At 41.2% G+C, this 144,179-nt stretch overlaps 1 protein-coding gene across 1 annotated transcript; it reads right to left on the bottom strand.

Annotated features, from left to right (window-relative positions):
- Positions 1-44,606: 44,606 nt before the first annotated feature.
- On the bottom strand, positions 44,607-132,586 carry sdc2 (syndecan 2). The gene is made up of 6 exons (XM_048530135.1): positions 132,457-132,586; positions 132,050-132,340; positions 59,950-60,088; positions 49,591-49,742; positions 47,126-47,270; positions 44,607-45,949 (listed from the first exon to the last, which is right to left on the bottom strand). Exons 2-6 carry the CDS (start codon positions 132,104-132,106, stop codon positions 45,786-45,788), a joined length of 657 nt encoding a protein of 218 aa, XP_048386092.1. The 5' UTR covers positions 132,107-132,340; positions 132,457-132,586; the 3' UTR covers positions 44,607-45,785.
- Positions 132,587-144,179: the final 11,593 nt, after the last annotated feature.

The following is a 144,179-nucleotide window of genomic DNA, read 5'->3' as shown; positions in this document are numbered from 1 at the left end:
TGAGTTTTTGCACCTCTTTACCTTGGTCCTTCAGTCTCTTGAGCTCTGTAGAATTGCAAGGTCAAAAACAATTCTCTATCTCCTGCACTGTTGTTTCCACAGAAGATGGATAAAATGATTTCCTAAAATTAGTTCATAATGCCTTCAGATGCAAATGTTCTTTCCATTCCTGATTTCTTTTATATTTCAAAAATATAATTCATTCATAAAAATATCTTAACATACACCCACAGCCACTGAAGCAGTTCAGTTCTGTGCAGTAACATGTGAAAAATAAAACAAACGTTGGAGTTTGACACTATCCAGCAAACAAACCAAAGTCATTTTTTGTTTGTACACAATTATATTTATGTACATTTGAGGCATCAGGAGGGTCCAGTAACTGAACAGACTCGCATTTTTTATTTGTACACAACTATATTTATGTACATTTGAGGCATCAGGAGGGTCTAGTAACTGAATAGACTCCTACCTAACTTTGGCAGAAAGAATTTAGATGGTGGTCTTTCCCCACTGGACTGATGATGGTGTATTATTGCAGTTAACTCATCAGGTTTGTAATCTTCTTCAAACTGCTCTTGGGCCAGGGATTCAATTCACTCATTCTTTCCGACATCAAGATTAATGTTTATGCCCTTCAAGTGGGGTGTTTGACCAGTGCCAGTCTGGCAGACCTGACAAGAGACTGGTTGTGGATGTCCAGATTCAGGAGGGCAGAGGTATGGCTAAATGCCAAGGGCTGATGATCAGTACTTCTGTGCCTGCAAGATGCCTGAGTAGAAGGGTAAATGTCTGAAAATATACAAAGACCACTGGGAGAAAAATCTCAGAGATGGCAGAGGTAGTCTATTGTCTAAATTAGGGCCTCAATCGTCAAGGAGCTAACCAACTGCTCTCCAATCTCTAGGAAAATCCCAATGGACACTGAGTAGCAATGGGCATAGTCTAATATCATCCAATAATGCACCTCCCCTGACCTCGCAGTTTGCTACTCGGAGAGTCAGGTAAGGTGAGGGGTGGACATAGGGGCAGCAGGGTGGAAAATTCCACTAAGTATCACTGACAACTAGTGGACTCCCAAAGGACATCAGAGGATTCTTTTTATTACAACAATCAGAACATGCGAGAGTGAAAAGTCTGAAAGTTCATCTGCAGACTCCAGTAGACAATCTGCCATCCACCCAAAACTTAATAAACATAACAAACAGCCAATGTAGAAAGAGAGAATCACACCATTCTACAATGCAGTACACACAGAAAATAAAACTTCCTCTCAATGTGTTGAATTGCTTCAAATACTTATTAATATCCTGCAGGATTATGGGTTCTCCCTATATCCTCTAACTTCACCTTTGAACATTCTTTCACATGCAGTTTGGCTTGTACATTGTCTAGTAAAAGATCACATGGTAGTTTTTGTTTTTATAATTATAATCCCCATTAATGTTTGTTCACAAGCATTTAAGTTTAAATTTATCTCTTAATAACCAGAGGGCAGTCACATTAAAAGATAAGACAGACTATAATATAACAGCGGACTAAGTAAGAAGCAGTGACGCAAATCCTAGGGTTGGGGGTAGAGTTCAGATTTGAGTTGGGATGTGCCTGAATCTAAATGGTAGTTAATGGAGAAATGTTATTGGACGAGTAATCTAGAGGCCCTTAAATCATAAAGGGGGACAATTAGAATTTGACCTATCCTTGGACGACACAATGGATGCTCCTAAAGGCATGAGAATTCAAAGTTTGCGAGATTAGAAGGATGCATCAGGGAATTCCAGCATAGTTCACTTCTTTGCCTGATTGGACAATAGCTCGCTTTAAATTGACATAGCAGCCATTTTTCTTTGGTTGTGATAGAATAGGCTGTGAGCCGCCATTGTTAGCAGAACTCCAAGATTAACTCTGAGAGACACCATCAATGAGGAAGGCGAAGCAAGGCAAACCAGTTGAAGGACTGTTTTACTCAACCAGACAAGCGTCGGCTTGTATCGTTGAAGCTTAATGAGGGAGCCTTCACTCCCTCTCAGAATCATGTGATAAACCTCCAACTATTCAACAATAGAAGCTTTCATAGCTACTTAATTCTGACTTCAATTCGTCAACTGCTTCAGCTTAGAAAGCGAAATTTTCTAAATATCTTTTTATAAATATCTTTTATCTGTACGTGCTCCTGATTTTTTAATCTAAGTTTTTAGCAAATAACTATATTACTTTTACTTGAAAAACTGACAGCAATGATCAAATCTTTAATTTGTTTATGAATGACGTTTTGCTGCTGGCTATTTTAAAATTTAAATGCATGAGAAAGCAAAGGTGATTAAATGACCTGTATAAATGTGCAGCTCACAGACTATTCTGTGGAAGTGCCTGGTATGGTGGTGATAGCCTTATTAACGGCCATTGCTTTTAAGCATGCACTACTGTTGACCAGAGATAATGGGAACTGCAGATGCTGGAGAATCCAAGATAATAAAGTGTGAAGCTGGATGAACACAGCAGGCCAAGCAGCATCTCAGGAGCACATTTAGTGCTTCAGATTGATGCTTTTATCAGTTTGGAAATTTTCACTGGGAAGTTGTGGTTGTCAAATTGTGATGGCATGGGGATGGACAGGGAAATTACTCTTTTATCAGTCCTCCATTGTGCCCTTGTTTTTAAAGGTGATTCTGTTGGAAAATCCTGCCAGTTAGAATAATTGAATGGTAGCAGCTCAGAAGGAGGCCATTCAGCAAATTCTGTACATGCTGGCTTTCTGAGTGAGCAACTCAATTAGTCCACTCCCAGAAACTTTGTCCACAGTCCAGCAAATGTTTAGATAATTATTGAATTCACTTATGAAGGCCATGAGTGAATTTGCTTCCTTTAGGCCCTGAGGAGTTGCTTTCCAAATGCAAAGCACTCGTTATGTAAGGAAAGATTGTCTACAAGTCATTTGTGGTTCTTTTTCCGCCAACATGAATTGGTGGCCTCTGGATCTCAATATCTGCCAGTGGGATAAGTTTCTCCCTGTCTATACTATAAGCAGTGCAGCCAGTCATATGGTCAACAGTAATAAAGTGTGAAGCTGGATGAACACAGCAGGCCAAGCAGCATCTCAGGAGCACAAAAGCTGACGTTTCGGGCCTAGACCCTTCATCAGACAGGGGGATGGGGAGAGGGAACTGGAATAAATAGGGAGAAAGGGGGAGGCGGACCGAAGATGGAGAGAAAACAAGATAGGTAGAGAGGAGAGTATAGGTGAGGAGATAGGGAGGGGATAGATCAGTCCTGGGAAGATGGACAGGTCAAGGAGGTGGGATGAAGTGGTAGTTAGGAAATGGAGGTGCGGCTTGAGGTGGGAAGAAGGAATGGGTGAGAGGAAGAACAGGTTAGGGAAGCAGAGACAGGCTGGGCTGGTTTTGGGATGCAGTGGGGGGAGGGGACAAGCTGGGCTAGTTTTGCGCTGCAGTGGAGGGAGGGGAAGAACTGGGCTGGTTTTGGGATGCAGTGGGGAAAGGGGAGATTTTGAAGCTTGTGAAGTCCACATTGATACCATTGGGCTGCAGTGTTCCCAAGCGGAATATGAGTTGCTGCTCTTGCAACCTTCGGGTGGCATCATTGTGGCACTGCAGGAGGCCCATGATGGACATGTCGTCTGAGGAATGGGAGGGGGAGTGGAAATGGTTTGCGACTGGGAGGTGCAGTTGTTTGTTGCAAACCAAGCGGAGGTGTTCTGCAAAGCAGTCCCCAAGCCTTCGCTTGGTTTCCCCAATGTAGAGGAAGCCACACTGGGTACAGTGGATGCAGTATACCACATTGGCAGATGTGCAGGTGAACATCTGCTTGATATGGAAGGTCATCTTAGGGCCTGGGATAGGGGTGAGGGAGGAGGTGTGGGGACAAGTGTAGCATTTCCTGCGGTTGCAGGGGAAGGTGCCGGGTGTGGTGGGGTTGGAGGGGAGTGTGGAGCGGACAAGGGAGTTGCGGAGAGAGTGGTCTCTGCAGAATCTAGCTTTCAAATGCCATGGATTTGTGGTGTACGTTGCCTGTTTTACTTTTAAATTTACAGTTGACTTTCCTTTATAGATTTTAAGAAAACTTGAAATATTCCCTTCAAGACATCTGCGTTCCATTAACTCTGATCTCCTGTGCACTTCTGATTATAATTGTTTTGTCATTAATAGCATGTCCTCAGTTGCTGAGACCTGAAACACTCCAATTCGCCCCCAACCTCTCCACCTTGCTTTCCTCCTTTATGACATTCCTTAAACCCTATCCCTGCATCCAAGCTTTTGATCATCTATTGTAACATCTTTTATATAGCATAGTGTGATACTTTATTCAAGAACACTCCTGTGGAGCACCCTGGGGCATCACAATGCATTAAAGGTGCTACATAGATATAAATAGTTGCTTTTGTCGAGATTTATGAAGTTGCTTGTGTGGAACATTATATCCAGAACCACAACTGATGTAAATAAGGTAGTGTCCCAGCAGCATAAAGGGATCCAATTGATATTTAGAAAAGAGCAGACTGAAGCCAATTTTACTGGCAGGAACTTTCATGGCTGCAATTGTTGGCCAGGAGAGGGTGAATTTTATTTTCTTATTTCAATTCTTTGAAGGCTGAGGGGGTCTGCCAACTCTGGAGTTACTTGATCCTAAGCTATTTCTCTGAGTGTTGAAACATCTGGACTGAAGTGGATAGAAAACAATTTATTTGAAGTCTTTTGAATCGGAATGTATTGATTCCAAAAGAGTACATTATTCAGTGAGCAAAAGTCCAATTGATTCAAGTGAATATGGATTTTTGCCAGAGGTAACAATTTCACAGTGAAACATTAAAGTTGTTAATCGGCACAGTGCCAGTGCTATTGTGGCTGCAGTCACTGAAACTGTGAATAATGTTGAAATAATCACAAGGACTTTGTAATAATATAACACAAGAAATCAGAGAACCTGCTATAATTGCATTGCAGTTTTACACAAACAATAAGTATAACTTTCCCCCTAAAGGATTGTGCTGATCCAGCTTGAAATATCTCCTGGAAGGAGATGTTAATTAGTTGCGCAGTAGTTCTGACAATGATCCAGGTTTGAACTTAGTATTTGGCAACCTTGGTATCAATGCTTCATTTCTTCTGAGCTTGAAGCTCCTAGAATGGAATTACAGAACGAAACGTTGTCTTTAGAAGTAAATGTGCTCTTCTCAGCCATGCTGGAATGCCAAATGCGCCTTGGAAATTCAGAAAGGAGAATTCATGCTTTGACCTCATACTGCAATGCCCTCCACCCAACCCCCTGGCAGGCAGTAAACACAGTTTGGGACTGTATCAAGATTCCAAACCAACCCTTGGGGTAATAATCATTCACTGGGATTGTCATGGGGAAGCATTTAATTGGCACAGAGAAGTTTGAGTACAGCAAAGGAGAAAACTAGATATTAATATAAAAACAAGCAGTAAAACTTTCCTAGATAATAAAATGTGAGGCTGGATGAACACAGCAGGCCCAGCAGCATCTCAGGAGCACAAAAGCTGACGTTTCGGGCTTATGAAGGGTCTAAGCCCGAAACGTCAGCTTTTGTGCTCCTGAGATGCTGCTGGGCCTGCTGCGTTCATCCAACCTCACATTTTATTATCTTGGATTCTCCAGCATCTGCAGTTCCCATTATCACCAGTAAAACTTTCCTTATGAATATAAAAAAGGAGAGAGCAGTTAAACTGAGCATTGGTCATTTTGACAGCAAGACTGGGATATTAATAATAAGAAACATGCAAGAATAGAGATCGGAGCAACTATTTTGTTAACAAAGTTGTGTTAAGAGCAACTTAATTGTTGAATTCATATTTTATATTTTCTGTGTTATGAGGGTAACACAGTTTAGCTTCATTTTAGATTTGTTCTGAATGGTGATCGGAAGTTTGAAAGTCTGCTTGATTTAAATGCATATTACTGAGTCTCCCGACATTTAGGAGCTGGAACTGACTAGTTCAAGGCATTATTCCAAAACTTATTTCCGAAACATCCCTTTTAAAATACTGCCTACAATTTTGGTCACGCTGTTAAAGGAAAGATGTTATTAAACTTGAGAGAGTGCAGAAAAGATTTACAAGGATGTTGCCGGGACTGAAGGGTTTAAGCTATAGGGAGCAGCTGAATAGGCTGATGCTTTTTTCCCCCCGGAGCACCAGATGCTGAGGAGTGACCTTATAGATGTTTGGAAAATCATGAAGGGCATGGATAGGTTGAATAGACAAGGTCCTTTTCTTAGGGCGGGTGAATACAAAACTAGAGGGCATAAGTTTACAGTAAGAGGCGAAAGATTTAAAAGGGACCAGAGTTGTAACTTTTTCACACAGAGAATGCTGTGTATGGACTGAACTGCTGGGGGAGGTGGTGGAGGCCGGTACAGTTACAACATTTAAAGGGGATCTGTATGGGTATCTGAATGGGTAGGGTTTAGAGGGATATGGGCCAAATGCTGGCAAGTCGAGCCAGATCAGCTTGGGATGTCCGGTCAGTGTGGACAAGTCGGACTGAAGGGTCTGTTTGCGTGTTGTACAACTCTACTACACTATGATTGAAAAGAAAATTGTGCTTTTGCCTCGTGTCAAGGAGCAAGGATGAGCCGAGTGTGGGACTCAGGAGCAGCACCTTGGAGACAAAGTGGGGAGCAAGCATGGAGCCTCTTCCAAAGGAGACTCTTGTGACTGGGTATCAATTTAACACCTGTAAGTACAGTTTCAAAATATCTCTTGTGGAAAAATTTGCAAAGAAAAACACCTTTGAACACAAGTCTATCAGGAAGTGGTCAGCACATGGCATCCTCGAGACCCTGAGGGAAAAGGAGAGGGTGGATCCTGTCATGTGACTCCCTGAGCAGACTGTCAAATTCATTTGGCAGAATTCTGCATCACCAGAACTTTCCAACAAGCACCAAGACTTTGCTTTGTTGGTGATGAGAAGGGCACTGCCTAGGAGATCCTTCTTGTACGCCCAGACTCTCTGTGCCACCACATTCTGTCCTCAATGCAGCTACGGGAGTGTGGGGGTTTAGATGCCATCACACATCTATTTCTGGACTGTGTCTTTGTAAAGGAAGTTTGGAGAAAGATGCAGTTGTTTTTGTTGAGGTTCATCCCGAGCAGCTCCATGATGTGGGACTTTGTGCTCTACGGTCTGTCCTGTTCCTCAGTACACACACCAAAACAAACATCAACTGTGCCTGGAGGACCATCAGCTCCATGAAGGACGCTCTTTTGGTCTACCCCAAACTTATTGGTTTTCCAGAGCAAGGAGTTGACCTCGACCGAGTGTTGCAGACTGGCACATTCCAAGGTCCAGGGCCACATGCTGAGGGACACACCAAAGCTTGTGCCTGCTGCTGCCAAGGTGCAGTGGGGGAAAAAACCACCCTCTAAGGTTTATTGGCAGAAGTACAATGGGGGTCCATTCAGTTATCAAGCTCTCTCTTTCCCTCAAAATGCAGGTAAGTAAAACCTAGCATGGCCCTAGAAAATGTCAACTGCAGGGAATATCAATTCCAACTTTGTCTTTTTTTATCTGCAAAGACTGTACAGAACTGTATTAGTACCTTGTGCATGTACATAAAGATAATTATTTACGGATAAAGTATATTTTTGCAATGAAAAGCTTTACACCTGTAGCTAATTTTCATACTTCCAAAACTACATGTTTTTGATTCATAGAGTTAAGGAGTTCTGGTCGTTTGTCTGACATAACTAAGAAAAGCTTTAGTAGTCTATACTTAAGTAGTGATAAAGATTAAGTAAAAGCAAGGGTCCATATTCTATTCAGGCCTGTGATACATACGTCCTACATTATGCGGGAATTCTTAGATGCTCCTGGTGCTCTTGATGACCATGTGCAGAAAGTGCCTCCAGCTTGAGCTCCAAGTTTTGGAGCTTGAATAGCAGCTAGGGGCGTTACAGTGTATTCATGAGGTTAAGGGGCTGGCGAATGCCACATTTCAGGAAATGGTGACACCACATGCTAAGGATTTGCAGGCAGGCAGGGACTGATGATCAACAGATGGAAGGGGACTAGGTTGGTAGTAAGGGAATCCCTTGAATGCATGTCATTACCAAATCATATTTTGACATTGGAAAATGGTAAATGGAGACCAGCCGGAGCCTTGTTTGAGGTGAGGATAAGTGTGAAAGGGCAATAGTGGCAGGGGATTCATTAATGAGAGGAGGAGACAGAAAATTCTTCAGTCTAGTGGTGACTCCAGGATGGAAATGGCCTCTTGAGTCAAGAATGTCATAGATTTACTGTGGGGCCTTCTGAAAAGGGGGTTAACAGCCAGAGGTCACGGTTCATGTCAAGTCTAATGACATACGAAGAAAGAGAAATGAGGTCCTGCAAGCAGAATTTAGGAAGTTAAGTGGGAAATTGAAGAATTTAGTAATCATCAGATTACTCTCAGAACTGTGCAGTTGTGAGTACAGGTTGAAGGATAAAACAGATGAAAGCATGGATGGAGGAATGGTGCAGGAATGAAGGCTTTAGATTACTGAGTTATTGGGACCATTTCTTGGGGAAAGGGAACATGGAATCAATCTCCTCATGCGGAGGCTTGATAATGTTATTGAACAGATTTAGACTAAACTGGAAGGATGTTAGGATCCTGACAAGTAGCTACAAATGTAAGAATGAGAAAAAGGAGTAGGCCATTCACCCCTTACAGCCTGCTGAACCATTCAAATAAGATCATGGCTCATCTGATTTTAACCTCAAATCCACATACCTACATATTACCGATGATCTTGGTAACCATAAGTCTTGCTTAGAATCAAGAATCATCTACCCTGCCTTAAAAATATTTTAAGATTCTGCGTTCACTGCCTTTTGAGGAATGGAATTTCAAAGACACTGTACTCTCTGAGGGAAAAAAAAATCATTTCTTCATTTCTGTTTTAAATGGACAACTTCTTATTTTTAAACTATGACCCATAGTTCTAGTTCTGTGTTCTCCCACAAGAGGAAACATTCATTCAACATCCACCCAGTCAAGTTGCCTCAGGACCTGTTATAGTTTAATTAAGTCTGCTCTGACTGTTCTAAACTCAGAGAGTGAAGGTCTCATCTGTCTAACATTTCCTCATAATGCAATCCACTCATTCCAGGAATTAGCTCAGAGGGGAGAGAATCTGAGATGGAATTAGAAGCTAAATTAAGGCTGGAAGGCAGACTAAACATTGTCTAGATAAGAAAAAACATGAACTTATCAGGACTAATTGGAATATATTTTAATGCAAGGAGCCCAAGACAGAAGAGGCAGGGGCACAGATAGACAGGTGTGAGTACTACTTCATAGCTATAACCCAAGACAGGCAGGTTTGGCAGCTCAACATTTCTAGCTGCAGGGCATTCAGACAAAGTAAACAGGGGCTAGAAGGTGGCGTGCGTCACAATATTTGCTAAGGAATTAATCATGGCATAGGGAATGATAACATCTTGGCAAGATCGTCAAAAGAGGCCAAATGGATAATAGTAAAGAACACAAAAAGAGGAAAAAGGCTGTTGATTGTTTTGGGGTCTATAGTAAACAATCAGGAAGACAATGGTAACAAAAGTGTGGAGCTGGATGAACACAGCAGGCCAAGCAGCATCTCAGGAGCACAAAAGCTGACGTTTTGGGCCTAGACCCTTCATCAGAGGGGAATAAATTTATCATGGAATTTTAGAGAAGTATAAGAATAATAAGGCAGCAATAATAGGGGATATTAACCACCCAAATTTTAACTGGGATAATATTTGTGCACAATGTAAGGAGAGAGCAAAATTTTTAAATTGCATCCAGAAGAAGCTTTTTTAGCCTAGCAAGGAAGGGGGCAGTTCTGGACCTAATATTTGGAAATAAACCTGCGCCGGTGGAAGGTGCGTGATAGAATCTTAGAATTCCTGCAGTGCGGGAGCAGACCATCCAAATCATTGGGTACACACCAACCCTTCAAGAAGGACCCATCCAGGCCCAGCAGCTTCTCCAACACCCCCCCCAACCCTATCCCTGTAATTCCCATGACTAATCCACCTAGCCTGCACATCCCTGGACACTGTGGGCAATTTAGTATGGCCAATCCACCTAAGTAGGAGAGCATTTTGGAGATAGCAACCATAACACAGTTTGACTTGGGACAGTTATGGAAAAGGATATGTTTTGTCCAGCAATAAAAGTTCTAAACCAGGAAAAAGCTAATTTTGTGAAGATATGATTGACTGAAATGGCCTGGAAGCAACAACTTCCGGATAATACTATGTCAGAGCAGTGGGAGACATTCAAGGAGGAAACAATGAGGGGGTACAGGGAAAAAATATTCCCATAAAGGCAAAGGGTGGTTCCAAGTTTGGAGAACCCTGGATGTCAAGGGGCACAAAAATTAGGGTTAAGACAATGAAAGCTCAATGGCAGAGTTCCTAGAAAAATATAAAAAAGTGCAAGGGAGCTTAAAAGGGAAATTAGTAAAACCAGGAGAGTTCATGAGAAAGTATTGGCAGGTATAATAGATAACAACCTAAAGGGTTTTATAAAAAATACATAAAGAGCAAGAGAATAACTAAAGAAAGAGTTAGAGTCATTGAAGACTATTGCGATAATCTGTGTGAGAACCGGGAAGATGTGCACATATTCTTCAATGAGTACTTTGTCTTTGCAATGGAAAGGATGATGCATAGACATCAGGGTGGAGGACTGTAAACTATTCAAAGAAATTAACACAGAGCGCAAGAAGTACTAATGGGTTTAGTTGCCTGAAAAATGGATATATCAGCAGACCCAGATGAGATGTGCTCAGGCTGTTAAGGGAGGCAAGGAAGGAAATATCAGGGACCTGAGCACCAAGTTTCAGAAGAACATAAGAAATTCAATAAGATCATGGTTGATCTGCCCCAGGCTTCAACTCCCCCTTCATGGTATTTCCTCATAGCCCTCAAATCCCCAACATTTAAAAAAATCTATTATCTCTTTCATTCAGTGATCAAGCTTCCACAATGCTCTGGGATAGGAAGAATTCCAAACATTCAATAATCTGAGAGAAGAAATTCCTTTGCATCATTTTGAATCATTGAATATTTCCTTATTCTAAACTATCCGCCAGTTCAAGATTCCCTCACTAGTGAAAATATCTTCTCATCAACTATCCTGTCAAGACCCCTCAAATCTTGTACATTTTAAAAAATCACCTGACATTCTTCTAAAGTCTTACGAATAGACGTTTAATCTGTTTAGGTGTTATGGATATGTCAACCCAGGAATCACCCTGGTGAATCACAGAATCCCTGCAGTGCAGAAGGAGGCCATTCAGCCCATCACATGTGCACTGACTCTGCAAAGAGATCCATCCTCCTACCCTATCCCCATATTTCCCATAACTCACCCAACTAGCCTGCACATCCTTATTCGCTATGAACAATTTAGCATGATCAATCCACCTAACCTGCACATCTTTGGAGCACCCAGAGAACACCGGGAGAACGTGCAAACTCCACACAGAAAGTCACCCAACACTGGCATTGAACCCACATCCATGGTGCTGTGAGGCAGAAGCATTAATGTCTCTTTTTAAAGGTCTCCAATGCCGAATACGTTCTTTTTTAAATATGGTGACCAAAACTGTGAATAGCATGCCAGGTGGAGGCTTACCAGCATCCTGTGCAGTTGTAGCAAGATTTCCCCAGCTTTAAACTCCAGCCCCCTAGAAATAAAGACAAAAACTCCATTTGCTGTCAAAATTTCTTGCTGTAGCTGTATGCTAATTTCTTGTGTATCATTCACTAGAAGATCCAGATCCTCATATGCTGAATTTTTTTGCATCATTCTCCATTTAAATAGTATTGCCTTTTGATTCTTCTGATCAACGTATACCTCGCAGTTCCCTACATTAAACTCTATGTGCCAGGTTTTTGCCCAATCACTGAATCTGTGTCCTCTTGCAGATTCCTTATGTCCTCATCACGATATACCCTCCCAACAAATTGTGTGGCATCGACAAATTTGGATATGTTATATTCTGAACCCTGCTCCAAGTAATTAATATAGCTGTTAAATTACTAAGGCCCAATTTTGTTGCACTCCACTATTCATATCTTTCCAATCTGAAAACAAATTATTTATCCTGACTCTTTGCTTGTTACGTGTTAAGAAATCCAATATAGCTGTCGCGTAGAACTCCTGAGCCAGAGCTCCTCTGCTCTGCTTGCTTTTCTTCTTTTACCCTCTTTTCATTTTTTATTCCTTTCTATTTACCTCTTGTCCTTGGATGGTATTGGTGGCAGTGAGTTGAGCCAGGGAGGACTCGAAGTGAAGCCCAGAATGGACTCAAGGGACTTATGGTCTCGGGGTAAAGCCCAGCGTGGACTGTTGGCTTCGGGGTAAAGCCCGGCGTGGAATGTTGGCCTCGGGGTAAAGCCCTGTGAAGACTCCCAACCTTGAGGTGAAGACCGGCTTATTTTTTTCTTTCTCTGCTTTAGAAGGGCTATGATGCTGAACTTCTAACTTTATTTTTTATTTTTCCAACTTATACCTAAGACTTTGTACCAGGGCTCCCTTGTACCTAAGATGACACCAGAAATGGTGACATCGTACTATTCTCACTGTACTCATGTATCCCTGCACTTGAGTGTATGTGGAAATAAAACCTAATTCTAATTTCAAGTCTGTGCTAATACATTACCCCCAATAATGTGGTCTCCAATCCTGCACAATAACATTTTAGATGGCATCCGATTGAACACCTTCTGGAAATCAAATACGCTGTATCTACCAGTACTCCTTTATCACCTCTACTTATTAAATACTCAAATAACTCTAGTAAATTTGTCAAGCAAGGTTTTGCAAAACCATGTTGACTGTTTGATTGCAATAAATTTTTCCAAATGTTCTCTTATTTCTTCCATAATAATGGACTCTGGTGTTTTCTAGTGACAGATGTTAGACTAACTGGCCTATAGTTTCTTGCTTTTGGCTCGCTCACGTCACAAAAAGAGGACCTACATTAGCAATTTTCCAATCAATTGGACCCTGCTGGAATCCAGTAAGTTCTGAAATATTTTGACCAATGCCTACATTATCATTACAGCAATCTCCTTTAAAATAATTGGACACAGGACTTCAGGTTCTGGCAACTTGTCCACATGTAGTCCCATTATTTTTAAAATGCTTTGTCCCTCATAGCTGTTACAATAATTTTCCTCTCATCAACATCTTGTTCATCTGATATTTTTGGGATGCTTATAGTGTCCCCCATCATAAAGACGAATGCAAAACGTTGATTTAAATTGTTTGCCATTTTCCACTTCTCTTCATCAATTCTCAAGTCACATGTTCTCCTTAGCTACTCTCTTCATTTACAAATCTGTAGAATCTTTTACTTGTTTGTTTTTGTATTTCTTGCCAACTTAATTTCACAAATCAATTTTCTTCCTCTTTATTAGCATTTTAAGTTAGCATTATTCAGCTTTTCTAATCCCTTCTGGCCACAGATGAGGTAGCCCAAGGTATAGAGAATGCTAGCATTTTCCATTATATAAAAGCGGGAAGAGAGACCCAAAAAATACAGGCTAGACTTAATAGTAAGGAAGTTATTAGAAAGAATTCTGAGAAACAAAAAACTTAACTGCATTTGGCAGATATGGTTTAATCAGAGATAATATGCATGGATTTGCTATAGTTTTTTGAGGAGATAACCAGGACTGTTGGTCAGGGTGTCTATGGAACTTAGCCAGGCTTTTAATAAGGCTCCTCATTGGAAACTTTTGAAGAAAGAGTGGTGGGCATGTGGAATGCTATGGCAGCTGTGATAGTGGAGCCAGATACTTTAGAGGTTTTAAGTGACTTTTGGATAGGCACATGGAGGATAGTAAAACGTAGGCTGTGCAGGGTAGTAGGATAATAGCCAGCACAACAGCGTGGGCCAGAGGGCCTGTACTGTGCTCTGTTTTATAAAGTAAAAGTTCATGGGATCCAAGGCAAAGTGGCACATTGGATCAAAATTGGCTGAGGCAGGAAGGAGACGTGATGATAGAGTGATGGCCAGGCAGGCAGAATAGTTGTGAATGGAACATATGATGTAATGCACTTGAGCAGCCTAACAAGGCAAGGGACCACACATTTGAATATTAGGATGCTGGAAAGTACTTGGAGTGCATACCTACAGATTTTCAAAGGTAGCAGGACAGGTAAATAAAGTGATCAAGGCAGCATTTGGGATACTTATTTCTATTAGTCAAAGCATAGAATATAAACAAAATCAGGGAGCAGATGTTAGAATTGTATAAAATGCTGCGTGGGACGCAACTGAAGTACTACCTGTCTGGATACCACATAACAAGAAAGATATGATGACACAAGGGAGGGTACAGAGGACAGTTACCAGGATGTCGCTTGGGCAGGAGGGTCAGAGCTATGAGAAAATAATCAATAAGTTGAAGTTGTTTTCCTTAGAGCTGCAAATGTTGAGAGGACACCTGATCGCAGTGGTTAAGATTGTGAGGAGCATAGATCGGGTATTTGAAGGTAGTCTTCCCATTATTAGAGGGCTCCATAACCAGGGACATTGTTCCGTAGTATGATGTAAAAGGCCAAGAGGAGAGTTTAGAAGAAATGTTTTCACCCAGCAGGTGAAGGGGCAATTGAGTCAGAAACACTCACTTGTATTCCTTCCAGGGCAGTTGTGTAAGAGTTGGAAGATGGGACTAGTGTGGGCAAATCTTAGTTGGCCAGTGTAGATCCAATGGGTCAAACAGCCTTCTTTTGTGCTGTAAACATCTATCAGTGTACAACCCAAAATGTCAGTCAGTTGGCAAAGTTGATGAGTTCAACACAGAGGAGGCAAGGTTGTTGTTCGCTAAGTTTAGGGAACTCCTGTATTTTCTTTGAAGTTAAAGTTGTACTGAGCTTAGTTTACAGTTTATTTTAGGTGTCTCGAGAGACGATATTGGCTGAATGAGAAACCATCTTTGACTGCAAATAAACTCACCAAATTAAACCAGCTGCAGTTGTTTCAGTCTGAATTTGAACAAGGGACTTTAATGTTAAAAAAATAGTGGCTCTTCAGTGAGGTTTGGCTGTTTTGAAGGATGTAGCAGCGGGAAAAAGAACAATGTGATTTTAATAATTTTCTGATGTCTGCAATAAAATGTTTCCAAACTATCATTGTGTCTAATGTAATATAGTTTATCATTCTTTAATTTAATAAACATTTCATTTTTTGAGATAAAAGCAAACTGACAGCCACTTGTGAATGTTTTTGCTAACTCGCCTTCATAATTACAGGCTTTGCCTCTCAGCATGGGTCAACCCACAATGATAAACATTTTCTTCTTGGTAACCCCTCACCCCCATCTCCCCAGCAAACCTATAGGCTTCATACCTCCCAGAAACCCGACTTAATCTATCCATGTGAGTCTGCATCTACCCACTTTCTCTCAAGCCCACGCCTAAGCATATCCAGCAAATATGTCATGTCCGGCATTGCATTGTACTGCCCTCTGTAGACAAGGGCTCTGCTCACCATCGCGAACCCTTACTCCCACATGGCCCCTTCCTCTCCTGTTCCCATATTTTACCATCACCCCACTCCTTATACATTGAATTGCACACCATCACCTGTGGGTCATTACCTCTGTATTTCAGCATTCTGCATGGTTAGGTTCCTCAGCATTCCTTCTGTAGCACTGGCTATTGTTAATACACCTTGACATTTGGTGAACAGATCTACTCCACACTGATTGTGGCTTACTCCTTACAACTAGCTAGTAAGACAGTCGAGAACAATGAGTAACTGGACCCCTGACTGATATCTCTACATTACCCAACTGTCCTCCCCTGGCTTGCCAAGCTGGCTGGCATTGGAGCCAAAAGGCTGGCCCGGTATGCAAAGGTATTGACTTCCTGACTATGACTGTTACGGCAGGACTCATGACCATCTCCAAACCTCTGGACTGATACCAGAGGCCACCCTTGGCAGATGGCTGCCTCTGTGTATTTCATTATGAACTATTCCTGTTAGAGTTTGAGATATGGTCATTTGCTTACAGCACATGCACTTAGTTTACTATGCACGTTACTGGCACATGGAGCACTTAAGAGATTGATGTAGTATGGTACGACTGAGGAGGATGTTCAACTTCTTTGATAAAAACAGAGAATGTTAGAGAAACTCAGCAGGTCTGGTGACATCTGTGGAGATGGAAACAGTTACTGTTTTGACTCTGATAGGGCTCTTCAGAACTGAGCTAACCAAAGCCCTGTCTGTCTGCTCAGGTGCATGCAAACAAAAAATACTTTAACATTAGATTAAAAACCTTGTCTTCCTAAATCAACATCACAATAAAGAGATTATCATATTGCTGTTTTCAGCGAGTTATAGTGTACGAATAGGCTTCCACATTTCTGAAACAACAGCAATGGCCAAACTTAAAAGTACTTCATTGGTGGTAAAAGAAAATACTGGGACATTCAAAGCTTTTGAAAGGTGATGTGTAAATGCTAGTCTCTTTTTTATACCATGGGATTAAAGGGTCCTTGGTTGTGTGGATCCAAAAGTTGATTAACTGACATCATCTCATCTCTGTTTTAAGAGATGTTTTCTCAGACTGGAGGGAAGTGGACAGTGGTAACCCCAAGGACTTCTGTTTGGGCTACTGTTCTTTTTGATAATATATTTACTGGATAGTTGAGCATATGCGTATAATTTCAAAATTTGCAGAAATATTGAAACGTAGTAAACTTGGAAACTGGAAATATTGGAAAGAAATGGGGTATTTTACCCAATCTGAACCTCCAGATGTAGCCTCAGTACAATGGCTCATCTGAAGTGTTGATATGGTAAAATTTAGCTAATATATTAAACCCAGCTTAGCAATCATTAAGCTACCTCTTCCAAAATCCCATTGATTTCTCCTGGTCTTATGGGCTTGACTACAACTAATGGTTAGCAGAATTCCAAAGGAAATGACGCAGCAGGTGTCATTTGACCTTATTTTTACAAAAACATTGACGTTCTTAAGGAACATCTACAATGTGCCATGTTTCATTTAGCCAAATGTCCATGAACAACATCCTGTGAAAGATGATTCTAAGTGATTACAAAAGCTTTTTGGGACAACTATACTTACAATACATAATGCAAATGATCCTTCAAATTCCAAAACTCAAAGATTAAAGTAGAATAGAGTTAATTTATGAAAAAATATGTGCAGCCTCAAACATAACACTTTGCTTCTTCTCCAAACTGCTTTTTCAAAGAAATGGATAAATCAAAGTAATTTAAATACTTCTGCGCTAAAACATAAAGTAACAGACCATTATACATATGAACAGTATTCTAATCCTCCAGATTAGACAAATGACTATTGCACTCTAGTCACTCATTACCCTACTTTTATTGGTAAGCATTGATCATATTAAGTTTCTTATCTAGGATCACAGTTGAATTGAGTATTAAAGGTCAATGATTTTTATGGAGCCTTGTGGTACAGTGGTAGTGTCCCTATTTCTGGGCCAAGAGACCTGGGTTCAAGTGCCAGAGATAATGGGAACTGCAGATGCTGGAGAATCCAAGACAATAAAGTGTGAAGCTGGATGAACACAGCAGGCCAAGCAGCATTTCAGGAGCACAAAAGCTGATGTTTTGGGCCTAGACCCTTCATCAGAGAGGGGGATGGGTAGAGGGTTCTGAAATAAATAGGGAGAGAGTGGGAGGCGGACCGAAGATGGAGAGTAAAGATGATAGGTGGACAGGAGAGTATAGGTGGGGAGATAGGGAGCGGATAGGTCAGTCCAGGGAAGGTGGACAGGTCAAGGAGGTGGGATGAGGCTAATAGGTAGGAAATGGAGGTGCGGTTTGAGGTGGGAGGAAGGGATGGGCGAGAGGAAGAACAGGTTAGGGAGGCAGAGACAGGGTGGGCTGGTTTTGGGATGCAGTGGGTGGAGGGGATGAGCTGGGCTGGTTGTGTGATGCAGTGGGGGAGGGGAAGAACTGGGCTGGTTTTGGGATGCAGTGGGGGGAGGGGACGAGCTGGGCTGGTTGTGTGATGCAGTGGGGGGAGGGGAGATTTTGAAGCTTGTGAAGTCCACATTGATACCATTGGGCTGCAGGGTTCCCAAGCGGAATATGAGTTGCTGTTCCTGCAACCTTCAAGTGGCATCATTGTGGCACTGCAGGAGGCCCATGATGGACATGTCATCTAAAGAATGGGAGGGGGAGTGGAAATGGTTCGCGACTGAGAGGTGCAGTTGTTTATTGCGAACTGAGTGGAGGTGTTCTGCAAAGCGGTCCCCAAGCCTCCGCTTGGTTTCCCCAATGTAGAGGTAGCCACACCGGGTACAATGGATACAGTATACCACATGTGCAGGTGAACCTCTGCTTAATATGTAAAGTCATCTTGGGGCCTGGGATAGGGGTGAAGGAGGTGGTGTGGGGGCAAGTGTAGCACTTCCTGTGGTTGCAGGGGACGGTGCCGGGTGTGGTGGGGTTGGAGGGCCGTGTGGAGCGAACAGGGGAGTCACGGAGAGAGTGGTCTCTCCAGAAAGCAGACAAGGGTGGGGATGGAAAAATAGCTTGGGTGGTGGGGTCGGATTATAGATGGCGGAAGTGTCGGAGGATGATGCATCGTATCCGGAGGTTGGTGGGGTGGTGTGCGAGAACGAGGGGGATCTTCTTTGGGCGGTAGTGGCGGGGCGGGGTGTGAGGGATGTGTGGGAAATACGGGAGACGCGGTCAAGGGCGTTTTCGACCACTGTGGGGGGAAAGTTGCGGTCCTTGAAGAACTTGGACATCTGGCATGTGCAGGAGTGGAATGCCTCATCCTGGGAGCAGATGCGACGGAGGCGGAGGAATTGGGAATAGGGGATGGAATTTGGGTTCAAGTGCCACCTGCTCCAGAGGAGCGTAATAACATGCCTGAACAGGTTGATTAGGGGAAAAAAAATAGATTGAAGAATTAGGTAGTTGGTATTCATTATGATTCTAACAGGATCTATTCTGCCAATTGTTGATGCATCTGGAGCAACAACATTAGCAAAGACTGATAGCAATGGAATACAAAATGAACTGGCTAAACAGGAATTATACTAAAGATAGAATGTAGTCTCGGCTGTACAGCAGAAAAAAAACTATGCAGTTTTATGTAGATGTGCTGAACTCTTTTCCAATATTAGCAGAACTGAATGACTGCATTTGCTTTCACATTAATATAAAGGAACCTCAATGCTATGTTAACCAGGGATCCATTTGGCGACAAGAACATTTCTTGCTTCACTCAGGACCATCATCTTCGCATCCATGTGAAATTAGCACTTCAAACAATTTAGCCTTGAAGTGTGCTTTGGAAGCAGATGAGAGCCTGATTTGTGCTCTACAACAACAGCCTTTACGAAAAATGTGCTCTTCGTGGTATTTCAGCCACTGCCAGTTTTACCTTTAAGCCAGAAGATTTCATTTAATGGAGTTTAATTATCACACCAGAGACCTGAACTTAAAATCTAGAATAACACTTCAGTGTGGTACAACAGGACTGCTGTATTTCTGGTGGTGCTGTTGGATAAGGCATTAAACTGACCCTGCGTCTGCCCTCTCAAAAAACACAGTAGGACAATTTGAAACAGCATCTTCCCTAATATTTATTCCTCAACCAATATCACTATAACAGATTACAAGGTGTGGAGCTGGATGAACACAGCAGGCCAGGCAGCCATCAAAGCATCAGGAAAGCTGACGTTTCAAGTCTGGACGCTTCTTCATAAAATGAAGAAGCGTCCAGACCTGAAATGTCAGCTTTCCTGCTCCTCTGATGCTACCTGGCCTGCCACGTTCATCCAGTTCTACACCTTGGTTATCTCAGATTCTCCAGCATCAGTAGTTCTTACTATCCTGGTCATTCAACACTGCTGTTTGGCACATTTTGCTGTGTGCAATTTGGTTGCTGTGTTTCGCAATCTATGGTTACTTTCAAAAATACTTCATTGGCTGTAAAGTGCTTCAGGAACATCCTGAAGTCATGAAAATTGTTACATAAAATGATGTTCTTTCTTTCCATAATGTGTACAGCTCTCATCCTCTGTAACCAACCAACTACTCACTACCTTCATATGTTACCAAGAGATTGACTGATCACTCCAAACAATACCAGTGATTTAACTACAGCAGATTTCTACCATTTCCAGGAAATGTCCTGTCTGGAAATTAATTTCCGTCACCATCACCAAAGCCAGGGATGAGGCAGTCCTGTGCTGAGAGTACCCACTCTTTTTTTAAGAATTCCTACAGTGCGGAAACAGGCCCTTTGGCACAACAAGTCCACACCGACCATTGGAGCATCCCAGCCAGACCCATCCCCCTACAGCCCACACAACCCTGAACACTGCGAGCAACACTTGACTGGCTCAGTTCAAGAATTCTTATGTAGCTGTATGAAGTCAGGGCAGTGAGAGCTCCCCATGTGAAAAAAAATTGCCCTTCAGCCATATGCAGTGTCATTGCTAGAAAGCACTGGTATACATACTGGTATAATGCCGAATAAAGTCAACTGAAAGTTTTTGGGTGCTGTTTAAGGCTTTCATTGCTCACATTCAAATTGCTAGTTCATTTCCCAACAATGGCTACTGCATTTGCTAAGCAACTAGTTAGATGTGAAGAGACTTGAAGTCTTGAAGATATGAAAGTTGCAATGCAGAACACCATCTTGTGTGTTAGGAAACTACACAAAGTAACAACATAATACAATAAGTCTACCCCAGAACAATAGTTTCTACAACAAAATCAACTTCTCAATACAGAATATCTTTTCTTTGTTAAAATTTAGCTATTACTTTTAATACACATTTAGTACTTGAAAGGGTTAACAGATCGTGAGATGAATTTTTTTCCCCTCAGGATGTAAAGGACTGTTCCTGGAAAGAGCTAATCAGTATCTGTAACCAGTTTGGTTCCAGTTGTTCCAGTGCTTAATGGCAACATTACGTTTCATTCCAGCCCGATGTCTCTCAACACGCTATGATGTAATTCAGATGTAATATAACTAGCTAAGAACTTTGTAATAAAATTAATCTGTTTATCAACTGCACCTCTCTAGTACCAATGAATTTGTGTGGGCATCCTTCTGCAACTCCAATTAGTAATTTAGACAACTGCTAATTGGTGACAGTGAATCTACCTAAAGCATTTCAGATAGTTTCAATGGACATGACTACATTTACCATGCTGTCAGCAGTGCAGATTGTGCTATATGCAATACTTACAAGGATAAACTGACTGTAAAGTAACATTTGCAGTGCAAATCACAACAATCGTGTGCTTGTCTGCAACAGCTATGATCCTAACTGCTGTAAATCAATATTTTCTCTCCACACAATAATTTTCTTTTTTTTTCCCCATTCCCCAGCAATGTGACCTGTACAGCCCAATTGTCAAAGTTGATAAGGGTAGATAATTGCAACAATTTCCTGAGTCAAAGTTATTATGCGATATTGCCTGGAGTCTTTCGCTAAAACATTAAGCCAATAATTAGAGCTCACTTAAAATTAGGCTTGCAAATAGGACGATAAACAAGCTCAGGAAATATTATTGATTTCTAATTAGGTAGGTAAGTACTACATTCAAGATGGAGAAAAATGTATTTATTACGGGTTGATGTCCCACCAGACCCCAGCCTCATCCCCAAAATACTTTACACATTTAAACATCTTGACAGTATCCATAGGCTGAGTGAGGTCTCCCTAAGAAGAAAGAGCCCTTTCTTACTCATGTTTTGAGTTAACATTACCTATGGCAAATAATTAAAAGGACACTGATAACATGTAGGATACCCACTACAGCAGGATTCACAAAAATGGTAGTGTCTTGGTTAGTTCATTTCCACACTAGTGACGAACACATGATTTGAAACAACTATGACTTAGAACACATGGGGGAGGATTTTTTGCTGGCCTGGGTTTTCCCTGCCACCTTCGTACACCCATCCTGTTTAAGCACTTGGCAGGAACAGTCTATTCCTACTGACGAGTGTATCTTGTGCCAGGCAGGCCTGCTGCTACATGGGGATTACAACATGCTGATTGTTTATGTTTTACTAATTGGTCTTGTATACCTTAAAATGGAACTCTTGTTCAGACCAGTGTCAGATATTTCTACATTTTTACTGGATTTAACTTCTGGGGGGCACTCAGTGCCTAGAGTAGGGAGATATAAGAGCCATCCCCTGCATATGCAGCGGACATGCCACTGCCACACCTACTTTCAAACATGACCCTCACTCCAACTAACCCCTGCCACCATCACACAGGCATACCAGGCCACATCCACCATTCTGTGATGCTGGACCTCTGGTGGGCATCATTCTGACAACAGTCACCACCTCCCCAATGGCACTGCTTTTTAATAGGCCAACTATTCACCGATTGGTATTCGAAGGCAGAACCTCCCCCCTCAGTGTCCTGATCCTATGGAAAATATGTTGGTGACCTGTCGACAGGCTGGTTAGTACAATGCAACAGGGTTTCTCACCAACAATCTAGCCAGAGGTCAAGTTGCCTTTTACCTTCATGAAAGTGTCCTCATAATCTAGATTGACACTTCAGCCACAGTACTGAGCGAGCCCTATTGTAGTCACAGACACCAGCGTTTCAATAAGAAAACTGAGGTGAAACCTTGTCCGTTTTCCTCTCTCCAGATACTGTCAAATCAGCTGGATATTTTCAGCATTTTCTGTATCATGCCAGTTGTAGGGTTTATTTTGAAGATGTAGGGACAGGGCATTTCCAGAATTTAGATCCTAAACAGCTTAAAAACTGTCAAAACCCATCAACTATACTTTCTTTCTTCTGCTTAGTTTTAAATTTCTTGCCAGATCTAAAGACTGGTATCCAAAATCTAACATTATTTCCAGACACTCTAAGGTAATACAGAATCTTTGAAGTGGGCTCAACAGTCCTCAGAACTTCATAATGGTGTAGCTGCCTATTATTGTGACAATGGTATTATCAGGTGACCATGTTTATAAATTGCACAGTTATATCAAAAACCTAATGGGCTCCTTATGAAAATAATTTACTGTTCCCTCAGTCCAGTTCTTTGATCTGCCATTTTATATAGCAAAGAGAACAGCCTTCCTTCATGTCATCTAAGGTCAGGTATAATTGATAAGTACAAACTCAGTTTCCACTTGTATACTAATCACAGCCAGGTCTACTTTATTTCCATGAGCACACCAACATTGTATCTGAACCAAGAGACTGCTGGTGCACCATTCAGTGCTAAATGAACAGAACAATGTTGTTCTGAGAACTACCAGAAGACTAAAGTCATTGTCCTTGTCTCCACTGCAGACCCTGTTCCCCCAATCACTGACTTCACCCATCTTGTTAACAACTGAGGCTGAAACGACAAATCACAAACTTAATGTCATATTTAGTCCTGATATGATCTTCCACCTACATCACTAATCACTTTTATTTCCACTTACATAACTAATCACCAAACTCTGCCCTTGTTCATCTGCTGCTGAGACCCTCAATCATGTCCTAACTGTTCCAATGACCTCAGGTGTCTTGTGTCTGTCCATAAACCCCAGACACAAAACTCAGCTGTCCATGTCTCTAACGCACCAAGACTCATTAGTCAAAATGCTAATTCTGTTTTTCTTCCTCAGGTGCTGCCAGACCTGCTGAGTTTCTCCAGCAATTCCTGTTTTTGTCTCAGATTACCAGCATCACAGTTCTTTGTTTAATTCTACCCATACACCCATCATTGTTGCCCTTGGAAATTTACTTTGAGACGTTTCTTTAACAGAAACCAATGTTAACATCAACCTCTTCTTTCAAATCCCCTCATGGACACCCTCACTCCTCCGCCTTTCTGATGTCTTCTTCAGCCCTACCCCTCTCTGAGGCTCTTGGCTTTTCTCAAATTTTGGCTTCTTGAGCATTTCCGATTTTAGTCCCACCACTACTTGAAGATATATTATCAGCTGACAAAACACTAATCTCTAGAATTTCCTTCCGCACATCTACTTCTCTTACATCCTTTAAAATATATCTTAAAAACTACACTTTTGATGAATCCTGTGGTTATCTGCTCTCATAGCTCCTTATCTCAGAGACAAATCTTGTTTGCTAATGTTCCTGTGCGGTACCTTGGGATGTTTAACTATCTTAAAGGCACTATATAAATACAAGTTAACCTTGCTTACGCTGCCATTGTAACATGCCAGCTGCAACCTTAGATACACACATTCAAAGGCCTATCTGAATATGGTTATCAATTTTATGCAGAGCTTGAAAAAGCTCTGTGTTACAAACTAATAACAACCAGAGACTGGATTAAAAGTTAAAGTTGCTCGTTATATATTGGATTCAGTCAGATGATAGTGACTTTTATCTGAACAGTATGGATTCAATCCTGATTCCCAGAGTTGAAACGATTGCACCAAATTTATTGTATCACAGCTCTTTTATTCATTCAGAGAGCATACATTGGATTTCCAGTTTCTAGCTGAACACCCAGATATACTGATAGAAAAAGTACATCAGCTAAACAAAGTAATATTATTGCAACAAGAATCAATAGATATTTAATCTACACGCAAATATGCCAAACCTGACCTGAGACTGGAAAATGTTCTGCTATTCAGTGCTAAACTTGATGAGCATGAATGTCACTAAAGTTACTTTCACAAAGGCATCAATTACAATGGGTAAATTTAACTCTATCACAGAGCGGAAACATGCCACGAGAAATAATCATCCATTTCGGATGCAACACAACTCTCGATATAATCTACTCTGTTGTCATTTGAAAGTCTCTCCAATCATCGAGGTTTTGTAATTTGGTGTTTTGAAGTCAATAACTAGTTCATCTCCGATAGGCTGTAATTATGACAATAAGAGTTTATTCCTGAGGCATCCACGTGATGTGACAGATATTCTGTGATGTAAACTGTTAAGATTGCCAACAAATTCACTGGATTAAAAAAAATAAATTCTGAAGTTGCAATAATGTCACTACTGGGAAAAACATAGCTTTAATTTATATTTTGCATTTTCGAGGATAACATGTTTACAGTTTTTTTAAGGAGTTGTTTTTATGGATTTGGTGAGGTGCTTCTGTTTGATAACATGTATTTATAATATTGTTATACAAACTTTGTATTGAAGAAGTGGGAGTTAGTAGTTCAGTCTTTCAAAAACAAGGTAGAGCACTAGAACTACTGTTGCTAAGTGACAAGATCCAGGAATACACAGACAGAAAATCTAGAAGTTAGTTAGTTGATCAGACTGTGTGCTTGTGCCAGAGAAAGATTGCTGAAAACTGAGCTTAGGGAGCTTGCATTTGCTCTAACGTTAGGGCAATTGAATTGTGCCCTCCTATTCATCAGTGAGACCAAGCATAGGCTTGGAGACCATTTCATAGAGCAACTGCAGTCTGCATGCAACAGACGACAACACGTTCCGTTCGCCAGCCATTTAAACTCCCTCTCCCACTCCCTGGGAGAGATGTCCATCCTGGGCCTCCTCCAGTATCACAATGACACCACCTGCAAACTGGAGAAGCGACACCTCATCTTCCACCTCAGCAGCCCAATGCCCATTCGCCTAAAGTCACCAAATTTAAAATCTCCCCAAACCTCCCTCCCCGCCCATCCAATGTCAAACCTCCTGCTTGTCCTGTGTTGAACCCTCCTTCTCATCCCCACCTCCTTGATTTCACACAACCTGTCCATCTTCTCTCCCACATATCTGCCTCACTTATGCCACAGACCAATCCCCATCACTCCCAACCTGCACTCACCTATCACCATCCCACCTACCTTTCCCAGTCCCAACCCTCTTCTCTGTTCCTTTCCCAGCTTCATTCCCCCTCTCCCATTTCTGAAGGCGGCTGCCAACCCAAAACATCAATTTTCCTGCTCCTCTGATGCTGCCTGGCCTACTGTGTTCTTCTAGCTCTACACAACATTGTCTGAGAGTTTAGTTCAGGTTATTTTAGGTACGTCAGGGACAGATGCCAGTGGAAGGAAAATGCATGTAGTGAATTTTCAGAAATTCACAGCAAGGAATCTGAGTGTAACGGTGTCAGCCTGAGCAAGAAATTGTTCTGGAGGCAGTAATAACTCTTCACTGGAATTTTTTTTTGTGTTTTTAAGGATATTGCTGGGATAAAAGGAACAGTGTGAATTTCATTCTTTTTTGTGTTTTAATGAAAACATTCCTACCATTTTGTTTAGTGTAATACAGTTTACGGTTCTCGGTTAATTTTTTTTGTTAAAGGTACATTGAGTCTGCCAACGTTCAGGAGCTGACTACAACATTTTTGACAAAAAAAGTTAGGGTCTATTAAGCCTGGTTTGATTGAGGTCTGATGCTACATCATCTGCTAGAAGCAGCTACGGTAAATATATTTTGCCTGTCATTTTATCAGAACGTTTGAGTAGAGTTTTCTTAGTCTCAATGCTATTGCTTTTTTCATACATTTTCAGGTCTCTACCTATTTAAATAAAAAATGCTCAGTTTTCTCTCTTGCTTCTCTTGGTTTGACTACAATATGTCCCACTCCTGTGAAGTCAGCTTTACGTAGGGTAAGACTATAGTGATGCTCTACTGTGGTAGCTCAAAGTCTCCCTCTTGGGCATTTTGATAAAAGTTTTTAAGATCCTGCCTCACTAAGGGAACAAACACTTTTATAACAATAAATCTCCTCTTATTAGGATAGCTTTCTAAGTATAAAATGAAACCAATGTAAACAACTATGATTATATTTTAAAATGCAAATGTTAAAACTCATTTCCTCAATCCACCTCTTCAAATTTACATTTCATGGTGTAATTTAGTATTTTACTCAAGTAACTTAGTAAGGGAGAATAAACTTAAGTCACATTTCAAGGACACATTTTTAAAATATCAAAAATTGATTAAGACATGACAAATATAGATGTTACTCACATTATATAAAGCAAGAGAAAATAATCAGTGTTAATATATTATGTCCTCACGTACAGCAATTATGGCGTCACTTTGCATTGTAAGTACAGAGACATTTCACTTGCCCTCCTACACTGGAGCACATCATTTTGGCATTTGAAATATAGATTACTTTCAGTTAATTTTATATAACCTCTAATAATTTGGCCTGAGTTTATTGGCCGGTTAAGGTATTAACATTTATCATGTTAATATTACATCAAATTTTGTACATTGACTAATAGCCTCGTGAACTTCATACCTGGGCTTCCACAATTTGCATCACAAGTATAAAAATTGCAAGGGTGAACATCAACTCTTATGTATTTAATGCCAAATTTCTTAAATTCCTTGAAAGAAAGCAAAAACTTACTTCTCACAATAAAACAATATCCTAGAGATGTTTAGGAGCAATAAATTAATTTTGAAGTGGAGTGCATGTTGTAATGTAGAGAAATACTCCGTGAAATCCAACTAACGTTGGATTATTTGATTTACGAATGGTGGCTGAGAGATAAACGTTGATCAGGACATCAGAGAGATTAACCTTGTTTTACAAATGGTTCAATGAGATCATTTACATCCACCTGAGCTTTGATGGGGACTCCGATCAAGAAACCACCTGACAAAGCAGCACTCCTTCAGCACTGCACTCGAGTCTCAGCCTGGATTTTATGCTCAAGTTTCAAGTGAAAGTGAAATGTCAACCTTCCGATGCAGAAGCAGTGGTGTTGCATATTGAGTCACAGCTGACAGCAGTCATCAGCAATTGTCTGATTCTGTATTTACAGAATTCAAAAGTGAAAACCTTTTGGAGCTCTAATTTTATATGGAATACAATACACTGGCAATAAAAAATAAAAGAGAATTGTCTACTTGGCCTTTTCCAGTCGCAACAAACAACACAGAATTTTAAAGAGTTCTTAAACCTCTTCACTAATTTGGAATGATCCAAAATTGCATTTTGTTATCGAGTTTGATGATCACAGGATCTAACAGGTGCCATTTCACCTATTACCTGACATATTTTAATGATCTGGATTTTGGTGTGCAGGGGAGAATTTTACAATTTGTGGATGACTGGAAACTTGGTAAAATTGCAAACTGAGGAGGACGACATTGCAGAATTCCAAAAGGACATTGACAACTTGTCAGAGGGAAGTGAACTTCAACGTGCAGCAAGGAAGTGAAGTCCAATGTGAAGATGTGAGATGATGTATTTTGGTAGCAAACATATGAACAGACAATATAAAGGGCACAGGGAGTTGCGTGTACACATTCAGATTATTGATGATGATGGCAGGACAGGTGGAGAAAGCAGTTTGTAGAGCATGTAGGCTTTGCTAATGGGGCATAGAGTACAACTGCAAGGAAGTCATCCTGACCTTGTACAAGAGATTTGTTAGATCTCAGTTGGAGTATTGTGTATTGCTCTAGGTGCCACACTATAGGAGAAATGAAAACACAGTAGAGAGTGCAGATTTACAAAAAGAAAATGGTTCCAGGCATGAAAAAAAACCTGTTATGAGAATATATTACAGGGGTTGAGACTGTTCTGTTTGAAGAGAAAGATCAGAGGAGATCTGATAGAGGATTTCAAAATCATGAGGTCTGGATAGAGTGGGGAGAAACTGTTCGTGCTTGTAGAAAGATCAAGAACAAAAGCACACAGATTTAACATGGTTTGCATAAGTGGTAAATGTGAGGGGTGGGGGGGGGGGGGTGGTGAAAGCAGATTTTCCACAAAGTTGGTTTGGGTCCAGAGTGCACTGCCTGCGAGCATTATGGAGGTAGGTTCAGCAGAGGCATTCAGAAGGGCATTATATGATTACCCAAATAGAAACAGTGTGCACGGGTATGGGGAAGACAGAGTTTTGGACCCGAGTTTGCTTGCTGAACTGGAAGGTTCATTTTCAGACGCTTCGTCACCATTCTAGGTAACATCATCAGTGAGCCTCTGGTGAAGCGCTGGTGTTATGTCCCACTTTCTATTTGTGTTTAGGTTTCCTTGGGTTGGTGATGCCACTTCCTGTTCTCAAAACTCACTAGAGGGAGAGTAATGGCATACAGTTTTAGTGCTCGTTTGGAGAGCTGATACAAACAACAATGGATCGAATGGAGTCATTCAGCACCACAGCACATCTGTTATTGAGGTGGTGGGCTCAAGGCCAAAATGAGCCAAAAGACAGGGCATAAAGGGAGGTAAGAACTAGCGAAGCTTTGGAGAAAGATGGTCTGGTGGAAGGAAGAGGTGTGATAAGAAACAGCTAATCAGACTGTCTCAACCTTAGTGTCAAAAGAAATCCATGAGCTCTTTCCAATTGTTGTTGGAGGTACAGTTTTGGGGGAAGATGGAGAGGTTGAAGCAAAGAAGCCAGGGGTTATGTTTGCATTCGTGGAGGATCTTTAAGTAGTCAGCAGTTTTAGCAAATGAGAGCAGGACTTATTCAAAGATTTATGATTTATATGATTTGGGTAGAATATTTATGATTTGGAGGCAAGAAGTTAGCATTTGGTGTTTGTAAAAGCAATGGGGAAAGCAGTGTGTGGTCCCTTTAAAAACAGCAGCTTGTGTAGTTTGCAAGTACACAGAGCACCTGACCTGAAACATTTGTATCAAAAGGCCAAGGAGCAGCTTTTCTTAAAAAAAAGCGAAACAACAAGGCTTTGAATCTAGCCAATCAATTTGAACCATGCACTTCAATACCAAAGAAAAATAAACTTAAATATGAGACAAGTAGGAACTGCAGATGCTGGAGAATCTGAGATAACAAGGTGTAGAGCTGTATGAACACAGCAGGCCAAGCAGCAGAGGAGCAGGAAAGCTGATGTTTTGGGCCTAGACCCTTCTTCAGAAATGAGGGAGGGGAAGGGGTTCTGAAATAAATAGGGAGAAAGGGGGAGGCGGATCAAAGATGGATAGAGGAGAAGATAGGTGGAGGGGAGACAGACAGGTCAAAGAGGCAGGGATGGGGCTAGCAAAGGTGAGCGTAGGTGGGGAGGTAGGAAGGTGACAGGTCAAGAGGGCAGGATGAGGCCAGCTGGTAGGACCTGGATGGGGGGGCTTGAAGTAGGAGGAAGGGAGAGTGGGAAGGACAGGTGAGGGAGGCGGGGACAAGTTGGGCTGGTTTTGGGATGCAGTGGGGAAAGGGGAGATTTTGAAGCTTGTGAAATCCACATTGGTACCACGGGGCTGCAGGGTTCCCAAGCAGAATATGAGATGCTGTTCCTGCAACCTTCGGGTGGCGTCGTTGTGGCACTGCTCCCAAGTCCAGGATGGACATGTCGTCTGAGGAATGGGAGGGGGAGCTGAAATGGTTTGCAGCTGAGAGGTGCAGTTGTTTAGTGTGAACCAAGCGTAGGTGTTCTGCAAAGCAGTCCCCAAGCCTCCGCTTGGTTTCCCCAATGTAGAGGAGGCCATAATGGGAACAATGGATGCGGTATACCACATTGGCAGATGTGCAGGTGAACATCTGCTTGATGTGGGAAGACTTCTTGGGGCCTGGGATGGGGGTGAGGGAAGTGGTGAGGGGCAGGTGTAGTACTTCCTGCAATTGTAGGGAAAAGTGCTGGGTGTGGTGGGGCTAGAGGGATGTGTGGAGCAGACAAGGGCGTTCCAGAGAGAGTGGTCCCTTTGGAAAGCAGCCAAGGGTGGGGAGGGGAAAGGTCTTTGGTGGTGGGGTCGGATTGCAGATGGTGGAAGCATCCGAGGATAATGTGTTGGATCAGGAGATTGGTGGGGTGCTACATGAGGAAGCGGGGAATTCTGTTTTGGTTATTATTGTGGGGAGGGGGTGTGAGGGATGAGTTGCAGGAAATGCGGGAGACGCATTTCAACCACTGAGGTGGGGTGGGGTGGGGGAGAAGATGCAGTCCTTGAAAAACATGTTCGGGAGTGGAATGCCTCATGCTGGGAGCAGATGCGGCGGAGGCGAAGGAATTGGGAATAGGGATGGCATTCTTGCAAGAAGGTGGGTGGGAAGAGGTGTATTCTGGGTAGCTGTGGGAGTCAGTGGGATTGAAATGGATATCGGTTTCCAGGCGGTTACCAGAGATGGAAACAGTGGGTTCCAGGTAAGAGAGAGGTATCAGAGATGGTTCAGATGAACTTAAGGTTGGGGTGGAAGGTATTGGTGAATTGTATGAACTGTTTGAGCTCTGAACTGTATGAACTGTTTGAGCTCCTACTGGGAGCATGAAGCAGCACCTATACACTCAATGTAACGGAGGAAGAGGTGGGGTTTGGGGCCACTGTAGGTACGGAAGAGGGACTGTTCCACGTAACCTACAAAAACGCAGGCATAGCTTGGGCCTACGCAGGTACCCATGCACCCTTTGTCTGCAGGAAGTGGGAGGAATTGAAAGAGAAAAGTTGTTGAGGGTGAGGACAAGTTTGGCTAAGTGAATGAGGGTGTCAGTGGAGGGGGACCAGTCTGACCTGTGTGACAGAAAGAAGCTGAAGGCCTTTCGGCCATCTGCATGGGGAATGCAGGTGTATAGGGTCTGGACATCCATGGTAAAGATTAGGTGTAGGGGACCAGGGAATTGGAAGTTTTGGAGGAAGTAGCGGGCGTAGGTGGTGTCACGGACATAGGCAGGGAGTTCCTGGACCAAGGGAGAGAAAAATGGAGTTGAGATAACAAGGTATGGAACTGAATGAACACAGCAGGCCATGCAGCATCTTAGGAGCAGGAAAGCTGACATTTCGGGCCTAGATCCTCCACCTTGTCATCTCAGGTTCTCCAGCATCTGCAGTTCCTATCATCTTTGAGATAGGTAGAGATAAGTTTGGTGGGGCAGGAGCAGGGGGAGACAATGGGTCAAGCAGTGCAGTCAGGTTTGTGGATTTTGGTGAGGTGATAGAAGTGGGCGGTGCAGGGTTGGGGGAACAAAAAGGTTGTGGATGGTTTGGGAGATGGTGGTTTGGTGGTTGTGGGTAGGGTCATGATCAAGGGGGCGGTAGGAGGTGGTGTCGGAGGGTTGGTGTCTGGCCTTCGTGCTGTAGAGGTCGGTGTGCAATACTTCATGTGCACCTCCCTGGTCTGTTGGTTTTAAGGTGAGGTTGGGATTGGAGCGGAGGGCTGCATGTTCTGTTGGGGGGGTGGGGGGAGAGAAAGAGGTGAGCATAACCCTCCCCTTAAAGGCCCCTTCTCCTGCCTCCAACACACTCCTCCTCCTGGACTCCACCCCAAGGCCTCCTACCCTCCTTCAACCTCTTCATCGCCAACTGCCGTTGAGACATCAAACACCTCAACCTCTCCCCATAGAATGTGCAGCCCTCTGCTCCAATCCCAGCCTCCTCTACAATCGGGGAAACCGAGTGGAGGCTTGGGGACCACTTTACCACTTTGCGGAACACCTACGCTTGGTTCCCACTAAACAACTGCACCTCCCAGTTGTGAACCATTTCAACTCTTCGCCCCCCCCCCCCCCCCACTCCACCCCACATCCATCCTGGACCTCCGCAGTGCCACAACAATGCCACCTGAAGGTTGCAGGAACAGCATCTCATATTCCGCTTAGGAACCCTGCAGCCCAATGGTATCAAATGTGGATTTCACAAGCTTCCAAATCTCCCCTCCCCCTACCGCATCACAAAACCAGCCCAGCTTGTCCCCATCTCCCTAACCTGTCCTTCCTCCCACCTACCCACTCCTCCCACCTCAAGCCCCACCCCCATCTCCTACCCTCGAGCCTCATCCCGCCCCCTTGACCTGTCAGTGCTCCCTGGACTGACCTATCCCCCCCACAAACTCCCCACCTACACTCACCTTTACTGGCTCCATTCCTGCCTCTTTGACCTCTGTCTCCTCTCCACCTACCTTCTCTGTCCATCTTCTATCCACCTCCCCCTCTCCCCTATTTCAGAACCTCCTTTCCCTCCTCCATTTCTGGAGAAGTGTCTAGGCCTGAAACGTCAGCTTTCCTGCTCCTCTGATGCTGCTTGGCCTGCTGTGTTCATCCAGGTCTACACCTTGTTATCTCAAATTTAAATGTAATATAGTTTTGATAACATAGGACCAATCCTATTGGGAAGAAATACTGATATGTCATAAATGGTATAAAAAGGAGACAGTTGGGCATACCCCAGATTTAGATGCTATCTGCCAAAGCTAACAGACTCAGCACTCAAGGGAGAATTGCTAGGTCTCTCAACCTCCTCTGTGTCATACAGAGAGCACCATATAAATATCAACAGTACCAGCAGCATAACTAGTTAACATTCCTGTCAAAAGAATCAGCAGAGAAGGCACAGAACAATCCTCAAGCAACACAAGAAGGCTGTAATTTTGAGACACTAATTTTTAATAAAATGAAGTGGGATCTGTATTTATTGGAATAGCATACCATTAGAATCATGCTTTATTCAGGATTGGTTAATAGTTTGAAGAGATTTATTCACCTTGCTAATAATTTAGTTAATTTGTTCACTGTTAAGGAGATTATATAAATAAATTGTTACTTCTTGATTTTAAACTGACTGCCAGGGATTTATTTCATTTAACTAGAAGCAGTTGGGTGTTGCGGTTTTAATTCTCAGCGGAGTCAACCTCCACTTTATAGCAGATTGGGGGTTCGTCATCCACGTCAGATGTGAATGAATTTGAACAGATTTAGGGTACAAAAGGTCCCAGCAGATTTAAACAGATCTTTAAATAAAATTTAAGTGAGAAGTGAAAAATCTGTTTAATTTCATTTGTTTGCTGTTGGTTGAATAAAAAAAAGTCTCTTGGCTCTTAACATTGCTAAAGGAGGTTCTTAATATGCTTCCCAAATTTCCCAAGAAAGTTTAGGCAGAAGAAAAAAGGTGACACTTTTAGAATCAGCAGATAGGCTCAAATTGGTTTTAATTAGGAATAATAAGAAAGCTGAAATTGCAATGGAACTAGTCAAGCAGTTAAATATATCAGCAAAATAATCGGGTGCAATGGAGTTAGAGGACCAAGAAAGGGAAAGAAGGTTCCTAACGGAACAAAAGATGACGAAAGGATGAAGGAGAGTCAACTTAAAGGATGCAATGCAGGTCAAAAACTTATTGAAGAGGATAGTAACAATGAGCAAACCCTTATATACACACACACACACAAATGTCTAAACATTACCAGAATTTGATGAAAAAGATGTAGAAACCTTTTTCATTTCCTTTGTGAAGTTGGCTAAATAGATTAACTAGCGAAAAATTGTGTGGGTAATATTAACTCAGACCAAGTTGGTAGGCAGGGCTATTGAGGCGTTTGCAGTTGTGTCAGAGATGGTGTCAGGAGATTATGAAGATGTTAAACAGGTTATTTTGAGCACCTTCAAATTGGTACCAGAGGCATATAGACAATGGTTCAGAAAGGAAGTAGGTCAGATTTAAGAGTGTTTGAAAGAGTTAAATCGAGCAACTTCGATAGATGGATGAAAGCATTAAAGATAGAAAAGACAGATGAGGCTCAGGGAGATTATTCTGCTGGAGCAGTTTAAAGAATCATTTGCAGTATTGATAAGAGCTCACGTTGAATAACAAAGTCAAAACAGCGACAAGAGCTGCAGAGATGGTGGATGAACACACATTAGTGCATAAATCAAAATCTAGATTCTGACAGCAATTTCATTCCATGTGGGATTCGGAAGGAGGGAGATCATTCAATGAAAAACAAAGTAGATCACACTGGGAGCAGTTTATCATGTGGAAAAAAAAAGAAACCCAAGAGGGTGGAAAAAAGGTGAAAGACCTCAGGTGTTCTCGTTGCAATAAACGTGGGACAAACAATTCATAGTGCTGGTGATTTAAAAAAGGCACTGGGAGAAAGGATGTGGTAAGAGTCTAAACCAGTGGGATTAGTTGTGTAGTGAAGAAAATCCTAAGAGAATTCAAGTTACTGCAGGAGAGTGAGCAGCCTAGTCCTGGGCTGAATAGTAAGATAGCGCCCAATCACTTCAAAGATGTGGATAAGGTTTACTCAGGTAGAAAGGTGGTGTAGATAAAGAAATTAAAATATTGACAGATACGGGAGCCAGCCTGGCTCCAATAGTAAGAGAGCCATTGCACTCCTTCTGAAATATTGCCCAAGAGAGGGGTAATCTGTGGAATAAATGGAGAGAGGAATAACTTTCTCCTGCGTAAGATGAGGCTAAAAAGTTCAATCAAGACTGTGGACGAGATAGTGGGAGTGATGGAAAAATAGACTTTCAGGAATACAGTTTTCTCTTGGAAATGATATAGCTGGATTACAGGTGGGAGTGAATACTATTGTAGTGAAAAAGCCAAAAGAAAGCCAGAGAACTGAGGAGTTAAAAGAAAAATACCCTGGAGTCTTCCGCCCGCCCGCCCGCTGCCCTCCCCGCCCCCCTAGAAACAGAAGGGGGAGGACTAATGCCATAGTACGAGGTTGATGTAGAGAATGCTGTTCCAATAAAATAACTATAAGCTTAATCATCCCAAAACAGCCCCGGTTCAGAAGCAAGTGGAAGCAATGCTCCAAGATAATATCATGCAGACGAGTCAGAATGAAGTTCGCTGATCATGTTAGTTCCCAAATCTGATGCTGCTCAACGATTCCACATAGATTATTGGAAGGTCAACACATGATCGAATCTAACATGTACTCAATTCCAAGGCTGGAGGGCTGAGGAAAAAAGTTGGACAAACCACTAACATCAAAGTTGGACTTACTTCGTGGTTCCTGGAAAGTACTTTTGTCGGAGAGTGCAAAACAAGTTTGTTTCTGTAACCCTAAATGGGCTATGTCAATTCAAAGTAATGGCCTTTGGAATGATAACACACTAGCCACTTTTCAAAGACTTAAGAACAGTTACTGCAGGGCTGACAAACTGTGCTACCTATACAGATGACTTAGTGATCTTTGGCCATTTGTGGAAAGATCATATGGAGCATTTGGCGAAGCTCTTTGACAGGCTACGGAAGGCAAAGCTGGTCACAGATTTGGCAAAAAAAACAGAACTTGAAAGGCAGAAGTGACATTCTTACAGCACAACATCAGATACAGATGGAAGACATGAGGAACATGAAGACAAAGGCCATCGATAAATTTCCACAACCATCCTCGAAGAAGGAAGTGCTACAATTTTTTGGATTGAGTTGATTCTACAGGAAATTTGTACCAAGCCTAGTGGCACCATTGAGGGATTTGCTTTAAAAAAAACAATTTTGGTAGACAGAACAATGCCGGGAGGTATTTGAGAATTTAAAAGCAACGTATGTCATCCAGTGTTAGCCTTGCCAAATGTTTCGAAACCTATCAAAAGTCACAAATGTGATGTAGGTGATGGGGCTGTGTTGTTACAAGGATGAAGATTGTAGAATTGAAAGACCAGTCGGGTATTTTTCAAACAAACTCAATATCCACCAGAAAAAAATATTCAACCACTGGAAAAGTGTTATTGAGTTTGGTAATGGCCTTACAACTTTTTAATGTTTATGTTTCAAACAATGCATCAGAGACAATTGTGACTACCAATCCCAATCCTTTGGCATTTCTGTAAAGATTTAAAGGACAAGAACATCTGAGTTTCTAGGCATTTCGTGTTACAAACATTTAATTTACTGATTATACATGTTGTGGGCTGTGAAAATATTATTGTGGATTCTTTATCCTGAGTTTAAAAGAAAAATGTTTACATAAAAGATAGAAATAATAGTGTTCAATGTAGTGTACACGTAGAATTTGTATAAAATGTGTAACTCTAGATTAATGTGCTATGGATCGAGTAGTGTACTAGCGTTAAGGTTTCAGAAAACAATGAAGCCATCTTTTCATAATGATGGTTTTTTTTCCCCTTAAGGGGGAGGTGCTGAGAAGTTGGGTAGAGTACTTATGGATTGGGAGGCAGCAAGTTAGAATTTAGCATTTGTAAAACGTTAAGGGGGAAAACATTGTGTGGTCCCTTTAAAAGATCATGTGCATTTTCTGTGCTTAAAGATTAAAAATGGATGTCTGTGAGCAGCAGCTTGAAATTTACAAGTACACAGACAGCATCTGAATTGAAACATTTGCATTGAAAAGTCATACAGTTAGCAGGCCAAGCAGATCTTTTAAATCAGGACGATAAGCTTTTGAATTTAGCCAAATCAATTTGAACCAGGCACTTAAGATACCAAAAATGAATTAAACTTAAGTCTGTTACAGAGATAGCAAGAACTGCCGATGCTAGAGAATCTTCATTTTCTGAAGAAGGGTCTTGACACAAAATGTCAACTTTCCTGCCCCTCTGATGCTGCTTGGCCTGCTGTGTTCATCCAGCTTCATACCGTGTTATCTTAAACTTAAGTCTGATGGCATTGACAACATAGGACTAATCCTATTGTAAGGAATATTGAGGTGTCATCAAGGGTATAAAAAGGCAGTTGGACAAAGCTCCAGAGGTAGCTGCTATCCTTCAAAACTAACAGACTCCTCTCTCTGGGAGGGGGAGGGGGAGGGAGGGAGGAGAGAGAGTCACTGGTTCTCAGCCTCTTCTATTTCATACAGAAAGCACCATCTAAATACCAACAGTACCACTGGCGTAACTCGTTCACATTCCTGATGGAAGAATCGATGGGGATGGTATTCCTGGCAGAAGAATCAGCAGAGAAAGCCACAGAACACTTCGGAAGACACGTAACCTGGCTGTAATATCAAGAGACTAAATTCTGTTTTATTTTATTAGAGAGACCTGTATTTATTGGAAATAACATACCATTAAAATCTTACTGTATTCAGGAATAGTTAGTAGTTTGAAGGGACTTATTTAATTTCTTAACAGATTAATGTATTCACTGTTGGAGTTATATAAATAAATTGCTACTTGTTGATTTTAGAGTGGGAGTGTCAGGGATTTATTTTACTTAACTACTAGAAGTTGCTGAAAGGCAGGTTTTCACACACTGGTCACACTTCTTTTGTAGACAATAGGGAAAAGTGATCTTCTTTGGGTGTTTTGGTTTTCATTCTCGGACACTTCATCTTGGTCTTTCCCAAACTCTTACAATGACAGTACTGGATGGCATGACTACTGCACAGTTGTAGTGGAGAAGTTGTCCCATCTTCACACAGAGGAGAACCTCCATTGTGTTCCATGGCATTACCACTGTGCTAAATGGGATAGGTTTTTGCACAAACCTAGCAACTCGAAGATAAGTATTCACGAGGTGCTATGGGTTGTTAACAACAGTGCAATTTTATCCAACCACATAAGTGAACATATCCTCCATTCTTCTAAATACCATCAAGCCAGATTAACCCTGGTTCAGCGAAGAATGCAGCACAGCATGCCAGGACGCAACATCTAGGATGATCCATCAACCCAGTTAAGATTTTCTTAAAAATGGACAACTGTGTACCAATCATCAGAATGAGCATAACTACAGCAATGTGATCCCACAACCAATGCATTAGGTATAAGCTCTGCAGTCCTAAATCAGTTGTGGACAGTGATGGGCAATTAAACTAATCATCAGAAGAGGAAGCTCCAGAAATACTCCAGTGTTAATGACGGTGAAGACTTGCATATTATTGGAAAAGACAAGACTGAAGCATTCACAAATACGCTCAGTTAGAGGTGCTGAGTGAATGACCTCATCACCTCAGGTGACCTCCCACCCACAGCCTCCAAACGTATTGTTCCCCAACCCCGCACGGCCCACTTCTCCCTCCTTCCCAAAATCCCCAAACCTGCCTGCCCTGGTCAACCCATTGTCTCCACCTGCTCCTGCCCCACTGAACTCATCTCCACCTATCTTGACTCCAGTATCTCCCCCTTGGTCCAGGAACTCCCCACCTACGTCCGTGACACCATCCACGCCCTCCACCTCCTCCAGAACTTCTAATTCCCTGGTCCCCAACACCTCATTTTTCACCATGGACATCCAGTCCCTATAGACCTGCATCCCTCATGCAGATGGCCTCAAAGCCCTCTGCTTCTTCCTGTCCCGCAGGCCCGACCAGTCCCCTCCACCGACACCCTCATCCGCCTCGCCGAACTAGTCCTCACCCTCAACAACTTCTCTTTCGATTCCTCCCACTGCCTACAGACAAAAGGGATGGCCATGGGTACCCGCATGGGCCCAAGCTATGCCTGCCTCTTTGTATGTTACGTGGAACAGTCCCTCTTCCACACCTACACTGGCCCCAAAGCCCACCTCTTCCTCCGTTACGTTGTTAACTGTATCGGCACCGCCTCTTGCTCCCAAGAGGAGCTCGAACAGTTCATCCACTTCAACACCTTCCACCCCAACCTCAAGTTCACCTGGGCCATCTCCAACACATCCCTCACCTGCCTGGACCTCTGTCTCCATCTCAGGTAACCAGCTAGAAACTGATGTCCATTTCAAGCCCGACTCCCACAGCTACCTAGAATACACCTCCTCCCACCCACCCTCCTGCAAAAATTCATCCCCTATTCCCAATTCCTTCGCCACCGCCACATCTGCTCCCAGGATGAGGCATTCCACTCCCGCACATCCCAGATGTCCGTGTTCAAGAACCGCAACTTCTCCCGTGCAGTGGTCGAGAACGCCCTTGACCGTGTCTCCGCATTTCCCACAACACATCTCACACTCCGCCCCCGCAATAATCGACCTAAGAGAATCCCCAAGTCCTCACATACCACCACACCAACCTCTGGATACAACGCATCATCCTCTGACACTTCCGCCATCTACAATCCGACCCCACTACCCAAGAAGTTTTTCCATCCCCACCCTTGTCTGCCTTCCGGCGAGACCACCCTCTCCAGGACTTCCTTGTCCACTCCACACTGCCCTCCAACCCCACCACACTGGGCACCTTCCCCTGCAACTGCAGGAAGTGCTACACTTGCCCCCACACCTCCTCCCTCACCCTTATACCAGGCCCCAAGATCCATATCAAGCAGATGTTCACTTGCACATCTGCCAAAAGTGGTATACTGTATCCACTGTGCCTGTTGTGGCTTCCTCTACATTGGGAAAACCAAGCAGAGGCTTGGGGACGACTTTGCAGAACACCTCCGCTCGGTTTGCAACAAACAACTGCACCTCCCAGTTGCGAACCATTTTAACTCCCCCTCCGATTCCTTAGACGACACGTCCATCCTGGGCCTCCTGCAGTGCCACAATGATGCCACCCGAAGGATGCAGGAACAGCAACTCATATTCTGCTTGGGAACGCTGCAGCCCAATGAGGTTTCAATGTGGACTTCGCAAGCTTCAAAATCTCCCCTTCCCCTACTGCATCCCAAAACCAGCCCAACTCGTTCCTGCCTCCCTAACCTGATCTTCCTCTCGCCTATCCCCTCGTGCCACCTCAAGCTGCACCTCCACTTCCCACCTACTAACCTCATCCCACCTCCTTGACCTGTACTACCCCCTCCCCACCTACACTCTCCTCTCCACCTATCTTTTCCTCTATCCATCTTTGGTCCGTCTCCCCTTCTCTCCCTATTTATTTCAGAACCCTCACCCCATCCCCCTCTCTGAAGAAGGGTCTCGGCCCGAAACGTCAGCTTTTGTGCTCCTGAGATGCTGCTGGGCCTGATGTGTTCATCCAGCCTCACATTTTGTTATTTTGGGATTCTCCAGCATCTGCAGTTCCCATTATCTGAGTGAATGATCCACCTTTACCTCCTTCAGCCACCATGGTTCATGTCACGTTATCGAGGAATGCCCAAAGGCATATTGCAAAAGCAATGGGTCCTGGCAACATTTTGGCAATAGTACTGAAGATTTTTCCGGAGCGAGCCATGCCCCCAGCCAAGCTATTCTAGCACAAATCTAGTGCTGGATTCTACCAAATAATGTGGAAAATTGGCCAAGTGTGCCCTGTTCACAAAAAATCAGGACAAATGCAACTTGGTCAACTACTTCTCGATCATTCTAATCATCAGTAAAATGGACAGTTATTGACATTGCTATATAGTGGACCATACTCAGCAAATCAAAAACTGCTTGCTAATATTAAGTTTGGGTTCTACCAGTCACACTTAGCACTGACATCATTTCAGCTTTGTCTAAGCATCGACAAGAGAGCGAGGAATTCCAGAGGTGAGGCAAGAGTGACTATCCTTGACATCAAGGCACTATTTGACCAAGTGTGGCATCAAGGAGCCCAAGGAAAACTAGGTCAGCTCCAACGAAGATGGATCTAAACTTCTCAGTTAAAAGCAAAAACAGTACAGATGCTGGAATTCTGAAACAAAAACCAAGTGCCAGAAAAATTCAGCAAGCCTGGCAGCTTCTGGAGTTGTATTGGACTCAAAACATTAGGTCAGTTTCTATCTCCACAGATGCTGCCAGACTTAGTTTCTTCAGCATTTTTTGATTTTATTTCATTTACCCTTTAACATATCACTAAATACTCCATCAATACCTTGAGACTGCCGTACGTTTTGCATTCAGCAAGATATTTCAAGTTTATTACATCAGTTTGCCCTGTTATAAATGTTGAACAAAGATTCATAACAATATCCCCCTTCAGTAAGTGGTAGTTGAAAAATGGGTATGAAGTTGTGTGTTACTGGACATGTTTACTACTGATTGCCTGGAATTTAAAAAAAACACTTGAAAAAATAGCTCTTTCAATATTTGCCTAATCTTGCATTATAACCAAACAGTGTTGAAATCCTGCAAAATACTTCAGATCCCAGAGGTACACTGGAGGACAATCTGATTGAGTACAATTGTTTACATTGAGAAACAATCTGGAGTACTGACTGGAAAACGTGCACTATAGAGTAACATCAAATGTCTACACACACTTGTCTATTAGCCAATATTTCATTGATGTTGGAATATCAAAACAGAATACATTGTGAAAACTCTTGCACCTTGGTCCCTCAGGGCATCAGTTCAGGATTTTAGGCAGTTTTCTCTATCAACAACTTACTTACAAAATACTATTGACATAATAATGTCTTGGTGTTCACAGGAGTGCAACAAAATAACATTTTACTGAGCCATATAAAGCTGTGTTAGACAAGATAGCTACAAGTTTGACCAAAGAGGAATGTTTTAAGGAATGTCTTTAAAAGAAAAGGTGGATAAGTTTAGGGAGGCAATTCTACTGATTAGATCGTGGCAGCTGACGGCTTCATCAATGTTAGGGCAGATAAAATTTAGGATGCTCAAGAAGTGACAATTAGCTGGGTGTCTCACAGGGCTGGAAGGCTGGTGCAGATTACAGATGAGCAGCAAGGTCATTTGAAAAGATCTGAAAACAAATTAGGCATCGGGCTGGTAAGTGAACAGGATTTGATACAAGAATACTCATGATTCCAGAGCACAGTATGTAGGAGACCTGATAGAAGTGCACTAGAACAGACAAGGCTAGAGATTCGAATGTCAGAGGAGATTGGTAACGGATAAGCAGAGAGAAGACAAAATTGGGTAATGCTATGGGACTGAAAATAGGCAATCTTAATGACTACAATTGTGGTTGGAAGCTCATCTCATAATCAGGTATGATGCTGGAGTGACAAACAATCCGTTCCAACACAGACAATTGCAAGGGAGATGTGAGAGATTGATAGCTGGGTAACAGTTTTTAAACAGTTACTAAAAACAAGGTCTTCACTCCACCCAGTGTTTAGTTGGATAAACTTTCTACCAGTCCAGTACTGGATACCAAGCAATCTGATAAAGTCAAAGAGTTAGATATGTACTTCAAAGATTGGTGTGGATAGAATGGATTTCATTTCATGGGGCACTGGCACTAGTGCTGGGGTAGAAAGCAGCTGTTCTGGTGGACAGGCTTGATGCGAACAAGTATCCTGACAAATCAAAGGGCTAGGGTTATACAGAGGGCTTTAAGCTGATTAGAGATGGAGAGAATCTGGGAGAGGGCAAACATAGACTTATGAACCAAGACAATACTGCAGCATTACATGGCAGCTCTTCGGATAACACCCAGAGTTCAACAGGAAGGTACAGAGTATACAAACAGAAAAACAAACATTTAAAATCTAGTCAAAAGGAGGAAAAATACCAACCTGCCAAACTTTATGTTTTTTCTCCTCAAAGATTTTCTGTAAATTGAAGCATTTCATGGATTTGGAAGCACAGGCATGAGATTACTACTACAAGGGAAGAAGTTTGCTTAAAAAGTTAAAGTTTAGGTAAAAATGAAAGCACAGGCAACAATTAAAACCATCTTAGAGTCATAGTCATACAGCTTGGAAGAGACCCTTGGGTCCAATTAGTCCATACTGACCATGTTCCCAAATCAAAGTAGTCCCACTTGCCTGCATTTCACCTATATCCCTCCAAATCTTTCCTATTCATGTACTTAACCAAGTCTTTTAAACATTGAAACTGTACGTGCATCTATCACTTCCTCTGGCAGTTCATTCTACATATGAATAACTGTTAAAAGTTACCTCATGTCCTTTTTACATCATCCTCCTTCACATTTAAAAATATACCACCTAGTTTTGAACTCCCCCACCCCAGGGAAAAGATCCTTGTTCAGCACCTTATCTATGACCCTCATGAATTTACAAATCTCTAAAGATCACCCCTCAACCTCCTACACTCCAGTGAAAAAAAGAAGTCCCAGCCTACCTGTATAACTCAAACCTTCTGTTCCCGGCAACATCCTGGAATTTTCTTTTCTGAACCCTCTACAATGTAATAATATCCTTCCTATAGCAGGGTGACCAGGCTGCACACAGGACTCCAAAAAGAGGCTTCACCAACATCCTGTACAAACTCAACATAACATCCCAATTCTTTAAAAAGGCCTCAGCAATGAAGGGAACTGTGTTAAATGACTTCTTAACCACACTGTCCACTTGTGACTCAAATTTCAAATAATTATGTTGGTGTCCACACTATGCTTCTCCATCAGTTTCATTTATTGCCTTTTCATCCATGCACAATTTTTCTTTTAGAAATAGCTTCTCACAAGATATCCAGTTAAATATTATGAACTCAACTTCTACTATTCCAGTTGCCTCCATATATCATGATATATGAAAGCTCAAGTCAAGACTGAAATGTTTTAAAAATAGCTTTCTAGTGCTGTCCTTTTCCTTTATAAGCTATTAGCTACACATTCTATGGTGATAGATTTTTAGTTACAAATGATATCAAGGGATATGGTTAGCACAGGATAAGATATTGAGGTATACTCCTGTTCTTGCGTACCTACACTTCAAAACCCACACCCCACCAGATTGGGCAAACCCTCCCAATATCCTCCGACCTGACTCAATTCACTGAAATCCACTGTTCACCTTTGTGAGCCCGCCTATCGTCTCAGCAACACCAACTAATTAGCTACCAGCCAATCAGACTGGCCAGCAGATTGATCCTCTGGAGCTGTCAATCTTCTCCCCCACAACGATAGGCAGAAGTCCCACTTTCAATCTGTGATGACAACTGCAGCACATCATTGCTACTGGGCAGACTTGGCCATTTTTATCTACAGGAGGGTGCCCTCAGTTTTCTTCATCTTCTCCAACAGACCATAATTTTCAGGCCAAGATCTTACTTGCTACAATTAAAATAGTTACAAGTGAAAAGGGTATACTCTGGAACTCCAACTCTGTGGTCTTTGTTAGCCACATACTATATACTTAGATTTATGGAGAATGAAGGGAGCTGGAGCTGTCCTAAAAAAAGGTTAAAAATATCAGCTACCATGCAAATTACAATTTCTCCCTTTGATTAAAGGTAAGAATGCCATTAAATATCTCATCAATAACTTTATTTGGTCCCTGACAAGACTGAATGAGTACCTGGAAGGTTATAAATTTTACATTCATATCAATAGGTTTGTTAACAGAATTTCCTACAAGACACATGAATGAAGGCAATGGTAATTCATTAGTGGGCCACATAATTTATTCAGTAGTTTATGTTCCCCATCTTCCAAATTAAAACGTGTCTGTTAAACTGTAAAAACCGCAGCACTTAAATTAACTGAGCTTACAAAATACCATACATTTGTTGATATCAACCTCAAAAAATCTGCAAGCAGTAAAGGAACTAGGGAATTGTAGGCACTTCATAGGCTTATGAAAAACCTGTACCTGTTGATTTTAAGAGGTCTGGTCCAAATCTTCATTTCCTACCCAATTAAAAAAGAAATTAATACAAAAAAGATAAAATTAACATACATCTGTGGCTGTATAAATCTACTTAAGTCACTAGTCTTTGGGTCTGCTCTGGATTATCATTATTTTATATCAGATCTTATATACAGGAGATCTGTGAATACATATGGGCACAACTTTACAGAATGTAGCCAAAAATAAACTTTGTCCTCCGTTTTCAGGTTTTCAATTGTTCAAGATGCTTAAAGAAATCAAGCACAGTGTAAAATAAACATTGTGACACTACCATTCTATACAAAGTACAGATCATGTTTACATAGCTCCCAAAGCTGAAATTACATTTACACGTATTATCTGAATTATCTGAAGACAAATTGCACCATGAAAACTATAGAAAGGCATTTTAACATATCTGAAAGATAAATTAATGAACAATTTACTTGCAAGATCAAATTTATATGCATTATGACTAAATTATAGAACTCTGATAGAAAATTTAAAGAAAACAGAACAAGTATGTCTCATACTTTAATTCTGTCTCTAGCTGTAGTTAATATGTTTTCCTTCCTCAAATTCGGTAAACAGTGGAAAGTAAGCCATGTTCACTGACACAATCTTAAGCATTAAGACTAGATCAAATGGCATGTTTGAGTTTTTAAAAAAACAGGAAAATGTTTTAAATATAATAGGGTTTGTTATGAGAGAGCCTGGATGTTTTTTTCCATTAAGAAAGGTCTTCATTATCTCTATGCAAAAAGCTTTAATTAATATAGTTCAGTGATCTCAGAAATAGAGATACTTTGAAGGTTTATGCATAAAACTCCTTGGTTGGTGCCTTTTGATAGGCTGCAGTGGATGGTTTTCGTTCACCAAGGTCATAGCTGCCTTCATCCTTCTTCCTCATGCGGTACACCAACAATAAGATAAGGAAAATGGCAAACAAAAAGCCAATGACTCCTCCAGCAATAACAGCTGCAAGACAGATATTGAATAGCAAGATAAACATCTGCAGAAATATTAAAACATAATTACATTATAACTGATGTATTGAAATATAATTAGACATTTAAAAAATCTGCTGTGGAGAACATACAATTGGAAGTAGCCTTTTGTAAATTACTTCATGGGATGTGGGTTTCACTGGCTGAACCGGCAATTTTGTCCATTCCTCATTGGAGGAGATGGTGGTGCGCTGACATTTCTTTGGCAGGGTTTCAATATTTGGTTTGTAAGTATAATCAAAGGTACATGCAAACCTCTTCAAAATTTTGCACAAGGCTTCCTGCTACGAGTTACCTCCAGATGAATTCTTGGAGTTCTACTCCTTTGGGCCATGAACATCACAAGTGCCATAATACCATAATATATCATTACTGTCATTTGTATCCTATCAGCCCGAGGAATGCTAGGGTGCCCTGGGCTGTTACAGTATGATCTAGGAAATTGCAACAGGTGCCCGAATACTCGACTACCAACCCAAGCTGTGCAAAATATCTTTATCTCAGACAGAATGGAGTGAATTCGAAGCAGGCAGACATCCTGGTGGTCAGACTAACAGTATTAATCCAAAAAAGGGCTAAAGACACAGTCCATTTTCAATCAAAATCCTGACTATTGACAAATGTTTTAATGAGCGGAGATATGAATGAAGAAATGGAGTCGTGAATCTACTTTGAAACTCAGAATAGAAAAGGCAACTGATAGCTTTTTGCTCCCAGAATGCCAAAGGAAGATAGCAGAGGCTACTTTTGGATTATAAAATCTGGAACATAGGATGAGTAAGTACCCCATGGAACATTTCCGTTCTAAGACAGAAAGGGATAAGCTAGTTTAACTATAGACCAAAAGGTTTAATATTGATTACAGGCAAGCTTCTACATTCTTTAGTGCAATTTTTTTAATAGCTCAGATGAAAATTCACAAACTATAAAATGCATAGAATAAGTACACATTACTACTGTCAAGCTGATTATTTTACAGACTATTTTATGGATGCAAGCCAATGATGTTTCTTAAAGCCAAATTTATTAGTCACAGATATCCGTTAACACTATTCGATATGTTTATGGTGTTTTATTTATTAGTTATGGAAGGTTAAATACACAATTTAGTTAGGGAAGCTTGCATAACGCACAAATTGCCATTTACCTGCAAGCACTTCTGTTCTCTGGAAAAGGCTTTCCGAGTGTTTTTCTGCAGACACGTCATTATCATCAGTATTGATTGTTGGCTTTTCAATAACAAAGTCATCTATTACCTTTGGCTCCTCTTTAACTGGGGTTTCAACAGTTGTCTGAACAAGAAAAAAAAAGCAATGAACCTAAGTTCAAGAACAGCAGTAAAAGATGCCTATACTTCTGGATGGACTACAAAATACACATGCTAAAGTTTTTTTTGCCTCGTATAATCCAGTATGGTGTACTGTGGAGTGCAGTAATTTGGGAAGGAAAAGGAGTGGGAAAGTAAGAAACTAAAGGGGCTCAAAACTTGTTGTGAACAGATTATACTACAGTACATAACTGCAGAGTAACAAAGGACAATTAAATGTTCTCACAAAACGTTTACTGTAAGCTACACTATATATCTGAAAGCATTCCTTTGAAAATAACTATTTACTTGAGGAAACAACAGGAACTACCAATGCTGGAGAATCTGAGATAACAAGGTGTAGATAATAAAGTGTGAAGCTGGATGAACACAGCAGGCCAAGCAGCATCTCAGGAGCACAAAAGCTGACGTTTCGGGCCTAGACCCTTCATCAGAGAGGGGGATGGGGAGAGGGAACTGGAATAAATAGAGCGGGGAGGCCGACTGAAGATGGAGAGAAAAGAAGATAGGTGGGAGAGTATAGGTGGGGAGGTAGGGAGGGGATAGGTCAGTCCAGGGAAGACGGACAGGTCAAGGGAGGTGGGATGAGGTTAGTAGGTAGGAAATGGAGGTGTGGCTTGAGGTGGGAGGAAGGGATGGGTGAGAGGAAGAACTGGTTAGGGAGGCGGAGACAGGCTGGGCTGGTTTTGGGATACAATGGGGGCAGAAGAAGAGCTGGGCTGGTTGTGTGGTGCAGTGGAGGGAGGGGACGAACTGAGCTGGTTTTGAGATGCGGTGGGGGAAGGGGAGATTTTGAAGCTGGTGAAGTCCACATTGATTCCATGGGGCTGCAGGGTTCCCAAGCGGAATATGAGTTGCTGTTCCTGCAACCTTCGGGTGGCATCATTATGGCACTGCAGGAGGCCCATGATGGACATGTCATCTAAAGAATGGGAGGGAGAGTTGAAATGGTTCGCGACTGGGACGTGCAGTTGTTTATTGCGAACCGAGCGGAGTTGTTCTGCAAAGCGGTCCCCAAGCCTCTGCTTGGTTTCCCCAATGTAGAGGAAGCCACACCGGGTACAATGGATACAGTATACCACATTGGCAGATGTGCAGGTGAACCGCTGCTTAATATGGAAGTCATCTTGGGGCCTGGTATAGGGGTGAGGGAGGTGGTGTGGGGGCAAGTGTAGCAGCTGGATGAACACAGCAGGCCAAGCAGCAGAGGAGCAGGAAAGCTGATGTTTTGGGTCGAGACCCTGCTTCAGAAATGGGGGAGGGGAAGGGGATTCTGAAACGAATAGGGAGAGTGGGGGGGGGGGGGGGGGGCAGATAGAAGATGGATAAAAGGAGAAGATATGTGGAGAGGGGACACAGAGCTCAAAAGAGGTGGGGTTGGAGCCAGTAAAAGGTGAGTGTAGGTGGGGAGTCAGGGAGGACAGACATGTCAAGGAGGTGGTCAGTGTTTAGTGGGTAGGAGATGGGGGTGGGGCTTGAGGTGGGAGGAATGGTTAGGGAGACAAGGACGAGCTGGGCTGGTTTTGGGATGCAGTCCAGGGAGGGGAGATTTTGAAGCTTGTGAAGGCCACGTTGATACAATGGGCTGCAAGGTTCCCAAGTGAAATATGAGATGCTCTTCCTGCAGCTTTCGGGTGGCATCATTGTGGCAATGCAGGAGTCCCAGGATGGACATGTCACCTAAGGAGTGGGAGAGGGAGTAGAAATGGTTCGTGACTGGGAGGTGTAGCTGTTTGTTGCGAACCGAGCATAGGTGTTCCACAAAGCGGTCCCCAAGCCTCTACATTGGGGAAACCAAGCGGAGGAGGCCACAACGGGAACCGCGGATACAGTATACCATATTAGCAGATGTGAAGGTGAACATCTGTTGGTTGTGGAAGGTCTTCTTAGGGCCTGGGGTGAGGTGTGAGGGCAGGTGTAGCATTTCCTGCTGTTGCAGGGAAAAGTGCCGGGTGAGGTGGGGCTGGTGGAGAGTGTGGAGTGGACAAGGGAGTCATGGAGAGTGTTGTCCCTCCGGAAAGCAGATAAGGGTGGAGAGGGAGAAATGTCTTTGGAAGTGGGGTCAGATTGCAGATGGTGGAAGTGTCAGAGGATGATACGTAGGATCCGGAGGTTGGAGGGGTGGTACGCGAGGACGAGGGAGATTCTGTTTTAGTTGTTATTGCAGGAAGGGGATGTGAGGAATGAGTTGCAGGAAATGCAAAAGACACAGTCAAGGGCATTTTCGAACACTGTGGAGGGGAAGTTGCAGTCCTTGAAAAACAAGGACATCTGTATTTACTTGCCTCTGTTTGGACAGGGTTCTTGCCTAATTTCTCCTGTGTAGTTGGGTCTACTCCCACAGTTGCTGATCTTGGTGTACCACCAGTTGGTTTGATGTCTGGGTTCATACGTGCACGATTATAGGTGACCAGTTGTACTTCAGTTTCAAAATGCCCTGTGTAAGGGAAAAACTGTATCAACACATGTTCAAAAAATGGCTCATTGTGTTTTATCACAACTTAAGAACCTAACAAACTGGAGCATGCTATTAGCCCCCCTAGCCTGCTCTGCCATTCGAGATCACGATTGAAGTTCTACTTCAAAACTATTCCTGTATCCCTTTAAGTTTCTAAATATGTAAAAGCCAACTAATCTCAGTCTGTGAATAAAATCAACAACAGAACTTTTACAGCCAGCTTTGTCAGAGAATTCCAATGATTCACCAGTTTAGTGAAGAAACAGGTGTCATGTGTATTTACTTCTTACACCAGTATGAAACTTGTTTTTTTAAGAAACTAAATTGACTTATGACAAATTCCTAAATGTTCCTAATTTTTGATTCCTAAAGGAATGATGGCTATATCTGAACACAGCTGGTGTTTACAGTGGCAAAAGGAATTAGGAGCCATTAAAGTGGCATGAAAACAGACAAGGAACAATTTTTGGAACAGTGAGAGGCTGAAGTAAATATATAAAGCACCAAGGCGAACGCAGATAACCAGCTTCCTGATGTGAAAGTGAGCTACAAGCGGAGACTATTGTTTTCACGTACCTAGGTTTAAGTGGAATAGTTGCTTTCCAAAGAATTGTATCATTTCATGATTTGTATTATGATTAAATATTTTTGTTTAAATAATTAAGATATTTTTAAAATTACTTTTTACCTACTCAACTATGTTGTTTTCTTTGTTTAGGTGCATATAAGTAAACTTACAAATTAAATTGTAGGGATTTTTAATATATAACTACAAAATATAGTGTTCCTGTTCTGATATGAATGATAAATGTAGCAGATTCATCAGCAAGAATCATAAATGGCTGATCATCTGAATATCTAATTTAGACAGAATCAGGACAAGTTCATTCCCTTCAGTTATCCATTGCTTTAACAACTGTTGGTTCATATATGCTACACCGAATGATACAACTAATTCCACACTGTTATTTCACCCCGGCCAATAAAGCCAGTGTAAAAGACAACTACATTTATCTGATGTTTTGGAACATCAAGCTCTGGATTTATGAGCAGGATATTAAGATCAGACCTCCAAAACATTTCAGTTAGCCTTTTGGACACAGTTTGAGGCACGTTTGTGTCTATCTCTGTCGGGGTGTGTGCCTGTGGTTGAAGATAAAAGCCGCACACGCGTCATTAAGGACAGCTAGCAGGGGGAAAATGTCATATGGACAACAGACATCAATTAAAATAAAAGAGAACCAAATAACTGCGGATGCTGGAAATCTGAAACAAAAACAGAATTTTGTGCTGGAAAACCCCAGCAGGTCTGGCAGCATCTGTGGAGAGAAACTTAACATTTCGGGTCTAGAGACCCTTCTTCACAACATATACAATAATTAACTTCCTAATATTCGGCAATAGCACATGAAATGCTCAGATCAAATCAACTTGTGCTGTTAGTCTTTGCATGTCATCTCAAAGCATACATTAATTGGGAACATTTAGCATACAGTGTACAATTAGGTGATTGTACACTTGAAGTGATTCATTTTGGAAGGACAAATTTGAATGCAGAACACAGGGTTAATGGCAGGATTCTTGGCTGTGTAGAGGAACAGAGGGATCATGGGTCCACATCCATAGATCCCTCAAAGTTGCCAGGGTTGTAAAGAAGGCATATGGTGTCGTGGCTTTCACTGGCAGGGGAACTGAATTTAAGAGCCATGAGGTTATGCTGCAGCTCTATAAAACTCTGGTTAGACCACACTTGGAATATTGTGTTCAGTTCTGGTCACCTCATTATAGGAAAGATGTGGAAGCTTCAGAGAGGGTGCAGAGGAGATTTACCAGGATGCTGCCCAGAAAGGCTGAGGGAACCAGGGCTTTTCTCATTGGAGTGAAGGAGGATGAGAGATGACTTGGAGGTGTACAAGATGATGAGGGGCTCTTTCCCACGGTAGAAATGACTATTGTGAGGGGGCATGATTTTAAGCTGACTGGAGGGAGGAAGGTCTGGGGAGATGTCAGAGGTGGTGTCTTGACAGAAAGAGTGGTAGGCATATGGAATGCACTGCTGGCAGTGCTGGTGGAGTCAGATACTTTAGAGACTTTTAAGCGACTCTTGGATAGGCACATGCAGGATAGTAAGATGTAAGGTATGCAGGGTAGATTGAGCTTACTAAGATAATAGGTCGGTACAACATCATGAGCCAAGGGTCTGTACTGTGCTGTAGTGTTATACGTTCATTTATGTTCTAATTAAAGGTCAGTATTTAACTATCTTCAATGTAAGCATCTTACTCATTTCTATAATTAACATTATTTAATGAATAAAACCTGTTCATTCAAGAAAGATTTTCATTTAGAAATCAGAATTTGTCATATTTACATACAGCATTGGGGATCATTTGACTCATTGCATTCACTCTGACCCGAACACACTCGCTCTCCCACTCCTACCTCTCAGCCTTGCAGATTTATCTAAAGTTAATGCGAGACCTTTTTTCCCTCCCCACCACCTTTATTCATTCATGGGATGAATCTGTCGCTGGCGAAGCAGCATTTATCGATGGCAAGGTAAGGAAGGCAGTCTCCTTTCCTAACGGACATTAGTAAACCATATGGGTTTTTCCAACAATCGACAATGGATTCATGGTCATTATCAGACACTTTGTTCGAGATATTTATTGGACTCAAATTCTACCATCTGCCATGGCGGGATTCAAACCTGGGTCTCTAGAACATTATCTGAAGATCTGGATTAACAGCCCAGCGATGATACCACTAGGCCACTGCCTCACCCATTTCTGCTACCTTTTCAGCAAGCCCACTTCAGATCTTTAGATACAAAAAATTTCCTTACTTCCCTTTGATTGATCCCTGAATTATTTTAAATCTGTAATAAAAACAGCAAGTCTTCTTTGGCTGAAAGCTGGAAAATGGTGGTTTCTACACCATTGACAGTGTGGAACAAGTGGTGGGGCAGCCCAGAACAAATGACAAAGGCAGTGCATACGTCATTGTGCTGTAAAATGGATGAAAATGAAGATGAGAGAAAGGAGAAAATGGGTCCACCCTCCAACAAGCAAGATATTGCTAGATGAGTAATGTAGAGAAAATAGATGACAAAAATTGTGCTTCAAAGTTGCAGAGCCTAAATATCGACTCCTAAATTCTGTGTTGCCTAAGCAGTGTTGTTACTTCAACTGGTGTTGAGCTTATGTTAGATAACAAGGTATAGAGCTGGATGAACACAGCAGGCCAAGCAGCATCATAGCAGCAGGAAAGTTGACGTTTCAGGCCTAGACCCCCCTTCAGAAATGGGGGAGGGGGAGGGGAAGGGGGTTTTTTCCAGTTACTTGTCTGCTAACAGAAGTAGTTCTTCCCACATACTCTTAAAACTATTCACATCTGAACATCTTTACGAAATCTCCCCCAACTTTATCACAAAGTATTCTATAAACTGAAATTAGCAAAGGGTTTGGAAATCCAAACCAGTATAAACCTCAAGCTTCGGAGCAGACCCATGAGCTCTAAACCAAAATTGAATTAATATGCCCAGTCACTTTGTTGTACATTCTGCCCACTTCTGGAATCCAGCCTTTGTGAGATAAAAAGGCTATTAATTCACTGTGCAAAGTCGGTAAAAACGGATGAAATTGGAGTTAATGGGAAGAAACAACAATTGTTCTCAGGAAAACAGATTGTAGAACCGTTAAAAAAAATTGGCTTTTTAAGTGCGCACTAGAAAAGTTGATGAGGGTCGAGCTGTGGACTTCAGTAAGGCATTTGATAAGGTTCCCCATGCTAGGCTCATTCAGAAGGTCAGGAGGAATGGGATACAGGGGAACTTAGCTGTCTGGATACAGAATTGGCTGGCCAACAGAAGGCAGTGAGTGGTAGTAGAAGGAAAAATATTCTGCCTGGAAGTCAGTGGTGAGTGGTGTTCCACAGGGCTCTGTCCTTGGGCCTCTACTGTTTGTAATTTTTATTAATGACTTGGATGAGGGGATTGAAGGATGGGTCAGCAAGTTCGCAGATGACACAAAGGTGGGAGGTGTCGTTGACAGTATAGAGGGCTGTTGTAGGCTGCAGCGGGACATTGACAGGATGCAGAGATGGGCTGAGAGGTGGCAGATGGAGTTCAACCTGGATAAATGCGAGGTGATGCATTTTGGAAGGTCGAATTTGAAAGCTGAGTACAGGATTAAGGATAGGATTCTTGGCAGTGTGGAGGAACAGAGGGATCTTGGTGTGCAGATACATAGATCCCTTAAAATGGCCACCCAAGTGGGCAGGGTTGTTAAGAAAGCATATGGTGTTTTGGCTTTCATGAACAGGGGGATTGAGTTTAAGAGTCGTGAGATCTTGTTGCAGCTCTATAAAACTTTGGTTAGACCGCACTTGGAATACTGTGTCCAGTTCTGGTCGCCCTATTAGAGCAAAGATGTGGATGCTTTGGAGGGGGTTCAGAGGAGATTTACCAGGATGCTGCCTGGACTGGAGGGCTTATCTTATGAAGAGAGGTTGACTGAGCTCGGACTTTTTTCATTGGAGAAAAGGAGGAGGAGAGGGGACCTAACTGAGGTATACAAGATAATGAGAGGCATAGATAGAGTTGATAGCCAGAGACTATTTCCCAGGGCAGAAATGGCTAACACGAGGGGTCATAGTTTTAAGCTGGTTGGAGGAAAGTATAGAGGGGATGTCAGAGGTGGGTTCTTTACACAGAGTTGTGAGCGCATGGAATGTGTTGCCAGCAGCAGTTGTGGAAGCAAGGTCATTGGGGTCATTTGAGAGACTGCTGGACATGCATATGGTCACAGAAATTTGAGGGTGCATACATGAGGATCAATGGTCGGCACAACGTCGTGGGCTGAAGGGCCTGTTCTGTGCTGTACTGTTCTAGGTTCTACGTTCTATGTACAAGAAGAAGCGAGAGACATGGAACAAGCTGTTTTTTTGATAATCTTAAATAAATAAACTGAGGTGATGAATTCAAGTACAGTAGTCAAACCTACTTCAGCCGGTGGCCCAGGGATAGTAGGAACTGCCGGTGCTGGAGAATTTGAGATTACAAGGTATAGAGCTGGATGAACACAGGAGCAGGAAAGCTGGAGTTTCAGGTCTGGACCCTTCAGAAAAAGTTTTCCCGCCCCTCTGATGCTGCTTGGCCTGCTGTGTTCATCCAGCTCTACACCTTGTTATCTCAGCAGGTGGTCAGTGCAGAGAAGAAGGGCATCAATTCTACTGCACTTTGAAATTTCAAAGTGAAGTTTACAGTTAGAAATTTTCCTTACTATAAGAATAATCAACCACCAATATATTACATGCTCATCTTCAAAATATTCAGTGTGACATTATAACGTAGTCATTAGTTTACAGGATTTAATAAACTTATAACCTACTCTTATTTTCAGAGATAAGAGCTTTAGAGGGGAGGCGATGGCTGAGTGGTATTATTGTTGGACTGTTAATTCAGAGACCAAGGTAATCGTCTGGGGACCAGTGTTCAAATCCCACCATGGCACATGGTGGAATCTGAATTCAATAAAAATCTGGAATTAAACATCTGTTCATGATTGCTGATTGTCAGGAAAACCCCATCTGGTTCACTAATGTCCTTCAGAGAAGGAAACTGCCATCCTTACCTGGTCTGGCCTACATGGGACTCCGGATCACAGCATGAGGTTGACTCTTAACTGCGCTCCGGGGTGGGTAATAAATGCTGACCCAGCCAGCAACACACTCATCCCGTGAATGAACAAAAAAAGTTGCACAATAAACCGAAAACAGTCGGAAAACACTAAGACTTAATGGAGAACAAAACATAAATCAGCATAGTTGCAACGATTCAAAAGAAAAGATGGTCCTTGTCATTTCTTGGTTTGAAAGCATTAACTTTGGCAAGTCAAACATTCCCAAAATCAGACCATCTCCATTATCAGAGATAATGGGAACTGTAGATGCTGGAGAATTCCAAGATAATAAAATGTGAGGCTGGATGAACACAGCCAATGTGGTATACTGCAGCCACTGTACCCGGTGTGGCTTCCTCTACATTGGGGAAACCAAGCGGAGGCTTGGAGACCGCTTTGCGGAACACCTCCGCTCAGTTCGCAACAAACAACTGCACCTCCCAGTCGCAAACCATTTCCATTTCCACTCCCCCTCCCATTCTTTTAGATGACATGTCCATCATGGGCCTCCTGCAGTGCCACAATGATGCCACCCAAAGGTTGCAGGAACAGCAACTCATTCCGCCTGGGAACCCTGCAGCCTAATGGTATCAATGTGGACTTCACCAGTTTCAAGATCTCCCCTTCCCCAACTGCATCCCTAAACCAGACCAGTTCGTCCTCTCCCCCCACTGCACCACACAACCAGCCCAGCTCTTCCCCCCCACCCACTGCATCCCAAAACCAGTCCAACCTGTCTCTGCCTCCCTAACCGGTTCTTCCTCTCACCTACCCCTTCCTCCCACCCCAAGCCGCACCCCCATCCACCTACTAACCTCATCCCACCTCCTTGACCTGTCCGTCTTCCCTGGACTGACCCATCCCCTCCCTACCTCCCCACCTATACTCTCTCCACCTTCGGTCTGCCTCCCCCTCTCTCCCTATTTATTCCAGTTCCCTCTCCCCATCCCCCTCTCTGATGAAGGGTCTAGGCCCGAAACGTCAGCTTTTGAGCTCCTGAGATGCTGCTTGGCCTGCTGTGTTCATCCAGCCTCACATTTTATCATCTCCATTATCATATGAATTCAGAAAGTCAAAACATCTGGTTCAACTCAAAACCAATAGTTTCAGCACTGTCAAACTCCACCTCTGTCACAATTGCGCTGAAGAGGTCAAGGTTACCCAAAAATTGTTTGCTGGCATCTCATTAACTTATCTAAATTAGTGAAGTTGGCATCCTGGTTCAAATTTAATTCGTAGTTGGCTGAGTTTCACCAGGTCCTTCAAACAGATCATCTTTCACCCCACCACTGATTGTGACCTTTGCCATAACCAACATCGCCCGGTTAACATACCACCCTAATATGCAGTCACTGTGATCACAGCCAACAATTCCCTGGTTTGTAACTAGATCTCTTCAGATTGAGATGGGCGAGATTGTAGCCTTCTACCTGACCTGGCTTTCCCACCTGATAGCTGGCTGCTACCAGGAAACAGAAATAGAAGATACCTTGACAAGCAGTTGTTTATGAGCAATATAATTTAATGTTTGCATTCAGAAACCACACAGACAAATTCTGCTGTAGTTTATGGATTATTTCCCACTGAAGCCTTTCTACAAACTAACATTTCTTCACAGAAAACAAAAACCCTGCAAAATTGATGAAATCAGAACATTGAAAACAGATTTTAGATTTTGCAGTGACTTGCTGAAACTGAAAATAGTTATAAAAATCAGAAGCTAAAATTGCAAATCACAAAAGTCAATTTCCATCATATATAAAATTTACTGGAAGTTGGATTTCAACATCAGAAAGAGAGAGTTTTCTGACTAACAGTTTTCTTGAATTGCCTCTGGACTTAAGAACACAGTAAAAACAAGCAGGAGCTGGCCACTTGACTCCTTAAGTTTGGTCGGCCATCTGAGCATGTCCCTTAAATCCATTTTCAACCTACCTTCCAATAACATTAGACTCCCTTTTCAGGTCAAAAATCTGTACAACCTGGCCTTTAACATATCAAATGACCTAGCCTCCACAGTTCTCAGAGGTAGAGAATATCCTACTATCCACGCCTCTCATAAACTTATATCAAGTTGCCCCTCACCCTCCAATACTCAAGTGAAAACCACCTAAGTTTGTCCAATCTCTCCTCATAGCTCATGCCCTTCAAACAGATAACATACTGATAAACAGTTTCTGTAGCCTCTCCAATGCCTCCAAATTCTTCTGGTAGTATGATGAGCAGAACAGTCCAAATGTGATCTGACTAAAGTTCTTTCCAACGAAAAAGTGATTTGCTGATTTTTATACTCATGCCCTGACCGATGAAGACAAGTATGCCACATGCCTTCTTGACCACCTTATCCAATTGCGTTGCCCATTTCGGACAGCTATGGATCTGTACACTAGTGCTTTTAAGAGTCTGCCATTTATTGTATATTTCTATCCTGCAATTCGGTGTTCCAAGACACATCACCTAGCATTTGTCCAGATTAAACGCCCTCTGCCATTTCTCTGCTCAAGTCTCCAGCCAATTTACATCTATAAACTCAGGCAATCCTTCTTACTATTCTCAGCACCTTCAATGTTGTGTCATCTGCAAACTTAATTAGGCCACCTATATTCACCTCCAAATCATTTATAAGTATTACAAATAACAGGGGTCTCAAAACTGATCCCAACAGAATACCACTGGTCATAGATGTCCAGGCAGAGTAACAGCCTTCTATCACAATTCTCCAATACATTGATGATATCATCAGTGCTGCTTCCCTTTCTTGTCTGGAGTTCGAAAACATCCATCAATTTCGCCTCTAATTTCCACCCGGCCCTCACTTTCACCTGATCTCTCTCGGACTCCTCCGTTCCCTTCCTTGACATTTCTGTTTCCATTTCTGCGGATAGACTGGCCACTAATATCCATTACAAACCCACTGACTTCCACAGCACTCCCAGTATACATCCTCACACCCCACTTCCTGCAAAGACTCCATCCCATTCTCTCAGTTCCTCAGTCTCTGTTGCATATGTTCAGATGAGGCCAACTTTGACAAAGGTGCCTCCGAAATGTCCACCTTCTTCCTCAACTAAGAATTCCCCAACTCCATTGTTGACAGGGCCCGCAACCAGATCCAACCCATCTCCCACAGTTCCGCCCTCACCCCTTCTCTTCCCTCCCACAACAGTGACGGGGTTCCCCTCATCCTCACCTACCATCCCACCAGCATCCACATCCAGAAGATCATCAGATGTCGTTTCCACCACCTCCAGCAAGATGCCACCACCAGACACATATTCCCCTCCCCTCCGTTATCCACCTTCCGTAGGGACTGTTCCCTCCAGGACACCTTGGTCCACACTTCCTTCACCCCCAATACTGCCCCACAGTCCTACGACACCTTCCCCTGTAACCGGCAAAGGTGTAATACCTGCCCGTTTAACTCCTCCACCCCCCAGTATCCAAGGGCCCAAACATATCTTTCAGGTGAAGCAACACTTGACATGCACTTCTTAGAAGCTAGTCTAGTGCACTTGCTGCTCACAATGTGGTCTCCTCTACAGTGGGGAAACAAAGCGTGGACTTAAATGTTCTGCGAAGCAGTTGCCATGTTCTGCAAGGAAAAAAAGATCCTGAACTACTTGTTGCTCACCACTTTAACACACCACCCTGTTCCTTGGCCAACATCGGTCTCTGGCTTGCTGCATTGTTCCAGTGAAGCTCAACGTAAACTGGAGGAACACCTCATTTTGTGCTTGGGAACCCTACAGCCCTCCGGATTCAATAGTGAGTTCAATAATTTTAAGAGCTTAAACTCTCCCATGTCCCAGCCTCCACCCCACACACCAGGCCTTGTTACCATTTAGCCTGCCATTACACACCCCGCAGTTGTTAGTCACGAACAGTCCCCATTAACAACTATTCACCCTCCCAGCCTGATCGTTAGAAACTCCTTTGTCTGTCCAACTGTCTCTCTCTCTTTGGGCTCTATCCTATCGTTTACTCCCTGCCCCACCCAGCTCCCTATTTTCTGCATGTAAACTGATGTTTTCCCAGCCACCAGCAGTTCTGAGGAAGGGTCACCGGAACCGAAACATTAACTGTTTTCTCCTTCACAAATACTGCCAGACCTGCTGAGCTTTTCCAACAACTGTTTTTGTTCTTGTATCACTATTATCCAACTTCTATGACGAAGCCAGTTCAATCTTATCAACTCACCACGGATCCCTGGCCTGTGTGACCTTCCACACCCACAGCAATGTTGCAGACCCACTGGGAAATTAATGCTGGCCGAGCCAGCGGCACCCATATGCCACCGTTAATTTTTTTTAAAAATCCCCATTCGTCTTCACAGTGATTCTTCTAAATTCACCTCTCTTTTAGCACATAATTTTCAACCTATTATTGAGATTCCTCTGTTGTCGTTTTACTGTGATGCCTACTGATACAAAAAATAAACTTGCTTAAAAGCTTGGCCATTTTTGCTAAGGGAGAAAACACAATGCAAAGTGCTACAAACAGCTTACCAGAGCCAGATCCAGAATTATCATAATCATCATCATCAACTGGCCAATTTCCAGATTCAACAGGCTCATTACCATCAAAAGACTGCTCGAGATAGATTTCCTCAGGCCATGGCATTTTTGTCGCTGAGATGGACTGCCTCTGCAAAATAAAAAAATGGATTTTTAAAAATGGAACCCTTTCAAAAATAAATATTGTTTGCACAAAGTTTCTATTGTCACGCATCAAGAAGCTTGCCACCTATTATGACAGGTGTAATAGTGAATGAATCACACTCAGTGCGTATTTACTACATTCGTACAGAATGTTAGTTAAGCAAACTTCGGATTTTCTCTCGATGCAGAAATTGTGAGCATTTTATGCAGTCTTTATAAAAAGAAATTTCAAAACTATAATAATTGCATTAAACAAAGCTTTTATGTGAGATGAAAAGAATTTACAGGATAGAAACTTGTTTATCCATGTTTCAGTCTTAAGATTGTTTTACAATCTCCTTGTATCCAGTCCCATTGGTATAGGCAGCATAGAAACTTTGTCCCAATTACTCATTTGCACAATTTTAAACGTGCAGCTGAAGGTAGCCCTTTGCCAATGGATGGCCGAATGCACAACAGCAGCACTAGCAAATGTACCATCTAACCTGCACTGCTAACAAGAAAGTCTGAGCCTTCTCCATGGAAACCTGTATCAGAGATAATGGGAACTGCAGATGCTGGAGAATCCAACGTAATAAAGTGTGAAGCTGGATGAACACCAAGATGGACATGTCATCTAGAGAATGGGTAGGGGAATTGAAATGGCTCGCGACTGGGAGGTGCAGTTGTTTATTGCGAACCGAACGGAGGTGTTCTGCAAAGCGGTCCCCAAGCCTTCGCTTGGTTTCCCCAGTGTAGAGGAAGCCACACCGGGTACAATCGATACAGTATACCACATTGGCAGATGTGCAGGTGAACCTCTGCTTAATATGGAAAGTCATCTTGGGGCCTGGGATAGGGGTGAGGGAGGTGGTGTGGGGGCAAGTGTAGCACTTCCTGCAGTTGCAGGGGAAGGTGCCGGGTGTGGCAGGCCAAGCAACATCTCAGGAGCACAAAAGCTGACGTTTCGGGCCTAGATCCTTCATCAGAGATGGGGATGGGGTGAGGGTTCTGGAATAAAATAGGGAGAGAGGGGGAGGTGGACCAAAGATGGAGAGAAAAGAAAATAGGTAGGGAGGGGATAGGTCAGTCCAGGGTAGATGGACAGGTCAAGGAGGTGGGATGAGGTTAGTAGGTAGGAAATAGAGGTGCGGCTTGGGGTGGGAGGAAGGGATGGGTGAGAGGAAGAACAGGTTAGGGAGGCAGAGACAGGCTGGGCTGGTTTTGGGATGCAGTGGGGGGAGGGGACGAACTGGGCTGGTTTTGGGATGGGGTGGGGGAAGGGGAGATTTTTGAACCTGGTGAAGTCCACATTGATACCATTAGGCTGCAGGGTTCCCAAGTGGAATATGAGTTGCTGTTCCTGCAACCTTCGGGTGGCATCATTGTGGCACTGCGGAGGCCCATGATGGACATGTCACCTAAAGAATGGGAGGGGGAGTTGAAACAGTGGTCGAGAACGCCCTTGACCACGTCTGCCTCAATTCCCGCAACACATCCCTCTCACCCCACCCCTGCCACAACCGCCCAAAGAGGATCCCCCTCGTTCTCACACACCACCCCATCAACCTTCGGATACAACGCATCATCCTCCGACACTTCCACCATCTACAATCCGACCCCATCACCCAAGTCATTTTTCCATCCCCACCCTTGTCTGCTTTCCAGAGAGACCACTCTCTCCGTGACTCCCTTGTTCGCTCCACACTGCCCTCCAACCCCACCACACCCGGCACCTTCCCCTGCAACTGCAGGAAGTGCTACACTTGCCCCCACACCACCTCCCTCACCCCTATCCCAGGCCCCAAGATGACTTTCCATATTAAGCAGAGGTTCACCTGCACATCTGCCAATGTGGTATACTGTATCCATTGTACCCGGTGTGGCTTCCTCTACACTGGGGAAACCAAGCGGAGGCTTGGGGACCACTTTGCAGAACACCTCCGTTCGGTTCGCAATAAACAACTGCACCTCCCAGTCGCGAGCCATTTCAATTCCCCTACCCATTCTCTAGATGACATGTCCATCTTGGGCCTCCTGCAGTGCCACAATGATGCCACCCGAAGGTTGCAGGAACAGCAACTCATATTCCGCTTGGGAACCCTGCAGCCCAATGGTATCAATGTGGACTTCACCAGCTTCAAGATCTCCCCTTCCCCCACCGCATCCCAAAACCAGCCCAGTTCGTCCCCTCCCCCCACTGCACCACACAACCAGCCCAGCCTGTCTCTGCCTCCCTAACTTGTTCTTCCTCTCACCCATCCCTTCCTCCCACCCCAAGCCGCACCTCCATTTCCTACCTACTAACCTCATCCCGCCTCCTTGACCTGTCCGTCTACCCTGGACTGACCTATCCCCTCCCTACCTCCCCACCTATCTTCTTTTCTCTCCATCTTTGGGAATGAGTGGGGAAAAGACAGAAAGAGGGGGAGGGAAGACAGACTGGGAGGCACACAGACCTATCTTACCTTGCACATTTTTTGGGAGGTCTGAATGCAGCCACTTCTCTCGGTTCTGCGATACAATATAATATAACCACTTGAAATCTACTGATGGGCAGTTCAGCTTGTGTACAGTGAAAAAACCAGTACTTCTCAACACTTTTGCTTCTCCTGCTTAGATTACCAAATTAAATATATGCAGTCCCTCTACTCTTAGATATGACAAAACATCATATGGGAAACCACATTTTTAAAATGCTAACCAACTTGTCAAGGTTAGTGAAAGCAGAGTTGATAGAGTGGAACTAACAGATATTGTACATTTGGATTTCCCAATGGCATTCAATAAGATGCCAAATAAAAGGTTACTGCACTAAATAGAAACTCTTGGTATCAAGGGTAATATATCAGCATGGGTTAAGCTTCATTATCACACAGAAGAGCAAGTCATCAGGACTAATCAGTATTATTCAGGTTGGAAAAAGACAAATTGGAAAGGTTCCAAGGTTTTGGGGAGGGCACACATGGAATGCCGTGTACAGCCAAAGTGCCTGTATTTAGTAATTGATGTAACGGTATTGGAGGCAGTTCAGAAAGATCCACTTGGCTGATTACTGCAATGACGGAGTTGACTTACCAAGAACGGCTAAACAGGTGGGACTTTATTCATTAGAATTCATACACTATTGGATGATTTTCCTGAAACAAGGCTTGACAGGGCAGACGTTGAGATAATGCTTCCATTAATGGAGTAGTCTCAAAGGAACTTTTTCACCCCAGATGCTAGGGAAAGTGTAGCAAACATTATGAGCATCCTTTCTGAAGGCTTTAATACCTGTCTAATATGAGATGCCCAGAACTGGACACATTTGCCGTGTTAGGCACTGGCCAATGTTTTGTGTTTAGTACAGCTTCCTTGGTGGAATTTCTTCTTATAGGACAGTTAACCTTTAGAATTATCAATACGTAAAGCATTGGAGACTCGGTTGTTGTAGTTCAGAAGGTTCACTATGATGATCCTCAATATATGTGGGATTGTCTTATGAGCAAAAGGATGAACAGGTTGAGATTCTAGTCATAGGAATCTAGAAGAATGAGATGTGATATCACTGGAACATACTGGATTCTTAAAGTGGTAAATATTGAGGGAATGTTACCCTGTGTGGGAAAATCTAGGATCAGGTCTAACAGTCTTACAATAAACTGAACTGCCTCCAATGAAATAATATATTTTCTTGAATAAGTGATCAAAATTGCTCACAGTACTCCACATGTAGTTTCATAGGCATATTGTAAAGTTGCAGTAAAAAACTTCCCTACATTTATACTTCAACCCTCTTGAAATAAGGGCCAGCATTCCAACAGTCTTGCTGATTACCTGCTGTACCTGTTTGGTAGCTTTGTGTTTCATGCACATGCCGCTTTCTGGAGTTTTTCTCCATTCGTCCTCCCTTCCAAAATGAACAACTTCACATTTTCCCACAGTCTACTTCATTTGCCAACTTTTTGCCCACTTATTTAAATTATCAATATCTTGATAAACAGTTTGCACCCCTCTGGCAAACTGTATTTCCACATATTTTTGTGCTGTCTGCAAATTTAGTTGCAGTACATTCACTTCCTTCCTCCAAGTCATTAACGTACACTTCAAAAAGAGTAATGATCCTAGCAGTGATTCCTGGTCACTAACCTAAAAAAATTCTAACCACCACTCACTATTCCTTGTCAATTATCAATTCTCCTTCCATGCCAATATACTGCTTCCAACATTATCGGCTCTTATCCTATGACAACCTTTTGTGTGGTACCTTATCGAACACTTTCTAGAAGTCAAAAATGCAACATATCCACGCTATCAATTCTGCACATTTCTGCTCCATTTCTCACTTTTTCCCTTTTTTGTTCTATGCTTCTACTTTAAAAGGAAGTGGAATTCGGCTTTCTAAAACATTCTCAATGGGTTCTGCTGCTAAAAGATTGGGTCCACAAAACAAAAAAAAAAGCACATTAAAAAAAACTTTTACATACATTTTACAGGGAGGTGGAAACAGCAATAATTCCAGGCCAAACAGAACAGGTGCCTGCATTAATTGACTCAAGGTCCCTCAAGGTTACCGATTACTGAATGATCGATGAAACTGTAAACATGGTGAGCATATGACAGTTTTTCTAAAATCAGAAGTTTTACTCAAAATATACAAGTATGTTGTCAAGCTGCTGTGACAAAGTTGCATAATAAATTGCCATTTAGGAAACTAGTTTGGACAGTGAAGAAATGACGTGTAGCTTTAATTTTGATTTGCATTCTGTAAGGTGTGTTAAGCTGAGAAACTTACAGATTCAGTTCTATTTTGAGTTATGCAAGTTGTATTGCATTGACTTGAGATTTGGTTGTATGTAGTGAAAACAGGTATTTAAACCTTTGAGGAGAACAGCTCAGTGCATTCGAAACACAAAGCAACAATGTTGCCTAACAACAAGGTGTCCGGTGATACAGGAGACAAACAAGTTCATCTCGAAAAGCAGCATGCAGATTTCTTTCAGAAAAAACGTCATTTGAGAAGATAAAGCCTGTAACAGCTGCAGTCTAGATTAACAGTCTCCAAAGCAATTAGGATAAAGGAAATATCATCCTGACTGACTCAGAATAGCAGTGTACTGTACGTACAGCAAACGGTCTGCAGTGGTTCATGGCATCAGCTCAGCACCTTCAACACACCAATTAGGGGTGGGCAGTAAATACCGGTCCAGCCAGAAATGCTCACATCTCAAGAGTGAGCAACAAAAAAAAAAATCTGTGAGGCTGTTTTTGAGGGTTAGGTCTTTGTTTTTCAATAAGACCATTTCAAACAGTTCTTGTAAAGCATAGAACACACAAGTTAATTTTGTTTACACTTAAAACTTTTTTTGTTAAATGTACGTTGGCAGCCTCTTATGAATTGATTAAGTGGCCAGCCACTATGGATAACAAGTTACAAAAATAAACCTGCCTATCAGCCAAATCTCATTCTGGGGTAATTTGGTCCCAGTATTACAGTCAGCTGAAATCATAACACTAAATATTGAACAAAAACAAATTTACTGCAGAATTATAGCTCTATCAACTTTTCTGTCAAGTAGCTGGGAGGTGATCCCATCCATCAATGACACTTTTCTGCAATTGTTCCGCCGTAAATACTAGAGATTGACATCTGTCCCTGGACAATGTCCAAAAAACAAACAAGACAACTCAAGCTAAGCAGTGGTCCAGTAAAGGTAGTAAACCGGAATTCCATAAAATGCATGTGATCAGAATGAAATATTTTCCGTTTGCAGCAGTTACCAAGGAAACCTGTGATTTGGAACAGCAATTTTGTTTTCTTGCCCCAATAGATTTTAAAGGAGCTACTTAAAAACAACCATCTATCCTGTTTTGATGAATTTGGATGAATGGTTAAAGCTGCCTGGACTACCCACTTTGGAATTCAAATCAATAACTCAGCAGCTAATAGGACTTTCACTGCCTCAATACCCCTCTCTTCTGGCATTTATTGCTGCCGCACTACATGGTCACATTTCATGACGAAATCCCTGGAAACCTATTTAGAACTGCTGAAGCTTGCCCCATAGATGTTTTAAAACACCAATTGTGTTCCTTCAGCTTCATCAAAAACTGTTACAGCCAATCACCCAGGGTTATATAAGTGCTGCCACATTCAGTGGTCTAGTTCTAGATTCTAAATTATTCTCCCAAATAACGCTCATTGATGAAAACAATTCGAACTCCGTTCTTTACTGGCATCTTTCAAATCTCATGTTCAAAAAATAGCCCCATAAATTACTGCAATCCAACAAAAGTACAGCATGTCTTGTCCATTATAAGTACAATATTTTAAAAAGAGAAATGTTTTGACCTAAACTATACCAGACCATTTTCATCCAAATTTGAATGCCGCTGAGAATAGAAGATCTAACTGGGCTTACACACATGATTCTGCCCCCATCTCCAGATAACATTCGAGCACAAGTCTGGCCTTCTAAGTCCACACACACACACACACACACACACACACACACACACACACAGACACAGACACACACACCAAAAATCAGGAATTTCTGGTTAACCCTTTCAAAGCATCCTGGGATCTTTTACTATGTTAACAGTTAACAAAAGAAAAGAAAAGCAGTGAAGGGCCCAAGTAGTCTTCAGGTAGCTGATTCGGCGATGCTAAGTAATGAATTCTGGCAGGGGTACAACACAGCTGCTTCTGAACTCCAAGGCAAAAGACAATCCACTTCTTTCAGTAAATACCTGTTTTATAAAGGTACTGATTCAGAAAGAGTTAACACTGGAGATTCCAATGGTTCCACCCAATCTGTTGACATCAAAGTGTTTTTTGGAGAAAAAGTCGTCTAGCTCAAGGTCCCGATCCGGAGTCAGATGCATCATTCTTAACTGGCTAGTTAAAGATGATACTGCAATTTGTATTTATTACTACGTCATGAACTATATCTTATTCTGAGTGTCTGTTCTTACTAAAACTCATGAGTGATTCATCCTCTACAACTATTAAGCAATTAGGCCCAAAGTTCCAATATAGGAAGGAAAACATGTCAAAAATCTCTAAGATTGAGGGGAGTATCATGAAATCTCTATTCCCAATTAATACAAAATGGCCAAATCACACTGCATCAGGCATAAAATACTGCAAAGATGCACTTCATAACTTTGATAACATTTTAAAACTCTTTCAGCACAAAGTAAAACATTCCTCAAAAATGAAACAAAGAACTGCATATGGTGGAGATCTGAAACAAACAAAAAAAAAGGAACCGAAAACAGAGCTAACAATTCAAATCAAATGACCTTTCCTCAGAACAGAAAATGGTAGACTAGGCTCGAAACAGTACTTGTTTTTTTTCTCCACAGATGCTCCCAGACATGCCAAGTTTCTCCCATTATTTCTGTTCCTGTTTGTTTAAAATATTCCTCAATGCTCAGCTAAAACATGTCAGCAAGGAAGCCTGATAAATTCATTTAGGGCCAAATCCTAAGCAACGCATTGCAATGGCAATGTAATTAGACTCCACTCAACAGAGAATTCATCACGGAAATTTCAACAGGTTCACTCTTATCCACTGATAACCAGAAAATGCAGGAGCTTAGAGGAGATCATTTTAATCCTTGAGACATTTGTTCTATTCATGTCAACAGGAAGAAACAGGATGAGCAGGGTAAGAAAAAAAAAGTCCCTGATGTTCTGGAAATCTTCCTATGATCTTGTTCGTTCAAGTTTGCTGTTTTTATCTTTTGAGAGTCAATCAGGTAATTACTTTTAGGTGACTGGGAAGGCATTCCTAAGTTTACAGTAACATTGAATTAAGATACGATGTTAGCTAAAGGCTCAGTGCATGGATTAAAATAATTGCGACTGAAGCACTACTCAAGAATTAGGAGATGTCACTTTTTTTGGTGAAAGTGAAATGATTAGCACAAGATTAAGACATAATACTGAAGTGATGACATTCAAAAAACTAATTCAGTCAGTTTTCAGGCTATGACACATCTTAAAATAAAATGGGCAGAAGGATGATGCTAGCAACAGCCAAACAGGAAGCATTTCAAACCTAGACCTACAGAGAGACAAGGCTTCAGTATATTGCTGACTTGCACAGCTCATCTGTTCCCTTGTACACTTTATGAAGGACCCAAATAAATGGTTGTACTCACTTTTAGTACAGTAAGCAAACAAAACATGTACACAAATAAATTTTTTTTTATAATAGTAATAGTAATCTAAACATCACCTTCAATTTTTAGAATTTTACTACTAGCACGATCATAGCTAGCCATATACTATAAAGGCTCAGAGAAGAAATCTGCTCATCATTAATAGCAGTGCCTCATCATTGCTTTAAAGGAAGGGTTTTCTTTCTCTATCAGAAAAGATTGCGAGTCACAAGAGAAAAGATAGTAGGGGGAGGATGAAGATAAAAATGTAAACAGGTAGGTAAGAGAAGTATCTTATCTCAGCTGCATTATGGGCAGGAGGTCCACAAGTGTACATATAATACACACATACATACCTACATGACCAACACTATACTTACAGAATCTCACAATCATATGGACTTCTGCAGCTCACAAACATCTTCTTGAGGGCAATTAGGCAGGTAACAAATGCTTACGATACTTATAACTTAGGGTAAAAAGGGGTGTGCAGCACGGAAACAGGCCCTTCAGTCCAACGTGTCCATGCCGGCCATATAGTCAAAATTAATCTAGTCCCATTTGCCAGCATTGGTCAACTTCCCTCTAAACACTTCTGATTAATACACTTTTCATGAAAAAAAAATAAAATATCAGAAGTCGAGTCATTGTGCAACTCTTTGTAAGGAAGGGAGGCAGAACATTCAATTTGTACAAAATTCTTCGTTGCTAATATTTAAAAGGTTGAGGTATAGGGCTAACCTGGTTGTGTACTTTATAAATATTTAAAGCATTTACTTTAATAGTAAATATTTGCTACACAAATTTTACCTTGGTGACACGACAGACTCAAGAAATTCTATCAAGCAACCACTGAGCTCACAGATTTAACATTGTTTAATGCATGCTCCAGCAAATCTAATTCAAATCACCATTTACTGAATTAAAAAATGTACAAAGGATTAAGAGGTCAGATTCAAATGACATTTCATAAGAGAATCTCGGAAGGGATTAAACAACATTTAACAGCTTTGTATTTGTATTCAGTATTAAAGATATGTGAATCAGTTTATGGGCAAGTTTACAGAGGATACACAGTAGAATGAGAGAAGAATATTTCTGCACACTTCCAAAAGGTATTACGTCTAGCTAGACTCCACTTTCTATGAAGAAAGAAAACATTGTATGTTAAGCAGTTCTAATTTTTGAAACCTCAAATGCAGTTTTTCTTTGCGTAGAGTGTGAACTTTTCAACAAATTGTCACAAATATTATTAAACCAAGCATAAATCAAACTGGATACTGGAAAACAATCAGCAAACAAATGCTGCACCGAGTTTAGTTGCAAACAGCCATTAAGGAATATCATTTTTTGGAAGTGGCAAAAAAAAAGGAATTGAGCTTTATAAAAGAAACCTAAGTTCATCACAAAGGCTTATCAAACTTGTTGGCACATTAGATCTCCCTTGCAACACTGCTACTATAAAATGGAGCAGGTAAGCAAACCACATCTGAATAGAATATGACCAAGATACTTTAATAAAAACTCCCAAGTTTGCATCTGGACCAGAGATGCTACAGAACTACAGCTACAAAACTCACCAGTTGAAGGGTTATAGGAAGGGAGTAGATTGGCAAAGGAGGGGTACTCAGGGTGCAGGGGAGGTGAGGGAGAGAAGGCTGAGCACTACAGGGCTGGTTTGTCGTGTTTTATTATTCCTGTTACTAACCACAAATCCCAATACCCACCAAGGAAGCTCTCACACTCTCTCACACCAAGTGTACGCGCACGTATGAGAGAGCGTATAGTGTGGTGGGGTCATGCATAGTGCGACGTGAACCCAAGGTCCTGGTTGAAGCCATCGTTCGCATCAGTCCTAATGACCCTTGATCTTCTGCATACAAATTCTGTGTCTGATGCCACCTGTCCTACTGACACCTGAAAAAACAAACGGTGAGCCTCTGAAAGCTTGGGTCTTCAAATGAACGTGTTGGACTATAACCTGGTATCGTGAGATTTTTGACTTTATCCACATCTAGGTTACTGAGGTTTGATGGACACAGTGGTCCATATTTGGGGTTCAGTGGCTAATTAAGTAGGTGGGTAGCAGGCCTCAAAGCTGTTAGTAGGTATGATGCAATCAGCTAAGACTTACTGGCTTGTTCGAAATGCTACTAGGCCCAAGAGGGTCAGCATAAGGCTAGAGAATCCAGCATTGGAGGCAGTTACTACGTGAAACATTTACCTATATTTCTAATTGTGTGGTGTTTAATAGGTTGTATGCCCCTTAAAGCCAACAGTGCTGACTTTCCTCATGGTCTTTAAGCACAACCTGGAAGCAGGTAGGCTACTTACTTAGTTTTCATGCCTGCCTCAGAAAGGTCTTTGCCTGCTTGACCTTTGCCAAACTTCCTGACTGAAAAAGAGTAAACATCTGACACTGTTTTTGATCCTTATGGTACCTAGAGAAATAAACACTACAAGATCCATTATTTGCCATCACACTTGTTTATCTTTGTCATGAGCTCCTTATCAAACATTTTGTGAAAGACTACAGAAACCACCTGCACTGATTTGCCTTTGTGCACTCTTACTGCTATTTTGTCTAATAATAATAATAATAATTCAATCAATCAGTCTCGTTAAACGTGGTCTCTTTTGGAAGTCAGAGGTGACATTTTAAAAATATTCTCTATATACAGATGCCCTATCTTTTGGCAAAGATTGCGCCATCTTTTAATATTCAAGATAACTAGCACAATTCCCCGGATTGAAAGCAGAAATTGTGGAAAACCTCTACATGTCTGGAAGTATCTGTGGACACAAAGCAGAGTTTGATTCAGTGACTTTTCTTCAAAGCTGCTGGCAACTAGGAAATCTGGTTTTATGCTGAAGCCAATGATGGGGTGGAAGCGGAGGGGGTTTAGGAAGGGGTGAGTGCATAGGTGTAGATGGTACCCATTGGGGAGGGAGGGTTGGAGAGGAAAGAGGGGCCAAGAGGATGTAAGTGAGATATGATAGGGATAAGTAAACAAAGAGATTATGGATAGCAGGTCTGGACAGACGATATGCTGAGTTCGTCTCAGTAACAGCTAAGAGCAGGAGAAAATGGGTGAGCTGTACTGAATGCAATCCACATATTGGTGAGAACACGGCAGGCCAGACAGCAGAGGAGCAGGGAAGTTGACATTTCCAGTTGGGACCCTTCTTCAGAAATCATGTTGTTATCTCTGACTCCAGCATCTGCAGTTGTTATTATCTCCATATATAGTGATGATGGGCCCAGCAGTACAGGAGGACAGGTGATTGTACTAAAGGCCAACAGAGGCTTGCGAGGGCACTACAACAGGCCGGTGACAGAAATGTTGGCCAGGGAACATGGTGGTGTGCTGATAATGGTAGGTAACTGGAACTGGAGTCATTTTTGCAGACCCAAATGCAGGTGTTCTGCAAATCAGTCACTCCGTCTGCATTTTATCACCCCAACGTAGAGGCCACTTTGAGGACGATCCCAAAGCATCCAAAAGGGGCTCAAACACCCCACCAGCTCATGGGACTCCCCAGCTTGCGAGTGACCATAATGGAGCTGGTTTGTTTGGGAAGGCACAGAACACATCAGAAAAATTTGTTTCAACTTTACCACTTTGCGATGACAACAATGAAAGAGCACATAAACCTCTAAACACCTTATCCAACATTATAGAATCCCTAGTGTGGAAACAGGCCATTCAGCCCAACAAGTCCACACCTACTCTCCAAAGAGCATCCCACCCAGAGCCCCCATCCCCTCCCACCCCCAATCCCTGCATTTTCCATAGCTAATTCACCTAACCTGAATCTACCCAATGCTTCAAGCATTATCTGTCCTGCACGAGCCAGTCTGCAAATTGCACGTGGGATTTATCAGCAGGCTCCGATCCCACTGAACTGAAGTGAAAATAACTGCTGATTCTTAATCCGGAGGGGCCACCTAAGAATTATCTAAATCTCTCAACTATTTTAAATTATGATCACTGCCCCCTAAACATTTGCCAGGTCTTGTTCTTCATTTCCTACAATTTATTTCCAAAAACTAAATTTCTCAGTGATTTTACTCTTAATGGGTGCCTTACAGAGACAAATCTTCATCCAAGATTTCAATTTGGTAGTTTGTAAACCTACAGATAACTAGAAGATTTGCCTTGATTTAGAAAACAGGTTAAATATTGAGCACAAGGAAGGAGATATAAAACTGCTTACTTTGAGCTACTGCCGAAAGACTAACCATGACAGAGGTAACACTTGCTACTGAATCCTGTGTGTTATGAAAGATCACTCCCAAAAATAAGTATTATCCCTCAGCCTTGCAAGTCTCCAGGATACAAACAGCAGCAACAGAAATCACCATTAATTTTCCATTCATAGGGCTGTAAGCATTATTTGTTTATCAGAAACCCACATACAAAATTGAAAATGGTGCATGAAAATCTGGAACTCCCAATGCACAAGACTATTTCACGTACAACACAGCGTTGACAATGCAATGATGCAAGTCAACTGTGAAGCTAAACTCAAAATCTAATGACAATGCACCTCATATTTCAGTTGCTCCTTTGCAGAAAATAGGACAATCCAGTTTGAACTGAAGTGCAGTAATTTACTACTGGAGTCTTTACTGCCAAATAAAGTAAATGATGTTGAATTATGTGGAATAGACTAGGAAACTCAGAAGTTGAAAATTAGCTTGCAACAACATAATTTTGAAGAACCTTCAGTTACTATGGTATCTGGTAACACAAATACCCAAATCACTTGTTCTAAGTAATGCCCAGGCCTTCAAAACTTGTCCTATTGCTAAATCAGTGTCCATTCATCACATGCAATATCACTGTAGAGCAGCAAATGTATGAATAACTTTATTCAAAATGACATTCTGGCTTAATTCATTAACTTACATTCTACATTATTCTCGATTAAAGCAAATTAGCAAATATTGAAGAGAATAATTCATTACATTTGAGGCCACACATCAGTAAACCACTGCAGTAATTTGCTGGTAATTAACCGCATACATCTACCAAAATAAAGAGCACTAATAACAAATAACTACGGCAGCACTATTAAACGTCACGAATACACAAGTCTGTTCAAACTATACTTGCAACTAACACAAGCTTGGTACAGTATATTCGAAGCACTGTATTCCATAGCACGTGCATTACTAGTATTAGAGTGCTGTTTGCAGACTTACCTAGAACTTGCATTCCAGACCTCAAATGAAGGATGTTAGAGCATTTGCTGAAGTAAATTGCATTGCCAGAACCAGTGGAACTCAAAACTGAACCACAAGCAATCATGCTAGTAGCATTTACAGCTCAAACTGCTGGGCAGCTGAACCATATAGCGCTGGTGCTGAGTCAGATTTTCATGACAATATGAAAGCAAGTGTAAAGACGTGAAATTCATCCAAACGGAATTGGAGTAGACCAGCAAAGCAGTTTTACTTCAATTGTATTATGCCTTGTCAAGATCACATTCAGAGTATTGCTTACACTTTTATCTTCCTCCTTAATCAAGAAAATAAGTCCCTCTCTCAGAGAGAATGCAACAAAAAGGTATATTAAACTACTTCAAAAGGATGAAAGAATATGGAATGGATGAATGCCAGACACATTAAAATTTGAAAAGACTGAGGTCTCACAGAAACAAAAATCATAAGCATTTTGACAGGGGAGATGGTTCTACTGGTTGGGAAAACCTAGAACAACAGCTCAGTCTCAGAATTAAAAGTCTGACCAATCATGACAGAGACAGGAAGAAATTCTTCAGAAGAGAACTGTGGATAGTCAGTCAATGCAACAATGTCAGGTTCAACAGTCGAAGGCCATTTAGGGCTGAGATGAGGAAAGATTTCTTCACCCAGACAGTGGAGGGCTTGAGGAATTCTCTGCCACAGAAAGCAGTTAACGGCAAAACAGTGAATGTTTTCAAGGAGTCAGACGTAGTTCTTAGAGCTAAAAAGTGATCAAAAGGTATTGGGAGGGTGTTGGGGGGGGAGGGTGCGGGAGCAGGGTAACAAGTTAGATGATCAGCCATGATGATATTTTAACAGAAGACTTGAAGTGTCAAATGGTCTACTCCTGGTCTTGTCCTTTAACTGGCAGGAGTTTGCAAGATTGGAAAGCACTGTTGAAGGAGATCTGACGAGATTCTGCAACGCATCTTGTAAATGCCACCTCTGCCATGTTGTTGATTGAGAAAGTCGACATTTAAAGTTGGGTGCATTGACAGTCAATCAAACTCCAGACCCACAGGTAATCAAGTTCAGTCTGGTCAACAGTAAACACCAGGATGTTGACAGTGGGGGAATTCAGCAAAAGCAATACCAAATGTCTAAAAGGTACAATGATAGTACTTACAGGGTAGTACCATTACTTGCTATGTCAACAAAAACCAAACTGCTGTCCATGCATACAGTCAGACTTCTTCTGTACAAGTTACCGCTAATGGTGCTGGACGTTGTGCAATCAAAGGATGTGAGGACAGTGCAGGAAACCATTTAGGATAGAAGCTCTGCCCCTGTGATCTTATTGAATGGCACAGCAGGATCAAGGGACAAGATAGCCTGCTTTTGTCCTGATCTTGTCCTGATCTGATGTCTCCTGCTCAAGTCTTGGTTGAAGTCCCCAGCTGCAGACTGGAGCAAGAATTCTGCAGCAACTTCACCAACTGAGTGGAGGACACAAACAAAATTCATGCTCAAGCACTTTAGTCTCCATGTCCCCTGGGAAATAGGAACAGAAAAGGATGGATGTCCAGTTACTCCTATTGAACGGGTCAGAGTTCAACAGTGTAGCTTCTCCTCTTCACATGCTTAAATCCTGGAAATGCTCATGGGTTAGGTACATAAAATAAGGCCTTGACATATATGGTGGAATGTAACCAGCAAATCCACAAAACAAAGAAACTCAAGACATATCCGCATGAGGCACAAAATATAACTTGTATATGAATTATCAACTCTGCTCAAAATTAAACAATTCAGTGGGTCAACACCATTTAGACTTAGCCTGCGCATCGCAAAAGGGACAGGCAACGTGGTTGCAGCTAGCATTGAGAATCTTGGCTGCATTCTCTTCAGCCACGAAAGAGAGTAAGGAATGGCACAGAGGTAAAAGCAAGCTCCGAGGTTTTTGGATGCTGTGCTACGGATCTTGCAGGAAAGGCTGGGAGGGAGGAAAGATTCTGTGTATCGTCAATAGGGAGGAGGCTCACGAGGCAGAGTCAAAAATGACACTGGATTGAGCACGTACAAAGGTCAATGCTGGGGTCAAGCCCAGAGGTCCTGGGTCTGATTGAAGTTATTCAACTAGCTCATAAGTGGTCAGGGTCAATAAATGCATCTTCAAACACCAAATCCTACCAACCCCATGACTAACCTCAAACACAGGTTAAGAAGAATCACCAAATCCCCAACACTCACCCACAAACAGTTCAAATCCAACTTTCTTGAACTTCACCTTCCCCTCACTCACTTAGCACTGACGTAGACTTTGCATCAACATGACATAGGTTTGCGCTGAATATCAAGTGTAATAGAAAGAACAAAGTATGCTTGTTGCCAAGTGCTGGGAATTGACCTGTTTCCAGCTAGATGTTGATAAAACAGATTTCTTTTCAGTTGCAGCTTAGGTCAAAGAGTTGACATACATATTCACAAGTGATGTGTGTGTAGTAAATGGAGCTCTGGGCTTTAGGGAAGCTTGCAATCCTGATGAAGCTTTGAGCTTGATTCACTTGTTTGCTTAAGAATAAGATATAAGAAAATTCCTTTGAATATTGAAGTTCAGTTACTTTCCTTTCCAACCGTGCACAGAAAACCGAGCAATGTTCCATACATCACCAGCACTAACCTGGAAGGAACCAAACAAATAAAAATTAAAGTTAATTTTCACAGAAACTGGCAATACAGGCCTTATTCTACTGAGGTTGTAGGTATAGTTGCAGAGGTGGCAGATTACAATGAGGACATTCATACTGAAACACCAATATCTCACATTACTCCTTGCTGATGACGTAGAAGAACTAATCCTTAACCAGCCTAGATGAATTGGTTCTCCAACTGGAATCCTTTTGCACTTTGTTTATATACTTGCTCAATGCGTCCTAATCCCAAAAAAGGTGACAATGACATCTGTCTATCTAATGACACTTGAATTTTAGTACAATTCCAGTGTGTTAAAAAAAATTGTTGCAGCTGTCCAAGAGAGGTTGAAAGATTTAGAAGCAAGACAACCATAGGCCCCTCACTTGGGCATACCAAAACAAAGAACTGAACAGTTGTAGTGCTATAACAGGGAAAAAAAAAATCAACCTAACGGGTTAACTAACCTATAGTAACTGACAATCCCTTTAAATAGCACAAAATGCATGTACACCTGTCAGAAGGCTACAGTCTTAGGCACCAAAATGGCACCACTTCTATCAAACTGGTATTGTATGCTGACTGACACCATGATTTGCTTGCTGTTCATTCTTTTAGTAGCTTTCATTCTGAACACAAGCTGACATCTGCAACAGCATTGCCCAGTGCTGACCTGATGCTATTTTAAGAGGCTGAAGGACACACCTTAAAAGGAAGGCAATCAAACCTAGTTTCTTACCCTGGACTATTGGGCACTCTGATGTAAATGGCCATAGACATTACTCTCTGTTCAAGACAGCCAGTTGGTTACATATAGCTCGAAGAGGAATACTCCATGAGTGTAAAATAAGCAGATCTCCCTCCATGAACTAGCACAGCTGGTACGGTGATTGAACCGATGGTGCTGGTTTTATTCTAGTCATCTAGCCAACTGAGCGAACTGCAGCAATACAACTTAGACGGAAGTATTTGTTACATGGATTTTCACTTCATTAAATTTCAACTAGCTTTGAAAGTGTCTGAAAAAACATCTGATATCCCCAGTGGATAAATAAATGCAGTAGTAAGCACTGAGCTACAGGGACAAAGAAAGCCCAGTGCTGAGTTAGCAGATTCCTGCTTTGCCAACGGCAGTTAAAGCAATTTAAATGCGTTATCAAACTGATAATGCAATTGCATTATACATTATACTACACCACAAAATGTAATCCTAAGTAAATAATAAAGCAAACTTACAATTTGTGACTATAACTGTAAAATTTTCTCTGCTAAAATAGGTTTGAGGCAAAACATACTTTCAATAACCCATTAGCAAGGGAATCATGAGCCACAGAATAAAAGGACAAGCATAGAGGCATATAAATGCTATTTTAAAGTAATGCATTATTAAACTTCAATTTTTGATCGAAAATTTTAACTTTGAAACTTTTTTTGTTCCAGTGTGCCTGTATGATATTAGCAGGTATGCTAATACAGGATGTGGAAAATGGAGAGAAAAGAAACCTCAACTGGTTTCAAAACAAACTGTACTGACTAACATTTTCTAGGCAGGCGCCACATTCCATGCCCTGCAGCTTCACAACAGATCACTTGTACTCATGTTTCACGTGGTCTATTCAGGAGAGGACAGATTAATCTGGACAGGAAATGTCTGCTCTGTTTCTTCCCATTTCAGATCCCAAACATTAAAATAAAGCAGGTCTCAAGATCCTTCGACAATGCATTAATTAAACCAAAATATATAAGTGCAAGCTAGTATTTAACGATTCAGAGAGCTTGAGACATGAAAATGATCCGACACAGGGGCACTATATGTAGAATTTTCCCTCATCCCCCACCTGATACATTACGGTCCTCTAGTCTCCTTGCGCCACATGGTCTTTACACATTGTGATAAATTCTGAGGACTTGCGGGAATTGAGTAGACATGGTTTGCAGAAGTTGCAACTTGCACAACCTTGAATATTTTTAAATCGCTTCAACCAAATGGCACTAATAAAAAGGCAAAATAATTTCTCAAGTTTAAACATTTCGACTGTCTAATCAACCAGTTTGTTCTACAGCTACCTTACTGCTACTGGTAATACGCTTCATCTGTAACATTTGCCAAATGAACAACTGATCCTCCGATTCAATAACCACATCCTACGCACTCCAAATTCATATAGTGCAATATAAATTCAGTTTTTCGGTTCTGAAGAAGAGTCACTGAATTCAAATCGTTAACGCTTTTCTCTTCAGTTGCTGCCAGACCTGCTCAACTTCTCCAGCAATCTGTTTTGATCTCACTTTGTCACAAGTCCCGTTCTAGAACAAAATCGTATTCTGTACTGGACAGACAATATGCAAATTTGCAAAAGAAAAAAAGTGATTGTTTTCATATAGTACCTGAAAAGGACGTGAAAGGCACTATATCACAAGAGTAACAAGAAGGATTTTGGAGATCTACCTTTTCTTGGGTTGTTTCCTGGAGTGCGGCCACAAGGATGATCCAAAATCATTTCCAAGGTACTTAGTCTTCATCCCACACTATCCCCTTCCCCCCCAAAAAACTCCACAGAACCCATCTCCTTACTCCCCTTCAGAGATAATGGGAACTGCGGATGTTGGAAAATCGGAGATAACAAATTGTGAAGCTGGATGAACACAGCAGGCCAAGTAGCATCTTCTTAGGAGCACAAAAGCTGACATTTCGGGCCTAGACCATTCATCAGAGAGGGGCTCTCTGATGAAGGGTCTAGGCCCGAAAGGTCAGCTTTTGTGCTCCTAAGATGCTGCTTGGCCTGCTGTGTTCATCCTCCTTACTTCCCTTATTCCCTCTCGTTCCCCAGAGTCCTCTTCACAGAACCTCTCTCACCACCATGACCCCTACTCCTAAACCCGACCCATTTTCTTGACGGCCCTTTCATCATCCTACCCCACCGAACTCCTCCCCCTCTCCACACCACCCCCCCCAGTTACGATGACTCCAGCGGAGGGTATTGTTGGATTAGTCAGATCACAGAATGAAACTGGGCTTGACAGACCATATCCATTTTAAACTTTAATTAATGTGCTGGTCAGAGACAGAAATAGTCACACAAAGCTGGACAGTTTGTTTTACAAGAACAGATAAAAAATAAGAAATATAGACCACTGTTAGAAAGCTATTATAACAAACAGCAAAAATACATTTCAACTGGCTTCCCAACACTATTAATTGCAGAGACTCAAACACAGACCTCCAACTCTCAAAGCGAGGGTTCTTACTGATTTCGGTCAGTTTCTTTGCCATTGTGAAACATTTGTTGAATCTCTTCCAAGTCTGTCAAAATGAATTATTCCACACTTCTGCGAGCCTATGCTTTCTCAGTTGTAACAACGTTAGATTTCTAATCAACTCCCTTGATTTGTTACTTTCACAAACTTGTCTTTTGTACTGGGTAACTATGCTTTCTCTGAACTCTGTCTGATAATCCTCTAGGGAGTGAAAATTAAACTTGCTTCTGACCAAAAATCAGATTCCCTTTCAATTGCACTGAAATATTTCTGTGGTTCTTAAATTAAAAATCAATCTTTGATTAACTTGATTTCAGTTCAGGATCATCACCCCCTCTTCCCCCAATGTTTACCCTACCTGTCACAAACACCAATGTATAAATATTTTATTTCATCAACATTTGGGGGATCTGCAGTTACATGCTGACACATATGGGACTCTGTCACAGTCTAGGCAGGACTCTGACATTTGTTTCCTTTTTTAAAAATCTCTTCACAAAAAAAGTAACCAACACTCATTGGCAACTACTTTGAAGTCCTAGCTCTAAAAGATTATATTTCTACACACCTTTCATCAAACTCGCCAACAAACCCTCCATTCCCCTTTGTTCCCTATTCACTTTAATGAACCCCTTTCCCACTTCCCCGAAGCCCTTCCTTCAACCACTGTGGACTAGATTAAACAAAACAAGTAGCCATCCCTCCTTTGATCCAGTTCAGAGAAGTTTGGCCTAGCACTTCATAGTACAAACTGGTTTTGAAATGTAATATCCTTCTGTGACCAAAACAAAAGCCTGTGAACACCAATGCCCCACAAACAACGAGGGTTAAGGGATCTGATGATATGATGATGCCGAAATCAATGCTAGCCAGAATGCCATAAGAACATGCCCTGGTCTTTTATGCTACTAGATGATCACTAATTCAAACAAACAATTCATGCTCTCATTTTTTTTTTTAAAAAGCCCCTTTAATAATGCAGTAGTCCTGCACTAAAATACTAGCCTAGATCCTGTGTTTATGTTAACAATCTAACTCCAAGGCAACAGAGGACTAACTGAAACAAACATCCAAAATTTCCTACTATGCATTTTACGAGAGAAACACAGAGGCAAATGGATACAACTTCTCAAATGTTAGCTGTGAGCATGGGAATGGAGTTCCAAGCAGTCAAAAGGTGGTGGTGTTGGGGAGGGGGAAGGTGCATAGAGGAGAGTGAGAGGTATCAGCTTCAGGGCAGCATTCATGCAAGGCTTGGATCAATTGAGTAAAGAAAAGGATGGGGGTATTTTTCTCAAAAAAAATTGGGCTGTTCCCATGTCTTCACACTTGCAAAGCACAAGTCATTTTTATTCAATCCCATTGCTCCAAGGCTCTTCAAATATGATATAATTCAAGCTCACAGCTGTATGCATTCCTTAGACAGTACATCATCCTTTTCCATCCTTCATGCAGACATACAAGCTTATACAAGAACTATTCCAGACAATTTATAAACTCAGAAAATGAACTGCTTGGCTTATCTCAAGACAATTTTGCTGTTATTTAGCAATTGCAAAACACAAGAGAGTTTTACATTCGGAAATTGCTACTAATTCACTGTCAATTCTGCATGGCTCATTAAGTATCACAGGGGAATAGTCAGTGATTTCGCACAGTATTCCCTCAAAGAGGAAGTTCCAGGAAGTAAGTAAAAAAGATATGAGAACTCCAAAAATCACAACTGAGGAAGAAATCAGCACAAGTATTAAAACCAAGTGTTCAAGGGGGGCTCCCCGGTGACTGGTTTCCGAAAAAAGAAAATGTTTTCACTATTCAGTTTGAGAGACACCAGGAGAAGGTTTGACAGTATCGTGTTGTTTTTAACAATCAAATGTTGCTTTTCACACCTCTCTCCTGACTGCCCACCTTCCCCTATTCTGAAACATAGCATCCAGAAGTCATCCAAAAACGTCACCACTCAAATACAGCTTTACCAACAGATGCTGGGTCTGACGTAGTGAAATGCAGATCAAACTGTTAGACATTTCATAGCTTCACATCACTCTCATTAGTTGATTGCTGCTGCAGTGGTGGCACCAGAGGAATGCCCTTCCTCCATTCAATTACATATTGCAAAGGAGAAAGAGATGTGGAGGTCGGAAAGGGAGTGAACGCACTGCAGATTAAGTGTAGGCTATTCAACCAGAAAACAGTTGAAATATTGAGAATTGATATGCCAGGAAGTTTAACTAGTAAAGCTTTCATTTGTAATAAGATCAATATGCTCATATTCAGCACAGAATTTAAGATTTCGCTTGGGAAAAATTAATTCTAGTATAAATTAATTGCTGGATTACTTCCATTGAAAGAGGTGTTCCAGATGCATTCTTGTAATGAACAAGCCAAAATAACTTTCAGTCAAAGACCAGAGTCAAAAATAAAAACTCTTGATATTGTCAGGGCTGTCATTTTTCAGTTGCCTATGAAAAAGATATAGTCAGCACAGCGATCTTGTCCTGAAAAGTAAACAGAATGGCAGAAAGCCTCTCAAAACTTCACTGTTCATCTGGGATACTACACACATTTCAGGTAACTGCAGGATTTCATTGAAGCCAAATCAAGTCACAATAATGGAGGTGCAACTGAATTCAGCTCACATTATTCAATTGCTTCAGTTTCATTACAATTCAAGAGAAGTCACTGAACGGTAATTGCTCCATTCAGACAGAATTAAACTAAGTTTTTCCCTGCTGATTCAGGTCTATCAAGTTGACTTTCAATGCACTTATATGTTATAATCTACTAGGGTTTAATAATCTAAGAACAAATAACTGTTTCAGATTTCCAGCATCTGCAAAGTGCTGGAGAACTCAAGTTTGGCAGCATTGAGGCAGAGGCACATATTAGGGTGACCAATGTCACTTCCACAGTCCTCTATGAACATTCTCAATCTCTACTTCCCTCCAAATGTACTGCTGCTCACCTCCAACCCTCTCCTCCACCTGGACCCCTCCCTCTGGTCTCTTACCTGCACTCAACCTGATCACTAAGAACTGTCGATGTGACATCTGTCACCTTAATTTCTCCCATTTTGACACATGCTACCTTACCTGCCGAGTTTGTTTCACATTTCCTGTTTTGTGCTAGGGTTTAATAATGCCAGCTTTTGTTCTGGTTACTTTTCAGTTTAATTTAATTGCATTCTATTTAACTATTATTCATTTTGGACTGGGGATTTTTATTTTATGTTCAGAAGAGTGGCAGCATTTTAAAATGTTTGCTGCAATAAGCAAAGCTACATATTTTTGATGGCTAGATTTTTTTAAAAAATCCATTGTTGTTCCACACGTCAAGATAACAGTAAAACAGTATTTCCATTTAAAAATATATTGTACAGCAAGTAAAATGTTCACTTTGTCCCAAATTGACCATTTACAGCATTTGATCGACTGCAACCTCTCTACCAGCCAAAAGGATAATCAGATGTTTGAAATTTTTTTTTCATGGGATGTGGGTGTTCATGGCTAGGCCAACATTTATTGACCTTCTCTAATTAACATTGAGGTGGTGGTGGCTAGTTGTCGTCTTGAACCTCTGCAGTCCACACGGCGTACAGATTTATGAACAAGTTCTACGATTTTGACCCAGTGACTATGAAGGAACAACAGCAGGTATACGGGAACACCACGACTTTCAAGCTCCCCTCCAAATACGTTTCATCTTCGTTTTGCTGTTTCTTCGGTGGACTGCAGTGGTGCAAGAGGATAGCCAGCCACAATCTTCCCAAAAGACTTTGGAAAGGATTACTGGGCATATTGAATGGTCTCAGCAATGCTGCTGTTGACAATTTGTGCACTAATTGAAACATTTATGCACAAGTGGACTGATTTCAGTTTCAAAATTTACAATTTTATAGCTCTTCAGGACAAGAGCCACTGTTTGCATCCAAGTTTGTACTTGGAAGAAATAACATACTGTGATTATTCGTCCAAATTTTTAAGGCTGTAGCATCAAAAGCTATGGTGAGTACCACACAAAAAATTATTGAATTCAACAGATCAATTCCTTAAAAATGAAACAAAATTTGAATCAATGATTGGTTAGCAGAAGGTAAGGGATTATGTCTAGAAGACTGCAAATGATCTCATTCCAAAAAGATCTTCAGGAATGATGTGCTAATTTCCTTTAATGATGTCATGAGTCACCAGGGTAATGTACTGGAAATCAAGCCCCACTGTTCCCGGAGTTGTCACAAATGTGAGAATCCAACGGAACAATTAAACTGCCCAACTTTAGCTAACAATTTAGATTATGCACACAGGGCTTTATCATCAACATGAAAATATCTACTTATCTTAAGCAAACTCTTTTTAACCAACGGCAAAAGAAAAATTAAAATTACTAACATGCTTCCATAGCATTTTTTAAAATTCCCATACATACACTAACAGACACACAAAGGGTCAAGGACATTAATAATAAAACGGGAAAAAATAAAACCAGAGAAAAGCAGATAATAGCGCCCATCCAAACTACAGGAGTAGAAATCAGAATAGAATACTTAATGTGAAAGCAGATCATTCGGCCAAAGGAGTCCACAATGATTCAGTACAAAAATATGGAATTTTTTTTAAAAAGTTGTCTTTAAATGAGCTATATATACACAAATTTCACAATGCTAAAGCAGTCATACATGAAAATAATGTCCTTTGTGCACCAATTTGCTGTTTTGCATTTGTTGCATTTAGTTGGAGCCATGACACTTTTTCATCATAGAATCCCAAGAGTATGGAAACTGGCCCTTCAGCCTGACAAATCCACACCGAACCAGAGCATCCCATCCAGACCCACACCTCTATAGCCCACCAAATCTACGCATCCCTGAGCACTACAGGCAATTTAGCATGGACAATCCACCTAACCTGCATATTTTTGGACTCCTGCTACTCAAAGTCAGGTAGATATGTCTGAATCAAGATGGCAGCAAGGCTGAATGGAAGACTGTAACAGCAGCAGTGCGTATGATGAGTTGCAACCTAAAGTTTATATTCGTGCTTTGAACTTGAGGGATGAGCACCTATGCAATCATACCAACCTATGATATTGGACTTCTCCCCTTGCAAATCTATCTAAATTTGCAATACTCTTGAGGGCAGCACATCAGAAATCACTGCAGCCCGTCAAATTAACCAAACAGGTATTTATAGTTTATATGGGATAAAGGCACCACCTTCTTATTGCAGAATCTATCTTTGGTGTGTTGTCTAACAATGGCTCTTGTAAATCAGTGACTTCCACTTCATTCATAACACTCTCTACTGACCGGTCTCTCAATATGGCAAAATAAGACAGCATCATCATTTTCTTACAATAATTAATTACAGTTCGATGCATTGCTGCTCTGCTATTCAATATAAATCACAGCTGTTCCCAACTTCTCCCCATACCCTTAGCCCTAAGAGCTCGCTCTAACTCCTCTTTGAATATTTTCGATGATATGGCGTCAAACCACATTCTGTAGCAGAATATTCCACAGGTTCACTACCCTCTGGGTGAAGACATTTCTCATTTAAGTTCAAAATAGTGTATGCTGTACCCTTAGACTGGTGCCCCCTAGCTCTGGACTCTCCAGTCATCAGGAACACCCTTCTTGCATTTTGCCAGTCTACTCCAAAACCAGATATAATACTCCAAGTTAAAGGGCGTGGTTGCAAATGAAAAGTGCAGCAAGACATCCCTGCTTTTGTACTCAAATCGTCATGCTATGAAGGCCAACACACCACTTGCCTTCTTCACCAGCTGATGCACTTGCATGTTTACTTTCAGTGACTGGTGCACAAAGACACCCAAATCCCGTTACACCTTGCAATCTATCACCATTGAGATCTTTATATGCCTTCCTGTTTTTGCTACCAAAGTGAATAATGTCAAATTTATCCATATTGTAGTTCATCTACCATACACTTTCCCACTAACTCAACCTATCCAAAATTACACATTCTTGCATCCTCTTTACAGTTCACCGTCTCACCCAGCTTTGCCTCACCTACAAACTTGGGAGATATCACATTTAGTTTCTTTATCTAAATGCTCAGTCCTAATCACTGATCCCTTTTGTTCCATACCAGTTGAGTGCCTTGCCACTCAAAGGCCAATTTATCTTTAACTCTTTCTTTGCAGTCTGCCAACCAGTTCCCTATCCAGGTCAGTACACTTGTCCCAATCCCATATGCTTTATTTTTGCAGACCAGTTTTAATGAATCTTAGGAACCAATGAGTTAAAGACCAATTAACTTGGCATCAGTACCAGGGAAAATGCTACAGTCCACTACAAAAGATTTATTAGCAAAGTATTTGGAAAACATTGACAGGATTATGGATTTACACTAGGGAAATCATTTTGACAAACTGACTGGAATTTTCAAAGGATGTAACTAATAGAGTTGATAAGATTCAGCAAGTAAGTGTGGTTTACTTGGACTTTCAGAAAACTCCAAGTCCTACAGAAGAGATTACCATGCACTTTCCAACTGACTCGGCCTCCAAATTATACTGAAGCACCCTGCTTTGTTCCTGCTTTCTATCAATCTAGCATTAAAAAAAAGTCGGGTTACATTAGCAAGCCATCATCCCACGGGAGCTGTTCTAGAGACTATAGGATTTGAAAAATGAGAGAAAGATGTTTGGAGAAAGAGAAATAACACCTATACATACCCTGTTAAAGACATGAGTTTAAGGACTAAATGACGTTCTTCGTGCATTAGTAACTAAAACTAATTGTAAAAATATTCCTTGAACAATCTAATGAAAATTATTCATTGTGTACCATTATTCCAATTTGTTTTTGGGGTGGAGGAGTGTGGTGGGCGCTGACTCGCGAATGTAAACTAAGTTAGTTAGAACACCTTTCTTTTTAATTGCTTTTCTCATATTTGAATAGCCTAACACAATAAGCATTTGCCTTTCGGAGATCAAGACGGGAAATTAAACAACTTCCATCTACTGCCTTACCTTTAAGGACTGTTGGTTTGGCTCAGCCTCATCAACCCCACACTAGCATGAGTACACAAACTAGGCTGCAATGAATAATCAGACCCCTCAAGGAATTCTTTCAGTACCCTAGCCAACATATGGCCTCAAACAACATCACTAAAACCAGAATAATTAACTGCAGATTTTATATATTGGATGCAAGACACATTGTGTGGGGCATGGTACCACTCCTGCTTCAAGACATGTGACTGTATTGCAATACGTTCCGATGTTCCAACAGTGGGAAATACACAACACAAAAGTGCAGTGAGTTCTTGCTGTTTGGACATCTCAATGTGCTCTCTGATTAATCATTTTGACATGCAGTTTCTGTTGTCAGTCAGAAGAGTAGCCATTTGAAACACAATGAAGTCTCAAATGAGCATTGTATTAACAGCTAGAAAAATCTTGTGTTTTTCTGGTGATCTTGGTTGAAAGAGGTATGGTGGCCATAACACTTGGACAACTTCCTTCTCTTTTCCAGGTAGGTTCAGGGGATTTGAAATGTTCACAACGCACTGGTGAGTCACCACATCAACCCAAAGGTTAATACCTTTGACACTGCAATACTTTCTGCTACAACCAGTCCTACAGTTAAGACTAAGTCCTATGCTCTTGTGACTCTATTGCAAGATCAGATTTGTTTGTGCAGAAAGCATGAAAATTAAGTGAAATACGGTACAGGCATTTAAACATCTAATGTTTAGCACAGCTTATACTAATCAGCCATGACATCTTTTATTTTGATATTTACAGACTAATTGTGGAAAGTATTTCTAACATTACACTGTATGAAACAACCCATGTGTCTGGGATTTAGCTTGTAAATTTCCTCCTCCGGGCTTTGTACCATACAATCTTCCAGTTGGCAGTGAGATGGTTTAGACTGTGCATTCAACAACTCCAAACACGTGTTGCTGAAACAATAATTTTCGCCAAGCCAGGCATTAGCGTGGTAGATTACAAAGCCGTAATATTAAATTTTCTGGACAACAGCCATGACTTTAATCGGCAATGTGAGCCTACCTGAATGTCTTGAATAAAAAAAAATCAAAGTTATTGATGACATTCTAGCATAGTAAAAACAACTTTACTAGGAAGAAGTATCAAGTTACGACCACTTGAGCATTATTTCATTTGATTTACAAAGAAAGAGAGGGGAGTGTTAAGAAACACAAACAGAAATGTTAACTCTACTTCTCTCTCACAGATGCTGCCAATCTGCAGAGTTTCTCTGGCACTTTCTACTCATTTTTCCATATTTCCACAATCCACAGGTTTTTTTTTAAGGTTGGTGGGGGGTAGACTAATCAAAAATGGCACACTGGAACTTCACAGCTCCTACAATTCTGTTCACCTGATAGCCCACTACACGCATAGCACAGAAATCAAACCCTTTGGTCCAACTCATTCGCACTCAGCCAGACATCCCAATCTGACTTAGCCCTTTTTGCCAGCATTTGGCCCATATCCCTCTACACCCTTCGTACTGATGTACCCATCCAGATGCCTTTTACATGTTGTATCCACCTCCACCACTTCCTCTGGCTAGTCATTTCATACACACACTACCCTCTGACAAGTTACCCCTCAGGACATTAAAATCTTTTCACCTTAAAACTATGTCCTCTAGTTTTGGGTTTTCCCCTTCCCTAGGGAACAGACCTTCACTATTCACCATGTTCATGCCCCTCATGATTTCATAAACCTCTATAAAGGTCACTCCTCAGCCTCTGACATTCCAAAGAGAAAAGCCCCAGCCTATTTGCCTCTCCCTAGAACTTAAACCCACCAGTATCAGGTAAGTTCACTTTTGAAGATTACTATAAATTCAGTTCATACAGATTTACTTTTTACCTCAAAATAAGATTATCAACTTTTTAAGATTGTACGTTTAACATATTGAGATGCACTTCTTATTTGGTGTGCTCTCTGCATATTCATTTTGTAAAAAACAGGTTTATTTTCTCTTAGAAAGGAAAAGCTCAGTTGATAACCACTCAACAAAAGCCTACCAGAATTCCAAAGTTGTCGGGTTAACATCTTTTTTGCACATTTCTTTAAACATTGACACAAAAATGAACCCAGAAGAAAACAGAATTACTTAAATTACAACAACTTTTGACATCACTCCTGCACCAAAACACTACAACGTTGACTGTCTCATAGCAACAGCTGTCCGGCTCCCTCGTTGAAGGAAAAGTGATAGACATGAAATCAGCAGTTTCAACAGTGTAGCAGTCTGATCAAAGAATGCACAGTATAGACTGTTCAGCAGGTACCTGTTAGCTCATTCCAAGCAAACTGCCTAGCTTAATCACTCATCTGTTTTTCAGCAGAAGGTGCTGCATGAAGAGGCTGTAGGCAGGAAAAACAACAATCCCACACGAATATGCAACTGAGTGAAATGGATGAAAATCAGCACATTTACTTAAGAAATAAAATCGGTTTGAAGATCATAGCATAATAGGTTTTATTTTTGCTATTAAGGGACAAAATGAATTGTCTAATAATTAGTTTCAAGACAGAGCAACTGTCGAACATAAATAGTAGCCTCTGGATAGTGATCCGATTGAGCATAGTGACCAGGAATTTGCAAAAGTGGTGTTTCACAAACTTGCACATGTTTGTTTGAGGTTCTTAATAATAAAATTGACAAAGGTGTCAAAGAACATAATATACTTGGATTTTCATAAGGCTCTTGATAAAGCACTCCCACAGGACACTGGTTAGCAGAATAAAAAATACCTGGTACGAGACATAATGCACTGACACAGATTGAAATTGGCTAACAGAGAAAATGGATAGCAGTAATAAAGGAGTCCCCTCGCATATGGGCAGGATGTAATGAATCTGTTCCCATAAAGTTTAGTATGTGGGCCCCACCTGTTCCCAATATATAAATATCAATATTTGGTCCCTATATCTAAAACTTAGTATTTCCAGATGTGTGAATGATGCAAAAGTCAAGTCAGGGTGTGTTGTGAGGAAGATGTAAAGTGGCTTCAGGATAATTTAAACAAGCTTACGTGGATAGGAAAGTACACTGTAGACAGAATATAATGTGGAAAAACACAAGGTTGTCCACTTTGGTAGGAGGAATGCTAAGAGGTGGGCAAAAATTGGGTGGACAAAGCATCCTAGGTGCCTTTGTCAAGAAGTCTCAAAGCTAACATGCAGGTACAGCAAACTATTAGGATGGCTAATGGAATGTTAGCCTTTATTGCAAGAGGATTGGAGCACCGGAGTAGTGAAGTCTTGCTTCAATTGTATAGGGGTTTGGTTAGGCTGCACTTGGAACACTGTGCAGGTTTGGTCTTTCTACCTTGGGAAGTATATTATTGCCACTGACCAAGTGCAACAATGGTCCACGAGACTTGTTCCCAGGATGACAGAATTGTCCTATGAAGAGAGATTGGGAATTCTCTGGGAGTTTCAAACAATGAGAGGTGATCTTATTGGAATGTACAAAATACTTTTAAGGGATAGACAAGCTACATGGATAAAATGTATACAGCATTGTGTCCCTGGCTACATGGAGGCTCCCATTTAGAACCAAGATGAGAAGAAACTATTTTTAACTCAGTGGGTTGTGAATCTTCAGAATTTTCTACCTGACAGCACTGCGGAAGCACAGTCATTGAGAATATTTAAGGTAGAGATTTATAGACTTCTGCTTACCAATGGTATAAAAAGGTTGAGAGGACAGTGTGGGTAAAAAGTGGGTGATCAGCCATGATTATATTAAATGGCAGAGCAAGCTCAAGGGGCTAAATGGCCAACTCCTTGAACGTTTAATAACTGACTGTGCAAGTATGACCAAAAATCATGTGGTTACTTCATAAAATGATCTTCACTGTTGAACAGAAAAACTATACCTCAATGCAACATTTTAAAAAAGGCACAAATTTAAAACCAAAGATCTTGAAATTTCCATGTTTCCCCACGGGTCTTCCTTTAAAGCATAGAAGTTTCAAAATAAAATTATGCTTGTAGTTATTTTAATTACTTGGAGACAGAAATGACTGCAGATGCTGGAAGCTAGATTAAACAAAAAAATGTGGAGCTGGAAAAGCACAGCAGGTCAGATAGCGTCTAAGGAGCAGGAAAGTTATTGCTTGAAGAAGAATTCCAACCTGAAACACTGACTTTCCTGCTCCTCGGATGCGGTGTCTGACCTGCTGTGTTTTCTCCCCTCCACATTTTCTGACACTTATTTTAATGATTGTTATAAATAAAATACGCAAAAGGGAAGATGTAAATTATTCCTAGAAAATGTTTTTGTCTCATTCTATTTTGCTAAGAAAGGTTATTTGACTGCTTCAAAAAAAAACCAAAACAAAACAAAACCTGTATTAGAAGCAGCACTCTTTCTAACATTATGGAAAACTGGCCATACATTAGGCAGTGTGCTCCAGAGTTTTGAAGGAAATACAGAACTTCCAAAAACATATGGCACTCAGTGGGGTTTTGTAATCTTTGCTGATAATGAAAAAAATTACATTCAGGGAATACTTTGAACAAATAAACACTACAGATTATACTGACTAATCAGCATATCATAGTTTCCAACAACACATGCAATTGGCCAAGAAACAATGGTGAGTGAAAGACTTCAGTATGCTGCATGGTCACCAATATTTTATGCATTCAGGAATGCACCTATTTACATGTACTGTGCAATTAACTTGCTTCCACTTGAAGATTATGCTTCCCAGCTGTACATGCCCCAGTTGGCCTGTGCGCAAATTCTAATGAGGAGAAACAACCCTGACTGAGTGTTTATGGTCACCAGTTTGGCCATGCTCTGGGGAGATGGAATTTGTGAAGCGATAAGCCAAAGTAGTTAAGCTTCACTTTTGGAATGATGGCTAGCTACCATAGATGCTAGTATACAAGTCAACTATTGAAACAGAACATATAATGCGAGTTGATGTGGGTACCTTCCATTTTGAATGGAGAAAAAAAAGTAACACCAGTTAATCATATAAATATGGCACAGCTTACTGAACAGACCAATTGCACAAGGATGATATCACATCTTGCCTTTTAACTCTAACAAGGAAAACCTTTTAACATTCATCACCTTCAAACATCCAACACCAAAATGTAATCAAATTCTGATGACTTATTTTGGTTTTGGCAAACTTCAAAATAGTCTCTCTCTCTATCCACATTCTACACAAGAATAGTTAATTGCACCCACAATTTGATGATTAAACCACACAATACGTCATGCCAAGCAGCACACAAATTTCATCACTTTGTGAAGAATTTTTCTCTGTCAACTGTGCATGCGTTTCACGATCATGAAACACGAGCACAATCCTTGAATGCCTTGCTCAAGTACATATAAAAAGTTTGGACAAGGTAGTTAAACTCCCAGGCTGAAACATCTAACTGGAGTGTTGGCAGGGACCTCTTAAACTCAGTCATACAGCTTCTGAACATATCCTACATTATTAATCATCATTATGCAGGTCACAGGGATGCCTATTCCACAACTTCTATTCTCAGATCATACACCGTAAACCAGATGGCGGTTCTGTTATTGATGCAGAAATTGTCCAAGCAAACCACACTAAAATTCCGATGAGATATTCATGATGGAGACATTTCTAATCCAGTTTTCAACTTTATTTGGATTTTCACTAAAGTTATCAGCATGCCAAAATAAAGTTGCATTTTAATACTTCTCCGGAAAAGGAACCTAACACTAACAGAACACCTACATGTTTCTATTCTGTAGGGCATTGTGACTTTTCTCTCCACTAACCATCAGTTTTAGTGCAGCTTTATTAACGTTAAGGAGAAATACTGGACTTTTGCAATTTCTTTAAAAAGTATTTTCCAGCTGCTAAGTGCATTAAGGGACAGAACATTCTGCTCTAGGTAAACCCTTCCAAGCAAAACAAGTAGAATAAGCAACTTCACATTTTTGGGAACACTTTCCTTCTGCTAATGCAGCAAATAAACACATGCCAAAGCAAAATCAAGCTTTACAGGCTATTTCTGAACAAAGCAGGCTCTCAATCCACCTACTGTGGGATGTAATGAAATGTAGCTGTGTTTTTGTAGTAGCTGGTACACTGCTATGAAAGCCTACTCAATGGCTATATCAAAATTCTAGTAAGCAAGAGAAATAAAATTGAAGTGTGTTGTGCAAAGTGGGCAGTGGAGGGGAATAAAGCAGTAGGCGCAGTCAACCCAGTTCGTCCCCTCCCCCCACTGCACCACGCAACCAGCCCAGCTCTTCCCCTCCACCCACTGCATCCCAAAACCAGTCCAACTTGTCTCTGCCTCCCTAACCTGTTCTTCCTCTCACCCATCCCTTCCTCCCACCCCAAGCCGCACCTCCAACTCCTACCTACTAACCTCATCCCACCTCCTTGACCTGTCCGTCTTCCCTGGACTGACCTATCCCCTCCCTACTTCCCCACCTATCTTCTTTTCTCTCCATCTTCGGTCCGCCTCCCCCTCTCTCCCTATTTATTCCAGAACCCTCACCCCATCCCCCTCTCTGATGAAGGGTCTAGGCCCGAAACGTCAGCTTTTGTGCTCCCGAGATGCTGCTGGGCCTGCTGTGTTCATCCAGCCTCACGTTTTATTGTCTTGGATTCTCCAGCATCTGCAGTTCCCATTATCACTGACGCAGTCACATGCCAGGTTACGAGTTCCAAAAATCCCACCCTCAAACCTTACTGATTCTTCATCCATGAACTTTGATGAGTATTTTTATTATTACTGAAGTTGAGGCCAAAAAACCAACAAAGCAACATACGTGAACTTATTTCTTACAGCTTCCCGAATCACGAGGGACTGAAGCCAAATGTAGCTCTGTCACCATTGTTAGAGCCAAGGCTGGCTAATGCAGCAAAAAAAACCACTGAAACTGCTCATAACGGCCGCTGATCTAGAATATGTTTGTGTCGCCATGTATCAAACTATTCCAGTTCAAGTGCATACACGATTAAAACCCATCTCATCATTGGTTAAAACCCACTCAAAAGAAGTGTCTCATTTTTAAAACACATTCCAACTCTCATTATCAAGGCAAAGAGCAAAAGTAAGGTGCAAGACACATGCGCATAACAAAACTGTCTTAGGACTAACACTTACACCAACTAACCTTGGTTTAGTAACGTTTTTAAGCATATTCCAAGCTATCCCACTTTAGTTATCACTTCCACTGCACAGGCCAAGGACACCAATCTCTTGTTAATAATTTGTATTAATTGTTTTGAGACACTGCATCTTACCTAGGCATTGTTGTACTACTTTTGATGACTCACCAACTTTCACTCCAAATGCAGAAATTCACTCAGTTATGGTAGTTAACAGAGATTCAACTGTATAATAAATGCAAATTCTTGGCAAACAGTAAAGGAGGAAGAAAAAATGTGAAGCACATTCTTGTTTTGGTGTAATGAGGTCACAGTTTTAAAAATCTCAAAGTTTCCTTTGGGATTTAATTCAGTTATGGAATTAATTTTGAGTTCAGTCACATACAGTTGCAATCAGTGTTAGGGCAGAAGATACAGCTCCCACCATCGTAGCTTGTGAAAAAGAACAGCATGTTGAGAGATAAAGCCTTTCCCATTAGAACCGAGTAAAAACTTTTCAAAGAGTTTTGATTAGAAATACCATTTTGCCTCACCCTCCGCTCCCAAAAGAAATCACACAGAACTCTCAGAAATGATCATTTAGGGAGAATCAATTGGAGCACTGGCATTGAAAACACCAAAATCCCAGGTTAGCTTAGAAGCAGAGAAGAAACAGTGCAGGTCTCGCTATCAGGGAAGATTTTATTAATTCACGTTCCTCGGAAATGTCAAGTGAGATGTTATTTTGTTGGAAGTCTTCCTCATAACAAGGAGAAACAAAGTGACTGCTTAGTTACTGAAGAAGTGGCTATCAACAGTCACCACTAAAAGGACATTCATACACTGCGCAATGTCAAGGTTAAAGGGAATTCTCAAACATGATTTTTATACTAACATTGCTCCAAAGATCAATATCAAATCAAAAGATCCAAGTTTGCTCAGATTTCTAAATCCAATGCCTGAGTAACATATTGTCATCTATAGACTATATTTCTGGTTTTGCACCCAGTAGTATTTGACCCAGCATTTTGAAATTGGCTGCAAGTGCATGGTTTCTATACCAGTTTCGTCAAGGAAGGAAACATTCAGGAAATCTTTGCAGCTTAATAAGGTGTATTTGGCATTGAAAATTCAAAAGATAAGAATCCACATTAGCTAGAGTTTTTCAATGCTTCCAATTTTGCTGAAATTGCAAACACAATTCAGAAACAAAGATGTGGTGTCTATACAAAGCAGATAACCAATTCCGAAAGTAATGTATTTTATCACAGGGAAAATTTATCATTTGCAATTGTTATAAATGTTCTTTATTAAACATCCTCAACAACCAAATTTTCAAACAGATAAAACCTTATTAAAGCAGGAGCACAATACATTTGGTCAAACATATGATATTCACTGATCACCACTTTGGAAATATGTTTCAGGTATTTAACAAGAAAATCCCTCACTAGCCGCAGATATTTTCCAGGGAGATTAAAAAAACACTTCAACTTTCCAAATAGCACGAAACGTCTTTAATTAAAGGAAGATTGTCAGAATAGGATGAGAGAAATGCAGGAACTCTGGCACGAAGTCCAAGAATAACATCCTGAAAAGTCAATAGCAGACTGAATGCAGAACCAAACTGGAAGAGACAGAGACACATGGGAGTTGGATCCCCAAAATGAAAGAAGAACCTAACTTAAAGTTTTACCACAATATAGATCATAAGCTTTTATACAGCAATCTTACCATTGGGTATATGGCACTGAATGCAGCAAGTTGGGCAACATATCATGTTGAGATGCTGGCATTGTTTTCTAAACAGAATATCACTGCATCAATCTATTAACACAGTACAAAATGAGCAAAACTAGTATTGCTGGATGCGTAACCTCAATAAAAATCAATGCCCAATCTCAGCAAGTGTTCAACTAGCAAACATAGCATCAGCTACCCAAGTTACAGGTGAACACGCCATCAGTGCATATACACTTCAGCAAAAGCACCAGTCTTACTCACCCCAACACATACACAGCTTTAATTTAAAACAAGGGAATAGCAATAAAAGTAAGTGTTTAAAACATCCCAGTTGGAAGCAGCTCTCCTCAATTACAATAAATAATCACTGTCCGTAGTAGGAATGTACACTAAACCCCACAGGAATCAAAATGCTGAAGTAAAACAAGAAACACAAATATCATCACTGCTAATGCATGTACAAGGTGATCCAAACTATACATGCAGTCAATATTTAAAACACATTGCCAGCATCAGGACACGGTTTGAACATTATGTAAAACTTGGACAAATTACTAGCTGTTGTTTCGCACATGTCCACAGTGGTGAAAACTAAATCAATACTGATGGTACCTATACATGTACATAAACAAAAAAGGGCCCTATATAAGCACAAAGGAGCTATTTTCCCTTCAAAGTCTTTAAGGGCATGTTTAACATGACTTTCTTTCTTCAAGCGTGGAAAGTTGACTGCAAAGGAGATGGATGAAATTAATTTCTCACATGATGCTGGCGACCAATCAAGACAAATACTTATTTTTCACTGAGAAAGTTCCAAGAAGTGTAAAATATACACAATATTAATGTACTCATGTTTTATGATAAATAATTCGTCAAGCAGGTTAGCTATAAGCAGAGCTGGGGCCCACTTCCTTGTGGGATATTGAAGTGGATGGGCAATCAATGCTGACATTGGCTTTAACTCCTGAATCCCATAATTGAATAAAAACAGGAATTGCTGTAGCTATTTCACAGGGTTTAAATCATTTGGTAGGAATGTAGGAACTAGGAGGGAAACACTAGACTGTACTAAGGTGCAGAGAATATGGGAATAGATAGATACTACTGCACTGTACACTACAGATACTAGAACAGGCAATACCGACGTATTAAGTGGGATCAGTGTAAAGAGTCAAGTAATAAAGTTTAAGTTAAGGTTACGGCTCATATGTGAATGTATAGAACATGGTAAATAAAACTGGAGAGATGTAGGTGCAGAAAGCCAAATGGAAACATCATGTTGCAGCTGTAATAGAAACCGGTTTAAATAATCTTTCAGCCTATTTGGCTGGAGTAAAGGAATTTTTTTTTTAAAACAAAGGACTGTACATTGCTTATGATAGACTACAGGCCAAGTAATTAGTGGGAAAGATACGGATGACAAAGCATGCAAGGGAATTACAGAGAAGTGTATAATTGATATAGTTGTAATGGGAGACAATAAATTGAATATAGACTGGCACCATAGCTGCATGAAGGTTTGAGGGTGACAAGATTTCTTAGAACATGTTCAAGAGAATTTCCTGCTGATGTACGTTTCAGGCCAATGTATGAATGGCATACCTGGTTCTTGACAGTCAAGTGAACAAAAAGGTACAGTTGAGCAACATTTAGGAGAAAACAATCATTGTATTGTTTAAAAGTTTAGGTTGACTGTAGGAAAAGACGAGAAATAATCCACAGTAGGAATTAATTAACTTGGAGTGGAGAGGGGCAAGAGGGGCAAGCTATGCCAACTTTGGTGGCAGAGGAACAGACTTGATCTTTAAAACTACACCAAGAGTTGACCAGCAAAAATTATAATTCAACAATGGACCACCTTAAAAAAGTGGAGACAGATTGAGCACAGTCAATATATTTCCTTAGAGGGCAAACACAAACAGCGCTCAAGAGATAGATGGGGCTGATTCAAAAATTGAGCTGTCCAACAGACTAGTCAAAACAACATGATAAACAATGTTCCAGACTCCACTGTCAGCTTCTTGTTCATATCCTTTCCAACGAGCATGACCGAGACCAGAAGTAGCAGAACAGAGGAATAAATTTGAGAGAGATTTGTCCCAGGTGTCCTCAACAGTGATTCTTAGACCCTGTAATGTCTCATGGCATCAGATCAAATTTGGCAAGGGAATCGTTTCCAACCACAACCTACTCAACTGATGAATCAGTACTTCATGTTGAGCATCATTTGGGAAAGCACTGAGGGCAGCAAAGATGCAGAATGCGTTCTGGGTGGGGAATTTCAATGCTCACCGCCAAGCAACAATGTGCAGGGCCAAGGGCAGAATGGCATTTTATCTATAGGTTCACTGCTTTTATACATCTAAATTCTCTCAGTTTTCATTTAGTCCTATTGCCATCAACGGTAATCCTTCTAGACCTTGCTCAATTACAAATGTATTCACAAAGGGTCCGTGATTGAAAAGAGATGTCCTGAGGAATCAAATATTTCTAGGTCTTAGGCATTTTCTACAATTCATTACTCTGTCATCTTCAATCGTTGAAAATCACTTATCCTAAAACACAGATAGAACTCTTCTTTGGTATTTCCTTTTGGATGTTCTGATGTGTCCAACAGTGAGTGGCATCTAAGAACATTACCACTTTTATAAAGTAAAGTTAGTTAGTGCCCCTCATTAATGATCATGCAAGCAGTACAGGATGACAGAATTGCTTTCAAAGCCCCTGCAGGTACACTACGGGTACAGAGCTCTGTCAATGAATAACAGGGCCAGAGTTGTTCCTCCAAACATTTATGCCAGCTCTGCATTTTGCAGCTGCCACAGAGCATATAGCACCAGACGTTCCTTTCGCAATCTCTTGACATACTGTTTGAATATTGACCCTACCGTGACTCAAAAGTATTGGACAAACAATGTTAGAGAAGTTTTACGTTATTTGGCGTTTTGTTCCTTAATCCAATAGTGTTAGTCTAACAAGGCTGGCATAGTGGCTCAGTAGTTAGCACTGCTGCCTCACAGCACCAGGGACCCAGGTTCAAATACAGCTTTGAGCAACTGTCTGTTTAGAGTTAGCACATTCTCCTTGTGTCTGCAAGGGTTTCCTCTGGGTGCTACAATCCAAAGATGTGTAGGTTAGGCAGAACGGACATGCTAAAATGGCTCAGTGTCCAGGGATGTGAAGGTCATATGGATTAGCTATGGGAAAGCATAATTACAAAGATTGGGGGGGGCAGGGTAAGTCTGGGTGGGATGTGCCAGTGTTGAATTGTTGATCCGAATGGCCTGTTAACCAAATGCTCCTCAATAAACTGTACATTTAAGATACAGCAGAGCCAATTAAATATTATGGACATAATTTCTCTAGCTACACATTTATTCAATGATGTCTGTGACATAGCAGCCTTCTTGGTAATCCTTAGTATTTGAATAGATGCACTGGCTAGAATTTCACCTTTTTTGAAGCACAATTTTTCCTATTCATTTTTATGAACACGAAAAACAGGGCTGATGAGTGCACCGTAGAAACACTGGCCAGGAAATTTCAGTCATGCTGCTACTGCAACACCAAAATGGACTACCTTCTTCTTGTACCTGTTCAAGTTACTAATAAGAAATACTATTTCAGTGCTCCTTGGTCACTCAAAACCAGCTATCCTCCAATTCTCACGTTATAGAAGGCTTTAAACCACACTGAAAACAAGGTGTTAGCAAGCAATAAATGGCTAGAAAAATTAAATACATACTTTGAGGACCAAAAACAAATTGAAAATATGATCTGGCTGTTCTTTGACTTCAATGCCTTTTACACCCACTGCCATATCCTTTATATCATTGGTATTGAGAAATTTGGGAACCTCTACTTTAAGCATACGCAAATGACTGGGCTTCCATATCCTTCTTTGGTAGAAAATTCCCAGGATTCACAATCTGGAGCGGAAAAAAATTATGTCGGTCATAAATTGTTTGCCATGGCTCTAGACTTCCAAACCAGGAGAAACATCATACCTGTGTTGACTTTGTCTAACCCCCTAAACATCTTGCTGGTTTCAATGAGATCAACTCTCATTCTTCAAAACTGTAGGGGAAACAAGCCCATTTTTCCCTCCAGTCTCTCTTCACAGGTCAATCCCACCAACCAGGAACAAGTCTGGTAAACATATGCTGCATTTCCACTAAAACAAAAATATTTTTCTGAAAGGGATCAAACCTACACTCAGGAATCTACAGTAAGAGATTAATGCAATCTTCTCAATGACAATTCTTCTATCAAAGTAGATGACCTCACATTTTTCCATACTATATTCTATCCTGCCATGATCTGTCCATCACAGAGTCTGTTCAAAACTCCATGAAGCTATTTTGCATCTTCCACACAACACTGCGAACAGCTAGGGTTCAAATATTGAAGTTCGCCGTATCCCAAGTACCACAATCTGCCACCCTATAAATGACCCATTTATTCCTACCTTCCCCACTCACTGTTGTTAATCCTCAATCTATGCCCATACATGATCTCCTAACGCTTGGACTAAAATTTTGCAAGTCAACCTGCTGTGAAGGACCTTACCAGCAGCCTTCTGAAAATCCAAGCATACCATATCCACCAACACCTTTTATAAACAGGTCTCATAGTTGCATATTTTCTCCCTTGCACTCTTCTTAAAAATGTGCTAAAATCCTCTATCTTCTAATCCGTGGGAACCATTTCAGAATCCGTAAGATATTGAAAGCTGATCAGCAATACATCCACTATGTCAACAGCAACCTCTGTCTCTAAGATGTATAATATATCAGGTCCCACAGGCATGACTACCTTCAGTCCCAATCATTTCAACAACACAATGTTTTTCCTCCCCAGTACTAATGTTCCTTAAATTCCTTACTCTCACTAGCCCCTAAAATTTCTAATTTGGAGTGATCTTTTGCATCTTCCTCAATGAAAATGGACAGTCATCATTTAGCTCTTCAAAATTTGAGTCTACACTGTAAATTCTGATTGCCCTCATAAAAGGACCCTAACTTGTCTTAGCCAAACATATATTTTTAAGAACCTATAGAAGCTTTTACAGGCTGGTCTAATGTTTCTGCTGGATTTCATTCATATTCTAATTTCCACAGTCAGTTTCTTGGTCTTTTGCTGCATTTTAACTTACAGGCGTATTATTTACAGCAACTTTATACACCTTTTTCTTCTAATCTTTTAAAAGCCTTAATTTTTTTGTTAGCCACAGTTGGCTCACTATTTAGATTCTGGTGCATTAAAAGAATGTATAGTTTCTGTAAACTATGCAATTATTTGCAGCATATCTTTCGTCTATGTACCTTTGCACTTTGTTAATGTATTATCCCAATTCACTTTAGCCTATATTAAAGCCCCCATACTTTCATAACCTCCTTTGTACAAATTTATCACCTTTGGCTTTGGATTGAACTATCTCACTTTCAAACAAAATGTATGATCCTATCATACTCAGTTCCCAGTCTTGGCCATTTTGCAGTCATTTTTCCACAACAGCGATTAGAACTAGCAACTTTCCTCTACCTACCTCTCTTTCTTCCTTCATAAAAATTCTTCATGCATTCAGGCAGAACACTCACAACTTTGAGTTTTAACATTATTCTACACTTTAAGATCAGCTGATGCATGCTGTCTATTGCCTATCTGCTAATTTCACTTGCCAATTCTCTTATTTCCCATTATCAGTTTGACACCCTTCTAACATGGGTTACCACTCCGGGTCCTATTTCCCTGACAAGCCAGTTTTGACTCTCCAACAGCACTAGCACATCTCCCTGTGAGGACTTCAATCCCAATCCTGCTATAAGTACAGTTTGTACTCATCCCATCAGCCCCAGAGCCTGTCCCAATCCCTCAGAAAACTGATACTTCCCTTGACACAAATTCTCTAGCCATATGCTCATTCAATTAATCCTTCTTATTTTTATGGTCACTAGCATATGACATTGGAAGCAATCGAATTCTTGCTTTCTGATTTGCATCCCTCTTGCACTCATGTTATTGATACCAATAATGGGTCTTATCTCTAGTTGCTCACTCCAACCTCACCCCCACCCACCCCAAACCATGATCTGCAGTTGCTTTGCAACACTCTTATTCACTGATACCAGGGAGGCAACATATCATCCAGGAGTCACTTTTACTGCTACAGAAACGCCTGTCTGTTCCTCTAACTATAAAATTCCCTCATTCTATTGTTATTCCACTCTTGTGTCTCCCAGTCCTATACCAAGTTGCTCCTAGTTCTTAGGTTGCCTGGTTGTTATTCATTCCCCTTCTGCTTGTATGCTCCGATGCATGATAGTTATTTATTGAATCAGTCAAGTCAAAAAGTTCAAGTTTGTGCACCCAAATGACTTCCTGGCGATATGGCTGACCAAGATACAGTGAATCTATGACTTCCTATAACATGTGGGATATAAATTCTCTTGGCAAAGCTGACCTGCCAAACTGTCACTTTAAAAACTAATTTATTTCCATTAGACCAAATAGCAACTTACCAGTAAGTTACTTCGATACAGGGAATAAGCTGACTGGTAAGAACAAGTGGATGTTGAAAATGATAGAAAAAGTTAGGGTCATTTCTTTGCCTTCTTTTTCCCAAACACCATCACCAGCCAAATACTAATGTTGTAAGGTTGGGTTGAATACTTGTGGATTGGAAGGCAGGATGTTAGATTTAGAGACGGTGCAGGGGGAGGGGTGAGAAGAGGAGTGTGTGGTCCCTTTGAGAGGTGATGTGCTTTCCTAAGCATGGAGACAAAATAATATCTGCAAGCAGCTGCAGATGCACAGACAGTCTGGAATTGAAACATATGTATCAACTGGCTGCGTGGTTAGCCACCTAGGCTTGTTTTGAATGTTATGCTACCAGCCTGAAAATCAGCCAGTTAATTTAAACCAGGTACTTATAGGCTGAAAGCCAATTGCATTTAGATCAGAGATAATGGGAACTGCAGATGCTGGAGAATCCAAGATAATAAAGTGTGAAGCTGGACGAACACAGCAGGCCAAGCAGCATCTTAGGAGCACAAAAGCTGACGTTTCGGGCCTAGACCCTTCATCAGAGAGGGGGAATGGGGTGAGGGTTCTGGAATAAATAGGGAGAGAGGGGGAGGCGGACCAAAGATGGAGAGAAAAGTGAGAGAGATGACTTTCCATATTAAGCAGCGGTTCACCTGCACATCTGCCAACGTGGTATACTGTATCCATTGTACCCGGTGTGGCTTCCTCTACATTGGGGAAACCAAGCGGAGGCTTGGGGACCGCTTTGCAAAACACTTCCGCTCAGTTCGCAATAAACAACTGCACCTCCCAGTTGCGAGCCATTTCCACTCCCCCTCCCATTCTTTAGATGACACGTCCATCATGGGCCTCCTGCAGTGCCACAATGATGCCACCCGAAGGTTGCAGGAACAGCAACTCATTCCACTTGGGAACCCTGCAGCCCAATGGTATCAACGTGGACTTCACCAGCTTCTAAATCTCCCCTTCACCCCACCGCATCCCCAAACCAGCCCAGTTCGTCCCCTCCCCCCACTGCATCACACAACCAGCCCAGCTCTTCCCCTCCCACCACTGCATCCTAAAACCAGCCCAGCCTGTCTCTGCCTCCCTAATCTGTTCTTCCTCTCACCCATCCCAAGCCACACCTCCATTTCCTACCTACTAACCTCATCCCACCTCCTTGACCTGTCCGTCTACCCTGGGCTGACCTATCCCCTCCCTACCTCCCCACCTATACTCTCCTCTCCACCTATCTTCTTTTCTCTCCATCTTCGGTCCGCCTCCCCCTCTCTCCCTATTTATTCCAGAACCCTCACCCCATCCCCCTCTCTGATGAAGGGTCTAGGCCCGAAACATCAGCTTTTGTGCTCCTGAGATGCTGCTTGGCCTGCTGTGTTCATCCAGCTTCACACTTTGTTATCTTGCATTTAAATCAGATGGTTTTGACAACCACCTAGGACCAATCCTATTATAAGAACATTTCCAGGTCACTCAAAGGTATTTGAGAAGGTGGTTTTTGAAAAAAATCTGAGAGTGAACTGGCATCAGAACAGTAAATTTTTGGCTCTCAGAAATCTTTTAATTAAGCATCATCCAAAAGGTACTGCAGCACACTTGGGTAATATTCCTGACACGAGGGTTCGACAAAGAAAGAATCCCTGACTGAAGAATAGCAGAAAAGGCATGGAACACTCCAGAACACACACCCTGACTAAAGTTTTGAGAATCTAAGTTTTAATTTTTTTCTTATTACTTTGGTTTACGTAAGTGGGACTTGTATTTATTGGAACAGCATACCATTAGAATTTTGTTTTATTCAGGTATAGTTAATAGTTGGTGGAAGAGTTGTTCCAGTAGTTAGTGGTTCTGTTAAATTTGTTCATTGTTAGAAGTAGATAAATAAATTTTACTTGTTGCTTATGAAGTATCAGGGAGTTCGTTTCATTTAACCACCCCCTCTATAACACTAACTTTACACTGTGTACCCAAAACACTCAGTCCAGATGACAACAGCACTGAGGGAGGACTTTTTAAAAATTATTTTAATCAACCTATTTAGATATGTCATAACATAGCCCTGAGGCAGATGAGACTTGAACCCTGATTTTGGCACAGACAAAACAACTGCACCCAAAATCCTAAAAACAGCAAAATTCAAGCTTCTGTAAAGCAGTTTAAACAGTCACCTCATTAATCAGCTGCAACTTCTTTCAGAGCTTGTACAACATTGTTGTGAGCACGTAATAAAAAAAATCTTTAAGTTACGAGAAGTTAAGACTTTCTGTTGGAAGTCAGTCATTAAAAAGAAAGAAATCTCAACTTTAGATAAAAGCAAAACAAAACAATCTGTAAAACTCATTCACCAGTTCTCAGTGCAAATCAAAAGTAGTCTCTACACTGAAGTCTATTATAGACCTAGCAAACCACTACAGAGAATGAAATCTGGAAATACGTTAAGTTAAAAACTTAACATCTGAGGACATTTGGCTATTAATGTCTTATACATTTCATTTAATTTGAAGCAATGCTTCATTTAGATCTCAGTCATCTATTCAGTTAGAAGAAAAAATAACCCTTCACTCAGCAATACGTGCTTTTTCTTTAGTACTTTTATTAGTTTAAGTGGGTCATGTTCAGGTTTACCACAAACTTGACAAATAAAGATAATATTCAATTAAAAAAGGGGACAACAAAAAAGCACTACAAAGGTCACTTTGCATTAGTACAGAAATCCATGTTGAATGTCAGAGATCATGTGACCTATTGCTTGTCTGAAGATTTGTTAATTACACGATGTAAAATAGTCTCAAATATTTTAACTGATTGTCAATGATTGTGGTTTGCACCTATTATTGTGCCTGTTTCCTAATAAAATTAGATGCAATGTAGGAGATTGAAATAGTTAAGCCAGTGATATATCAATTGAGAAAGAGAGTTACCACAATTAAAAATCACTTAGACAGCAAATCATTAGCCTTCAAAGAAATAAAATTCAATGTGTCATGGGTTTAATATGCAGCTCTTGTTCTGAGTAATATTGTACTTATTTTACATCTCTATCCACAAATGATATAAAAGACTCATACCAAGCAATTCTCTTCAGCAGTATGATCCTATGTAACAGAATGCAAGTCATAAAGGCTTTAATACACGTGCTTCAATTTACCATGGCTAATCCTGAACATACCCTCTCTTTTCTCATCTGGACTTCTATTTTTGTTGCTACTTTAAGACATGACGCTGGAAAAACTTCCCAATGTTCGACAAATTTTCCATCCAGCCAGTGTGTCTGGAAGTGTTCCACTCAATTACACTAAAACAAATAGCATATGTTATCACAAGTGGTGTTGAAAGTTCCCAGACCAAATGTCTTTTTCATACAGCAATGCTTCAAAAAGGCGACATTTTAAAAGTGACAACTAAAGAATTTAGAAAAACCACCCAAAGAGATCAAATTATATTTGGCAATATCTGCTTGGGAGAAAACACTATCAAATTTTAGGCTGAGTTCACGTAACAAGTTCTTTTTAAAAGCACGGCAGTTTCCACACGAATAGTTTGCCTCCAGGTATATTCAAATCAGAGATCACAGTGAGGGAGGTAGGAGGTGGTTTGAAGTCAACACAAAAGACACATTCACAATACACCCAGAGGCAGGAAATAAAAAGGAGAAAACCAGTAATACATGCTACTGAATATATTGGTCAGACTAAAGCTCTATTTTGAAGTGTACGAGGCAAGTTAGATTAGTATGTCTCATGCAGTTATCATAAGAATATTTTTTATCTTCAGACTGAGTGAGATTTCAGTCAGGACTGTGAAGTATCAATGTCCATTATTTGACAATATAACAAAATGAAAGCAATTTTAGTTATTACAGATCTAAAACTTAAAAAGAAAAAAGTGACATTTATTTGCCATTCTGCAGAGAATCTAGGCTGCTCCACAGAGATTGAACGGACTTTTGCTGAAATTTGTTCGGTTCCCATTTGCTGGCATGAGGATCATCATGTGTGGCTTGCTCTCACCCATGCAAATACTCTAGTTAGGCATGAGAATCTGAGTTTATCACAGATACAGTGGAACGTGATGCTCAAGACCACAAACAATTCAGCTATAATCCTGGCAAATGGCAGTCAGCTCAAAGGGCTGAATGTGTTACGTCTGCTCCTAACTTGTACGGTCAGATAAATAAAATCATCGTTCGGCCAGCCATGTTGCTCTGCTGACTGACTGCAGTACAACAGGAAACTGAAGGGTTTGTTTTGTTAGAGGCAACCGGTACAGGTATAGGTACATTTATATCTCACGTGCCAGCTAGCCTCCAACTTTGAAACCTAATTTACTGTACTGAACCACAGGAGGCTGCCGCAGACCACTAGAGCTACAACTGGAGATAAGTAAAATAGAACATCAGTTCAGGTAGGGGGCTTGGCAGTTTCCACATGTTGCACTGACCCTTCAATCACATGATGGACAGGATGTGCGAGGCCATGTTTCCACAAGGAATGCCCATTGAAGGGAATGGAACAGATGGTCAGGCAATCTGGCCCAGAGACCTAGCAGCACTGCCAGAAGTTGCTTAAATGATCTCATGAATGGTCAAGGACCAGTGAATGCACCTTGACATCATTCACACACTGCTCCAGCAAATCTTTCCTGCTGCTCAATTTACGATACCCACATCATTCACTCAACAGCACTCTATAGTATTCAGGACTCATACTTAATATTTAGATACTTCAGCTCAGCCACCTTCCAACGGATCCCAGTCTCACACCGTTGTAAGCTCTCAGCTATGGCAAGTGCACCATCCAAGCAGAATGCAACACAACCACTAATATTCTTCCCATTCTGTTATAAGGAAACAATGAGCACAACAGCAGGAAATAGAGGACAAACAGGGACTAGTTTCACCTCCATTTACTGAACCTTACGAAGATGATTCTCTGCATCATCTGCCCCAGCCAGCAACAAAGAAGACACAACTTCACAACTCTGATGAAGCAGCACTCTCATAATCAGACTCTTGCAGACACCAGTTTACATGTAGCACTAAGCATCCAAAAATAGTGAAATAGAAAATTAAATAAAGAGTACAATTCTGAGGGGGACGCAGAAGTAGAGGGTCCAGAGAGTGTACATGTACATGATCATTGAAAGTGACAGCCTAGTGCAGACAGCAAAATATAGCAAGTGAGCGCTGGCACAGGCTTGAAGGATTACGGGGCCTGTTACTGTGCAGTATTATTCATTGTTCTATACAGTATCCTTAACTTTATTAACAGGGTCATAGGATACGTGAGCTAAGGCACTTTTAAAAGACACTTGCTAGACCTCAACTGGAATATTGTAGGCAGCACATTATAGAAAAGATGTGAAGGCATTGTAGAAAGTGTAGAAGTGGTTTACAAGAATGATTCCAGGGATAAGGAACTTCAGTTGAGGACAGACTGAAGAATTTGGAACTGTGCTTCTTGGGGAGAAGGCAGTTCAGCGGAGATCTGATAGGAGGTTTTCCAAATCATGAGCAAACCGTGTGGAGCAGATAGGGAGAACTGCTCCCCCTCATAAAAGAAACAAGAACAAGAGAATACAGATTTAAAAATATCTATGTAAAAAGCTAGAGTGAACTGAGGATTGCAGTATCTGGAAGTGTAGTGCAGGCAAGCTCAGTTGAGGTTTTCATGAGGGCACTGGATGGTTATTTAAATATAAGTAACATGCAAGAGTTTGGGGAGAATATTCACGATTGGCATTGGGTAATTATGTTCATTTAAAAAGCCAGTGAAGGCAAGATGGGCCAAGCGGCCTCATTCTGTGCTATAATACTGGATATTATCAAGGTAAGAACTGCATGCGGTGAGCCACTGGGAACAAATGGTCTACAGTCAGGCCAGGGTAAAAAAGACAGCAGGTGTGCCAGTTTGCATACACCCTGTCCAATGAGGAGTCCCTTAGGTAGCATGCAGGAGAACGGTAATGGTAATGCATGGATCGCTGATGCATTAGCAGACCTGCCAGACAGCTTCCAGCCTCCCTCATACTTCCTAAAAGACAGTGGTTCCAAACAGACTCAGGAGCACTGCACAGAAATAATGCTTTCCTGCAGCAAATGCTTGTCTGGAGGTGCGCTACCACGGGCAGACACAGCAATGGTGCAGTATCTGGAGGTCACAGCATTAAATGCAATCCTGACATTGTCTACGTCATGCTGAACCCAATAACTATCCTCATATTCATTAACAACTACTACTACAATTTTCACATATTCTGTAAACTTTATAATGTTGATTGCCTTACAAGACTAAGTTATTCATCAGAATGGAAAAAAAAGTTGTCCCTAAACAGACTTGAAAGAGCACCACTGCAAAATACATCCTAGTTTGAAAGGCACATCTACAATCTTTTGCTTCCAGTGATTCAGCCATTTTTTTCGGTTCATTCTGCCAATTTCCTTTCTGCCCATGGTTTTCTATCTTCTTTATGAGCTTCCTATGTAGCACTTCAGTAAATGCCTTCTGGAAGCCCAATTTTTACATCCACTGCAGAACCTTGAACTCTGCTCTTCAAAGAAGTGAAACCAAGTTAGTCAGACACTTCTTTGCTTTAAGAAAAGCATATTGATTCTCCTTAATACCCTCACTTTTGCCAAATGCAAATGCTTTTTATGCCCCCGGTGATATTTTCATAGAACTTCCCCATAACTGATAATTAACTTCCTAATTAAACCTCTTTCCTTCTGAAATTGTACTGAAACATTACAAACCCATCAATATTCCAACATTACTCCTGGATTATTTGAGGATTGGAAGATTACGACCATCTCTTCTACAATTTAATTTGTTTTTTCAACATCTAAGAACACAGCTGACCTGACCAGGTAATATACCAATTTATAGCGAGACTAATATTTATTAGCTCTATTGCTATCTCGTCTGTAATTTTCCCTTCCTGTTTCCAAGTAACATTTATAGTGCACTTTTTCCTACGAAGTGATTAAAATACTGATTTAATGATTTCATCCTTTGATCAGGACCTCGGTCTCTAAATTCCAAAGAATGCCGACAGTGTGGAAACGGGCCATTTGGCCCAACAAGTCCACACTGACTCTCCAAACAGCACCCCACTCAAACTCATCCTCCTACCCTATGCCTGTAACTCTGCATTTCCATGGAAGGATCTTTTCTCGGGTCCTTCATAAAAATCAGCTTTTTCTTTAGCTAGTTATGTTCGTATGAATTCATAATATACTTCAGATTTCAATAAAATACAGCTACCCAACATTCCTTGGCATCTTTCTTTACCTCCTTACATTAAACACTTCTGCCTCTTATCATTAATAACCAAGAGGATAATGTAAATTAAGTCTTGTTTCTGACTGGGTATGAGTGCTATATTTTTAAAAAATCTCCTGCCATTTAAGGCACATTAGCTTTCAATGTTGTACTTTTCAAGGAATATTCCAAGATTGTTCAGTTACAATCTCTTAGGGATTTTTGGCTTGAAATTCAAATATTAATTATTATTGGTCAAAACAGAAGTACAGAAAACATTCAGCAGGTGAGGCAATGTTCATGAAAATGGAAAGATTATTGATATTTCAGAACAATGACTATCTACAAAACTGGAAGCAGCGAAAACAGCTTTCGATCCCAGGTACAGAGACCGGGAAAGAGTTGATAGGGAGTTCGGAAAGATCTAAAGGGAAAGTCTGTGATAGAACTGAAGGTAGGACAAGTAATTAAATGACAAAAGGGGAATGGCACAAGACAAAAAGGGGCAGAAGTGAGACAAGCAGAGATAAGAAATTTGGGTCTAGAGGTTAGAGCCGCAAATGGCAATATCAGAACTAAAATCAGCTTAAATTATCTGGAAAAAAAAAGACCGACGGTTATGGTCACAAACTTTCAAACTCAATGCCAAGCTCAAAAAGTTGTAATTTATGAAACTTCTGAGAGCTGTTACAATGGATAACGTACAAGTACCGCCAACAGCACATAATAGTTCCCTTATTCCAGATGCTTTGCAAAAAAAGCCTTAAATTGGGATGGGCTAAAATCTTCACCATTAATTTTACCATAAATCAGAAAAAAAGTTACACATCAGCATGACTGGATAAGATACAAAGAAATCTATACAAGAATTTGCTCAAGCCTCAAAATAAATTCAAAACAAAATCCATCTTCAAGTTATTAAACATCCATACAATCAAGACACAGGGCAAATTATTCCATTGGTACAACAACTGCTCTATCTTATCTTCAGCATAAAGGAACTGTATTCTCATCCCTTGCAGGGATATTCTGAAGACATCACTGATGTGAACCTTGTCTTTGTTTGAAAAAGGATGAGCAGAGACAGCCATCCAGTAATCTAAACATCAAGTGACAGCTTGAAAAACACCCAGCTTCAGGCAATAGCAAAAGGTGAGGATGGGTAGGAGGGGAATGGAGTTGAAAAGGGGAGAAAAAGGAGAAAGTATCATATTACAAAATTTTTGTGTGAGAAAGATTTCATGTTATTGCCTTAAGCTCAAAGCATTCCACAAACTGGAATTCCCATACTTAAGAGGATGTCTAACAAAAACACCTTGTAGTGCGTTTACAATAGATCTGAAAATGAAAAAAAATTGTCAACTTATATTTGCATTTACTGATTGTTCCAAGCTTTCTTTTCCCACAGCAGTAATTGAGTTCACTAAAAATGCACAATCAACAAACCACAACGGATCAGATAATGCTCACTTTAAACATTTCAACTTGATGAACAATCTTGCAATGCAAAAGGATGAACAAAAATTCCCAAATCAAGCCAAAGTTTGTCTCCATTATAAATGGTTCAAAAGAAAAATTTAGTGCAAATGCCAAACCCAAGCTCTTTTAGATCTGACACACAGTGATCAATCAACAAACTTGGAGATCATAGAACATACTTGCGGGAAACCATTGCATTCCCAGACCACATTCTACTGCTGTTCCAAGCTGTTTTACTTGTATACTTTGTAAAGTTTCACAGATTTCTACAGACTAAAATTATGTTTAAAACACTTAACAACTGGAAAATAAACATCACGTTTTTAAGCATTCCACACAAAAATATAACAACTAATACTGACACAACGAGCAATAAAAATACCACTGGATTTTTTGCAAATGGTTCTGACTTTTTGATATACTTTAGCATTGCAGTAAGTAGCCTTTTTTAAAACCATAAATGCTTTTATTGTTATAATTAATGAGGAATAGAGGAAATGGACAAAATCTCTTTAGACTTACACGAGACAGCAAATCTTTAATAAATGGGATGTGGTTAAATGATGTTTCACTTTAACTTCGCCACTTTTTAAAAAGAATTCATTCACTGAGGCGGGCAACAACAGCTAGGCCAGCAGTTATTTGCCAATCCCTAATTGATCTAGTTATAGCGTCATCCAGCATGGAAACGGACCCTTCGGTCCAAAATTGTCCCTGTCGACCAGATATCCCAGATTGACTTCATTCCATTTGCGAGCATTTAGCCCATATCTCTCCAAACCTTTCCTCGTCATATACCCATCCAGATGTCTTTCAAATGTTCTAACAGTACCCGCCTCTGCCACTTCTTCATGCAGAGGGCGGTGAGTGTATGGGATGAGCTGCCAAAGAAAGTTACCCCCAAGGCACTTTTTAAAATCTTTACCCTCTCACCTTAAACCTATGCCCTTTAGTTTTGGACTCCCCACAACTTAAGAGAAAAAAGACCCTGGCCATTCAACCTATCCATGTGCCTCATGATTTCATAAACCAGTATAAGGTCAACCCTCAGCCTCTGATGGTCCAGGGAAGAAAGTCCCAGTCTATTCAGCCTCTCCCTATGATTCAAACCTTCCAACCTGGCGACATCCTTGTAAATCTTTTCTACATCCTCTCAAGTTTAACAAGTTTCACTTGCAATCTTTTCTGCAACGTGCAACCACATAACAACTCTGGACATTTTCCAAGAACATGTTGGACATTTGTCTCCAAATATAAGTGTTAAACCTGCACAGCAGCCCATAGTGTTGAAAGTAGTATATTAGAATTTACAAAATATTGCTAATTAAGAGTGCACGTAACAATAAAGGCTATTCTATTCTACTTATAGAAAGGCAATCTACATTCAGTGTTCTGACCAATGAAGGCAAGCATGCCAAACACCTCCTTCACCACTGCCTACCTATGACTCCACCTGCAAGAAACTACGCATCTGCACCCCTACCCTTACCAATGTGCCACTTTCTCTGCTGGACTTCTGACCTGAGGCTTCGAAAATGCTGGGGTATTTTTGCCACCTGGTTTTTAAAAACATGCAATTTCAACAGTATTGCGTACAGCTCTGAGTGATACAACATAGGAAAGCTTTAAGTGTATTGGGCAGAGTGCAGAAGAGGTTATGAGAATGATTTCAAGGGTGAAATGTATCATTTATGGAGGAGGGATTAGAGAGGAGGGACTGTTTTACTTGGAATGTGGAGGCTAAGAGGAGATTTAACAAAAAGTTTTCAAATTCATGAGTACTGGATAGGGAAAAACTATTCCCACTCTCTCAACTGGATTGAGAGCCAGATGACACAGCTTAAAGCATTTTATAGAAGAAGCAAATGTGAGGTGAGAAAGAAACGTTTCACACAGCAAGTAGTTACTGCTTGAAAGTGTGATGGAGGCGGGTTCAACTGAGGCATTAAGGAAGGCACTGGATGGTTATTCAAGGAGATATAACTATTGAGTGGCACAAAGTTAAAATATTCAGCAGACCAGTGCATAAAAAGTGAGCTGAATGGCTTCCTTCTGCGTTTTCACAATTCTGACTGCATCAAGATAGTAGGATCATACTTCCTCACAGCCATCTTTTTATTTTGCTGTCGTTCTTGTTTCTGTTCTGTGTCTCTCATGATTACACCACTGGCCCAGCAAGTCAATTTACATGTACTGTAGTGATTGTGGGAGCAATGTATTCCCCAGGAGAAGGGTAGACTCAAAGGCAAACCACTCTGTTGTCATCTGCCTCTTGTTAGCTGGTTCTAGGTTAAAAACCAGACATCCTATAGTATTTCAGGAGAATATTAAATTCCTTGCCAAACCTTTGAAATGCACACAGCTGGGGTAATTTAGATTTTAATAATTGTGCCTGATTAACTGAAGTTAACTTTTGTTTGGAGATTGGTCTGTGAGGAACAGGGAGCAAGCTTATTTCCATAATAATTTGATGACCTAATCTTAGGCAGGTTTATTTACCTTTCTCCCTGAACTACAATTTGTTAAATCTAATTACTGGCAGTGTGTGTATAACTTTGCGGACCTCAATGTTTGTCTATTTGACATCCAGCATATAACAGCAAACAACAATCAAACGAATCCAGAGATAGTAGGAACTGCCGATGCTGGAGAATCTGAGATAACACACTGTGAAACTGGATGAACACAGCAGGCCAGGCAGCATCAGAGGAGCAGGAAAGCTTGACGTTTCGGATCGGGTCAGAAGAAGGGTCCTGACGCGAAAAGTCAAGCTTTCCTGCTCCTCTGATGCTACTTGGCCTGCTATGTTCATCCAGCTTCACAGCGTGTTGTATCAAATGAATCCACTTCCATTTGCGACACAGTCACCGAGTTTCCCTCTTTTCGGCAGTCATGTGAAAATCTGACTACAACTCAGCAAGAGGTCAACAAGTGTCTTACACAAGTTCAACATAACCACCTGTTCTTATATCATATGCCACTATTTATGAAGACTATAATATTTTTATGTTTTATTAACCACGCCCTTCAGAGAAGTGCACTTTAGCAAAAATAACCCAGGGTGAAATTAAAAGAAAAACAAAAATTGCTGGCAAAATTCAGGTCTGGTGGTGGTTCTGATGAAGATTCAAAACATTAATTCTGATTTCCTCAGATGCTGCCAGACTTGCTGAGTTTCACCAGCAATTTCAGCTTTTATTCTAGATCTTCAGCATTCAAAGTTGTTTTATTTTAATTAAAAAGAACTTGCTTTAAGGATTAGAAGCTTCACATTTTCTTTGGAGTTTATTATGGCCTTTTATACAAGACTACAAATCAGGAAAGATCCTTGACTAAAATCAACTGGGGACCTCAACCCAACCACCCCTTAAAGGAACGTCACCGTGCAGCTTGGGTTGGACAGATTCAGTGTTTACTAGCAGAGTCTTCGATAGCACCTCACTCTCTAGTACCAACTGCCAGCCTAAAATCTTGCCCTGAAGTTGGTGGATTGAGGATTGAACCCGCATCCTTTTCTTGAAGGAGCAGGTAGCAACACTCAGCCAAGGATGGCATTTAGTTGATGCTTTCTAAAGATGATACCGACAGCTTTCAATCAAGACAGACTTTGGAGTTTCATTTGGTGACTTATTCGCCACATGATTCCTAATCTCTCACCAGGAGTTATTGCCAATGTATTTATATGGTGGACTGTTGAATAAATGCTGAAGTCCTTTTTGAAGTGTGCTCTAAGCATTCAAGCAAAATTCCTGCTAAACAAGCAATGGGCTGAATAGTGTCTAGACAGATAAAAGATGTCTCCCTGCTAGATCTGGTTTTCTGAACTCAAAATGAAAACGAGTAACTTTGAGGAATCTAGTACCAGATGCTGCTTGTCAAATTGGATCAAGCTTCAGATTTCCAAAGTCATTATGACAAAGCAGAGAATCAGCAGAGAAAAGGAGGCAGATTCTTTACTCTAGATCCCACTCTGATATAGTGCCTCCCATGAGGTTAATGACATGTGGGTAAAGGATCAGCGGTAAAGAGTTCCAACGTGCTTGTTACCAATTTTTAACAAGCACATATTTCAGAAACTACTGTGACTCTGTGAGGGCACAATGTCAGAAATCACAAATAGATTATTGCAGAACACAAAGGACAGCAAGCTTACTTTCAAACCCCTATTCTGTACCAAGAATACAAGTTAATTTTAACTTTTTAGTGAAAGATAATTTAAATTACCTTCCTTTGCAAAAGATAACTTGGTGTTTTTACTTTTTTCATATCTGTCAGGTGCCTGGTCCTCATTTTCTGAAATTCTTCCTTAACACTTCTACTTCATGCAGAAGGTAAGGGGGCATGGGATAGGAGGAAACGTGGCAGATTGGATTCAGAGCTGGCTGACTCTTAGAAGGCAAAGGGTGATAGTGGACAGAAAATATTCAACATGGTGCGCAGTTGAGTGGTGTACCACAAGGATCTGTTCTGGGTCCTCTTCTATTTGTGGTTTTTGTAAGTGATTTGGATGAAGGAGTGGAAGGGTGGATTAGCAAGTTCGCGGATGATATGAAGGTGGGTCGAGTTGTAGAGAGTACGGACGGCTGTTCTGGGTTACAAAAGGACATTGATAGAATGCAGAGCTGAGCTGAGAAGTGGCAGGTGGAGTTTAACCCTGAAAAGTGTGAGGTAATTCATTTTGGAAGGACAAGCTTGAAAGCAGAATACAGGATTTACGGAAAGATTCTTGGCAGTGTAGAGGAGCAGAGAAATCTTGGGGTTCACGTTCACAGTTCCCCGAGAGCTGCCACCCAGGTGGATAGAGTTGTTAAAAAGGCGCACAGTGTGTTAGCTTTCATTAATAGAGGGAGTGAGTTCAAGAGCCATGAAGTTATGCTCCAGCTATACAAAATCCTGGTTTGGCCACATCTGGAGTATTGTGTCCAGTTCTGGTCACCTCATTACAGGAAAGATGTGGAAGCGTAAGAAAAGGTGCAGAGGAGATTTACTAGGATGTTGCCTGGCATGGAGGGAAGGTCTTACGAGGAAAGGTTGAGAGTGCTAGGACTTTTCTCTTTAGAACGACAAAGGATGAGAGATGGCTTGATAGAGGCGTACAAAATCACAGGTATATATAGAGTAGACAGCCAGAAACTTTTCCCTAGGGTGGAGGTAGCTATTATGAGGGGGCATAGTTTTAAAGTGAAGACACCACAATTAACAGGAAACCTGAATCTCCTATGTTAAGGATGGATTTATCAACAATTTAATATTTATATGGAAGCAAAGAGATCAGGAACATCAGTACCCAATTTTAATTACTTTATTGGTGATAAACAGCTTTGGGATCTCATCTGGTCATAAGGTGCTATTTGCAGCTATTTTCCCCTGATTAGAAACTTGCAAACTAGGCTAGCATTTAGACGGTGCAATCACTTCTTCTACAGTCGTGGCTAAAATGGTCATGTCATGTCTCATGTCAGTAAAGCACACCAACTCATGAGAAAGCCAGCAGGGCTGTTTGAGCAAGAATGGACTTCCTGTTTGTTTTGGCATTAGTGCTCGTGCAGAGAAGCCCCTTGTGAACCTTTTATATCAAAGTAGTCTTAATACTCAATGCACTTTTTGTAGTAGAGATAGAGTTAAAAGAGAACATGAAGAAAGCTAATGCAAGGTCACTTGCACATCTGCAAGCTATTTTCTGCAACAATTGATCAACGCTAACTAGGAATTGTGTGACTCCATCAGTGCAACTTTCCCACAATTATAACTGGCCACTTATGGCCAATTTTTTTCAAATAAATTTTCCAATCTCAGGAAAAGTCATTGCGTACAAATCAAGGAACTGAAAAAATTTAAAGATTTCCAAGCATTTCTTTCCGTTGAGGTGGGGGTGGAGGCAGAGGCAGAGAGATAAGGGGAACGACAGGATAAAATGTTTATTTGCAGCAAGTCTACCAACAAAAATTTAATCCAATTCGGCAAACAAAAACTATTCAGAGAACGCATAGTAGAGTTCAGGTGTGCCCCTTTTTGCACTCCACCCAGCCAAAAATTAATTTCCAAAAGCAGAATTTTCTTTTATGAACTAAAGCTAGAAGTAAGTTTACACAAGCACTGCCTGGCACTGCACCCAGTTCTAGAGGCAGCTGGGTAGCAAGTGCTGTTATTATCACTTTGTTCGGTTTTTTTCTGCCAAAATCTTGTGTGTCAAGTGGATAACACTGTTTATCTATGCATGTTCTCTCACATAAATGGTTAAAATAGAGCCATTTCATGGCAAATATGAAAGAATTTGAGACCTATGTTGGATTAAACTCCAATAGACCCAATTGATGATAGAAAAGTATCCTGGAATTCTCTCTTTGAGGGAATTATAAAGAGGAACAATTCCAGCACAATAAAATGTGAGGCTGGATGAACACAGCAGGCCCAGCAGCATCTCAGGAGCACAAAAGCTGACGTTTCGGGCCTGGACCCTTCATCAGAGAGGGGGATGGGGTGAGGGTTCTGGAATAAATAGGGAGAGAGGGGGAGGCGGACCGAAGATGGAGAGAAAAGAAGATAGGTGGAGAGAGTATAGGTGGGGAGGTAGGGAGGGGATAGGTCAGTCCAGGGAAGACGGACAGGTCAAGGAGGTGGGATGAGGATAGTAGGTAGGAGATGGTGGTGCGGCTTGGGGTGGGAGGAAGGGATGGGTGAGGGGAAGAACAGGTTCGGGAGGCAGAGACAGGCTGGGCTGGTTTTGGGATGCAGTGGGTGGAGGGGACGAACTGGGCTGGTTTTGGGATGCGGTGGGGGAAGGGGAGATTTTGAAGCTGGTGAAGTCCACATTGATACCATTGGGCTGCAGGGTTCCCAAGCGGAATATGAGTTGCTGTTCCTGCAACCTTCAGGTGGCATCATTGTGGCACTGCAGGAGGCCCATGATGGACAAGTCATCTAAAGAATGGGAGGGGGAGTGGAAACGGTTTGCAACTGGGAGGTGCAGTTGTTTATTGCGAACCGAACGGAGGTGTTCTGCAAAGCGGTCCCAAAGCCTCCGCTTGGTTTCCCCAATTTAGAGGTAGCCACACCGGGTACAGTGGATGCAGTATACCACATTAAGCAGAGGTTCACCTGCACATCTGCCAATGTGGAAAATCATCTTGGGGCCTGGGATAGGGGTGAGGAAGGAGGTGTGGGGGCAAGTGTAGCATTTCCTGCGGTTGCAGGGGAAGGTGCCGGGTGTGGTGGGGTTGGAGGGCAGTGTGGAGCGAACAAGGGAGTCACAGAGAGAGTGGTCTCTCCAGAAAGCAGACAGGGGTGGGGATGGAAAAATGTCTTGGGTGGTGGGGTCGGATTGTAGATGGTGGAAGTGTTGGAGGATGATGCGTTGTATCCAGAGGTTGCTGGGGTGGTGTGTGAGAACGAGGGGGATCCTCTTTGGGCGGTTGTGGCTGGGCGGGGTGTGAGGGATGTGTTACGGGAAATGCGGGAGACGCAGTCAAGGGCGTTCTCGACCACTGTGGGGGAAGTTGCGGTCCTTGAAGAACTTGGACATCTGGGATGTGAGGGAGTGGAATGCCTCATCGTGGGAGCAGATGCGGCGGAGGCAGAGGAATTGGGAATAGGGGATGGAATTTTTGCAGGAGGGTGGGTGGGAGGATAACAATGATGATGAAAAGTACACTTTTCAAAATAAAACCATGACAAGTGTCAGGCAGAAAATAAACTGAGAACCAACTTGAAAACAGAAGGTTCAAGGAAAGGTGAGAAAGCAAATAAGAGAACCAAGAAGGGGTTATGAAAAAAGACTGGCACCTAACGTAAAGGGAAACCCAAAGTCTTCCAGAAGCACAATAATTGTAAAGGCTGCTTTAGCTAACATCAGCAAATGCATACTGTGCACCATTTGAAAATCATGCAATGCAATTAAACAGTTCAGGGGAATGCAGCCCAGCATCCAGTACAGAGGGGTTTCAGAAGCTGTCAGAATTCTGAAGAGCAAATAAGACACCTGGACTGTTTGTTGAAGGAACTGTGTGTAGAATTGCAGATAATTTAGAGCGCTGGGGCAAACAAGATCAGAAGTCACAGTGACCAAGTTGTAGTCCAACAGGTTTAATTAAAATCTCAAGCCTTTGGAGCACTGCTCCTTCTTCACGTGAAGTGAAGGAAGCACAGTGGCCCAGAATTTGCAGGCAGCCAGATCAAAACATAGTAGAAATGGTTTGAGCAGTGTCAACAGGCTGAATAACAAGTCTCTGCAGGTGATCAGAAGTGTCAGATAGTGTGAGTAAAGTGTCAACAGCTGATTAGCAAGTGAAGGGTGTCCATCCTTTACAGAAATGCAACACACGCAGTGTGACATCAGAGTATCTCAAACTACCCTGAGCCTACGGATATCTTCAGAAGAATGGGATACGACACAACTTATCGATCACCAGTTCCAACATTCCACAGCCAAAAAAAAGCACAATGGCCCCCTCTTAAGACAGACACAGGACACCTATCGTCATCCAGTACTTCCCTGGACCAGATAAACTACACCATGTTCTTTGCAGCCTTCAACATGCCATTGATGACGACAAACACCTGAACAAGGTAATCTCTATGCCTCCACTTCGTACCTTCAAACAACCACCAAACCTTAACAGGCCATTGTTCGCAGCAAACCACCCAGCCTTCAGGGCAGCAGCAACCACAATACTACACAACACTGACATGGCAACCTCAGATCATCGATGTGGATACTACCATCACACGTGGGACCACACACTACGTTCACAGCAGATATTCACGTGACTCGGCCAATGATGTCTTCCTCATACATTGCAGGCAAGGATGCCCCTAAGCATGGTATATTGGTGAGACCAACGCAGACACTACAACAGACGAATGGACACTGCACAATCGCCGAACAGGAATGTTTTCTCCCAGTTGGAGAACACTTCAGCAGTTGAGGACACTCAGCCTCCTATCTTCTGGCAAGCGGACTTCAAAACACACAACATAGAATCGCCCAGCAGAAACTGACAACCAAGTTCCACACCCATGAAGACGGCCTCAATTGTGATCTTGGGTTCATGTCATGTACATGTAACTCCACCGCATTTTTCTATCTCTGTAAAATCTTCCTTACTGTTCTGTTCTGACTCCATCACCATGTTATGATCTCTTTACCTGAATTAGTTTGTGGAATTTTGGATTACTTGTTACTTTGCAAACGATTCTTATACCTATCATCAGGTTATTCCAGCCACAGTAGGAACTGCAGATGCTGGAAGATTCTGAGATAACAAGATGTAGAGCTGGATGAACACAGCAGGCCAAGCAGCAGAGGAGCAGCAAGGCTGACGTTTCAGGCCTGGTGTAGGCCCGAAACATCAGCCTTCCTGCTCGGCCTATGTTCATTCAGCTCTACACTTGTTATCTCAGATTATTCCAGCCGTTTGGGTCGTCTCCAGCACCATCTTATTTTTAATTACCACACGGCCTCAATTATTTGGATCATAGATCATCCCTTCACTTGCTGTTCAAATGTTGACACCTTACTTACATTGTCTGACACTTGATCACTTGTAGAGATTTGTTATTCAGCCTGTCGACTCGTCACTCACTCCATTTGTACTACCTTTTGATCCCTTTGCTTATAAATTCTGTGCCTATGTGCTTCCTTTCACTTCACCTGACAAAAGGAGCAGTGCTCAAAAAGCTTGTGATTTCAAATAAACCTGTTGGACTATAGCCTGGTATTGTGTGACTTCTGATCTAGAACCGCAGAGACATTAGCAATTATCCTTCAATCTTGTGTAGATTATAGATTGGTGAGGATTGGAGAATTTTAACTATAACAGTCCTTTTAAGGGCAAAAGCATAAAAACTGACCTTGCAATTACAGATCAGTTATTTAACTTTGGTAGTGGAAAAACTTCTAAGCGCAATTCTTTGGGATAGAATTTTTTGTCAGATGAAAACAAAGAGTTGATTCAGAATAGACAGCATAGATTTGTTTTGGTAAAAAAGTACTCATGCCTAACTAAACAATGGGTCTTTTCAAATAAAAAAGAAAATAAGTAACAAGAGTGGTTGATGAGGACATGGTGTTCATAGATTGCCAAAAGACCTTGGATATAGAGCCACATAACAGACTTCGTGGGAAGTGATAATCATAGAATGAGAGACAAAAGCAACGTGGAATAGGAAACAAATGGTATTATACGCATTTCTTGGACTGAAAGGAAGGTTGGACAGGAGTTCTCCTGAAAGCAATACTGGGACCCTTGCCTTCCTTGGTATATGGGAATGATCTAGATCTTGACATGCAGGGTACAATTTCATGGCTGCAGATGACAAACTTGCAACTGTACTGCAAACTCTTGACAAAAACAGTATAGAACTTCAAAACAGCATTGACATTTTGGAGGAGTGGGTGGAAAAATGCCAAAGTTCAAAGCAGAAGTGGTGAGTGAGACACTTGGATACAAAGAATATGGACAGACAGAATAGAATAGTACCCTTTACTTTAAAGGATGTGCAGGAGCAGAAAGACGTGGGTGTACATAACTCAATAAATGTGGCAGGGCAAGTAGTCAAAGCTGTTAAATATTCTAAGCTCCATAAAAGAGCACTGGAGCAGAGTAATTATGAACCCATGTATATTATATAATCGGTGGGTTGATCTCAGATCGCACACTGTCTACACAATTGGATGGATGCAGAGAGTGCAGAACAGGTTTACAAGAATGGTTAAATGGATGAGATACTTTGGTTTCGAGGAAAGACTGAAAACATTGGAAACGCTCTCCTTGGCAAGACAGGCCAAGAGTAAATTTGATAGACGTTTTCAAAATCATGAGACTTACAGACAGGGCAGATGGGAGGTTGGGGAGGGCTTTGCTCCTTAACGGATCAAGAAGCACTCTGCAAAAAGGCAAATGCAAGGTGAGGAAGAGAAGTCAGATTGCATTTGAGTTTAAATCCTCAATGTGCCAATGCAGATATTCTTCTGCATCACAGTAATTTACACATACAACAAATCATAGAATTCCAACTCTTCAGAGAAAGTCAAAAATCAAAACGAAGCAATTGGTGATGTCTTCCTCCAAGAAATCCAGTTCTGTGATGGGCAGAACCGGATCGGATCCAATTCCAGCATTACGTACAAAATTTAGTGGTGTTGCAGTCAATATTAGTTCAGTTGCCATATAAATTGTGGTATAAATGCTCATTTACATTACCGAAGTTGGATTCTGAACTGAACATAAGGACAATGCTGGTAAGAATTCAACCACAAAAGAGGTACTCAGAGGGGAAAAAAAATCTTCACCCCCAAAGGGGTGAATGACCTCTGGGCCAACTTTTACAGAGAAGTTAGGCAATGGCGAATTAATGCCTTGGGGGAAAATAAGCTCTCCCAAGCTTGGATAATTCTGATTAAGTTTCCAAAAATGCATTAAGTACATAAACAATGAATAAAACACTCATGGGATTATATAATTGAAAAGTAGTGTCTCAAATTAATGGACCAAAAATCATTGTGTGGGAGCAAATTTTTCAGAGCTGGCAAAATTCATTCCCAGCCCATGAAGCTAAGCAGCGAAGATAAATATCATTTACATGATTACAGATCTGCTGAGACTAATAGATTAAACATGAGAAACTAGTCAAGGCCAATTAAATTATTTTAGGGTTACAAAACCTATGACAAAAGAATAACTTTAGAATATTCCACAAAGAACACCGAATCAGCAACATGGAAGCATGAGTAGCTCATTTAGCTCAACGTGCTCCTCCCTGGACCATGGCTTATTATGTACCTCAATCCTATCTTCCCATGCTCTCCCATTTCCCAGAAAGCTATTAGTTTCTAAGGACTTGATTTGATTTTATCGTGAACTTAATCAGTGAGCTTCCATTGCTCTTTGATTCAGTGGATTCTGGAGAGTTGCTATCCCTAATAAAGAAGTTCCTCCTCACCTCTGTCCTAAACAATGTGCCTCATTATAAAATCCTCCAGAAATGTATAAATTTGTCTAACAGCTACAATGAAATACAACAATTTGTCATTTGTATTTTTACAAAAAATACAATGAAGTGTTAGAGTCACCCTACTCAGTGCCTATATTAATTAAATGTCTTTTCTAAACAAAAAAGACACAGTCTATCTTTGTTCAATTTATAGCTCATGGGTTCCCAAAGTTATTGATGTGTTTGGTTTATAAGAAGGGATATAGTAAGATTAAATTTCTTTGATGGCAGCGTCATTAATTATAAATGTTTGAGCAAAGGTAGTAATATCTTTCTCTAGAAGTTTAGCACCAATCGGGATCTCAGCTTATATGTGGACTCAAAGTCACTGTTTTAACATCAATACTACCCATTGTAGAAAGCTCAAATCAAAATGCATGTTATGCACTTAAACTGTATTACAAAAGTCAATGAATTCAGTCTTACTGTTTTAAACTCGGTACTATTAGCATTTCTTACTATGCATTAATTCCATCAGCAAATATATTTCCTACAGTTTCTTGGTTTTTAATCTGGTGTTTTCAATCTTTCACAGGAGTAAAGAGACTGTGATGTGCACATTCCATTGCCTCCAGTAGCTGATATTCTAATAAGAGGGTCATTGTTCATCCTCAACATACCATCTCAGATATACTGGTGTAAGTTTTGGTTCATTCAAGACTGTCTGATTGCAGAAATTGCCTTCATTGTCCAGACTGGGTTAAAAAAAACAGCAAATTTCCTTCCCTCAAATGGTAGGATAAAGCCTCAACTGCAACAATCTTGGTATTTAAATAACAATATATATGCATACAAAGAAATTTGTTCACAGGGTTAAAACAAAACTATCAAGCAAGTACTTCACTTCCTCTCAAAAATAAACAGAAGTATACAATTGTGAGATAGAAAAATATACAATAAGAAGCATATAAAATGACTTCACTGATAATACTGGCTCTCCGGCATTGATGATGTTGGCATTAACTTTCCCTCAGGATCTACACTAAACCATTCTGTATTTCCTCTATACAAACTTGATGTGCTCTCTCCAAGATTCAGAGCCAAAGCTTTAGACTGCTTTGATCTCAAGTCAAGGTTACACCATCAACTCTTGAGAACATTTGTTTTGAGTAAGTTAGCAATACACTAGAAGGCACAGTTACTTGACAGCTTCCCTAACAAATATGACATTGCTTTAACATCTCAACATTCAAATTCCAAAGTACAACACACAAACTTTCAAACAACTCCAGTCAGAACAGTCATCAAAAGTGTAATTCATCCAGCTACTCCATTTTCCTCCCAGGGATAAAGCCCTAATTTAAAAGATTTACTTCTCATGTTTTAGTTCTGAAATCTCATATTAAGAAAAGAAAATAAATTTTAATAACTGATTTACTCCAAAGAGAGTGTTCATTGTCCACATCCTGAACTATGCTACATATTAAATTAATATACAAGGACCTGTTTCGTTGAAACTTTTCATTACTTCTGTAGTGATGAGTATTTTTAATAAGAAGGCATCAGTTGTAACACAAAACCCTGCTGTTTAGTTACAGGATCTTCCTAAGCAAAAGGGTACTGTCAAAATTATCCAAGGTTAAAAAAGTTAAATCCAAATCCCTTACCTTCAAACAAAGATGTCCTTTTAATGAAATTATGATTTTGAAAGGATTAATGTTAGACACTTCATTATACTCCACACAATCTGACAGTAAACTATCTCAGCTTAAGAATTAGACAGTGTCTCACTCAAGATTCTTCTGGGGTCAGGCATGTCATTTTTAAATGTAATTTTTACCAATTGCTATCATGCAGTAAAATACATCTTGTTGTTAAGACAAGTGCCTATTCTTGTTCAGGCTCAAGAATGTATCAGCCTCTACCACAGCTAACCAAAGGGCCCTTAAATTCTGTAAAGGAAGGGTTAGTGGCAGCACCTGGTAGTGGTTGTATCTGATAACATCTGACTGAGAAAGAGGCTATTGTAGTGCAGTGGTCGCGTCTCTATCTGAGCAAGGTGGTGCGGGTTCAAGTGCTACCTGCTCCAAAGGTCTGCAATAACAACTGTATACAGGTTGATTTGAAAATATTTTCAGAGAAAACAAAATATAGTGACAAATTAAATACAACCCAAAATTGAAGATAAGAGAACTTGCTCTTTAAAAGCACCATTACAAGCAAAAATCAAGACGTTCAGAAATGCCATTGACTAAATATGAACATCTATCAAGAAAGGAACAAGTAAAGGAACAGATGAACATGCATTTCATCTCTGACATACATGGAAGGGCAAATTCCCAAATGTAATATAGACAGGAATGGAGTGAAGATATTCAGTTTTGTAAGGTATAAACTATTATGCCCACACCAGAAGTTCAAAAAGTTCTCTTTGGAATAAGTCCCAATTGGTGAACAGAACTGCCCAAAATGGTACCCTTACTCACTTGGAATGATCCATGTACATTTTTCTGAATTCTCAAGTGCAGCGGCATTTTTAAAGCGAATGGGGCAACTGAACCAGCTCAATACATTGGGATTATAGTTTGCTGAAACAAGCCACTTGTAAACCAAAGTGAAAATGTAAAAAATACCAATCAACTACGTAGTTAGATCTCAGAATAGTATTTATCCCATGGTAATTTTACTACTTCAAACATAGCATAATGGGGGGGGATTCAAATGAATCTTCATAATCTTACTGCTTAATAGATAATCAAAGAGCTCCAGTTTTTCTTCATAAATATATCTTCCACAAAAAAGTAATAAGGTTGTCTCATATTTTGTAACCAACTAAATTAGATTCAGATCTTTTCTATCTCAACTCTTACTAGTCATCTGATCGCCCTTAGACATTAAATGGAGACATGATTTAATTGAAGACACACAACCTACGTATTTTGAATAGCAAAATCACTGTTCAATTAGTCATATTTATATAAGTTAATGAGAGTCTTTGGTAAGTCCATAATAAGGGCAGATATCCAGACTGAACATAAGGACAGATATCCTATTCTGGCAAGTCCAATGTACTTTTACAAGATGGAAAATGAAAAGCAAAGTAGAAAATAACTGAACCCCCACCCGATCCCACATGAGCACGCTCCAACCTTTAAGTTGCTAATGATAGGAAGAATATCAAAGTTGACACTTTTGTGGCCTCGCCTCCAAGAGTAAGCATTTTAATTGCTTCTGGTATCTTCCCAGAGGGTTCTCAATTAAAATAGGAAGCTCATGTTTAAAATGAAAATCTGCTATGCCTGACTATTTCTGGAAATACTTATTGTTATTTGGGGAATACTCAGAGCAAAGAAGAAAACTGACTTCCAAGGTTCAATACTTCATACATGCCCGCAAATAAAAGTTAGATATACATGCGAATTAATAATTCATCAACAGACATAAATGCTGGACAGAAATTAGTTGTTCACTCAAGTTAGCAACAGTTAACAAAAAAAAATGCTGGCCAAGAGTCAGTTGTAGAAAGGATATTTTTGTTGTGGTTGGACAGTCGTTGAATCCCATATAAGCACTGCAGGTGTCCTCCCTACAAGCAAGCTCTTAACATCACCTCTTAGTCACAAGTTTGGAAGAAGGGGATGACAAGTGTTCAGTTCTATCCAGATTGGTTTGTTAATGGAATTAACAATCTTAATCCACTCCTCTGATTTACCAGGGTGCAGTGTACAATTCACACATATATATTTCAGCAACTCATTAAGAGATTCTTGCCAGCACTGCTCAACTACCACTATCACCAAGAAGAGCAGGGATATCAACATCAAAAGGAACATCATCACCTCAACATTCAGAATTTCTGACATCTATTGCCATTCTATTGGTTGCTGGGTCAACATTCTGGAATTTCCAACATTTTAATGAAAACATCTCCAGGACAGGACTGCAACAGTGTAAAGGAGAAAAACCCACCAGCGTTTTCTCAGAATGACACCGCATGGATGATAAGTGCAGTTTTGCATATATCAAAAAAAATGCTGCCTTCATCTCTGTCTTCCTTTGTTATATTTGTACTTATGCTGACTAGCATTTAAATTTAAAATTCAGTTCAGCTGGCAATACGAACCAATGAAATTAGTTTCAACACACACACTACCTAGCTGTTGTAAAAAGTTAAAAGTTAATCACAGCCAAATATTGTTATTTCACATTGCTGAAAGATGCTGCATATTGCAGCAAGGATATCAAAATGTAAAATCCTAAAATAAAATGCACAAAAGAAAAGTTAATTTTTAAAACGCAGCACTGGAAAATTAATGTAATTGCATGTAAATTTATCTCCGAAAACAAGTCTTCAACAGTGCAGTGGTTGTCATTTCATATCACAGAGACATTGGATTATTTGCTTTAAAGTATATACTGTTATGGTATTATAGAAAATTCTTCCTTTCATATTGCCCACATCCACAAGTGGTTCAGTTTCACCCATCGCAGACATTTCATTTAGGTAAATGGTTTGCTTCTTTTTATTCTAAAACTGAAAGGTGACTGTAGAGAATTGGGCAAAGACTAATTTAAACACCTGATCTAAATGCAACTCAAGCTTGTAGTTTACTACACTTAAAAGGTTATGGTAATCTTGACTGAAGATATTCACATTTAACAAAGTTAAGAGCCTGAAAATTACTGAAGAGACAAAAACACGGATGGCCTCTGTTTTTTGGTGGAAGCACAATGTCCGCAATACTTGAAATAAGGTCAGGCCAGAGAGATTGTCTAGCTTTGAGAGTTAGAGCTAAATTGGTTCAGTAAACTGTAATTGATTACAGAAATCAATTTCTTTTGACAGTTTAAAGGACAAATCTTAAATAAGGGATACTTAAACTTGAAGACATCTCGGGGAAGTTACAGTGGAGTCATAATACCACTGGTCCAGTTTTCTCAGAACTAGTGTTCTAGAATAGGAGTTTAAATCCCACCACTACGAATGTGGGATCTGGATTCAATAAAAATCTGGAACTAAAAGCTGGCCCAATGGTCTTAACATTCCATTTGTTTCACTAACGTCTTTCAGGGAGGGAAATCAGCTGTCCATAACCAGTCTAATGACTCCAGAGCCCACCAATGTGGCTGACTGTTAACTGAGGAATTAGGGATGAATATTAAGTCTGGAACATATATTAGAAGCAAAGGCGAGGCTGTAGTTAGAGTAAATAGAAAGTTCCTAAATTAGAACCCTTGTGTCCAACTATATGGAACAAATCAACGATATTGTTGAATGCTTACAGAGCATTGGCTATGTTGTAGCCTGAAACATTATAAATGGGGAAAATTCTACTCTGAAAACCAATCAACCTGTTCAGAAAAGTTAATTACACACTTTTGTAGCAGCAGGATAGACTAGAACTGGTGCCTCATGGCTCAGTGGTAGGGGCATTACCACTGTCAGAGCCTTTAGTTTTGAGCACACCATTCCAGGCGTGACATAGAACAAATGCAGGCCACTAAAGCTAGAGTTATTTGTGCCATTTTTAAAAAAAAAAAATCATAGGACGTTTCCAGCTGGCCAATCGAGTCAAACTTTTTGAAACATACAAGACTCTTAAAAGGGCTTGACAGGGCAGATGACACAAAGTTGTTTTTCCTCGTAAGAGTGTCTAGGACCAGAAGGCATAATCTCAGAATAAAGGGTCAGACCTTCATGACAGAGGGTAGTAAATCTATGGAATACTTTACCACAGAGTGCTGAGAGGTTGGGTATCAGGTATATCCACAGCTGAGATATGTTTTAGAAAAATTAAGGGCCAATGTTCCATTTGCTTTACTACACTCAGGAAGGCAGGAAACTAATGTTGAATGTTGTCACATCAGCCACGATCATAGTGAATGGTACAGCAGAACTGGTGAGATGAACAGCAAAATTCTCCTCTATATAGTCTTATGTAAAACTCTACAAGTCATATAACAGTCTTGATAAAGGGCTGTATAAATGCAAGTCTTATTCCCCCCCCCACCCCATTTCATTGTGGATTTTCACCCCCCTTCGGTTACTTTGTCAATTAAAAAGTGTGGACAGGTAGGCGCAGGCGAGGGTCAAAACAAAAAAAAAGGGACAAAAAGGGGAAGAAAAGATTTATTTCTAAATTACATTTGAAATGCGCATATTCCAAACAAGCAAGAATGCACAGACTCAACTTCTTTTAAAATGCAAGATCCTTGATTACTTTCCCTTCGGCAAATTCAAGAAACACCTCAATGGATCTTTTGAGAATCTACTTGATTAGTTCACCTTTATCTGCCTTCAGCCTACTTGGGAGTTTCACTTTTCGCCACCAACCCAAAAGATGCAGATAATTATCTTACTCAAGATTCCCTCAAAAATCTTGAATTTACTGTAGGCATTTCACAGACATACAAACTAACACCATATTTGAAAAACTTTCTAAAATCAAGTCTTGGGAAATCTATAACCATCATAAAGTTTAATTAGCTAAAAGTCTCCCAAGAGACTTCCCCCACGTAATCTGTAAAGTCAAGACAGATCAATAAGTTGAGTCTTCCGGATTGGTTACTGCTCAATTGATGAATTAAAATGCTTAATTTATCATTAATTTAATTTATCCTATTTGTCCTGACGCCATCTTCGGGACATCCAAGTAGGAAATATTCTGCTCCTGAGTTCCATCAGCAAATCAAACCGCTTGATCGTGGCTGCAGGGGATCTACTCAGTTCACGATTACTGAGTTGGACTCAAAGGACTGCCTTGACTTCAACTGTCCCTGCTGGGTTATGCCACTTTGAGACACCTATATGCCCAAGGAGCTCACTTACCAATAGTCCCTAGCTGGTCAGAAAACCGGCAAGAACAAATTTGGAATTTCATTATGAAACAGCAATCATGAAGAGTTTCTACCAAATGGCACGAGCAACGCAAAGATGCACACGACAACTGGTACTGCTTTCCTAATCCACATGAACATGCACCACATCACATTCAATGGCAGTTCCATAGTTCCAAGTGCAGAGGCTGAAGACCAGTTGTTTGGCTTTTTGCACTGGCAGACTTCACAGGTTTACTACTTTTGCATTTTGACTCCAGGTGATACATTCCAGCATTATCAAGTCACAACGTCCACATCAGCTGTAAGCTTGAAATACTCCGTTAAAGTATAGACCATCAAAAATAAGAGGATAAGTAGGCCATTCAGCCCTCGGTAAGGTATTAGCAGATCATCTACTTCAAAACTATTTTCCTGCTCTATATCTGTATCTATTAATGTTTTTAAATATGTAGAAATCTATCAAACCTCAAGTCTCGACCATATTTGGCTCTCAGGGCCAAAAATTCCAAAGATTCATCATTCATTCTCTCTCATTTCAGAGCTAATTGCTCAAGATGTCAGACTACTATAATCTGGTTCAAGATCTTCCACTTATACAAACAGGGGATATTCTAAGGACATTTGTAATGCAAACAAGGAATGATACAGAAAATTTGGTCTGTATAAGAAATTTTATTAATATTTGTCAAAACTTTACTATAACATTGCTGCATTTTATGTCAGCTAGAATGCCAACAGTACTCAAGACAGGTTCAGTCCGATTTGTAACTTGATCAATTTCTAGTGATCGTTCACATTTACTAGAACTTAATTTAGAATTTATTTCTGTTTTATATTAAAATTTTACTGCAAAGTTCCAGTGGAAAATATATCTATCAGTCAGAACATAAATACATTTTCTTCATTTGAAGAAAAGTTTAAAGCTATTATTAAACTTTTGTATTTGTTAAGAATATTCATCTTACAAAACGACAAAATGTGCGAGTAATTTTTCCAGCAAGTAGAGAAATTTTAATTGGAAATTCTTGTGCAATTTCTCAGTGAAAATTACCATGTGGTGGTACTTATTCAAAGAAGGTTTGCAAAGGTGGGTTAGACCGGAGCTGCACTGTTGTTTTCTAGAATCTTTTGGAAAGATCTTTTTTCAAAAAAAAACAGGAATTTTGTTACAAGCCATGTTTTAGAAATTCAGTTTTCAAAAAGAAAAAAATTACCGGGCACAGCAATGTATTCATCACAGGGAATAGGCTGAAGAGGCTAGATGGCCCACTCTTGCTCAAGTGACTTCAGTTTTTAATGAAATACTTTCAAAGTAGTTCATAATATGCTCTCTCGTAAGTTATATAAAATTGAACGGATAATAATGCTACAATAGCTCAGCACAGTGCCCAGAGATAAAAGATCCACGGAAATCAATTTCATGAAGTGGAGAAAATTGAAATAATGTATAATAAAAGGACTAACGGGTTACTCAGTGTCTTTCGTATTGTGCAGTTACTGGACTAGCTTGCTGCACAAATTATATTTAGAAGCCGCCACAGCGGCTGACAAATATTCACACTAAGACAGGTCTAGTCTTCGATGAGCTATGCATAGTTAAATTCTTACTCATGCTCAAAAACGGTTCTCATTGCGAGAGCATCTGTGTCAGATATTATGTTTTTTCTTAGTGCAGACGATACTCAATGCAGAACAGAAATGATATCAGCTTAAATTTCAAATTTGAACTGTGTACACATTTCGTTTGATCGTTATATTCTTAGTCAATTCCTGCCATGTTAATTTTCCTCTGTTCAAAACAGCGATTAATCATGCAGAGAGAGCCTAACGCATAACTGAACAATATCCTACATGATGCAGAAAATTATTGACGCAACAACTTGGTTGCAGCAAGTTTGTGTTGTACATTCCGATAGTCCTGTACTTCAAATAAAAAGTAGGCGCTAAGAAATCTCAGACGCCATCTAAAGGCTTCGCACAGCAATTCCAACACCAGAGCCCACCTGCACTTTCACACGCACAGGAACTTTGTGCCCAAGTTGTCCTTTTTCCTTTCACAGCTCTCTACTTCCGGAGATTATACGCTTCGCTCCTCTTAACAGGTTAGCTTGTGCCTTGATCCCTTTCAGTCAACGACAAGGGGGAATTAATTTACTGCAATCTGCTTTCCAGAGCCTCAGGCGAAACTACTTCTACCCTCCCATTCTAGCAGGGATTAAAGGATGTAACGTTCCCTCACGTGTATAGCGTTGTGTTTTAAAAAAGACTCGCCATAGCGAACTATATCGATCGCTTTATTTGGTTCGAATTCACCCAATCGGACCACAAGCGAAAAACAAATTGGAGGCTGGGAAGGGGGGTCAAAAATTCTGACTGTAATGAGATTAAAGTGGGAACCGAAGCACAATCCAGACACAGAATGTACATGGCTTGGTTTATATTCAATCCCACGTATCATTTCTTTTCACGCTAGATGTTTGTTATCTCTTACACACCCCCCCAACCCCGAAAATCGGAACTTTGAAGCCCGTTTCTCTCAGTAAAGATTAGACACATATGAGCGGCGGTAAAACGGTAGAGTCTTCAAACAAGTTACAAAATGTGTGGTAGCACCGGCGAGTTAAGGTACGCACTTCTCTCTCTCTCTCTCTCTCTCACACAGAGTATCCGCCGATCCGGAGCGATCCTGCTCATCAGGGAGACCCCACCACCGTCAGCACGGAGCACAGGGGTAATCCGAAGACGGTGTTAGCACTTACCAGCTCTCCGTTTGCCAGAGTGCAGAGTGTGAGGGTCAGGAGCCAGGCGACCTCCATCCTATCGCCGCTGGGCGATGGCTCACAGCACCGGGCGCTCGCGCCGAGCCTCTCGAACGTCCCGGGGATCACGCCGCGTTCTATCGGCGAAACCCGGCTTGTCCCGGCCGAGCCTGCAGCCTCGCGGCTCCACAAACTCTCCCGGCAAAGAAACCTTCTCCTTCTCCTACTGCTCCGGCTGAATGTTCCTCCGCGGACTTTATCCTCGCACGCTTCTCCTCAAATTCTCCCTGCCTAATGCGATGCAAACCATGAGTATGTATTTCAAGGAACACAGTCAATACAATTGCATGCAGACACCCACCCCCCAAAAAAACGCTCTCTTCTGCGGAGATTGTAGCGCCTCTTACCTAAAGCTCCTGCAGCAACCTCCTATGAGCCTCGGCAGCTCGATTGAACTGAGGGGAAAAGAAATCACTCATAGAGTGGAGCAGACGCGTGCGCAGCTCGTCTGAAAGGGGCCCGCTTGGTTTTGCTTGACATGGCCAATGGCGATAAAGCATTGCAGCGCCGCCCAGATAGCGGATCATGGAGGTGAAAAGCAGCTTTCCGCTGTGTTAGTCTAGTCCATTGCACAAGATGGGTGCTGAGTTGGTTTGGTTTGGTGGGGTGACATAAATTATCTGTTTCAGAGTAGAAATTGCTGAAGAAACTTAGTAGGTCCAGCAGAATCTGTGGGGAGAACGCAGAGTTAACGTTTCGAGTCCGGTAACTCGTCCTCAGAATTCTTCAGTGTTAACTCTGCCTCCTTCCCACGGATACTGCCCAGACCTGCGGAGTTTCTCCAGCAATTTCTCCTTCTGTTCCAGCATCCGTTGTTCTTTGTGTTTCGGTTTAAAACGGAGGGCTGGGAGGTTTGAGGTGGGGTTTATTCAGGAGGAGTAACCAGCGAAAAGTTGTTTACTGAAGTTTCTCACCTTTGTGTCTTAGTAAAGCTAAAATGTTAGTCAATCTTTTTTGGTTCATTAAACAGCCTCGTGAGCACTATGTTTTCTTTCTCAGTGGACCCTCTTGTTCAAGTGAAGATTCATTGTCTGCAGAAACCAGTGGATTTCTTTTTAAATTAGTTTTGTGAATCTGGCCGTTTAACTGCGCTAAGACTGACGGGGTACTTCTTTCGACAAATTATATGAATGAACAAATACGAATAAACAGCTGCTCCTAGTAGAAAAGTGGAAACAAAATTTACCTTTTGCCTATCTTTTAAACAGATCAGGCACAGACCGGCATTTAGATTTCTTGAAAGACCGTACTTCATGTTCGTACAGCTTTTGAAATATTTTCAAAGGACGTGCGTCAAAAAATAAACTTAATGTCGCAAAATAGTTACATATTTGGCCTGATATTTGCAACAATTAGCGTGTGGACTGCATGAACGTTTATTTTTAGAGTTTCACGTTGGGTAAAGTTGCTTTTCTACTACAAATACTGTTATTTTTCTGTCACCCAGAACTGAATTTAAATTCAACAGTATTTCAGTGCAGAAAAATAAGGCTGAAGCATTCATATAATCTTCAGCATGAAATGCCCGGTTGATGATTCACCTCAACCTCCCCAGTATTGATTCTAGTTATCAGGTAGTTTGCTTCATTCTACCTAATGACAGGAACTGTCTGGAGGTACTGGATACTGCAAAGGCTTTTGGCCCTGACAACCAGAATTGTGCTCCAGAACCTCCATGCCCCTGGCCAAGCAGTTCCAGTACAGCTGCATTACTGGCATCTAATGATCAATATGTAAAATTGCCCAGGTATATCCTGTAAATGAAAAGCGGGACAAATTCACTCCATCCAGTTATGACCTATCAGTCTACTCTCGTCCATCTGTAAAGTGATGGAAGCTGTCAACAATAGTGCTATCAACCAGCATTTGCTTAACAAAAACCTGCTCAGCAGAGATGCTGCTTGGCCTGCTGTGTTCATCCAGCCTCACATTTTATTATCTTGGTGAGATGCTGCTTGGCCTGCTGTGTTCATCCAGCCTCACATTTTATTATCTTGGAATCTCCAGCATCTGCAGTTCCCATTATCCCTGCTCACCAACTAACAGTTTAAGTTCCACCTGAACTGCTCAGTTCCTGACCTCATTACAGCCTTGGTTCAAACATGGATAAACAAACTGAATTTCAGAGATGAAATGAGAGTGGCAGACCTGGATATCAAGTGTGACATTAAGGAGCTCTAGCAAAACTGGAGACAATGGGAATCAGGGGAAAACTCTCAGCTGTTTAGAATCATGCCTGGCACATAGGAAGATGGTTGTGATTGTCGGCAGTTGGTCATCTCAGCTCCAGGACATTTCTGCAAGAGATCTTCAATAGAACATCCCAGACACAATCACCTTCAGATGCTTTAGCAACAACCTCCCCTTTATCATAAAGTCAGAGTGAGGATTTTTGCTGATGATTGTACAATTTTTAGCACCATTCACAACTCACACACCAAAGCAATCCACCTCCAAATGAGGCAAGACCTGACACATACCCACGTTTGAGCTGATGAGAGGAAAATATATTTGCATGACAGAAGTACCAAGTAATGGTATTTCCATCACTGAATCCCTACTTTCAAAATTCTGAGGCTTACCAATGAAAAAAAAACTGAATTGGACTAGCCATATAAATACTGTGACTACAAGAGCAAGTCAGAAACTATGACTCCTTTGAGAAACTTACCTGCTAACTCTCTAGAGCTTGGCTACAACCTACAAGGCACAAGTCAGAAATGTGGTGGACTACTCCCTAGGTGCCCTGTTGAGTGCAGCTCCAACAATGTTCAAGAAACTTAACATTACCCAGGATGAAGCAGCCTCCTTGATTGGCACCACATCAGTAGTGTCAGCAGTGTGTATCTATCTAGATGGTCCACTGCAGAAATTCACCAAGGCTCTAAAGACAGTTCCTTCCCATGATCACTACCACCTCAAAGGATAAGGGCAGCAAATACATAGAAACATCATCTGCTGGTTTCTCACCAATGCACTCTCAGTCTGACTTGCTGTTCCTTAAGTGTTGCTGGGTCAAAATCTTGAAATTCTCTGCCCAACAGAACTGTGACTCAACCTTCGGCAAATGGACAGTAGCGGTTTAAGAAGCCAGTTCACTACCACTTTCTCAAGGACAAATGTGAGTAAGCAATAATTGCTGGGCCAGCCAACTATGGTCACATTTTACGGCTGAGTATTTTGTTAAAAAAAAGTAGCATGTTAAGGTAGTACAACATTTCAAGTGGGTTCACAGGAACAATGTGTATCAAAGTTTGACGCTAAGCCACATAAGGGGATCACAGGACAGATGACCAAAATTTGGTGAAAGAGGTCATTTTTTAAGGAGCATTTTTAGTGAGGAGAGTTTAAATGAATTCCAGAGATTAGAGGCCCAGCAGCTAATAGTGAAAATGCACAGGATGTTGTATTTATGATTTAAGACTATAACAATAAATGTAGTATTTTTGTGATCTATTCTGATGGAAGTTCTGAAATGTTCACCCTGTTTCTCCCAGCACAGGTGCTATCATGCTGCTGAGTATTTCCAACAATCTCTGCTTTTATTTCGGTTTTCTCACATATGCAATATATTGTTCTAGTAGTGAAGATGGTGTTTTTATTGGTTATTGTAATATCTACCTGGAACCGTAGAAATGTGCTAAAGTGCATAATATAATGTAAACCAGATTACAATTCTAGTTTTCATATAATTTGTGTAAATCAAATATGCCTCTCTAATTGCAGTGGCCCAGCTTTTTATTGTTCTAGACAACAAGGTAATATGCAACAGTGGCCCAGAGCACTTGTTCTAGTAAAAGATTGCCTTAGCTTGAAAAATCAGAAAAGGGAAAGTTTGGCATCAGGTTTAGCAAAATGACTTACATTGGAATCTTACTAATCGTGACAATGAACAAGAAAACTACTGGAGTATAATGCATTCTCCAATACTGCCCTCATAAATGATCCTGATAAAAAAGATATTGAACTGGTTACCAACATCATTTTTAGTTTTGTTAACAATTGTCATTCATTTTCAAAACAACAGTTCATGCTTAGTCTATTTATTTCTTTAACAGAAACAATGGATTCTGCCAGCAAAGGGAATAGACTGATTGACTGCACAGAGATACATAAAACAGATACCAATTTGGGCAGACTAACGTCTTCATAACTTGCCAGTTGGAAAGGATCCAGCATCGGTGCCAATTTGCACTAAAGAGGGTGAAATGTGGTGTCCTATACCAGCTGAAGAACCTGCAAGACTGGAATTGCTAATTTTATTCTGCATGGGCGAAGGATCTGTTTAAAATGCAAACAGTGTGAAGCCCAGTGGAGCGGTCTCACCTTCCTGACCCACAAGGGATTCCAAAACAAGACTTTTAAACTTATTTCTGAGCCTCCTCTGGCCAATGTTCTACCTTACATCATTCAACTGACATTGCAAATTGAGTACAAATTGGCACCATTAGTCCTGATTTGCTTTCTGAAGTAGGACTTAGCTTCCTTCCTGTGAGTGTCTGGCTCAAAAGAGCAAGTTAATGTTAGGGGAAGGAAACATTGTCAGAACAGGTGATGTCATCTTCTTGAGCTGGCCTCCTCCCTAACTTTTCCCATTCCTATCTCCACAACACCATCTAGTTTCCTTTCAGGCAGGCAAGAGCAGTTACAATTCAAGCCAGACTTTCTGTATCTCTAGGGTGCTGCAGAAGATGTCCACTTGGCCAAAGAGCTGAATATTGGAATCTTGAAATTTACCTGAGCAAGAAAATGATTAGTATTGATTACAGTGTATAATAGTCTGCGTCAGGGGAATTTTCTATGCCTCCTATATTCTGGGACACCGTTCCACAAAATGAATAGTCTGCTTTTGGTGAATGAAAATGACCCTTTTCTGTACTAATGATTGCCAACTGGAGCCCACATCAACACAGTGAGATGATACAATGAAGTCCTTGTTACCAGCAGAATTGCTGTAGCGTATGCCATACATATATTAAACTAATCTTTCTATTGTTTGGGCCACGATTAAGGATGGTGCAATCTAGCAAAGCTGAACAGCAGTGTCACCACATGCTGTGCACTTCAGTCAGTAAGTGAGATTGACTATGCAGCAGATTCTAGAGTACTGAGGACTTAGTCATAGTCGTCACCAGAACTAGACAGGGTTATAGGCCTACACTCTCATCAGAGAGAGATGGCTGTTGGTGAGTTTGCGCTGAGGGTCAGCACACAAGAAGAAAGAAAGAATTTGCATTTTTATTTCAAGACTTTCAAACACTAATTCACCAAAGCATGTCAAGAGCCAATGAACTACTTTTGAAACCAAACACAGGAGTGTCACTGATAATGGGAACTGCAGATGCTGGAGAATCCAAGATAACAAAGTGTGGAGCTGGATGAGCACAGCAGGCCAAGCAGCATCTCAGGAGCACAAAAGCTGACGTTTCGGGCCTAGACCCTTCATCAGAGAGGGAGATGGGGAGAGGGAACTGGAATAAATAGGGAGAGAGGGGGAGGTGGACCGAAGATGGAGAGAAAAGAAGATAGGTAGAGACGAGAGTATAGGTGAGGAGGTAGGGAGGGGATAGGTCAGTCCAGGGAAGATGGACAGGTCAAGGAGGTGGGATGAAGTGGTAGGTAGGAAATGGAGGTGCGGCTTGAGGTGGGAGGAAGGGATGGGTGAGAGGAAGAACAGGTTAGGGAAGGTGAGACAGGCCGGGCTGATTTTGGGATGCAGTGGGGGGAGGGGACGAGCTGGGCTGGTTTTGTGATGCAGTGGAGGGAGGGGAAGAACTGGGCTGGTTTTGGGATGCAGTGGGGGAAGGGGGGATTTTGAAGCTGGTGAAGTCCACATTGATACCATTGCGCTGCAGCGATCACAAGCGGAATACGAGTTGCTGTACTTGCAACCTTCGGGTGGCATCATTGTGGCACTGCAGGAGGCCCATGATGGACATGTCGTCTGAGGAATGGGAGGGGGAGTTAAAATGGTTTGCGACTGGGAGGGGCGACCCTACCACCCAAGCTATTTTTCCATCCCTCCCCTTGTCTGCCTCCCGGAGAGACCACTCTCTCCGTGACTGTCTGGTCCGCTCCACACTCCCCTCCGACCCCACCACGCCGGGCACCTTCCCCTGCAACCAAGGGAAGTGCTACACTTGACACCACACCTCCTCCCTCACCCCTATCCCAGGCCCCAAGATGACCTTCCATATCAAGCAGAGGTTCACCTGCACATCTGCCAATGTGGTATACTGTATCCATTGTACCTGGTGTGGCTTCCTCTACATTGGGGAAACCAAGCGGAGGCATGGGGACCGCTTTGCAGAACACCTCCGCTCGGTTCGCAACAAATAACTGCACCTCCCAGTCGCGAACCATGTTAACTACCCCTCCCATTCCTCAGACGACATGTCCATCATGGGCCTCCTGCAGTGCCACAATGATGCCACCCGAAGGTTGCAAGAACAGCAACTCATATTCCACCTGGGAACCCTGCAACCCAATGGTATCAATGTTGGGCTGAAGGGCCTGTTTCCATACTGTATAGATTCTATTATTCTAATTTGTGCACAATAAGATCCCACAAATAGTACTGTGTAAGTGATCAGATTTTCTTAAAGGGATTATTTAATTATTAGTCATTATCATCATGCCCCCCATAAATTCTGCTCCAAAGAGAAAAAATGTCTTCTAATAAGACTGCGCTGGTTGAGTAGAACTGAATTATTTCCCATAGACTCCTTCTCAGTAGCTGTGGCCACATTTCTTCAACAAGCAGAAAATTTCAGTGATGATGTCAGAAAATGGCTAATCACTAAAAACACTGATTGCATCTTATCCACTTGCCTTCATCTCTTGGTTATATCCCCCACTGGTTTGCATGATGTTCTCTGCTACCGCACTGTTTTCGTATGTAATGTGCAAAGAGTTCCATACACGGAACAGTTTTCCTGACTGGCCATGATCCATGGAGTAATTGTAGAATACTGCTGAACAAAGAAAGGGACAATACAGGACGGGATTTTTGCAACTGGTCTCCCTGAGCTTACAATAAAAATTACATTCCTTGTATTGAAGAAGAATGTGCATATACTCAAAAGTTGCTTGTTGGGTGGGTGGGTGAGCTGCGAGGCAGATACATGGATGATTCAGTGTAATTGAGACATACTGAGTCAGTGAGCAAATGTGTGGCAAATGAAGTATAATGTGGTAAATATGAGGTTATCCACTTTGGGAGTAAAAACAGGAAAGCAATTATTTGTGCACCTTCCCCTGCAATCGCAGGAAGTGCTACACTCACCCCCACACCTCCTCCCTCAACCCATCCCAGGCCCCAAGATGACGTTCCATATCAAACAGATGTTCACCTGCACATCTGTCAATGTGGTATACTGTATCCATTGTACCCGGTGTGGCTTCCTCTACATTGGGGAAACCAAGCGGAGGCTCGGGGTCCGCTTTGCAGAACACCTCCGCTTGGTTCGCAACAAACAGCTGCACCTCCCAGTCGCGAACCATTTCAACTCCCCCTCCCATTCCTCAGATGACATGTCCATCATGGGCCTCCTGCAGTGCCACAATGATGCCACCTGAAGGTTGCAGGAACAGCAATTCATATTCCGCTTGGGAACCCTGCAGCCCAATGGTATCAACGTGGACTTCACAAGCTTCAAAATCTCCCCTTCCCCCACTGCATCCCAAAACCAGCCCAGTTCTTCCCCTCCCCCCACTGCATCCCAAAACCAGCCCAGCTCGTCCCCTGCCCCCACTGCATCCCAAATTCAGCCCAGTTCTTCCCCTCCCCCCACTGCATCCCAAAACCAGCCCAGTTTTTCCCCTCCCCCCACTGAATCACAAAACCAGCCCAGCCTGTCTCGGCTTTCCTAATCTGTTCTTCCTCTCACCCATCCCTTCCTCCCACCTCAAGCTGCACCTCCATTTCGTACCTACTAACCTCATTCCCCCGCCTTGACCTGTCCATCTTCCCTGGACTGACCTATCCCCTCCCTACCTCCTCACCTATACTCTCCTCTCTACCTATCTTGTTTTCTCTCCATCTTCGGTCCGCCTCCCCCTCTCTCCCTATTTATTCCACAACCCTCTACCCATCCCCCTCTTTGATGAAGGGTCTAGGCCGGAAACGTCAGCTTTTGTGCTCCTGAGATGCTGCTTGGCCTGCTGTGTTCATCCCCCTCCACACTTTGTTATCTAGGCAATTATTTGAATGACTGTAAATCAAGAGCAAGGAATTTGAGAGACCTGGGTATCCTTGTACACCAGTCACAGAAGGAAACATGCAAATACAGCAGGTGGTCAGAAGGAAAATAGTATTTTTCCCTTCATAGAGAGAGGTTTTGAGTAAAGGAGCAAGGATATCTTGCTGCAATAATACAAAGCATTGATGAAACCATATCTGGAATATTGTGTGTAGGCTTGGTCTCCTTATCTGAGGAAGTATAGTCTTCTAATAGATGAAGTGCAGCAAAGGTTTATCAGACTGATTCGTGGGATGGGGGTACTGACGTATAAGGACGGGTCAAATCAATTTGGACCATTTTCACTGGGGTTCAGAAGAATGAAAGGGATCTCATGGAACATATAAAGTTCTAATGGTTAGGAAGGATGCTCTTGATGCTGAGGGAGCCCAGAACTTGAGGTCATAATCTAAAGGTATGGAGTAAACCATTTAGGACTGAGACGAGGAAAAATTTCTTTATCAAGGAGAGTGGTGACTCTGCAGAATTCTCTGGCACAGAAAGCAGTCAAGGTCAACACATTCTATGATTTCAAGAAGGAGATGGAGAGAGCATTTGGGGCTAAAGGGATTAGAGGATAAGGGGAACAAATGGGAACAGATTATTGAGTTGGATGATCAGTCATGATCATAGTGAATGGTGGCGCAAGCTTAAAAGATGTGAATTGTTTACGTGTGCTTCTATTTTCTATATTCCTAAGTTTGCTAAATTTATCTTAGCATTGGTAAGGTGCCCCTTCATCACTTGTTATTATGGATGGTGGAGTTGAGTGAATGCGAGGATTTATTCCTCCTACCTCCACCTGGACACTTTGAGTCTGTGCTTTCAGGGTTCAACATCTTCATCCTCAGAATTGGCCAACTTCTTTCACCACACCTCCTACAGTCAGATCTCCCAGGCATCATTCCCATGTCAAGCATTGCACTCCATTTCACCAGTCTGTGGCATTCCCATTCACATGGAGAAAGTACCTTTAAGGACCACGCTGAGCAATTCTTTAACTGGCATCTAACAAATTTCCAGTTTCACTTTACATGTTTTCCATCTTTTCCTCCACATCAACATGCACAGTTCCATTTTCCTAAACTCAGAGAATAGGGCTTATAGTATATTTTCTTGATGTGGTACTGCAGTTGGAAACACTGGTAAGACAGATGTGTTGTGGTAATTATATAGATATAATCATATAATGACTTGATTGAAACCTATATGATCCTGTAGGGTCTTGACAGAGAGCACGTGGAAAGATTGTTTCCTCTTGTAGGAGCTTCTAGAACTAGGGATCAGTGGTTAAAAATAAAATAAAAAATTAACTCTGAGATTAAGAGAAATGTTTTCTCACAGAGGGTCGAGATTCTTTTAGAACTCTCTTCTTTCAAAGGCAATACTTTTAAGGCAGAAATAGACAGATTCTTGATCAGCAAGGAGGTGAAAAGCTATCGAGGGAGGGTGGAGTAATCTGAACAGTCCGCGTTTTATTGAACGGCAGAGCCAGCTTGAGAGACCAAGTGACTTAGACCCGCTCATAATGCACGTATTTGTATGTAGATCATACAAGCCAGTTCTATAACAGTGCCTGGAATCTTTAACATCCCTCTATTACAGTGGAAGATTTCAGTCACCACATTTATCACAAGGTGACTGATAAACAACAAACACAGTGACATATCTATGCATATTAACCATGTGAAACTGTCAGGTTGTAGGTTACATGCTCATGTGGCAGAGGTTTTCCCATTGCTCTGCAAAATCTGTTTTGAATTGTTGATATCATAAATATTTCTGTTTTGTCCTTGGAAACATAGTAAAGGTGATATAATGCCTCAAGGATTGTAATACATAAATCTCTCACAGTGAGCCAACTCTGGGACTCTTAAGATATACTGAGCAATTATTCATACCAATTATCATTTCCTCACTTACACATAAGACCATGGAGTGGAAATGCAAAATGCACTCAATTTCCACAGCTTAAGATCAATTACTTCTCTCATTTTATATGGGTATTTTTATATGTTACTGCTCCCTTTTCTTTTTATCATGTTCTAAAGCTAGAAACTCAGATAGCTAAAAGATAGCTGAATATGCTAACTGTAATACATAAATGGTTCAAAAAATAGCTTTTCAGCAGTTATATTTTGCTAAAGTTATGCATTTACTCAGAGCTGCTTTGCCTGTTTTTGGAATCAGGAAATGGTATCCTGTATATAATTTTGCAGTAGGCCAGGGGAAAGCAGCAAGTGTGACAGTGGCGGTCGTGAATGGATATGAGAATAAATGGAGATGAAAAGGTTTAGAATTGTGTATTCCTCTAATTGATTTTATTTTGGACTGCGCACAGTGTTTCAATCAGGTTATTCCAGTACAAATATTGTGCAATAGTAAAAGTACATTATGTTACTGTCACTTTCCAACTGCTGTTCCAACTATGACAATCTTTCTGCAGACAGAATTTCTTAAAATAATTGTCAGAGCTACAGCACCACCTAATGGCAGGCCAAAGAATATCAAAATGAAACATTGGACTTGTGAAAAAAAGCAGCATTATAATGTGGTACTTTTCTGTTCTTACTGAGAAACCTTAATTATTTAAAATTTTTTCTTTATTATCTCTGTTTCAATTTTACTTGTGCTACTAATTTCCACCATTATGCATTGTTCCACTTAATCTTTTTGATTTATTCATGTTTCTAGTTCAATATTGAGGTTAACATTTTAATAATGGTTCGAGCTGGCGCCATGTTCATGATCATAAATGGATCTCTCAGGGCAGAGAGTTTAGTGCATAGGCAATGGTCTTAGTTGGATGACCACTTGCTTTCTAAATTTGTTTGCTGAGAGTTTTCAGCCCCTGTGTCTGTGGTTAGTGTTATGCTGCCATAGTTTCTGCTATTGCCATTGTTTTCAGTGAAATGAAAGCATTCCTGTTTCTTCGGGAATTCAGACAACGTGTGACCTTAGTTGTTTGAGAAATCACAATCAAAGTGTCCTTATGCTGCACCTGCATTCCCCTTTCACATGTGGGAGGTCATGGGCTTGAACTCTCTGGTTGAGGGTGCAAGTTTCGGGGCCCAATAGTGTTTCTTTTTCTGTAACTCTTGCTCATGGTTCTACACCATGACACTTGGCCTTGTTGAAAGTTGGCATGAGGCAAACTGTTCTGTCATGATGTTGACCAGCAGTTGACTAGGGGTAAATGAACATCTTCATTATTTCTCAGGAGGTTTATTCTGGAGGGATATAAAACCCTCTTTTGGCTTCAATGTTAGCTTAAAGGAGCCTCAGGGAACTTGTAACATGGACAAGTCCAGGCGAGGCCGTGAGGAATTGGAACATGTGTAAGTGAAGTTTGGCTCATTATCAGAGATAACTACATCCAAAAATCCATGCATGCATAATATCCTCTCCAAAGGGATGGTAATGATCAGTGTGAGTTGTTTGAGTTTCTGGACCTCAGTTCATCAGGAGTAATATTCAAACTTGATGTTCCTCAAGTTCAAATACATCAGTGCCAATTATTTCTGTAATCTGGCTGGAAAGGAGGACAAGTTAATTTTTGCTTTGTTTATGAGTGGCAGAAGTGACACAGTTAGAGACCATGTCAACAAGGGAATGAAAGATACCTGACTGGCAAACAGATTACTACCCCCTGACCTAACACTCAGAAATACCAAGTTGTCCCTTGTGGATGTTCTGGAGGATGTTGAGATGGAGATCTGATAAGATTACCATACTGTCATTATAGACCAAAAGACCATTGATCAAAGTATAATTTCAGAACTGGGTTACTTGGGAAATACTCTGGCCAGACATCTATAAAGAATATGTGA

The sequence above is a fragment of the Stegostoma tigrinum genome, chromosome 5, assembly GCF_030684315.1.
Source record: "Stegostoma tigrinum isolate sSteTig4 chromosome 5, sSteTig4.hap1, whole genome shotgun sequence".
Taxonomy (NCBI): domain Eukaryota; kingdom Metazoa; phylum Chordata; class Chondrichthyes; order Orectolobiformes; family Stegostomatidae; genus Stegostoma; species Stegostoma tigrinum.
Note: the sequence above shows the minus strand (reverse complement) of the source record. Positions and strands in the feature narration are given on the sequence as shown.

Excerpts from the sequence above, each read along its gene's own strand:
- sdc2 (XM_048530135.1), bottom strand. The coding sequence starts at position 132,106 with ATGGAGGTCGCCTGGCTCCTGACCCTCACACTCTGCACTCTGGCAAAC. Across the intron at positions 49,743-59,949 it reads TAATTCTGGATCTGGCTCTG|GGCATTTTGAAACTGAAGTA; the intron begins GTAAGCTGTTTG and ends TCCCTTACACAG. Across the intron at positions 47,271-49,590 it reads AGAACCCTGTCCAAACAGAG|ACAACTGTTGAAACCCCAGT; the intron begins GCAAGTAAATAC and ends TTTCTTGTTCAG.